The 144,179-nt window shown below is 43.2% G+C and overlaps 3 protein-coding genes, 1 non-coding gene and 1 pseudogene across 4 annotated transcripts; 2 read left to right on the top strand and 3 right to left on the bottom strand.

Annotated features, from left to right (window-relative positions):
- Positions 1 to 23,075: 23,075 nt before the first annotated feature.
- Positions 23,076 to 54,737, bottom strand: SMIM13 (small integral membrane protein 13). Its single transcript, XM_004619977.2, has 2 exons — positions 54,610 to 54,737; positions 23,076 to 26,640 (listed from the first exon to the last, which is right to left on the bottom strand). Exons 1-2 carry the CDS (start codon positions 54,683 to 54,685, stop codon positions 26,453 to 26,455), a joined length of 264 nt encoding a protein of 87 aa, XP_004620034.1. The 5' UTR covers positions 54,686 to 54,737; the 3' UTR covers positions 23,076 to 26,452.
- A 696-nt stretch (positions 54,738 to 55,433) lies between these two features.
- On the bottom strand, positions 55,434 to 80,378 carry LOC101541391 (uncharacterized; annotated as a pseudogene).
- LOC129403098 (small Cajal body-specific RNA 21) lies at positions 64,112 to 64,254 on the bottom strand. Its single transcript, XR_008629076.1, has one exon. It is a non-coding gene; the product is annotated as a small Cajal body-specific RNA 21 (non-coding RNA).
- A 3,047-nt stretch (positions 80,379 to 83,425) lies between the features above and the next one.
- Positions 83,426 to 94,706, top strand: PXT1 (peroxisomal testis enriched protein 1). Its single transcript, XM_055124324.1, is given in 4 exon segments — positions 83,426 to 83,592; positions 83,740 to 83,903; positions 92,150 to 92,280; positions 94,602 to 94,706. Coding segments are annotated over 4 exon segments (567 nt in total).
- A 5,163-nt stretch (positions 94,707 to 99,869) lies between these two features.
- LOC101538759 (ubiquitin carboxyl-terminal hydrolase 4-like) lies at positions 99,870 to 103,191 on the top strand. Its single transcript, XM_055126121.1, has one exon. It carries the CDS (start codon positions 99,901 to 99,903, stop codon positions 102,790 to 102,792), a length of 2,892 nt encoding a protein of 963 aa, XP_054982096.1. The 5' UTR covers positions 99,870 to 99,900; the 3' UTR covers positions 102,793 to 103,191.
- The last annotated feature ends 40,988 nt before the right edge of the window (positions 103,192 to 144,179 follow it).

Genomic DNA, 144,179 nt, shown 5'->3' on the forward strand with positions numbered 1-144,179 from the left:
TCAAATATGGTGTGGTAATTATGGAAAATAGGTAAGAAGTGTCTTATAATGTGGCAGGGTGTGGCTTATGGGTGTGATCCCTGGGTGACTGGAGATTGGGGGATAGTAGGCAGAGGATCTCTGCTTCTGGGTCCCGTTGAGTCCAGAGTTCAAGGTCACAAAGTTCCGCATTATCTGGGTTTCGTGGGACTTCATTTATGCATGAGGCTCGGCTGGAGCGTTCGTAAGGGGCCTGGAGCACAGCAGTGGTTGGGTAGTGGAGGTCGGCTGCCAGGGCTGAGTCCCTTGGAGTGGGGAGGGTTCTCACCTGACCCACTCTGGGGTGCCCTGAGTGAAAACAGCCTGGCTTGGAGTCCATACCTGCTTCAATCAGCTTAATCAGTGGCTGAATAAATCGCAGTACTCCTATATTTGAAAAAAATACATTAAAGATCTCAATATCATGCCTGAATCCATAGATTACAATTGAGGTAAACATAGAATCCTTCATGAAGTTGAATCTACAACACCTTCAAGGATTCAATGCCCTCTGCCAAGAAAATGGAAACAAAATAAATAAATGTTACTACATCAAATTAAGAAGCCTCTTTGCCACAAAATAAACGATGGCTAGGATAAAAAGACTTGCTCCCATGAAACTCATCTGACAAAGGATTAATATCTAAGATACATGATGCACTTGTAAAAATTAGCAATAAAAAAGTCAAATGACACTGTCAAAAAATGTGAAGATGTAGAGCTGGAGCAATAGCACAGCAGGTAGGGTGTTTTCCTTGCACACAGCCGAGCCAGGTTCAATTCCCAGCATCCCATATGGTCCCTTGAGCACTGCCAGGAGTAATTCCTGAGTGCAGGGCCAGGAGTAACCCCTGAGCATCGCTGGGTATGACCCAAAAAGAAAAAAAATGTGAAGAGGTAAACAGACACTTCCTTAAGACAAAATACAGATAGCTCACTTTTTTTTATTAGTTTATTTTTAATTAGAGAGTCATCGTGAGGGTACAATTACAGATCCATACATCTTTGTGCTCATGTTTCCCCCATACAAAGTTCGATAACCCATCCCTTCACCAGTGCCCATTCTCCACCACCAGTAAACCCAACATCCCTCCCCCCATCCCCAGTCCCGTCTCCCCCACCCCACCCTGCCACTATGGCAGGGAATTCCCTTTTGTTCTCTCTCTCTGATTAGGTGTTGTGGTTTGCAATAAAGGTGTTGAGTGGCCATTGTGTTCAGTCTCTAGTCTGTATTCGGCCCGCATCACCCTTCCCCCACATGACCTCCGACCACATTTTACTTGGTGGTCCCTTCCCTGAGTTACCCAGAATGAGAGACCAGCCTCCAAGCCATGGAGACAACCTCCTGGTACTTATTTCTACTATTCTTGGGCATTAGTCTTATAGTCTATTATTCTATATTCCAGAGATGAGTGCAATCTTTCTATGTCTGTCTCTCTCTTTCTGACTCATTTCACTTAGCATAATACTTTCCATGTTGATCCACTTATATGCAAATGTCATGACCTCATTTTTTCTAACAGCTGCATAGTATTCCATTGTATAGATGTACCAAAGTTTCTTCAACCAGTCATCTGTTCTAGGGCACTCGGGTTTTTTCCAGATTCTGGCTATTGTAAACAGTGCTGCGGTGAACATATAAGTGCATATGTCACTTCGACTATACTTTTTGGCTTTTCTGGGATATATTCCCAGCAGTGGTATTGCTGGGTCAAATGGGAGCTCAACCTCTAGTTTTTTGAGAATCGTCCATATTGTTTTCCAAAAGGGCTGAACTAGCCGGCATTCCCACCAGCAGTGTAGAAGGGTCCCTTTCTCCCCACATCCTCTCCAACAGCAGTTGCTTTTGTTTTTTTGGATGTGTGCTAGTCTCTGTGGTGTGAGGTGGTATCTCGTGGTTGTTTTGATCTGCATCTCTCTGACGATTAGTGATGTAGAGCACTTTTTCATGTGCCTTTTGGCCATTCGTATCTCTTCCTTGGTAAAGTTTCTGTTCATTTCTTCGCCCCATTTTTTGATGGGGTTGGATGTTTTCTTCTTGTAGAGTTCAACCAATGCTTTATATACCATTGATCAGATAGCTCACTTTTAATGGGCAATTTTTTAGCCAAAAAATTGCAAAAAGGACCTAAAATTGACATAAATAAGTGAAACATATTTACACCAAATATAATCATAAAAATAAAACAAACCATACTGTGATAACAAAAGGTAACAAATGGAGCTCTCATGCACCACTGCAAAATAGTACATAATTTGGAAAATACGTGGAAAGTTTCTTAAAGTATTAAATCTATGAACCAGAGAGATAGCTCCGTGGGTTGGGAGGCCCAGGTTTGATCCCTGAAACCACATGGTCCTCTAAGCACTGCTGGGAGTAATCCCTGAGAACAGAGCCTGAAGTACTATCCAAGCATCACCAAGTGTGACCCCAAATAATAATAATAATAACAATTATTATTATTATTAAAAATCTATGCCTATCATATTTCTTAGTAATTACTCTCCTAGGATATCTTATTTTAGCTGAAACAACAGTATACATCCATTCAAAGATTTGTATTTAAATGCTTTTAGCAGCTCTATTTGTAATAGCCAAGAGTTAGGCACAAATAAATCTCTATGTGAATAAATAAACTTATTGTATTATAGTGATTGCACAGCGGGTAGGGCATTTGCCTTGCACGAAGCCAACCCGGATTTGATTCCTCCATCCCTCTTGGAGAGTCGGGAAAGCTACCGAGAGTTTCCTGTATGCAAGGCAGAGTCTGGCAAGCTACCCATGGCGTATTCGATATGTCAAAAACAGTAACAAGTCTCACAAAGGAGACATTACTGGTGCCCGCTCGAGCAAATCAATGAACGACAGTGCTACAGTGCTACATTATATCCACATAGTGGGATATTACACAGAAAAGAAATCAAAACATTGAAAAGAAAAGTAATTTGAACAAATTTCAAAATCATCACAGTACATAAAAAAAGCCCCACACAAATAAGCACAAAGATATTTCTATTTATACAAAACTATACAAGTATGAACCAATCAATGGTGGCAGAAAACAGATAAAAGATCTCTTCTCTTTACCTGAGAAGAGGGTAGAAGAAATGGATCACAAAGGAACTCAGGGAAACTCTTGCAAGTGATTTGAAATGCTTATTTTTATTGATTGCAGTAATGGTCTCTCGGTGCATAAATGTCAAAGTTCATCAAATGGTGCACTAGAAATATATAACGTTTATTCATCAGTTATGATCTTTAAAGTTAGTCAACTAGCATTTTAAATGGTTGATCACTGAGATTTTTGAAAGTCAAGACTGAGGTACTTAAAAGACTTTCAACTGCTTAAAACTACTTAAAGACACTTTAGATAAAAAAAAATACACAAAAGTTCAAAGCAAAGGAATTGAAAAAATGTATGCCATGCACATTCTGATTTTTAAAAAGCTGGCACGGCTGTGTTATCAGACAAAATAGAATTCAGACAAATAGAATTCAGAATGGGGACAAAAGCCTATTTGATGAAAAGAGCAATATGAAAGCACTTACAAACAATATATAACATTCCTAAATGTGCACGCACCTAGCCACCAAATTTCCAAATATAGGAAGCAAGTGATGTAAGAGCTAAAATATCTCATGTATGAAATCCTACTAACAATAGTTTGTAAACTTCGGTGCCCTAAGTGCATGTGTGTGTGTGTTTGTGTGTGTGTAGTGTGTGTGTGTGTTAATTAAACGTAGGCCTACCTCCCACAGCCATATCCAAGTCAACACACCATGCTCTTCAAATTCACCACGTAAATCTCCAAGGAGATGCAAGCCAAGCATCAGAAATAGGCAGACACAGAGGTGGTCCCAGCTGAAATCTCCAGAGCACCCTGGGGAAAGGGGAGGGCGTGTCCGCATACTGCCCAAGCCCCCGCAGCAGCACCCACACCCCACTGCTGCCAACACACCAAAACGCGACAGTCTAGCCCCATGGCTTCGCTGGGAATCTCTGCAGATTCATCCCAGTTCTACAGATCCTGAAGTTTCTGGACTGTGCAGCCACGTGTCCAAATTCCACAGTACTGAAACTCCAACAGGAGCACACCAAATTGGATGAGAACATAGACGCCAACTAAACTCAACAAAGACACTAAAACAGAAGGCTTACTTAGCGACACACAGCTCAGACAAACTCGGCAGCCCTGGGGTGACATCGAACAATTTTCACAAATTTTATTTTACTGGAGTGTTTTTGATAATTCCTTCAGTTGTTCGGTTGTCGCAAATAAAATGAAACTAATTATTGTGTGCCTGCTATAAAGAAAGGCTTGGGGGTTGGTTGGGAAAATGGGAAGCAATGGTGACGAGAGGATCACTAGATGAGGGAGTATCAAAAGTCCATAACAACTGGGTTATGAACAACTTTGTAAACGATGGTGTTTAAATAAAGTAAAAGAAAAGAAAAAATAATGTGGGGCTGCAGCGATAGCACAGCGGGTAGGGCATTTGCCTTGCACACGGCCAACCTGGGTTCAAATCGCAGCATCCCATATGGTCCCCTGAGCACCACCAAGAGTAATTCCTGAGTGCAGAGCCAGGAGTAATCCCTGTGCATTGCCAGGTGTGACCCAAAAAGCCAAAAGTTATTTAAAAAATAAAATAATGTAACCAAAAGAGGAAAGGAAAAATCTGTTATTAGAGGTAGATATACCAAACTCATTGATTAGTAGAAAAAATACATTTTAAAAAAACAGAATTCTGTTCGAGACCCCAAGCAGCCGCACATGAACGGCTCCTCCGCTCCTAAAAGACCATGATCCCAGAGACCCACTAACTACTCTCAGCACCCGGCAGCTTCTTGCAGAAATGCCTCTAGACTGTGAACTAAACCACGGCCCCATGCCACCCCGGGAGGAGAAAGGTTTTTCTCTCTTAGCCTTTCCTTTCAGAAGCGGTGTGGTGACCGCCATCTTATAGAGCCTACTAACTGGAGGTACGAGCTTGCAATGATGCGACTTCTGGCAGAAATTTCTCTGGACTTAACTACTAAAACACCAGAAATCCAAAACTTGGTTGCGGCCAAAATGCTGTTGCACCCACGCAACCTCATATGCTCTTCCATTCCCAGCAATGGAAAACAAATTATCAAATGATGCCTTTTCAGCAGGTCTGATTGCTGGGGGAAAATTCCAAATAATAATAGTGGGTTTTCTGTTGAAATGTTGAATGTAATCAAAGTAAAGAGAGAGTAAAGTGAAAATCATTAGCCACACAGGCGGGGGTGGGTGGGGTGGGGAGTATTCTGGGTTTCTTGGTCGTGGAACATGTGCACTGGTGAAGGGATGGGTGTTTGATCATGGCATGACTGATACTTAAGCCTGAAAGCTTTGTAACTTTTCACATAGCTATTCAATTAAAAAAATAATAATAATTCTGGACTGGAGTGATAGTATATTGAGTAGGGCGTTTGCCTTGCACACAGCACATCCGGGTTCAAATCCCAGCATCACATATCATCCCCCAAGCACTGCCAAGAGTAATTCCTGAGTGCAAAGCCAGGAGTAACCCCTGTGCATCGCCGGGTGGGAGCAATTGGAACTTCCCTTCATTGCTGAGAAGAAATTTTTTTTCCAATGGTACAATTGTTTTGGAAAACAGTTTAAAATATCTTATAGTGTTAAACATATATTTCCCATGTAACCCAGCAATTGCAACCACAGGGATCTTCCCAAAAACTAACTGCTCTATTCATATAGTCCCAAACTGTAAACATGCCAACTAGCATCTGATAAATAAATTACCATTTACTTATGCAACAAAATACTATTCAGCAATAAAAAGAACTAAATTAATGTAAGAGCATAATTAGATCAACATTAGAAGCATTATTTAGAGGTTCCCAAACTTATTAGCCTATTTCCCCCTTTCCAAGGGAAAAAATTTACTCAGTTCATCCCAAGAACTCTATCTGTTTTAAGCAAACAGAAAGCAACACTTCCCTCCAAATTGCACCCATGACCTCTGGATCACACAAGCATTTGTTGGGGCAGGGCAGTAGTGCTCACTTTGGAAAAGACAAATTAAGTAGTAGCTATATATTCACTGCCACTGTCATCCCATCGTTCATAGATTGCTTGAGTGGGCACCAGTAACATCTCTATCGTGAGACTTGTTGTTACTGTTTTTGGCATATTGAATACACCATGGGTAGCTTGCCAGGCTCTCTAAGAGGGACAGAGGAATCAAACCGGGTCAGTTGTGTGCAAAGCAAACACCCTACCCGCTGTGCTATCACTATATGTAGTTTTATTATTATCACCACCTTTTAAGTAATAGTGCCCATATATTAAGTGCCTCTTCTTAGATTAAATCCCAAAATAGGCCTGATAACTTCTGACTTTATTTCTCTTCTCATATACGTGTATTTAACTTTCCCATCTGATAGTAACTTTATCTTAAAATTCTTTTTATAAGATTGTTCTTCCAGTCCAAAGGAGTTGATTCTTCAGGGGAAGTTAATCCCAATTAATCATTGTTTCTTTTGTTCATTTTTATTTAAAGAGATTCAAATGAAGAGAAATAACTTTAGGAAACAAGTATAAATCCAAATGCTAAAGGTCAAACAGGTGCTGCCTCTTAGCTGGATATAAAGAGCTATTTTGGAGGCAGGAGTCTTGGATAAATATTGGTGAGACCGATAATGATTTTATAAGATGAATCTTATTAGTAGGTCTCATTTCTTTGTGGAGGGAGGGGAAGGAAGTTCTGTTTTTTGTTTTTGGTTTTTGGGTCACACCCAGCGATGCTCAGGAATTACTCCTGGTGGTGCTTGGGGGACCACATGGGATGCTGGGAGTCGAACCCAGGTCCGCCACATGCAAGGCAAATGCCCTACCCGCTGTACTATCACTCTGGCCTGGGGAAACTTTCTTAAGATGCTGAATCAGGTTTTTATAAATACTAATATTGAAAATAGATGTTAGTTGGTGGAGAGAAATGTACACTGGTGAAGGGATGGGTGTTGGAACATTGTATGACCAAAACTCAATCATGAACAACTTTGTAACTGTATATCTCATGGTGATTCAATTAAAAAATAATTTTAAAAAAGAAAACAGATGTTAGGGCCAAAAGGCTTTGTAAAAAGATTTTGTGGTGTCTTTGTAAAAAGACACCACAAGTTTCTTTATTATAAAATTTAAAAGAGCCTTCACTACACATGTGATTATTGTGTCTCGCCATATACAGTGTAGTATTTTCCAAAAAAGACCAAAAAAACCCTTTCTCTATCAACAGTTTTTTTCTCAAAATATATCGAGAGCTAAGGATATCAAAGACCATAAAGCACCACTTCAGATTATCAATAGTTTGAAGTTATTTGTTACACTCTTTTCTCTTTTCTCTGTAGAGTCTTTTGTTTTTTTTGCCTCTTTCTTCCTGGACTCTACTCTCCACTCCTTCCTCTGTCTTCTTGTCCCTTTGCTCCCCTCCTCTGTCCAGTCCTTTCTTTCATCCTTTCATAATCTTCATTTTCTTTAGTATATCCTTGCCTTCATCTCCCCCTTCTCACCATCTTCATCATTTCTTTTGTTTGAGAGAATGGGAGAGCTGATCTTATTTCAGTTTTACCCAGCCATAAATACCTGGTATACTTTTGAAGTTAAATAATTCTCTTAAAGCACAAAACGCAAAGCCCCATTTACTGTGTGGTACAATTATAGCTCCTCGTCAGTCCCCGCCCACCTCTGGGGTGTGTTCCTTCCGGCTTCTCGTCCTTTGTCAGTCTTTTCTTTCTCCTCTGTCCATCCAGCCCTGCCTTTGTGAACAATTTCTTCAGCCTTGTGCTTTTCATGTTTCTAACCCCCCCAGATCACTTTGATTTTTTTTTTTCATTCTCTGTGTTCCTAAAGTCTTTGTAATCACCTGGAAATTTGTCTATAATCTGCCTTCAGTTGTTTAAAGGACATGTTTACCTTTGGCCTCAAAGAAAGGCAGACAGCAGTTCTTTCTTTACTGTCTCTTTATTACACAGCAATTTTTTAAACAAGCAGAGAAACTAATTGTGAAGTTGCAAAGCTTTTCAGGGGAAACAGCTGCTGCCGTTTTGATGGACGTACAAACATACCTGCTACGGCTGGCCAAGAAATGTTTGGTGGAAACGGAATCTCTATTTTTATGCTTCTTGATGAATGACATTTCTTTTGTGATAGTTCCTCTAAAAAATATTACAACGTAGATGCAGCTTATGGGAAAACATCTAAGTTCAGACATGCTTTTATTTGACTAGGGAAATTGAGAAAACCACTTTTATCTACCTGGTGGGTCATGGGCTTGCTTACAACTAACTCTTAAAGCATTAGCCTCACATAGCTTTAGACTTCTCTGTTTGAAAGTCTCTGCTTCTGTAAATTGGTTGATGACCGTAAATTTGGGAAGAAAAAAATGAAACATTGGTGTTGATTGGAAAATGCTTTACCTTTTTTTTGAAAGTCAATTTATGTGCAATAAAATGTACCATTTTAAGTGACATGATGTATTTTGGCAAATGTATCCATTTGTGTAACCCATATGAAATGCAGCTTTATGGGGACTGACACAATTAGCTACCAACAATGAATGAGGGCTGCTCCTTTTCCTCCACGCCCTCCCCAATACTCGTGTCTGGCCATCTTGCTATTGGCCATTCTTGCAGAAGGGAGGAGGTATCTCCTCATTGTTTGGGTTCTCATTTCCCTGAAAATAACTGAGTTTTATGTTTCTATTGATCACCTCTGTGTCTTTCTGAGGGAATTTTTTTCAGCAACTCTCCCCATTTTTTTCCCAAATTTAGACACTGTGATATACAGTAACAGAGTTTCAGTCATACGGTGTTTGAACTGAGTCCACTGCCAGAATCAATGTCCTCCCACCAATGTTCAACGTTTCCCTTCCACCCCCAAACTGCCTCATTGTCAAACTTGTTGTAAAAACTTAGTTATTATTCTTTGGGACACATGTTTAAAATAGTGTTGGTTTTGATGGTTTTGATGTATACAGTTATCTCACCTCTACACCACAAAGGTGTCCAAGACCCTGAGTCAATGATCCTATGTTACCACCAGTCTACTTCCTCTTTCTCCACGGTCCCCTACCCACCCACTTCTCCCTTTCCATGGCACTCTCCCTTCTAAGGTCCAGGGTTTGCCCATGTTTGATATCTTTCATTCTCGTCATGCTCCTCTATAATATCACAGGTAAGTGAAAGCATCCAGTGTTTGTCCTTATCTCCTTGACTTACTTAACATGACATCCTCCAGTTCCATCCAAGTTGCAGAGAACTGTAGTGACTTTATCTTTCTTCATGGATGCTTAGTGTTTCATCATTTTACATGCCACAACTTCTTTATCCACTCATTTTCTGTTGTCGTTTGGGTTGTCCCGTATCTTGGCTATTACGCAAAACAATGCAACGAACATAGGTATGTTCATTTTTCTTTTTGAAGTTTTTTGTGTCTTGGTGGTAAATATCAAGAAGTGGAATTTCTGGGATATAGGGGAGCTCTAGCCTTACTTTTTTGAGAATTCTCAATATTCTCTAAAACAGACAATGTTACACAGAAGTAAATAGCACTTCTTTTCTTACCACATTCCTGCCAACATTGGTTATTTCTAGTCTTTTTCACATAGACAATTCTCATTGGTGTGAGATAATAACTCATTGTCATTTCAATTTTAATTTCCCTGATAATAAGTAAAGAAGAAAACTTTTTAATATACTCATTGTCCATTCATGTGTCTGCTTTATGGAATTTTCTAGTTATTTTCTCTTTCAATTTTTTGATGGAATTATTGGATTTTTTTGTTGTGAAGCTTTGTGAGTTTTATATATCCTGGAGATTAGTATCTGACATAGTATGTGAATATATCTTTTCCTATTAAGTAGCTGTTTATTTTTTATTTTTATAAAGTTGTTCACAATACTTCATTACATTTAATATTTAAATACCAATCATGCCACCATTGCACCTTCCCGCCACTATATTTCAAATGTTTCCACCCCAAATCCCAAAACATGCCCCCAAACAGAACCAAAACCATTAATTTTCTATTGCTTTTATGAGTAACCCGCTAAAAATAGTCCAATGAAATTCCCTTAGAGGAAAGTGTGTGAAGATTGTTATATTTCATCCTTGGCACCATTAAGCCCTCATATTACTAACATGTTTGTTAAAGTCAATCAAATGTTGTATGCTACTCTTGGTGCAATAGTGGTGTAGAGTATGAGGGGTCCAGGAATTCTAAAATTTAGAATATGATTATAGAGCAGATTCACTCATGGATGAGGCCTATGTTGCTCTCTTCCAGTAGCTTTATTTCTGAATCTCTGGATCATGGCCATTGATGAGATTATATGGCACCAGGGGCAATTTGTGGGTGTGACTGCCAAACCACTGATAATCTTGGGATATGGAAGGAAGAGGCCCATTCCCGCTCCAAGAGAGCTTGGAGATTTCAGACACTGGGTCTCGCATACCTGGGTTTTTCTGCAGATTCACTCATGGGTGAGGCTTCTCTGAGCCTGTGGAAAGTGGCCATGAGCATGGCGGCGATTGGGTTCTGGAGGATTTTGGTTCCTGGGGCTGTGTTGGGGCGGGGAAGGAAACTCAACTCACCTGTTTTGAGTTGCCCAGGTGAAGACAGCCTGGGCAGGTTCAGGACGTAGGATGTATTTCAGTCTTAGCTCTAATTCCTTTTGCCGTGCAAAGACTTTTAATTTTGATGCAGTCCCATTTGTTCTTTCTTGTTTCTGTTATTGTTGATAATAAAATTAAATCATTCAAAATGCCTTTGCCAGTGAAATCAGATCCTGGAATATTCTGCCTATATTTTATTCAATGTATTTTATGGATTCTAGTCAGACATCATGTTTTTTCATCCACTTTGAATTGGCTTTTATGTAGGGTCTGAGATACGAAACTAGTTGTATTTTTTTTTTGCATGTGGTTATCTAGTTTTTCCAGTACCATTTGTTGAAAAGGTTCTCCTTGCTCCACCCCCCTATTAAAATTCATTAACTATCCTTATCTTCCTGTTTCAGGGCCTCTGTTTGACATTTGATAATCAAACAATAAGCTTATTATGGAGTCACACACCTTTTATCCCGTGAAAAGGTTTCTGTGTTATTTTTTCAGTGTATGCTAGACATTTGTATTTGAAAATTTTTGTAGTAATATCTGAGATCAAAGATGAGATACTTTTTCCAATACAGACTTTTCAACTTCTTATTAAGACCATAATTAAAGGGCACAACTAGAAATCCAGACTAATCCTATTCTACTTTTAGGGCTTAGATTTTTCTAAACCTTCCGAATAATTTTAAAAGAGATTGTAATCTATTTGAGGGCCCATTTAGTTCTAGTCCACCTTTATTTTCAGGAGACGGCTATTCAGCGTTCCAACACTAACGTATAGCATTGCCAGCGTTTCCAAACTTGGTACATTCTGAATAAAGTTTTTTGTTCTTATTCACAAAAAAAATTTAATGTTATGGTATTTTACTTTCACCATTAAAATCTTTCTTTAATCACCTTTTTGGTCTTGTTCTCATATTATTTTTTAAAAGAACACATTTGTTCAGTGTCAGGATCAGACCATCACACTTAGCAATCAATTTAAACATTGTTAAACCCTTTGTTGGAATGCTTTATACTTCCACAGAGTAGAAATTAAAACCTGTTACAGGTAGACTGGTCTGTGCTGAGAACCCTGGGGCCTTTTGGGGATGGGGAAGGCAGATTCACCTCTGCCGGAGGACCGGTAGCCCACACGCAAACCTGACTCCCTCAGGCATAGAACTAGCCCAGCTCCACAACTGAACCTCATCAAGTCACCAAGCCACCAAATGATTCCAGGTCCACAGTTCCTGGATTCATGGCTATATATGCAGCCACGTGACACCTCCAAATTTTAGACTACTGACAACCCAGTAGAAGCACAGCAAGTTTGGTGGGAAAGTTGCATAGAATCACCAACTCAGTGAGCAAAAACAATAACACAGAAGGCTCAATTAGCTCCAACTTGCTCAGTAAATCCTCAGACAACAACTTAATAACACCATTGTGAGATAAAACAATTATCACAAATTGATTTCTATTGATCTATATTTTAATAATTCCATTTGCTGGGGCTGGAGTGATAGCACAGCGGGTAGGGCGTTTGCCTTGCACACAGCCGACCCAGGTTCAATTCCCAGCATCCCATATGGTCCCCTGAGCACCGCCAGGGGTAATTCCTGAGTGCAGAGCCAGGAGTGACCCCTGTGCATCGCCAGATGTGACCCAAAAAGAAAAAAAAAATTCCATTTGCCTTTTTGTTGTAAAAAACAGTATTAAAATAGCAATTAGAAAATAAGAAAACATTGATCTCTACTCCAAAAATACTGTTACTCCAATTCTTATCAATTGACTCAGCAAATTTTTCAGGGAAATTACTTTCCTCACAAGCAAACTAAAAGAAACAATAATCAATTGTTTCTCCAATCAATCAAACAAACAAAAAAAACAATCATAGCTTTCTAAATTGCAGAAGAAAACACCTGGTGCTCTAATGTCATCCTAATAATATAATATTATATTATAGTATATTATCTCTTGGATGGACCATATAACTTCTGTGTGATTCTATTACTTCATTTTATTTACATACTTTAAGCTCACTCAAAATCAAATCTCATGTCTCATGTCTGACAAGAGTACTTTAGAATGTGAACCAACCACTCTTGAGAAATCAAGAGTTTAGAAATCAACTAACCAATGATTATGAATATCTTGGGCAAGCAGTTGAATATTTAGATGAAGATGTGACATTTAATGGTAATTGGCAGTACTAACACAGGACCTAACGGTGGCAACTGTAGTAAGCAGTTGAGGTGAGAGGGAGTTGGGGAAGACTCTTCATGCAGTGAGGGAGATTCCTGATGCAGTGAAGGCTCAGGGAGAGATGAGGAAGCTCCGTGCAGTGATGGGCAGTGCAGGAAACTATATAGAATCCAAAAGTGGAGTGTATCTTGACTTCCGTGTTCAAATATCACTGTATCACTGTATCACTGTCATCCATTGCTTATCGATTTGCTAGAGCAGGCATCAGTAATGTCTCCATTGTGAAACTTGTAGTTACTGTTTTTGGCATATCTAATATGCCACAGGTAGCTTGCCAGGCTCTGCCATGCAGGTGAGATACTCTTGGTAGCCTGCCGGGCTCTCCAAGAGAGGTGGAGGAATCAAACCCAGGTCGTCCACTTGCAAGACAAGTGCCATACCTGCTGTGCTCCAGCTCATGTTCAAATGTATATCCATTTTTAGTATATATATCAGTAGCCAACAAACTAAGTTGATGTATAGAGACCTTCATTTCTACTGCAAACACAGTTCAGAGATTAATGGAAGAGTGGTGTTTAAAATGTCAAAGGTTTATAATCTGGGTGAATAAGAAAGAAAGAATGTACAGGACCATGAGTTGGGAACAATGATAGAAATCAAAATTAGAGCAGCTACTTTGTGTGGTGACTCACAAAGTCCTAGGGTCTACAGCATGAAGGTCTCACATGGACAGGCAATATGACCTCCAAATATTCAGAGGGAAGATAAATTATACAAGACCCTGACATGGATCACTGATACTTGTTTGAGAAAGGCAGGGACAGAAATTTCTGAACACTGGTCTAGATAAGAATCAAGAAATTTGGTGACCAATATGTTTGAGTACAGGGGAAATTAACTAAGAAATAAAATCTCAGTGGTCAGTAAATAACTTAAAAAGTTTTTTGATGGGACATCACCACTGGGAGTGACTCCTAACAACCAAGTCAAGTTATCTCCAGGCCCCTGCCAGGTGTGGCACCAAGTTAAAGAGAGACAGAGACAGAAAAAAGAGAGAGAAGAGAAATCTTAGAATAATTTTCAGGACCAAAATCAGTGGTAGAATAGGAGTTTGCCAGCATTTTCTGCTTATCGAAGCAAAATCTATACCAAAATTAGAATTTAATGTAGAATCCAGACTTGAGTTGTAGCCAAAAAGTCACAAAATCTATGTACTCTTCCCCAGGATAGGAACTATGTTGTGAAATAAAAAGATGCAATGTCAGCGTAGAAACAGGACTGAGGAAGCTTAGATATATATTGCACAGTATAGATTTTTAAAAGCCAAGCAAGGACAAATTTTAATTTCAAGTTTCTAATGGAATTGTACTCACTACCAAGGTTCCTCAGATCATCAGTTTTACTTTCATATCCACTGAACTGGGAGGCACGTGACTCTATGTCTCTTATTCCAATACCATTTCTTCCCATTGGTCAGGGTGGCAGCAGAATGGAAGAAACCAAAATAATCAAATCAGTGACCGCACAGAAAAGGCCTATTAAACCCTCACTGAAAAAGAGGCAATAGAAAAGCAATTTTAAAAGAATGAAGAAAATTTTAAATAATATTAGAAAATAACAAGAGGAGCAATTATAAATGATTTGAATTCCACGAGGAGAGGGGGAAAAGCGGAGAAAAGGCTAGTGGGAGAGATAAGATCAGAGGACTTTCAGTCTGAGGATAAGACAGGTGCGTGAGGCCAAAAGACTACCAAAAAATTTAGCAAGAACAGATTAACACAAATGTAAAATGGCAAGAAAAACCAAAGTCCTCATAGAAAACTGGTAATAAATACATTACAAGGATACTTTCTCTAAATGATGATAAAAGGGCATAGAGTGACAGGATACATCATGAAACAGAAACCAACGTTCTGCTTAAAAGAAACACACTTGACTCTCAGAGAAGCTCTGGTGGAAACAATCATATGGGTCGGGAAGGATACAACCATATAGGTTAGTTATAGATTTTAAAAAGCAGGACAGCCATACTTTATCAGATCTTGTTATTTGGTCTAAAACTGAACTAAAGAAAGCAGTAAGACATAGGGACTAACAATACACCTGGTCAAGAGGAATTAACTATTATCATAATTAACATAATTATTATGTATATATACAATATATACAAATATATTGTATATATATAAATATATATAATTATATATATAATGAACAGGCAGTAAAGCTATAAAAGCAACTGTTACCACCAGTATCAACATGTCTTTTTTTTTTTTTAAAGAAATCTCTATACTATTTTCCACAGGGGCTGAACCAAAAATATTCCCACCAGTATTCCGTATTTCCACATTTTTATTCCATTTTTCCCACACTCTGACATTTTTACCTTAAGTGTTCCATTTATTCCACATTCCCAACAACACATATTTCTAGTCTTTTGGTACACACTTCTCACTGATGTGAGGTTATATTTTATTACTTTCTTGATAATAAGTGATGAATAATTTTCATAAGTCTACTGGTGGTCCATCTGTCTCCTTCAAAGAAGTGTTTTTTCCTCTCCCCATATTTTGTTAGGGTTTCTGGACTTACTGTTGTTGATCTTGTGAGTGCTTTATGTATCTTGGATATTGACCCTTTAACTGATATTTTATGTGCAAATATTTGGTAGATGTCTTTTAATTTTAGCCCACAATATTTTTTTATGGTGAACTTTTTGATTTGATATAATGTCACTTGTTATTTTTGTTCCTGTTGTCTTTGACAATGAAATAACATCATTGGAAAGATCTTTGAGACCCAAAACCTGGAGTGTTCTGCCTATATTTTCTTCAGTGTACCTTATGGATTCTGATCTAAACTCATGGACTTTGATCCACCTTGAAATTATTTTTGAGTAAGGTGTAAGATACAAACCCAGCTTTATTGTTTTGCATGTAGCTATTCAGTGATCCCCACACCATTTGTTCAAGAGACTGTCTTTACCCTACTTCATGTACCAAGATCCTTTGTTATAAGTTAACAAATATGAGGGTTTGTCTTTGGGTTCCCTATTGTAAGCATACAGGAATTATATTGAAAAAGGAAATTTCATACCACTTTCCCTGATAAATATCAATGCAACAAAATCTCTGTGAACTGAATCCAACAACATATTAAAAGTATTGTATACAATGATCAAGTGAGTTTCATCCCCCAGTTTCAAATATAGTTCAATATATGCAAATCAATGAATGTAATATACCATATCAATAATGGGAAAATAAGAAATCATATTATTATGTTAACCAATACAGAGAAAGCTTTTGATAATATCCAAAAGCCATTCGTGATAAAATACAACAAAACAGGATAGAAGAACCTTCCTCAAGAAACTAATGATCATCTACAACTAACCCAGAGCAGTATCATTCTCAATAGTGAAAAACTGAATGCATTCCCTCTGATATTGAGAATAAGTCAAGAATATCCACTGTCTCTATTTTTATACAATATAGTATTAAAAGTCCTAGCAATAGCAATTCATGATCACGATCACGAAATCCCGTTAATCGTCGATTTCTCGAGTGGGCTCAGTAACCTCTCAAATCGTCCTTTCCCTGAGATCTTAGAAGTCTCTCTCGACTCGGCCCTCCCAAGGATGTCGCACTGGAGGCTCTTTCAGGGTCAGGGGAATGAGATCCATCATTGTTACTATTTTTGGCATATCGAATACGCCATGGAGAGCCTGCCAGGCTCTGCCGTCTAATCCCATCAATGACCAAGATCCAGAGACTATAAAAACAACGCTCCTGGAAGAGAGTGATGCAGAGTCTCTTGCCCCCACAACTGGCTGTCTTCACCAGGGCCCCTTGAAGAGGGGAAGGTTGAGTTTCCCTCCCCGCCCCAAGCAGAGCCGGCAGCCAAAGACCTCCGGAACCCAGATACAGCCATGCTCAAGGCCTCTCTCCACATGTTCGGACAAGCCTCACGTATGAAGAAACTGGCAGAGGAACCTAGGTGTGCGGGACCCGGGGCTGAGATCCTCAAGCCTGCTCTTGGGGATCAGGATTGGGCCTCCTCCACCCAGAAACCCCATCTTCCAGTAGCTTGGCAGCCACATCCACAAAGTGCCCCTGGCGCTGTCTAATCCCATCAACAGCCAAGATCTAGAGACTATAAAACAAAGCTCTCAGAAGAGTAAGGCCTATGATCTCTTATAGTCTAGTTCTCTCTCTCTCTCAGAGAACCTGGCAAGGTACCAAGTTCATCCTGCCTACATAGCAGAGTCTGGCAAAGTTATAATAATAAAACATATCATGGTACTACAATCAGTATATACTCTATGACCAATGGGTTAGAACTGAGAAGTCAAAGATAAACTTTAATTCCTTTACCTTTTAAAGTATGGACAATATTTTCCATCCTTTCCTCTTACCCCACAAAATTATGGCATCAAGAGAGGCAATATGTGATGAAAAAGTCTGCAACTGAAGACACTACTTAACACAGTTCATTTTTATTTTCATGGCATTTCTCCAAAGGCAGGGGTTTCCTCACCCCACAAAGAGACATGAGTTTCTTTGGTTTTATTGAATGTATATGCACTTAGACATGAGTTGATTTGGATCAATAGACATTTCATTACTCATTTCTGAGTTATCTAAAGTCATGGGCATTTCCTAAAGTCAGGTGAGATTCAAATGTTACTTTCTTGCCTATTTTTTCTTGCCTCAACCCTTGCACAAGGATGGAGAGGAACCAGAAATGTTGGCAACTGGCTCGTCTCCACTTTAGATAGAGTGAAAAGAGCACTGTATGGCCATGAAAGTCTTGGTTTTTAAATCTATCATTCTGGCACAATGATAAATAATTGTCCCCTTCCCCCTTCGTAAAAGTGTTGTTTGGTCTAACATTTATGTGCCCAACCTACCTACGTTAGGGGGGAAAGAGGGTAGAATATCTGTGACGCAAAACCTAATTCCATGAAATTACCAAACCCCCAATAAACACCCTTGCAAAGAAAGCCAACTACCAGGAAAGAAGCTATATTCACCAACTAATTCTTGAATTTTGTTGCCATCTTGTGGTGAAAAGCTGCTAGTTCCTGAGAAATTTGTCGCCATCTTGTGGTCAAAAGAACTGAGTCTCTTAGAGGATCTTTGGACCTTTTCAGAAACAACAGAAGTTAACTCAATTAACAAGCATTTGCTAATTGAGTGTCTTTTTTTTTTTTTACTAGGGAAACTAACTTTCAAAAAGAAAAAAACTAAAAAAAAAAAAAGAAAAAAACTTTCAAAAAGAAAACATTGTTAAGGAAGGAATTAGACCTCTGATTTTAGACTCATATTTCAACAAAAGAAATTTATACAGAAGAAGGCTTGTGAGTTAGAATGTTATGTCATACAAATCTCCTGCCTTAAATATTGTTCTTGAAGGGGTAGCTTTCAATTCTTTTCTAAATTTTATTTTATATAAAATATTTTTATATAATTTTATATAAAATTATAACAGTAGATAAGTGAGGAGTAGGAAGGGTGCCACCTCCCTCCGTGCACCCGCATGGCAGAGCCTGACAAGCTACCCCTGGCGTATTCGATATGCCAAAAACAGTAACAAAAATGAGCCTCATTCCCCTAACCCTGGAAGAGCCCCCAATACGGCAGCATTGAGAAGGACGAGCAAGAAGAGGCTACTAAAATCTCGTGGCCGAACTAGGCTGCCAAAACGAAGAAAGACTAAAATGACTTCCCTTTTCACACACGTACACTGGCATCAGAAGCATCCATCAAGGGCCTGAAGGGGAGAGCACAGAAGATCAAGTGCGACGTCACTGGATTGACTGAGATGAGAAGGCATGGATCACATCACGCCTTTTTCAACACTGAAGAACTGTTCCTCGAAACATGCGACAGAAGAGGCATGTTTGGTGTCCTCATCAACGCAAACTTGGCCATGAGCATTGATTCGTTTGAATGCCTAACAACCTGAATCGGATGCTAACCTTTAATAGATGTGGCTCATTGCCTGCAGTTTTTATCTTCGTCATCTATGCACCAACATCCAACTATGACGAAGAAGAAATTGAGAAGTTCTACATGGAGCTGGAGAAGTTCTATAAAGAAGACCACACCTTCTACAAGGTCATTGTCAGTGATTTTAATGCCAAGATATGACCGAGACGGTCACCCAAAGAACTCCATATCAGGACCCACAGCCTAGAATGGAATGAACAGGGTGAGAGACCGTCTGAATTCATCATGTCAACCAAGACCATCCATGGTAACTCACAGTTCCTGAAGGCCGAATCTAAACTTGGACATGGGAGTCTCCTGGTGGACAGTTCCACAACTAAATTGACCACATCATATTCAATCAACGGTTTTGCCTGACCCATGTCGCTGTTGTCCCAAAATTCCAAACAGGATCAGACCACCGTCTCCTTCGTGCAAAATTCTACTTCACAGAGTGGGGAGAAAAGGCTGCAAAGTTTAAGAAGAGAACTCCCAGAACGACCACCAACTGGGAACTCTTTGGCACTATTACAGCAATATGGAAAGATGTCGTCGTTGACAACATCGACGAGGAATACGATCGACTGGTTCAGCACCTCCACGATTGTGCGACAAACACCGAGAGAAAGTCACAAAAAGACTCCCGTCTTTGGAAACTCTCGAGTTCATTCACCAACGTGATTTGGAGCAAGCCTCAGGCAATCACAAGCTAAAGTCCGAGCTCTCAAAGCTGTGCAGAGAAGCAATAAAGGAAGGCCCCAAAGAGAGAAGAGCAGCAGTGTTGGCCGGTGTGCGGCAGAAGCCGGGAAAAGTATTCACAACGCCCACCTGTCCTTCAAGAACTCTAAGACCAAGATGACTGCCCTCTGACAACCTGATGGATCTATCACATCTTCCAGAAGAGCAATGGAAAAGGTTATCCATGACTTCTACTCGGATCTCTTCAACAGCCATGTCCACCTGCCCAATACCAAATTCCACAGGATGTATATGTCGTTCCCAGCATTCTCCCTTCCAAAGTCCGACACGCCATTTCATCGGTAAAGATGCATACAGGACCCAGTCCAGACAAGGTCAGACCCGAACACCTGAAGAATCTGCCGCCAGTACTAGTCAATACACTGGCTCGGCTCTTCACATACTACCTGTCTGAATGCAAGCTTCTGTCCCAGTGGAAAACCAGCAGGACCGTCTTGTATAAGAAGGGAGACATCCACAACATTGGTATGACAGATGATACAAGTGATTTTATATTTATAAGGTTGTTAACAATTATTTGATTGTATTTAATATTCAAACACCACAAAGCCTTTGGAGCCGGAGCAGATTTTGTTATGCTGGGCGGGATGTTTTTGAGCCACACTGAATGTGCCGGTGAGGTGATCGAGAAGAATGGGCAGACGCTGAAGCTTTTCTACGGAATGAGCTCCGACACAGCCATGAAGAAGCACGCGGAAGGCATTGCCAAGTACAGGTGAGGCCAGCAGCAAAACTCTTTTTATTTGTTTGCCTGTTTGTTTGTTTTGCGGGGGAGCACACCCAGCAGTGCTCAGGGCTTACTTGCATTCTTGGTCGGGATCCGGGGACCATCTGTGGTGTCAGAGATTAAGCGTGGGGTGGCTGCATGCGAGGCAGGTACCCTGCTCACTGTTCTATTGCTCCGGCCCCTCCAAACCCTCCCCCCCCTTTTTTTTTTGCTTTTTGGGTCACACCCCGCAAGGCACAGGGGTTATTCCTGGCTCATGCACTCAGGTGAGCTGAGGGATAGCACAGTGGGTAGGGCGTTTGCCTTGCACGCAGCCGACCCAGGTTCGATTCCTCTGTCCCTCTCGGAGAGCCTGGCAAGCTACAGAGAGTATCCCACCCGCACGGCAGGGCCTGGCAAGCTACCCGTGGCATATTTGATATGCCAAAAACAGTAATAAGTCTCACCATGGAGATGTTATTGGTGCCTGCTGGAGCAAATCGATGAACAACTGTGCGACAGTGCTACAGTGCTACATTTTTTCCCCCTCAGCTGCATAGTATTTCATTGTGTAGATGTATCAGTTTCTTTATCCAGTCTCTTCTTGGAAGGCAGGTACTTTTAACATGTCATTCCATTCTCTTCTTGCTTGTATTGTTTGATATGAGAGATGTGAGGTGAATTTTGTGTTATATTTCTTTTATCGGAGGTTTTGTTTCTTGCTGCATTCAACTGCCTATTTGATTATATTTTATCTTAGTATTGCTCCATTTGAGTTTGCTTATTTTGTTTGGGACAGAGTCTACATACAGGTCTTCCTCTTCATGCTAGGGAAATTCACAGATACTTAATCTCCTCAACCAGTTTTCTCAGGGCTGGGATGCATGGAGACGTTACTGGTGCCTGCTTGAGAAATCGGTGAACAACAGGATGACAGTGATACAGTGATGGGGGAATGTTTGAGAAAATAGATTCAGCAATCATATGTGAAAGCAGACAAGGCTGTGGGCAAAAGAATCTTCCGGGGAAGAGACTAGAATTGAAAGCTAACAAACGGAATAATTTTTATTTTGGTTCTGCTTTGGGGGCAGGGTTCAGGTTCGGGATGGAAACATCCAAAATATGGTGGTGGAAAGGTGAAAAAAAAATAGAGAAGGCACTAGCATGATAATAGTTGGAAATGATCATTTTGGACAGAAAGTGTTGAAAGCAGATAAAAGGATATATCTGATAACCTTTCAGTCATCTGTAATTCTCTATTGCAAACTATAATGCCCAAAAGGAGAGAGGGGAGTACCTGCCATAGAGCCATAGAGGCAGGGGGAATGGGGCCAGCGGAAAATGGGGTCATTGGTGATGGGAAATGTATGATGGGTTTTGCAACGTTATATGACTGGAACCAAATCATCGATAACTTTGTGTATCTCACTGTGATTCAATCAAGAAAAAAAATTTAATAAAGTTTTAAAATAAAAAAAAAAGTACTTGCCTTGTACACTGCCAACCCTGAGCACAGCTGGGTAAGGACGAAAAACCACTCTTCCCCCCCCCCCCCGCAAAAAATAAAAAAGTACAGATTAACAAAGACTAATAAGACAGAAAATTTAAGAAAAAGGTCACTGTCACTGTCATCCCGTTGCTCATCGACTTGCTCGAGCAGGCACCAGTAACGTCTCTCATTGTGAGACTTATTGTTACTGTTTTTGGCATATCAATTACATCAAGGGTAACTTGCCAGGCTCTGCTGTGCGGGCGGGATACTCTTGGTAGCTTGCCGGACTCTCCGAGAGGGATGGAAGGATCGAACACGGGTTGGCCGAGTGCAAGGCAAATGCCCTACCGCTGTGCTATCGCTCCAGCCCAAGAAAAAGGTAACAACTTATGTTAATGGGGTATATCTTAATTCCTTAATTGTGTGTAACGTTTCCACGTGCGGTTGATCAGGGATAACTGAAATTGCAGAAAGCAACCCGCAGATAAGGGACACTACTGTACTGTTATCTTAATTCATACAGAATTTTAGATTTGAAAAAATAAGGTGAAAAGGCAAACCATTGGTAAAGTTAACTATTTTAATTTCAAGTCATGTGAAAAGTACCCTTCATACATCAAAACACAACTTTTTGGGGCTTGAGCGATAGCACACCGGGTTGGGCGTTTGCCTTGCATGGGTTCGATTCCCAGCATCCCATATGGTCCCCTGAGCACCACCAGGAGTAATTCCTGACTGCAGAGCCAGGTGTAAGCCCTGTGCATCGCTGGGTGGACCAAAAAAGCAAAAATAAAATAAAAGAGAAAAGAAAAAGAAAACACAACTTTTTCTTTCATTTTAATTTATTCTGTGCAGGTTAAAGTGGAAGTTAAAACATCAAACAAGTTTAAAAAACAGTGGGTGATTCTTTACATTCATCTCTTAATTTTACATCTCATTATACAAAGGTACTATTAATACAGTCTAATTTTTTATTACCCTATTTTTAAATCAGCAAGATGGCAATGCATCATAACACAATTGAATGTTTCTTTTAAGAAACCACAGCAGCAGTATTTGGTGAATATCAATGCACAGAACTGAGTCCAAGGGTACTGTCATATGTACATTAACAAATGTAAAATGTAACTTTTATTAGTATTAAATATTACTCTTTAAGTCAATACTATAGATTCCTAAAACTATAGGATACTTAAAAAGGAAACAGTACAAGGTGCTTTTAGACTCCATAACAAAATAGTGGTTCATTACTTTCTTGAGTCAATCTGTATCTTTGAGTAGAGCTCATTGACTTTTAAAGTCAACTTTACATATAAAAGCACTTGAAGTTTACCAGTCAGACTCTAAGGTAATACCAGTTACATGTTAACATTAAAACGTACTTTGAACTTTAAAAAGTACATTTATGACTTAAAATAATGTTTAAATCATCTTCAAAGTAAAAAATGTTTTTTACTTAAAAATATTTGAAACTCTTGCTTCAGATCTTACAACACATTTTGGTTTAAATGCCATATTTGTGAAGGACAATATTATGTATATACTCCCAACAATGCTTTGAAGTTTGAAGTTGCTGTAAATCTAGTATCTACTGAAGGATCAACACATCCATAAATTGGTTACCTATCACATAATAATGCATTTATGTATCCACCAAGAAAAGATTACTACAAAATCCACTGGATGAATTCTACTGTTAGTATGACTTTTTTTTTTCAAAAAAACATATTCAACAATGCTAATTATTAATTTTTTTGCATTTAAATCAGAACAATGCTGACAATACATTAATGTAGGGATTTCCCACAAAAGTTTCAAAGACAAAATAAAGATCTGAGAATGGATGGTTGGGAAATAAAACAATTTACCATAGTCTTCAATTTTAGATTCATCCTCAAAAGATGACACACTTGATTACCATCATTTGGGAGTATTCAATCTTAATACTTTTGTTTTTAATGCTCAGAACTTTATAAACCTTTAAAACAAAACAAAAACAAAGAGAACTTCATAAACTTTAAGATTAACCACAAGCTAGTTTCTCTAATGAGAAACGAAAATACACTTGTGAAGTTACAGTAAATTCAGCTTAAAAAGCACTGACACAGAAGAACAAAAAACACTGTATAGACTGTGTAAATAATTCCCTTGCCTTTGTTGCCACAGAAATTCTTACTATGGTATGCTGATAAAAGGAAGCACAAAACTAAAACATACGCATTATTCTGCAGAATTTTTACGTGGCATCAGTGATTTCCCTTTACTCTCCCTGAAATTAAAACATGGTTTGAGTTATCATTTGAGTACATTTCCTATAATCTAAGCAGAATATTTCTGAAAATTCTAACAGATGAATAGTCAAATATGGTATTTAGCTAGAATGAGGCATAAAGTCAATGCTTGACACCTATGTCACTGTTTAACCCTACACTCACATAATGTGTGTGATCAGACTGTGCCCTGCTCTCAGCTGAGAACCTCAAGCAAATGCTATTGATTCCCCTGTAGTATATCAAAGGGGCTACCAGGATAGCAGGGCTGTTCATCAGGAATATAACTTGGGGCAGAGTATAAGAACCATAAACAAAACTAACTATGAGGTCTCAAACATAATTACATAAATTGGAGGTAACACTGTGATAACTAGATCTTCAGAAAACAAAGGTTAAAAACATGAAAGAACTTTTATTAGAAAAAAGTTGGCTTTGCAATTCATAACTGCACAGATAAATAGGAAAATTATTTAATCCTTATCTCTTCTCCCCAGTAAATAGCCCAGAGGTCAGTTAAAATTAACATGGAAACCTGAAGTTGTTTTATAGTGAAGCAGATATTTTCATTCATTCTTTGTCTTCAATATACAGTACCTCTGAGGTTTTGTCACTGAATCGTTGCAAAGAAGCATCTTCTCCATTATACATTTCTGGAGCATTAAGTTCCTCCTGCTGAAAAGGAGTATTCTACTCTTCCTAAAGTAGAAGGTAGCTCTTAGATTTCTAAGTAACTGCTATAAAATCTCAAATGGGTCACCAAAACCATTCTCACAGAGGATAGAGAATTTTTAACATTATAAGAAAATTAAGTACTCTAATAAATAATTGCTATCCAGAAAGAAAAACTTATACAAACTGTTTTATTTTATACTTTTATTATATGTATATCACTAAGAAAAAAAAACAAGCTATCACACAATGCTTATCACATAAAATGTTTATTTTACATTTACTGAAACGGCACTTTAGACAAATTTTTATCACAATCTTGTGCATATATATAAAAACTGTATGAAATAAATTGGCCAAATTATAATTTTATAGTCTAAGTTCCACTCTTCCTAATCACTCTTCAATTCATAGTAGTTGGTGTCTGCATTTTTCCACACCAACAGGTCTCTTGGTTTCATCAAAAATACTGATGCAAGATTTCCTCGAAGAGCGCTCTACCAGTTCCTTATGTCTGATGTCAGCAGGAAGGATAAAGGATATATAAATACAAAGGATATTCTTTATCCAGCAAAAAAATAACTGGTACCTTATTGATAGTCCTGCTTCATACATGAATCAATCACACCTGCTTCTTGCTTTGGAATTTTGTTTCAGGAGGGTTTTGGCAATATCCACTGCCTTCAGTATCATCACTTTGCATGTAATAATACATCAGAACATTTCTAACTGACAAAATATAGTACAACTCGTCTATTCATATCTTCCTTGCTTAGGTCCTACAGTACATTTTACTTATAATATGAAGTTCAGTCATTCCTCCAGTAACAGATATTTGCTTCACTATTATCAAATATGTCCTGTTGCTCCATTTCCATACTTTTCTGCATCTGCAGTAACTATTCTTTTCAGTACTGAATCATAGTGTAATCTATATGAAGAAATTATGAGTTTCATCATTTTTTTTTTATATTTGGGGGGAGGGATGTGGGATCACACCCAGCAATTTCCAGGGCTTACTCTTGCTCTGTGCTCAGGAATCACTTCTGGTGGTGCATGGGGGACCATATGCAGTGACAGGCATCAAACTGGGGTCAGTGGCATATAAGGCAATTAATTGCCTTTACCTTGACACTATCTCTCTGGCCCTGAAGACATTTTAAAATCCCAATTAAACTAAACAGATATGTATATATATATATATATTTTTTTTTTTTGCCAACAATACAGTGATGGTATGGAAAGCTAGTTCACACGTGAACAGGTGAATATACACATCATAAGCAATGTCTAGTGGAGAGTGATCACAAAATGCAGCCCAATTTCAAACAAGGTTAAACGTGTGGGAAAGAAAACATACATTATAGACCTAATTTGTAAACTATGGATTTTCAAGCATGTAATAGTTACCAGATTTACCCTAGTGAAAGAAAATAAGCCCAAGACAAGGAATATACATATAAGTAGAAAGCTAGTGAGGCAAAAGATTTCTCTAAAATGACCATTTGCAATGGTCCAATTTGGTTTTAATTCCCTTTATTTTCATATGGCTTACATGTAAATCTTTTTTAATTGGAATTAAAATTCAAGTACAAATGCTCTTCAGTCTTTTAGCAAATTGCAAAGCCAAGTCATTAAAAACACAGGCTCTCAATTGTTTTTCATTCTTCACTAACACAGGATGAGGGCAGGGTCAGTGATCTTCATCAGCAGGTACCCTCCTTTGGCGAGCAGATCTCATCCTGTGTGGAGATGATAAAGCATCCTCTTCTGCTTCAGACCCTGAAGGCTCATGATCTCCTTCCTGGGATCCGGTGTCTCCCACAAGTTCCCGCAGAAACTTGAATTTTGATAAAAAAAGATGCCATACAAAATACCAACCTGCAGAGAGACAAAAACATGAAGAAAAATAATACACATGGTGTTAAGAACTGAAAATATTCCAGCTAGTTATGTACTACAAAACAATGTGTGTCATAAAAATACATGTAATTATAAACATGTATCTTTATGACAAACACTTATTAAGCATTTACTATGGACAAGAAGTAAGAACAAATTCTGGAACAAATATTTAGTGACAACAAAAAAGAGATCTCCCTTTACAGACAATTTTGTGGTTTAGAATCAAACTTAGTCCATCCATAATTTCATGTTTTTAATATTAAAATCAAAATTTTGAGAATATTTTATGTATATTACTTGAATATTCATGTTTTCATTTGCTTTAACTAGAGTGGGAAGGGTATTAAATGGCAAAAAAATTCAAATGAATTTCCTTGAAAATATCTTAGTCATGACATTTTCATAAGTCATGTGAAACTTCAACAAGAAATTGTTTCAGAAAATAATTTTATTTAATTTTATGATTAAAAAAAGTCTAACCACTAATATCCTAAATTCAAGACATAAAAAGTACAATACTTTCGTATCAAAAGTTTGCATGATTCCTTTAAAAATGACTAAGCAGCGGCCAGACTGATAGTACAGTAAGGTGTTTGCCTTGCATGTAGTTTCATCCTGGCATCCCATATGGTCCCTCAAACACTGAGCACTGCCAAGTGTGGCCCAAAAATAAAAATTAAAATTGAAATAAATAAAAATAAAAGTTACCAGGTTTTGTTTTCATAAAAATCTTTTAAATTTATAAGTTTTAAGTACTTCTATAAAGGTAAAAATACGTCAGTAAAGAAGCCCCACAGGATAAAACCTTTAAATCTATGACTGACAGTCTTAAAATGTTAAGGGCAAAATTCAACAATCTTATAACATTAAATATTTAAAACGTTAAAAACGTAATAATAATGGTGGTGGGAAGGTGCAACAGTGGTAGGACTAGTGTCATAATATTGAATGTGTGTAACTAAACTGGTGACTTTATTTTTTTTTTTTTTTTTTTTTTTTTTTTTTATTTATTTTTAATTAGAGAATCACCGTGAGGGTACAGTTACAGATTTATACACTTTTGTGCTTATACTTCCCTCATACAAAGTTTGGGAACCCCTCCCTTCACCTAAACTGGTGACTTTAAATAAAGTTATATCACTGTCACTGTCATCCCATTGCTCATCGATTTGTTCGAGCGGGCACCAGTAACGTCTCTCATTGTGAGACTCATTGTTACTGTTTTTGGCATATCCAATACACCACGGGTAGCTTGCCAGGCTCTGCCCTGTGGGCGAGATACTCTCGGTAGCTTGCCGGGCTCTCTGAGAGGGGCGGAGGAATCGACCACGGGTCGGCTGTGTGAAAGGTGAACACCCTACCACTGTGCTATCACTCCAGCCCAAATAAAGTTATAAAATTTTTTAAACAATAAAATTTAAAACATATTAAAACAAATTTTTCATGCTATTGCAGTGCTTTGTTTTTTTCTGATATCTTCTATTTTAAATTTTCTAGTTTCATAGAAAATCAAAAAACCACAGTACATATTGATGACCGGCATTTTATGAAAACAAAATATAATCCGCTTTTCTAATCAAGTATTATACCAGACTTTAAAGGGTGGCTGTTGTGTAAATTTCAAACTTTACTCATTTCTAATAAACTCTAAAGGGGAAAAAAAAAACAGGATATTTACATAAATTCTGTGATTACTAAAAACAATGAGACTCAACCCATCACTCAGTTTTAAGTCTAAGTCCTAAATGATTTATATCATAGATGTATTCAATTAATTGAATGTTTGAATAAAGCGTAGAAAAAAATTAATATAAATAGTATTTTAATGATATTCCACATTAAAATGCTACTCCTTCACTCAAAAATCTTTTTAAAATAGAAGGAACTCTCATCCACTGCTGATGGAAATGCTGTCTGGGACAGCCCTGTGGAAACAGTATGGAGATTTCTCAGTAAACTTAGAATTGAGCTGCCATATAACCCAATAATTCCACTTTTGGATATCTACCCCAAAGACATAAAAAACACTATTTCATGGTTCCTTTGTAATGGGTTGGACTTTGAGGGGACCATAATAGGGTTAAAGTTTGTAGCGACGTGTAATTTCTGGCTGTACTTTCCCTGGACTTTATACAGAAATTCAAAACCGCGAGGCCGCTGCCATGGCCGCGCAACCTATTGTCATTTAATCATCACCAATATGAAATGGTTCCTTTTTAACGGGTCCGACTTTGGTGGGAAATCCTAACAAGAATAGTAAATCTTGTGCTGAAATATTGAAGGCCACCAAAGTGGTAGCCATCTCTATAGACTGAACTAAGCCATATCCCCACGCCGGCTGAGAAGAAATATCCTTCTTTCTCGGGAAGAAACGCGGCGTGGCGTTAACCATAGTATGATGTCCATTAAGCTGACACGGACCTGGTGGCGTGGGAATGGGATACAAGGTAATAAATTATTATGTACTTGGAACAGCGGGACGCTGGTGGAATCTCGAGCCAGGGCTGATACCAGCGTATTACTTTTGGTTCCAGAAACTGCTTGCAAACATTCTACCAGACTATCAACTAAGCCAGAGCCCCATGCCGGCTGATGACGGGAAATAACCATCTTTTTTGGTTTGTTTTCCCTTTGTCAGGCAGCGTGGTGATTACTAAACAGGCGTGATCTCGGTGGAGTGGGACGAGGGGGTAAAAAAATAGAAAAGTTATGTAACAAACAGCGGGACTTAATATCTCTACATTCTCAGCAATGGAGAGCCATCAAATGCTTCCTTGACAGTGGGACTGTCTTCTCTTTTTTTGGGGGAAACCCTAGCAACAATAGTGAGTTATGTGTTGAAACACGGACTGTAACCAAGATAAAGCGTAAAAGTGAAACTTATCACTTACAAGGGCGGGGACTGGGGGGGCGGGAGGGGGCGGGAGGTATAATGGGGTGGTTGGTGATGGAATATGGGCACGGGTGAAGGGAAGGGTGTTTGAGTATTGTATAACTGACATAATCCTGAGAACTATGTAACCCTCCACATGGTGATTCAATAAAATTTAAATTAAAAAAAAAACACTATTTCAAAAAGAAATATTGCTACACTCAATACAATAGCTAAGATATGGAATTAACCTAAGTGTCCAACAGCACATGAGTGGGTTATAAAGCCGTTATAAGGAACAATGAGATCAATTCGCTGCAACATGGTTGAAAATGAAAGATATGGTGTTGAGTGAAGTAAGCCTGAAGAAGAAAGACAAACAAGGGATGATCTCACTTTTCTGTGGTACATAGAACACTGGATGACGAAATGTACTATAATAAAAGGGGGGTGCCTAGATCCCCCTGACGCCAGTGTTTAGAGAGGAGGGGGACAGAGAGGGAAAAGAAAATCAACGGTAGAAGAAGAAGAGAATGGGAAGCAATAGGTGAACAGCCATCAGGGTTTCAGTTATACCGGTGATACGGTAAGTGGTATAGCCACATGTCAAAAACACAGACTCAACAAAACTGAAAGCATGAGACCTAAACTGCAACCACCGAAACTTTGTAATGTGCCTGTCAACTTGGCAGGTGATGGGGTGAGGGCTAGGGTAGGGTGGGGAGGGAATGTGGGAGCACTGGTGGATGGAAGCTGAGGCTGGTGGTGGGATTGACGTTGAAATACTATCTGCCTAAAACTCAACTATCAATAACTGTAAATCACAGTTTTTTAAAGATTAAAAAATAGATACATTAAGTTAAAGGAAAGAATTGCTTTCCAGGGTAAATTCTGGAGTCAGGAATTTCAGTTCCAAGATTCACAGAGCTATGTGAGAAAAGAGAAGGTATCTTAGAAGCTTAGATGGCTGGCACCGAGTGAACATTCTGTAAGATGCTCAGGACACAGTTCATGAACTGTGGTTGCACTAAACAGTAGGATCTGAGCTATTTCATTTTTTTAATTGAAATTTAATTCATGTACCATAAAATTCATCCTTTTAAAGTATCTGATTCGGGCTGGAGTGATAGCACAGCGGGTAGGGCGTTTGCCTTGCATGCGGCCGACCCGGGTTCGATTCCCAGCATCCCATATGGTCCCCTGAGCACCGCCAGGGGTGATTCCTGAGTGCAGAGCCAGGAGTGACCCCTGTGCATCGCCAGGTGTTACCCAAAAAGCAAAAAAGATAAATAAATAAAGTATCTGATTCACAATTATCCAACCAACAGTTCTGTTGGAACTCCAGAAATTTTCAACCCCAAAAGAAAATTCATACCCCTTATCAGTTGCTTCCCATTTCCTCTTCCCTCCAGTCCCTGGCAACAACTAATCTACTTTTTTTCTCTGTCTCTCCAGATTTGTCTAGTCTGAGTACTTCATATAAATGGAATTACTATAAATAGTTTCTGTGTCTGGTTTCTTTCATTTAGCATTTATTTTGCAGGATTTGATATTCATGCTGTTGCATGTTATCACTTCATTCTTTTTATGTTGGCTAATATTCCTACACAAATACACCAATTTTGACCATTCACCAGTTCACATTTTTAACCATTCATCAGCTAACAGATATATGAATAGTTTCTACTTTTCTGATGTTATAATTTTTTTTTTGTACTGGAGCGAAAGCACAACGGGTAGGGCGTTTGCCTTGCACTCGTCTGACCCAGGTTCGATTCCTCCGTCCCTCTCAAAGAGCCCGGCAAGCTACCGAGTATCCCACCTGCAAGGCAGAGCCTGGCAAACTACCCGTGGGGTATTCGATCTGCCAAAACCAGTAACAACAAGTCTCACAATAGAGATGTTACTGGTACCAGCTCAAGCAAATCGATGAACAACAGGACAACAGTGCTACAGTGCTACAAAATTTTAAGTTTTCAGTTTGGGGCTGCAAAAACAACTTGTACAATTTTTTTCATAGACATGTTTTTATTTCTCTTGGGTAAATATCTAGTATTAGACTTTACACTTAGTGATTTGTGAAATTGCTTAACTGCTTTTCAAAATGTTTGTACCACTTTAACATTCCCACCAGCAGTATATAAGGTTCCAATGTCTCTATATCTTAAGGAAGACTTTATTGTCCATCATTTGAATTTTTTTTTTTGCATTTCTCAAATGTCTCGGCATCTGTCAAAAATCAAATGACCATAAGTTCTATTTCTAGACTCTTAATTCTATTACATGAATGATTTATTTACCCTTACACCAGTACTACATTATTTTGACTCTATAGTAGTTGTTTACTTTTAAATTTTCAAACTTTAAAAAATTTGCATTTAGATACCATCATTTACAAAGCTCCTTTGAAATTAAGAGTATAAACCCATAAGCTTCTATTTTCAACTTTATTTTGGCTGTTTCTGAAATCCTTGAATTTCCATGTGGGTTTCTGAATTGTTTTATCAATTTATGAAAAGTGGGTTGGGCAGCAAGAATTTTGACAAGGATTGTACTGGGTCTATATAGACCAACATGGAACTGTACTGAAAGAAAGAAAGAAAGAAAGAAAGAAAGAAAGAAAGAAAGAAAGAAAGAAAGAAAGAAAGAAAGAAAGAAAGAAAGAAAGAAAGAAAGAAAGAAAGAAAGAAAGAAAGAAAGAAAGAAAGAAAGAAAGAAAGAAAGAAAGAAAGAAAGAAAGAACTCACAAAACTTCTATGTACTTGCCATATTTTGAACAAACATGGTTTTGACAATCAGGAAAAATCAACAAAAAACAAAGTAAAAAAAAACTGGTAAATTGGCCTGATTCAATGGTTGATTTTAACAAACACTAAAAAAAACTCTTAATTCTTAGGTTAGTTTTAACCCAACCTAAGAGTTACAAGAACTCATCTGAGGGCTAGAGACGTGTGTTAGTGACAGAGCACAAGCTCTGCATGTGTGAGGTCCCTGGTTAAATCCGCAGGTCCTGATGCCAGGAGTGACCCTCAACACTGCAGATATGAGCCAAGGAACCTCAACAGGAAGAACCAAACTCATCAACCCAAGGACCCAAACTTAAAAGAAATTATGGAAAAAAGAAAACTTAAAACCAAACACAAAAGGAAATTGTGGAAGTAAATTTACCTTCAGGGAAATTGTAATCAGCTTCAAATATAATTGTCTTGATCTTATATAAATTCTAATAATGACACCAAGGTATAAAATGATCATAAAGAAAATTTTAAGAGGGGAGCAGCTGGAGAATAGTACATGGGTCAGGCCTTTCAAGCGGTTAACCGAGTCCAGCACTTCATATAGTCCCCCCTAAGGAGGATCCCTGAGACTAGCGCCGGGTGTGGCCTAACACTCCAACATCCTTTATCCCACCCCCACCCCCCAAAAAAAAGAAAAATGTCTAGAAATGTTTTGGCTGAAAGAGACTAGCAGGAAGGGCTGCCACAGCCGGAGTTTCCCATTATAAAACATTATAATGCTCTTAGGGTCTTTAAGAAAAAGCTAAGTCTTTCAGCACAGAAATCTGCTGTAAGAAACTAAAAATGCAAACACAATAAATAAATTAGGTTGTTTGTATGGGTGTGGGGGGAGGGAGGATTGTTCCCTGAAAGATAGTACAGGGGTAAGGCACTTGCTTGCTTGCATGCAGCTGACCTTTGATTTCCAGCACCACATATGATTCCCCCAACCACTGCCAGGAACAATCCCTGAGCACAGAATCAAGAGTAAGCTCTGAGCACTACTGGTGAGCTTTCCTCCCCCTCCCCGCCCACACAAAACAGAAACTGAAAATAGCTATAATAGTTCACCACTCCCCCTCTCCACTCATAGCGACTAAACAAGTAAATTCCTCACCTCTTCAACTTTTACCCGCAAATCCGTAAGTACACAAACTTATAAAAGTATGCTTACTTTTCCTTGTAAGTGTTCCAGGGATTGGAGGTAGGAGGAATGTGAGTAATGATAATGTAAATTTTGAAGTCATATAAAAACTCCATATAATACAGACATGGAGTTCATCTACTGGACAGCCACAAAAAAATGTAACTGATGTTTTATAAATGACTACTATAACCACGTGGTAGAAATTAAGAGATAAACCATACTATTAAGAATTGCAAAAGTATTCAATACATTAAATGAAGTACAATAAACTTATTTTACTCTGAATAAAATGACTATGTTCTTAGCATAGTACCTACGCATTAAGCATGAAGGACTGGTAAATATCTAATACTTCAACAACAGATTATTTATGAAAGAGCATTAATGAATGTTCTTTGAAGAAAGGGTCTGATAACATTTCAAGGGAGTATGAACAAAAAAACTTACAAAAATATTTGGGGAAAATAACAACTATTAATACTCAAACCACCAAGAAAAGCATGATTTTACAAAGAAATGGAGGTATCATAGTACCACATAAAACTGCTAATAAGATAGTCAACAGCTATGTAATTAGATATGGAAACAATTAACTAATATCAAATTATTGTTTAATTTAACTAAAACTTTCCTCCACATAGTTTTGATACATCACTCTGGCTAATTCAATGACTTTGTCACCTATAATATTTTACTTATACAAAACTTATAAATATAAAGTAGAAAGATATACTATATCTAACTATTTTAATAAAGCAGATTTTCGTTCCATTTTCAGAAACCCTGAGATTAGCTTATTTGGAGGCTTTGGTGGCGCGGGGACTCCCAGGCAATGCTTACGAGTCCTTGAAGGCCAGCAGGCCCGTATCTTCATGTGATGCCAATATCAAACTCAGGTCCAGGCACATGTTAACACCTGTTACTGATCCCTGAACTATCTTCCTGGCTCCCTAAGGCTTAGTATAATAAAAAAAAAAAAAAGGGGGGGGTATTTATTACTAGCTCACAGGAGTTGCAGAGTACATCAGATGCAAAGACCTTACTAAGTCCAGCACTGGAAGCCTTGTGTTCACAGAAACCATTCTCTCGGCCCACCTGCTTCCCTTCTTTTCCCCAGACTTTTCCTCTTGTATACAGCTGCTTCTTCCCAGCTTTCTGACTTCTTGGGACCACATCAGTCAAAAACAGGAGGGGTCCTGGCGAAGGCTTTTGGGGTGATCTAGGGAGGAGGGTCAATTTTCCACTCTCCCAGAACCCCAGCAGCTGCACACACACACACCCCCCAACCAATAGCTGCCGCCTTGCCTCCGGCCAGACTCTACCACCTCACGATTAAACTCCAAAAACATGCCAATGCTAACCTTCAAAAAATGCCAGATACATGAGCAGGTGGGGAGGGGGGGGGGTCTTGTCTCTGGGCCTTCTCAGAATCCCGATGGGTAACCATCCCCCACCCCCCAAGCAGCCATCCCACATCCCACCGCCACCCCCCCGGTAAGCTCACCTACTGGCCTTATTTTAGAGACTCACAAGTAAATCTTGAAAGAAATCAACTAGCCGCAAAAATTTTTCAGATGCCCAGTCCCAGCTGAGACTCAGGGACTGTCTCGGGAGCAGGACAGGTCAGTCCCCCCCCCCCTTCCCGATGCCCCAGCAGCTGCACTCCCAGCCCAAGAGCCACGCCACGCCTCCAGCCAGACCCCTCACCTCACGGCCGGGCTCCACAAAGATGCTAACTGCTGAAAATGTCAGAGACTCATAAATAAACCTCAAAAGAGATCAACTAGCTATAAAAATTTCTCAGATACCAGATCCTGGCCAAGATGTCCAGAGTGAGTACGGGAGGGGGGGACGGGCCAATTTCCTGCCCTACCAAAGCCCAGAAGCTGCGATCACACCCCAACGGCTGCCAACATGCCTCAGGCCGGGCTGCCCAGCTAAGTGTTCTGGATTTTCTAGAGTACTCGGGCCACATGTGTAGCTGCACAGCATCTCTAAACTCTGCAATACTAAGCAGGAGCACACGAGAGTAGATGGGAATGTAACACAGAAGCCAACTGAGCTCTACTGAAATATATGTTTGATCATTCCATTAGTCATTTAGAGGTTAACAAGCAATATCAAATAAATTATTGGGGCCTGCTATGGAATTTGACTTGAAGGACGGTTGGGAAAATGGAGACAATGGTGGAGGGAAGGTGACCGTGGTGGTGGGATTGGGGTTGGAATATTGAGCGCCTGTAACAAATCATCATCAAAGACTTTGTCAAGCACGGAGTTTAAATAGTGGGGGCCGGGGGGAATAAGTGTTTTTTTAAAAAAAGATTAAAATAAAGGCGGGGAGGACAGGGGAGAGGAAGGGAAGAAGGGAGTGAAAGACAGAGGGAGGGAGGAGGGAAGGATCAAGGGGAAAAAAATCTCAGTTCAAACTTGGGTCGGGTATCAGCCTCATGATCAGTCTACAGTATCTGAATGAGGTGATGTGAATATGGCTGTAGAAACTACCCATGCATTAGAGGATGATTTTAGCTATAGGAGGGGAATGCATAAGAGAGTCTAGGGAAAGATTTTCATGCCTCCTTTACTAAGCAACGGGCTTCTGAAGGATGGTCTCTACTAAAGCAATCACTGCAAAGAAATCATCCCTTAGGTAAAGAGGCAACTCTGATTGGATAAAATCTAACCCAAAACCCTGGTCTTCTTAGGATCTACCTCTCTATCCCTTTAAAAATAAACCATTATGTAATAAAACCACGCATAAATAACCACACCCAGAAATTCTCAGTCGCTTGTTCAGTGAAACTACTTGGGATGGGGTAGTAAATCAGATAAGACTGAGAGACACCTTTTAAGGTAATGAACACACATAATGCAAGGGCAAAAGAATTTATCCAACAGAATGACTAGTCAAAGGTAAATGATTACCATTTTATACTATGTTACAAGATGAATCACTCAAATAGGCTAAAGAGCTTTTAGCAGCAAAATATTCCCAAAGACTTATCCCAAATCAGTCTGCAGGGATTATGCAGACCCCCCAACTCCCAATTTATTTTTTAAGATCCCTAGATGATTCTGATGTGTATGTATATTAAGAAAACATATATATGAACAGGAAACATGAGTGTTAGTGTGAATAAATTAGAGTGTGCTTCTCTCTCCTGTCTCTCTTCTCTCCCCTCCCGCCCCACCTTCTCTCTCTCAGGAAACACCAGCCTTAAAGGAAGAAATGGCAGAGATGAAGGGCCTAACAGCCATATATACAGCCATCTATCCAAAAGAAAACTGAGTACACATTCTTCTCCAGTATACATGTGACACTCTCCAAGACAGATCACATGCTGGGTCACAAAACCTATCTTCCATGGAGAGAGAAAATCATTTCAATTATCCTTCAGAACATGATGCTTTGAAGATGAAAATTAGTCACAGATATGGGGCAAAATCTCAAATGCATGGAAATTAAAATAAAAGGGATTTTTTTTTCTTTTTGGGTCACACCCGGCGATGCCCAGGGGTTACTCCTGGCTCTGCACTTAGGAATTAACTCTAGCAGTGCTCAGGGGACTACATGGGATGCTGGGAATCGAACCTGAGTCAGCCGCGTGCAAGACAAACACCCTACCCGCTGTGCTATCGCTCCAGTCCCAAAAATAAAAGGGATTTTCTGGGTAAAAAATAAAATTATGGTTATATTCATAAAAAAAAAGGAAAGTAGTAAGGGAACAACAAATGGCCAAAGGTAACAGAACTGGACAACTGAGCTCTCCTGGGGGCAGTGGAAGAAGAGAGTAGTTGAGGGGCGGGGTCTTTGAGACACTGGTGGAAGGGAGCAGGAATTCTAGTGCTGGGTGGCCTGAGATAATGTACGTATGAAAGCATCATTACCCGTATTGTATATCATAGTACCTCAATAAAAATGGAAGAAAAAATAGTAATGGAAAAGAGATGATATTACAGTTCACCAGATAGTCTATCTGAGAAGATTCTGCTTGAGTAGACAACTAAAGCTGTATTTCTATATACTAACAGAACAGTTTTAATGAACACTATACAGTTCATTCTTTCATGCTGTAAATGTAAATGCAAATAAGTGAGAAGTTATATAAAACAAAATAAAGCATCACACTCTGTTTGTAAGATAGCACCAAAGGCCTCAGGGGATAGGACAGGGGTTAAGGGGCTTGCCTTGCATACAGCTGGCCCCAGTTTGATCTCCACCACCACCAATGTCCACCCCATCAAGAGTGACCCTTGAGCACAGAACCAAGAGAACCCAGAAATCTCCTCTCCAGCCCACCCACCTATAAAACATAGCAACAAACAGAAGGACATACATGTGGAAGTGTATATTAAGAGGTCTCTCCTCCAGAAACACAAAAGATAGGATCACCAGTTCAGATTTACAATTCTGATTATCACTGTCACTGTCATCCCGTTGCTCATCGATTGCTCAAGCAGACGCCAGTAACGTCTCCATTCGTCCCTGTTGCGTGCTAGTGTAGCCGAATGGCGTCTGCTTGCTCCAGGAACACGAAGAGCATGTTATTGTTACTGTTTTTGGCATACTGAATACGTCACAGGCTCTGCCATGTGAGCAGGATATCCTCGGTAACTTGCCAGGCTCTCCGAGATGTATGAAAAATGAGTAGGGAGTGTCTCACTCGGTCCAGGAATATGTTCACTCGTATGTGAGCTCAGCCCGAGCATGTGGGGAGCAGCCTGGAGCGTGGTGGCGGTTGGGTTCTGGAGGTCAGCTGCCAGGCCTGGGTTCCTTGGGGCGGGGAGGGCTCTCACCCGCCCTCACTCTCCAGATAATCACCTCATCAGCCAACATCCAGAACTCACGGCTGCCCAAGAGTCTGTGGATGCTCAGCTTCTGTGCATTCATGCAAAGACTCTTTCTCCATCTTCTCCCCAGTGTGTAGAGAATAAACCGGACTAACTGATGTCTTCCAGGTGTGTGCATTTTCTTTGAGGCCAGCAGGCTAGAACAATGAAAAAATCACCCAAACCCAGGCTAACTACAGGAGTACGTAAGAAATTTCCCTTACCCAAACCAGATATGCAATGCCAGAAACTCCTTACATTTATCTTATGGGGCATACGTTATACATTATAACTTATGTGTTATAGGTTGTTCAGGAATCTAGTTAAGAGAAATGGGAAGGAAGAAGAGAGAGAGGAAAGAAAGGACTATCCATAGTTATATGTGCTTATAATCAGAGTATCACAGTTTTTCAGTTTAAATCATTTGTGCCTTCCTCCAGTCTCACACTGGACAGTAATAAATGTCAAGAAAACTGACTGGCAACAGAGAGTATGTATTCTGGGATAAGTAAAGGGGCACTAACCTCTGTGTTAGTGACTAACAGTTAAAAAAATGGATTTCACAATAGCACACGTATGTTAGTCCTCTATGCAGCAGAAATGTGATGGCAGGTCAACTTGAGTAATAAATATAAAACCAGTGAATACTTATATTTATAGTTATCAGTTTACAAAGTGTTACTATATTCAGCACCAATAACTCTCTGATGAGAAAAGGAATCCTTATCCTTGTTTCGTAGACTACAAAATAAAGACTCAAAATGTTCTATAACTATAGAAGACAGCCATCGAGGCAAAACAAAACAATGAATTTAAGGTTTATATAATTTATTAGATTTTCTCAATATAAAAGTATGGCATAACAAACTAAAAGGTAATGGGAATCTGAGTTCACTATCCCAGATCTTTTTAATGTCAAAAGTTGCTGTGTGGGGCCAGAGCGATAGTACAGCGGGTAGGGCATTTGCCTTGCACGCGGCCGACCCGGGTTCGATCCCCGGCATCCCATATGGTCCCCCAAGCACTGCCAGGAGTAATTCCTGAGTGCAAAACCAGGAGTAAACCCTGAGCATTGCTGGGTGTGACCCAAAAAGCAAAAAAAAAAAAAAAAAAAAAAGTTGCTGTGTACCCAGAAATTCTTACCTTTATGGAATCATTCCAACAGAATTGTATTATCCTACCCATAATGATATAATTAAGTCCTTACCTAACTGAACAGCAATCTCAATTTGTATGCGTTTCTATTTTCAATACAATTGCTGTATTTTTATTCTGGAGACTGTAAGGTTCACTTCTAAGACAATACAGACAATATATCCTGGGGTCAGGAATGTGGCTCATTTCATATATGACACATAACTCTTAAGATACCCTAAGCCGCCCAGATATGATCCGGAGCTGCAGCACAAGAAACAGACCCTCCGCTCCTAAAGACTGTGATCCTGAGGTCTCCTAACCCATTTTGGCACCAGAGCGGCTTCTTGCAGCCATGCATTTTGACTGTGAACTGAGCTAAAATATTAGAAACCCAGAACCGCGTGGCCGCTATCACGGCCTCAGAGTCTCAGAGTCTTTACTCTCGGCAATGAAGAGAAATTATTAGATGATGCCTATTCAGCAGGCCTGATTGTTGGGGAAATTTTCCAAACAATAATAGTGAGTTCTGTATGGAAATATAGAATGTACTCAAAGTATATAGAGAATAAAGGGAATATCATTAGCTACTTAGGTGGGGGGTGGGGTGGGAGGGAGGTGTATTGGGGTTCTTGGTGGTGGAACATGTGCACTGGTGAAGGGATGGGGGTTTAATCAGTATATGACTGAGACTTAAACCTGAAAGCTTTGTAATTTTTTTTTTCACGGTGATTCAATAAAATATTTTTTATAAAAAAAAAAAAAGATACCCTAAGTTCACTCCCTCATGCCACCCATCAGTGGCTCCATAAGTGTCCCTGGCCTTTAAGCAAACCCCACCATCCATCGAAGAGTAGGTTACATAAAAAGAAGTTACCCTCTTCCAAATTTCACCACAGTGGCTCCAACTGCTGGCTTCTAAATTACATAAGAAGATAAGTCCCAACAGACAGCATCACTAACCAACTAAATCAACAAGTTTAAGACAGTTTTTATGCTATTCTCTTATTTTCAGCTGCAGTGACCCAAATGCTCTCATGGATTCAAATATTAGCTCTCTGACAGATGAAGATGAAATTTTTCATACATGCATTCTACTATTCTTGAACTACCAAAGTGAGACATCTGTATGCCATGTGCAACACTCAGCATGCACAGCAACTATGTGCAAAAGCACCACCACTGACAACACTGCAACAACCACAAAAGCAAACAAAATAAAGAAATGTCTAAAGCCAATAATCTAAGCTTTTATCATGAGGAACTAAAATATAAGTTCAAATCAAACTCAAAGTAAGTAGAAGAAAGTACAGACATAACATGGAAAAAAGTACAGACATAACGTAAATGGGCTTTATCTGAGGAATGTAGCATTACTTTAAAATTTGAAACTCGACCAATACAAGTCACCATATTAAACAGATTTTTTTAAACTGCATCTCAAACAAAAAAAGCCTCTGGAAAAATATAATATCCATTTCTAATTATTCACAAAGTGAAAACAGAGGGGAACATTTCTTCAAACCAATAAAGACTATCTACAGAACGCCTATAACTAACATTCTACTTAACAGTGAAAAACTAAATGTTTTTCTCTAAAGACCAGGGGCAAAGGTCTGCCCTTATCCCTTTCTTTCAACACTATAATGTAGGAACAATGTTTTACCCCCCAACACACACACACACACACACACACACATATATACGTGTATAGATATACATACACACATATACTAGTTGAAAATAATAGATAAATCAACCTATATGAACATTTAATATTGTCTAGGTTGATACCCTATGGAAATACTACGGAATTTACCCCAAAAAAGATATCTGACAAAAAATTTACCATTTTTTACAATTGCACCATTAAATTTAACAGAGCTCAGGAAATCTCACAATGGGGGAGGGCAGGACCAGCCCTGCTCCCCCCCCCCCAGATGAGACCCCGAGCGGCTGCCCGCAAACGGTTCCCCCACTCCTGAATGGCCATGATCCCAGAGGCACACAAACCAATCTCAGAACGCAGAGGCTGCTGGCAGAAATGCTCCTGAACTATGAACTTAAGCTACAGCCCCGTGCCGCCCCGGGAGGGGAAGGTTTTTTGTCCCTCCGCCTATTTCCCTTTGTGGCAGCATGCCAACCGCCACCTTTCAGAGCCAATTGGACAGAGAGGTAGGAGCTTGCAGCGATGGGGGTGGGAGGGGTTGCGGAACCAGTCCTGCTCCCCAACTAAACAAGACCTTAAGAGGCCACCCATGAATGGCTCCTCCGCTCCTGAACAGCCATGATCCCAGGGGCACACAAACCAATCTTGGAAAGCAGCAGCTGCTGGCAGAAATGCCTCTGGACTTAATTACTAAAATACCAGAATTCCAAAACCACGCAGCCATGCGACATCATATGCTCTTCATTATCAGCAATAGAAAACAAATTATCTAATGATGCCTTTTCAGTAGGTCTGATTGTTGGGGGAAAATTCCAAATAATAATAGTGGGTTTTCTGCCAAAAATTGAATGTAATCAAAGTAAAGAGAGAGTAAAGTGAAAATCATCTGCCACACAGGCAGGGTGAGAGGTGGGGGGGCGCACACTGGGGTTCTTGGTGGTGGAACATGTACACTGGTGAAGGGATGGGTGTTTGATCATTGTATGACTGAAACTTAAACCTGAAAGTTTTGTGTGTTTTTTGTTTGTTTGTTTTTTCGCTTTTTGGGTCACACCCGGCAATGCACAGGGGTTACTCCTGGCTCTGCACTCAGGAATTAACCCTGGCGGTGCTCAGGGGACCATATGGGATGCTGGGAATCGAACCCAGGTCGGTCACATTCAAGGCAAATGCCCTACCCGCTGTGCTATCACTCCAGCCCCATAAATTAAACTTTTTTTTTTTTTTTTGCTTTTTTGGGTCACACTCCTGGCTTTGCACTTAGGAATTACTCCTGGCGGTGCTCGGGGGACCATATAAGATAGCAGGGATCGAACCCGGGTCGGCCATGTGCAAGGCAAACTCCCTACCCGCTGAGCTATCGCTCCGGCCCCATTAAACCTGAAAGCTTTGTAACTGTTCTCACGGTGATTCAATTAAAAAAAAAAAAGGATAAAAAAAATGATAGACTTAACAGAGAACAGATCATTCATTAACTTATTCATTCATTAACACTTCATTAACATAAATAGGGGATTTTCCACAAACAACACTGTCAGATGGGGCTTTCCTCAAATAACAGAAACAGGAACAAAGACCAAACATTTTTCTATTAAATAATAGAGATGAATTCAGCACTTTTTCTTGAAAAGTCTTTGGTAAAGAAAAACCACTTGTGGGGGGCTGGAGCAATAGCACAGGGGTAGGGCGTTTGCCTTGCACGCGGCCGACCCGGGTTCGATTCCCAGCATCCCATATGGTCCCCTGAGCACCACCAGGGGTGATTCCTGAGTGCAGAGCCAGGAGTAACCCCTGTGCATTGCTGGGTGTGACCCAAAAAGAAAAAAAAAAAACACAACCACTTGTTTCTATCTGAAAGAAGAGCAATAACATGAATTAGTATAAAAGTCTAAACCAATTAACAGATGTACAGTAAATCGACACTGTACATCTTAGATGTTTGCTATTTTTTATATAAAGTAATGGGGGGTGAGGGAGGTAGAGAGACAGTACAGCACATAAGGTGCTTGCAGCAGCCGACCAGGGTTCAATCACCAGCACCCAATAAGGTCCTCCAAGTATCAAAAGGAGTGATCCCCTAATAGAATCAGGAGTGAGCCCTAAGCACTGCCAGGTATAGCCCAAAAACCAAAAATAAAAAAAAATTTAAAAATTAAGAATGCAATACTAAGGAGCATTCTCTTCCAGAACTTGTTGTTAAATGTCAGAACCAGGTTTTAGTTATCTCTGTATCTCAGAAACATACTTCCAGAAATGCTCAAATGTTTAGGGGATGTATGTGCATGTAATTTGATTAGTCCAAAATCAGAAACGATGAAGCAGGTAAAATATTGCCTGTGGCTTTGGGATAAAAATTGAAAAGCTTTTTTTTTTTCATTTTTAGTTTTATGAAAAAAGGAGGGAAAGTTGTATATTTGGATTTCTGAGAAATGCAAGTTTTTCAGAGCCTGAACATCTTCCCTAGTAACCAGTAAGGTCTTTAGGGCAGGCATTCTTTGTTACTTCTGGACTCCCAAGACCACAACCTAAACATAGAATTTACTAATTGTATTTTATCAATAAAAGGGCTATCCATCTTTAGGCACCCCTGGAACATAGCACAGTTATGAATTATTTTAATTTCTTGATGGTAGGTATGTTGCAACCCCCCACCAGAAACAATGAATACCCAAAGCACAAATATTAATGCTAATTATAAACTATTTTACCTCTATCAAAAATTAAAAGAATCCAAATAAAAATATACATAATTTGTTTTAAAATATATTTGGAACGAATTTAATTTCCAGTAGGAACCAAACAACTTATATTGATAAATCCTTCTTCGAATAAACAAGGGCCTACTACATAAAAGGTACATTCCAGTATATAGGGGTAGAGCAGCAAAAAAGGCTAAACTAGACCCCTACCTTTCTGGAACTTAACATTCCTCATTGAAGGAAACAGATAATTTCAGATTGTGCTAAGTGCTTTAAAACCTATGAGTATGGGGGCTGGAGCAATAGCACAGCGGGTAGGGCCTTTGCCTTGCACGCGGCCCACCCGGGTTCTAATCCCAGCATCCCATATGATCCCCTGAGTACCGCCAGGGGTAATTCCTGAGTGAAGAGCCAGGAGTAACCCCTGTGCATCGCCGGGTGTGACCCAAAAACCAAAAAAAAAAAAAAAAAAAAACCCTATGAGTAAATAGATAAGGAGTGGCCAGATGGCTACCCTAAGTGGTCAGGGCAGGTCTCCGGGAAGACAGCTAATTTAAAACCTGGATCATGTTCAGAGCAGTGGGGGGAACAGAAATGAGTGGGATAAGCAGGAGAGGACTACATCAGATTTTTATAGACCATAGTTAGAAAACTGGGCACTATTTCAAAAATTGGGCACTATTTCAAGGGGAAACAATTGGAAAATAGGTTTCTGGCTTTTGTAACTGATACATGATCTAGCAGGACAAAGGAAAAAATTAATTTTGACAGCAGAAGAGGGAACTACTGATAAGAATCAAATTTAACCAAGAGCCAGGGAAATGTTTGTTCTTCAGTACAGAAACTCCATTTGTTTATTTTTGCTTCTGTTTCCTTGGCCAAAAGCATTGAGTCACTGAAGATTCCTCTAAAGTTAATGTCATGAAGAGTTCTGCTATGTTTTCCTCAATTAACTTACGGATTCAGGCCTAGCATCAAGGTCTTGAATGCATTCTGAATTAACTTGTACACAATGTGAGGTAGGGGTCTGAGTTCATTTTTTATATGTAGCTGACCAGGTTTCCCAAAAACACTTGTTGAATAGTCTTTCCCTATTCCACTTCATACCACTCGACTAGGCTGGGGCAATAGTACAGCAGGTAGGGCATTTGCCTTTCACAAGGCCGATCCGGGTTCGATTTCTCTATCCCTCTTGGAGACCACGGCAAGCTACCAAGAGTATCCCGCCCGCAAGGCAGAGCCTGGCAAGCTACCCGTGGTGTTTTCAATATACCAAAAACAGTAACAAGTCTCACAATGGAGATGTTACTGGTGCCCGCTCGAGCAAACTGATCAACAATGGGACGACAGTGCTACAGTGCAGTGCTACCGCTGGATCCTTTGTCAAAGACAATTTAATCTAAGGAGCTGTCTCTGTACTCTCAATTCTATTCTACTGATCTGAGAGTCTATCTTTATTCAAGTATCACACAATCTTGACTATTATAGCTTATTAGTAAAGTTTTTAAAAGTTGGGGAAAGGAAAGTCTCCCATCTTTTTTCCAAAAATGGCCTTGGCTGAGGAGTTTTATTAGTCCATATAAAATTTAACACCATCTGGTCCATGTCCCTAAAAAAATTATGTGAGAATTTTTATGTGGACCACATTGAATCTGTACTTGGTAAGGTTGTCATTTTAACAATATTAATCCTTCCAATCCTTAATCAGGGATGTATCTGCATATATTTCCATTTCTTTGCATCTGCTTCTTTTTTTTTTTTTACTACTGATTTTATATTACTACTTCACCTCATTTGTTAATGTAATTCTCAAGTACTTCATTTTTGGGGCAAATTATGAATGAAAATTTTTTTTCCTCTTCATTCTACATTGCTGCTTGCATGGATTTCTGCATGCTGATTTTGCAGTCTGCCACTTTTCTGTTCAAGGTTATTGTTTCTAAAGAATCTTTTCTGTAGCTTTAGTAGGCTTTTCTAAGCATAATATGCAACCCACAAAGAGTAACAGTTTAACTTCTTTTCCAATCTGAATTCATTAATGCCCTTTGCTTGTCTAATTACTGTGGCAAAGATTTCAAATATTAGGCTGAATAGAGATGAATAGGCAACCTCACCTTGTGCTTTGTTTTAGAGGGAAGGCTTTTCATTTCTCACCATTGAGTATGTAAGCTGTGTATTTATAGTTATATGACTTCAATTATATAGAGGGAAGTTCCTTCTGTCCCCATTTTATTAAGAGTTTTTATCATGAATGGGTGTTGAATCTTGGTAAATGCATTCCTACGTCTACTGACATGATCATGTTGTTTTTACCTTTTATTTTACTGAAATGGCAGCATGTTGATTGCTTTATGTATATAAAACCATTCCTGCATAACTGAGATAAATCCGACTTGACCATATTATCTTTTAAGTATAATGCTGAAGAACTTTGCATCTATATTTATGAGGAATATTGGTCTATATATTTTTTTCATGATGTCTCTGACTGCTATTAATATCAGACTAAAGTTTGCCTAATAGGACTGTTTGAAAGTATTCCCATTTGTCTTTCTGAGAGAGCCTCAGAAGGACCGGGAGTTAGTCTGAAGAATGTGCAAGTAAACCCATCTGGACACAGGCTTTTGTTTCTGGGAAGACTTTTGATTACTGCTTCAATTTCCTTGCTAATAACAGGTGTGTTTATATTTTGTTTCCTTCTAATTTAGCCTTGGAAAGTTATAGGAATCCAAAAATTATCCATTTCTTCTAAGCCGAAAGTAATTTATGACCTTCTGAATTTCTGTGTATATTGTAACATCTCTCCTTTCTGATTCAGTTAGTCTTCTCTCTTTTCCTTATAAATATAGCTAGTGGTTTGGTGATCGTCTGGGGAAAAAAAAAATGGGGGGAAGGATGTTGTCTTATTCCACTGATATCCCCTCTAAGTTTTATTTTTTCCCTCCTTTTGCTTACTTTAGATTGCCATTGTTGGTCTTTTTATAGTACTAAAGTTATGCACCGTGTATTCAGGTCTTTTCTTGTTTCTCAATGAATGCTTGCATTGCTATGGCCTTCCCTCTTAGCACAACTTTTGCTGTGTCCTATACTGTTCTCTAACTTGTGTCTCCATTCTCTTTGTTTTTTTTTTACAGAAATCTCGTGATTTCCTCTGTGACCCACTGGTTCTTCAGTATTAAACTGTTTATATTCCAAGTGTCAGCTAGAACAGAAAGACAGACTGGGAGTAAATATTTGCTCACAAAGCATCAATCATCTGACAAAGAGTTATAAATCAAATATATAAAGTACTTGCAAAACTTAACAACAACAAAAAAAAAAACCATCAAAAATTGAGAAGACTGAACAGACACTTCCTCAAAGAAGACATACAGAGAGTCAGTGGGTATATGAGAAAGTGTGCTTCGTGTCTTATCAAGGATATGAAAGCAAAACAACAACGAAATTATCACCTCACACCAGTGAAACTGGCACACATTGAAAGAAAACAGACAGCCAGTGATAGTACAGATGTGTGAGAAGAGGAACCCACCGCCACTACTGGTGAGAATGGTAACTGGTTCAGCCCCCGTGGAAAACAGCACAGGCACTTCTCAAAATATTAAGAATTGGGTTTCCACATAATCCAATGATTCTACATCTTGATATCTATTTCAAGGGCCCAAAAGTACTATTTCAAAAAGATACTTGCACCCCCATGTTCAGTGCAGCACTATTCACAAGAGTCAAGATACGAAAATAACTAAAGTGCCCTCAAACAGATGAGGGGAACAAATAAACTGGTATATATTACACAAGGGAATACTACTCAGTTATTTTTTTAAGTTGAAATCATGTAGTTCTCTGCCACGTAGATAGAACTAGTAAATCATGTAATTCACTGCAAGTCATGTTAATCCACCGCCATGGAGATGAAACATAATAATGTTGAGTTAAACTAGTAAGGAGACAGACAAATACAGAATAAGTTTGCTCATACATAAGGATATATATAAACATAGTACCACTGTAACACTGTCTTCCCGTTGTTCATCAATTTGCTCGAGCAAGCACCAGTAACATCTCCATTGTGAGACTTGTTGCTACTGTTTTTGGCTTATTGAATACCCCACGGGTAGCTTGCCAGGCTCTGCCGTGCAGGTGGGATACTCTCTGTAGCTTGCCGGGCTCTCCGAGAGGGACAAAGAAATCGAACCCGGGACAGTCACATGCAAGCCAAACAACCTACCCGATGTGTGCTATCACTCCGCCCAAAAAAAAAAAAAAAAACAGTAAAGAAATAAAATTTGCAAATGGCAAGAAAACCTTTGATCTGACCCACAGAACTGAGCTTTCCAAAGGTGGAGTGAGATGGGGGGCAGTTTTGGGTTCTGGAAGATCTTGGGACTTAGGTGGAGGAACACTGACACTCTGGTGGTAGGTGTGATGCTGGGACATGAAGCTCTCATTCAGAGTACTGCAAATCACAGGCGCCTCAATAAAAGTGGCAGAGTGCAGGGAGGGGCCACAGAAAACATCAGAACTTTGGGTAGGTAGAGGGGAGGAAACAAAAAAGATCTGGTTCAGTCTTTCATAGACCTGCCATGCAAGCAGCAAGGATTACAAGAAGTGACCAGCAGAGACTTCATCTCTGCAGCAATTTGATACTAACAGGAAAAAACCTTTGCAGTGATTCCACGGTTGACAGAGAATTCATCACCATTTTTTCTATATCACCCTCTAATGTGAACAAAAAATAAACTAGTAAGTATTTGCAAAAAACCTTCACTTACCAAAAAATAGTATAGAGCAAAGACAAAGAAACTACATGGAAAACTAGAAATGATAAAGGGAGATGAAAACTACTTTATTAACAACAGAAAAATTGTAATATATATGTCATCTAATACACATAAATTATATTTAATAAAACTTATGGAGCTAATATATTATAAACATATATGTTTATTAACATATATGTTTATAATATATGTTTATAACATAAACATATATGAAGAATATGTTCTAGAAAAAAGTAATCAGAGAATAAAGTCTCTGAAATTTAAAACTTTAACTGAAATTAAGACATGAGACATATAAAATCTTGAAAATTTCCCAGAGAAAAGTGAAAAGACAGAATTTAGGAGATAAAAAAAAATAAACAATCTAAGAGGTTCAGGATCTAAAGAACTTTCAGAAAGAATAAAGAAAATGAAACAGAAAATGTTCAATGCTCTAATAGAAAAATTTCCCAGAAATGAAGAATGTACTGAATCAAATGGCCCTAAGAAAAACATGCCAATACTTCATGTTACAGAATACTAATGGTATCAAAAATTCATAAAACTATATAGAAACCATCTAGAAAGCCACATCAAGTCATTTATATGAATAAGGACACTTAAAGCATAGGATTTCCCTAACTCAGATCTAGAAGCAATAACAGGATAATAAAATTCAAATCCTGGATTGGAATTTATTAGCAACCTGAAGTCTATCCAAACTTTCAATTAAGTTTACGAGAGGTAATAAAGACATTTTCCAGCAGGTATTGGCTTTTAAAAACATGCATTTCCATGCATTCTTCCTTAGAAAATGTGTTCCAAAATGATCAACTGAAAAAGAATAATAACATGAGAACCACAAATCAGGATTTACAGCACAGAAAGTATTGATGGCATAAAGGGTTGACTGAGAATGGCAGCTACAAAGGAAAAAACAAAGGCCTCTGGGATTGAGTTCAGAAGGAAAAAAGTAATTCTTTTGAATACTGACAAATGTGTATTAGTTTACAGAAAAAATGGGGTGGGCTTAGGGTACAACATGGTGAACCATGTAAGAAAGAAAAGGTAATCACAACACACTATTTTACCAGAAGGGGCTGTTTAAAGAGCTAAAAAAAATTATAATCTTAACTCAGTGTCAGAGCAATAGCGCAGCAGGTAAGGTTCTTGCTTTTGCACGTGGCCAACCCAGATTCGGTACCTGATATCCCAAGTCCCCTGAGCACCACGAGAAGTGATTCCTGAGTGCAGAGTCAGGAGTAAACCCTAAGTATCACCAGGCATGGCCCAAAAATTAAAAAATGAGAAAAAAAATAATCTTAACTCTAAAATTGACAAAAGATTATCATTATTAGCGGCATGCAAAGAAAGAAATGGTGGCTCTGTCATTGGTTAATACATGTCTAAAATTGCAAAATCAAGAAATAGCTATAAATTATTTAGGAATGTGGAAATAAACAAACAGGAGAAAGAATGAACCTAAAGGCTGAAGGAAATGTTCTTAGTAAGAGTTTGACCTGTATGTGAAAGTGGATTATAAAGAAAAAAGAGGCACTGCCGAGTCAGACTCATGCTGAGAAGTGGCCCTAATTTTTTTTTTAAAGTAGGGAAGTTGAAAATCTTATAAAATAAGGCAGTAATGGAGATTAGGATATGTTCAAGATTTTAAAGGAAGTAAGAATGAAATGACTACTAAGGAGTTAATATTTTAAGGGGAGAGGAATGTGGAGTAAAGGTCAAAATGAAGGATGATACCCAAGTCCTCGTCTGCTGGCAACATCTGACATGGGACAGGCTAGGCTGAGGGGGAGAAAGGATGATTCAAATCAAGAGCTCTGTTTTAGATGTATTAAGTTTGATATGCCTATTGGATCTCCAGATGGGAATACCAAAGTGGGGAAAAGTCTGGTTCTACTGTGGCTCAAAGGCCAATCAACTGAGAGATATAGAGATGGTTCAAGAAAGAACAGTATTTGGCCACAAGCTGAGAGGTTGGAAGATGGTGAGCTTACATGCCTCCCAAAAACATGTTGGCTACAAAGTCACAAGAGGCCGTTTTTATAGGAGAAGAGAATAGAGAAGCACATCTTTAGTTATTGCAGAACACAAACTGGTAAGCATTAGAGTATTCAAGAAATTCCTTGGGCCAGCCAGAGGGATTGCCCCATAGCTGGAAGCAAGCTTCATGGGCGGAGGGGAGAAGGCAGATGGAATAGAGAAGAAAATGATGGCTGGAGGAACCAGTTGGGATGGGAAATGCATGCCGAAAGTAGATAATGGAACAAACATGATGACCTCTCAGTGTCTGTGTTGCAAGCCATAATGCCCAAAAGTAGAGAGAGAGTATGGGGAATATTGTCTGCCATAGAGAGAGGGGGAAGGTGGGAAGGGGGTATACCCGGGATATTGGTGGTGGGGAATGTGCACGGGTGGAGGGATGGGTGTTTGATCATTATGAGATTGTAACCCAAACATGAAAGCTTGTAACTATCTCACAGTGATTCAATAAAATTTAAAAAAAAAAAAAGAAAGAAAAAGAAATTCCTTGGACCAGAGATGATATGGAGGTTAACTACGGCACTTGACCCACATGCAGCTGGATCCCAGGCACACATATGGTCGGTCCCTCGAACACTACCAGGAGTGATCCCAGAGCACAGAGCCAGGAAGGAGTAAATCCAGAGTTGAGTTGAGTGTGGCCCAATAGCCACCCACCCAGCACACGAAACAAACAAAAAAAACCTTCCCTAAAGCTTACATCAATGTGTGCGCAGATAAAGATTTTCTGACTAAGGCTCTTATTATGTAGGACAAGAGATCCATTCTCAACTTTTTCTACCACTTCTTCCAAGTTGAGGACTTTTAATTTCTAATACTGAGTTATGGGGCCAGAGAAAGTATAGCTAGTAAGGTGCTTGTCTCACATCTCAAATTCCATCCCTAACACCACACCTGGTCCCCCGAGAACTGCTGGAATGCTCCCACAGCATAGAGCCAGGAAGAAGCTCGGAACTGATGCTAGGTAGAGCCCAAAACCCAAAAAGAACAAAACACACTAATTTAGATTTGTTTTTGTTTGAGGACCACACCTTGAGTGCTCAGGAATTGCTCCTGGCAGTGCCTGGGGGACCACATGTGGTGTGAGGATAGGATCAAACCAGGGCTGGGCATGTACAAGCAAGTGCCTTAACCCTGTACTTTTTTTCTCTGGCCCTGAATTCACATCTTAATCTCTTTGGGCCAGTTTAAATCCCTATTGTCAGCTCTTCCTTCCATTTCTATCAAGTTGGGCATCAAGTCAAATCTAAGTGCTCTTGTTCAACAAGGGAGAGGTGGCAATTTGGAAGAGACTGACGCCTGCAGGAGAAATAGCCCTATATCCCTGTTCCTAGGAATTCTAGCATAAGGGGAAGCAGTTTTCTATGAGACATTTCCCTTTTATGCTGTTTCTTTTATTTTAGAAAAGGAGTGCCAACTCAGATCCATTTCCTGCTAAATGGGACCTTCATGGGCAGAAGGGTGGAACAGAACAAACTGACCTGGGGGGAAAACATCCCTTCAAAAATAAACTACAGGGGTCGAAGGTGGGAGAGATAGTACAGTAGGTAACGTACTTAACTTGCACGTGGCCAACCTGGGTTTAATCCCAGCATTCCATATGGCCCCCAAAGCACCGCCAGGAATGGTTCCTTAGAGAACCAGGAGTAACTCCCAAGCCTCACCGAACAAACAAAACCAAAGATAATTCTACTTTAGTGTCTCTCCCATGAAACTAACCTTAACTCAAGACATAACTGGGGGTGCAGATTTTTGCAATTTCATAGTCCCGCCTTCGGGACTTCTTGAGACGTTCCACAACTCAGAAGCTTTTTGTCCAATTATTACAGAGAAACTGTCTGTCTTGAGGATAAATCAGTTCACTTAAGGAGTTGTGTCAAAATTAATGAAGTAAGAGAGACAAAAAGTTAAAAAGGAACTGAAAGTCCAATCAAGAGCTTCAAGAAGTGCCAGTTCTATCAAAGTATCTTAAGATGATAGGTATTCCTGGTTTGCAATATCTCTGATGTCCTCAAGCATTGTGGGAAATTCAGGAAAATTCATTCCACTGTATATAAAATAAGAAAAACTTTTAAAAATGATTAAGAAGAAGACAAACAACTGCAACTGATCTCCACAAAAAAACATGTTACTAAAACACATTTTTCCTTCCCCATTAATTCCTCGTCTACCCCTAATTACAGCAGCAGATCAAGTTTTCCTCTAATAATTTTGGAGTTATTTTGCATAAGCACAATAAGAACAGAGATCGCAAGCAAATTTTCTATTCTTTACACCCCATTTGCCCCCATTATTTTGCTGAAAGAAGTACTGGGCATTGGCCAAGAACAGAGTAGGTGGCTCCCATATCAATTAAGAAATTATTATTCCTATCTGCCATGTCAAAGATTACCCAAGGCTCTGCCCATGTGACAGACAATCAGTGAGCTGAGTTGGAGGTGGCCTCAGGCTTCTTTCATCTCCTTGACCTGACATCTCATCAGCCTCCAAGGGCCAGAAGCCTCTTTTCCATTCCAGTAAAAATAAGGTGTTCTTTACCATACCTGGCCTCTCATTTCATAGAGTTTTGTAAAATTAAAATCAAAAAAACTACTGGGAGCTTTGAACTAAGTACAATACAAAAGCCAAGTTTCTACTAAAGATGTTAAATGGCCTAGATCTCTATGAAGCTTGTACTTTTTCTCTTTTTTTTTTTTTTTTTTTTTTTTTTTTGTGGGGATGTGAAGGGATGGGATCCACACCCAGCAAAGCTCAGGGATTACTGCTGGCTCTGCACTCAGGAATTACTTGTGGCAGTGCTGGGCGGGGACCCGAAGGGACACCAGGCATCAAACCCAGGTTGGCCATGTGCAAGGCAAGAGCTATTATACCTGCTGTACGATTATCACTCAGGCCAAAGCTTCATTCTTTAAATTAGAAAACACGAGATTTCTTTTGCTCAATCAAATCACAAGAACCTGGCTTTCCTAACTTCAAGAATCGTAAGTAGCTACAATTCGTCCAAAACCCTGACATCACAAGCATGAAATTGAGTTTTTTTTCAACTTTCTCACCAGAAAAGTCTGTTAGAAATTTTAACTCCAATTCTCAATAAATCAAAATAAGAATAAATTTCAAATACATGTATAGCAAACATACATATTTACAGATATGCATATGTCCGAGTATGCAGTTCTTATTCTACCAAGCATTTAAAACCAAATCATGAAACACAAAAGCCCTCCAGCATTTCTTTTGAATTCTTAACCATCATTTCATCCACCAGAACTTACAGTTTAAAATAGTAATTACAAAAAAAGAAAAAAATTTACAAACACACTGACATTTTAAAGGCTTCCCCATCTTCACAAATGCCCGGCTCCTTTGCCAACAGACCTGTGGTCATCGGCTACGGCGTACGAAGACAATCAAAACATCTCTAAATCATACTAATGTCACCTTGCGAAGAAAAAGTTAAGGTCCTCTCCCCGTGCGTGGCCACAGACCCATACACATATGTGCACACAGCGTGGCGTGTCTCTACCTACTCGGCCCTGGAAGTTGAACAGCGCCCGTGTTTTTCGAAGTCCCGCCTGTCTCTCTAGGGTTGGGATTTAGTTTAAGCCAACACGAGCTTCACAGAACGGAACAGAACAGAACGGGGGGTTCAAATGAAGGAAGCCAACGGGGCCAAGGTGAAAAATCTGGGCAGGCGGTGGTAAGAAATGGCAAGCACAGCCCCTGCCCGTGGAGCACTATCTAGTTCGCCCGTGGTGGCGATGCCCGGACGGTCCTTTTCCTTCTCCGGGATGCCAGTGGGCCTCTGCGTGGAGAAGGGGGTGGAGAGGGGGGGGTCCAGCCCACGCGGGAGAGGTGCGTGGACTCCAAACCGACTTAACCAACCCTCGTCCCATCCATCCCGGACCCGGTTCTAGCGACCCAGCCCGAACCAGAAAGTCTGCAACGTGCAGTCCAGCCGGCTTGTGTAACTGCCCTCCAACGGATGCCCCCACTCACCGCACACCATCAGCAGCAGGACGATGAGCAGCGTGGCCACGAACACGAGCAGGGTCAGCCCCACGTTGTGCCACATTTTGGAGAGCGCGGGCGCGGGCGCGAGGGAGCCGGGCGCGGGGCGGCGGGGCGGCGGGGCTCCGGGCGGCGCGGGCAGGCGGGGCGGCGGGGCTCCGGGCGGCGCGGGCAGGCGGGATCCCGGCGGGGCGCGCTGCGGCTTCAGCGGCGGGCGCCGGGCACTGCCGGGCACCACTGGGCGCGGACGCCCCCTCGGCAGCGCCCCCCGGGGGCGGAGCGGCGCGGAGGCGGGCCCCCCCGGCCGCCCGGCGAGCGGGCGGGTCCTTGGCCCTCGGAGGAAGGAGCAGACGAATCAAGGTGGGCCGCGGGGCGTCCCTGCCCTCTCATCGCTCCCGGGCACCGGAGACGCGGCGCTGCGAGACGGAGACGGCGGCGGCGGCGGCGGCGGCGGCGGCCGCCGGATGCGCCACCATGGCGGACGCCGTACGCCCGGGTCTCAGCGGAGCGGGTGAGCGCGGAGACGCGCGGCCGCCGCACGGCCCGCGTCGCCGCCTACCTGAGACGCTCTCCCCCGCAGAGCCGGCATGAGCTACCGTCGCCCCGCGGCCGCCGCAGGTTCTCCGCCGAGCGCCTCCCCCCAGCGGCTGCTAGTCACCTAGCGCCCACACGGCTCGCCGCCGCCTCCTCGGCGCGGGGGCTGCCGGGAGTTGTAGTTCGGAGCGGGGCTCCCGCCCGGGGGTGCCGGCGCTGTCGGGACTACAACTCCCAGCATGCTTGTCGTCTCAGCCCGCTCGCCTTCTCCCTCCCTCTCAAGACCGCTCAGCCTGTGGTTCTTTCTCCAAGCCAGAACCTCTGCCCGCCGCGGCTGAATGTTCTCCCCCGAGTCGCCCGATTGGCTTCCGCTCCTGCGCTGTGCCAGAGGGCCGGAGTGATTTCAGCCACTGCCCCGCAGGCTGGTTCTGTTGAATGCGGTGATTGACAAAGCACGCCGAGGGACGCGAAAGGAGGCACCTGAAAAACTGGTTGCACCGACGAGTCCCGTGGCCGGGGCGGAGGGTTGGATTCACGGGACTGCTGAGGAAATCACAGAAACCTGCCAAACAAATCAAATGGGTCAAAGTTAAGGACCTCCTTTCCCCTGGGGATGGCTTTGTTTGCATGGGTAATGTACGACACTGCCCCTCTATCCGTGGAGTTGAAGTTTCAGGATTGCCCTCCTCCCCCCATATCTTATGGGACTGTATTCGATGGTTTCTCTTTTGCTTGTGCTCCCTGCTTTTGTGCTTGAAGATCAATAAGAAAAATAAGGGGAGGAGAGAGGCGGAGCGTGGGGACGGGCGTTTGCCTTGCACGCAGCCGACCTGGGTTCGACCCCCAGCATCCCATATGGTCCTCCAGCACCTCCAGGGGTAATTCCTGAGTGCAGAACCAGGAGTAACCCCAGAGCATCGCTGGGTGTGACCCCTCCCCCCACAAAAAAAAGATAGTACATGAACACAAGCACCGTGATGCTTCCACAGCCAATCTGTTTATGATTCGGGCAGTTCAGACGTTATTAGTGTGCTGGACAACAGGGTGATTCACATCCCGAGCAGCGTAGAAGAGCACCAGATTTTTTTTTAATTATTTTTATTTTTTATTGAATCACCATGTGGAAAGTTACAAAGCTTTCAGGCTTAAGTCTCAGTTACACAATGCTCAAACACCCATCCCTTCACCAGTGCACATATTCCACCACCATCTTGCCACTCAAAACTCGGTTTTTGGTTTTTTTTAATTATTTTATTGATTCACCATGTAAAACTCGGTTTTAAATGCTATTTGTTTCTGAATTTTCAACTGTGATTTTCAGACTATGGCTGAACACGAGTAACTGCAATCAAGCTAACCCAGAGCTTGAGCTATACAGTATTGGCTTTTTAAGACTAGCCTGAAGATGGGCGGAGTGATAGTACAGCCAGTAGGACATTTTCCTTGCACGTGGCCGACCAGGGTTCGATCTCCAGCGTCCCATATGGTCCCTGAGCTTGCCAGAAGTGATCCCTGTGCACAAAGCCAGGCGTAAACTCTGAGCACCACCAGATGTGGCCCAAAAACAGAAAGAAAAAGTGGGGGGCGGGGTGGGGGGAAGCCTGGGCAAGGGAGTGGTGCTGTGCGACCACTCTTAGAGCATGGCCTGAGGACCTAAAATCCGCTGGGGGTCCTGGTTGCTAGAGAAATCCAGGACCCTTTCAGGCATCAACTACAAATAGAGACTGAGTGTCACTGTTGAAGTTGCCTCTTATGCAGGAGGATCGGGGTAGAATTTCCTTTTTTCAGGGCCTCTCCCTCTACACTGGACCTACACAGGAGGCTTGGGCCTTTTTTTTTATTCTACAGGTATAAGGGGACCAGCTACCCAAAGACTGTAGAGTTGAACATTTACCAGCAATAAGATATTCTCATACAACAGCAAGGAGTCTCAGAATCCGTCTTGGTCTGACACTGTATACCCAGAAATAGTGTCTAATTCCACTAGTAAAGGGCTTAGCTCCCAGGATTTCCCTCTACCTCAGATTTCCAGGCCAGTATCTTTGCTTTTGACCAGTTGGCAGTATATAACTCATATAACCAATAGGTTCCCAGAATTCTTGGATTGGATTAATTCTCAAGTATGGCTCACAAAAAGTAAGAAATCCATTTATTCTCCAGATCACAAATTTATTTTTAAAAATAGTATTATACAAGATCTTGGTATAAAGGTATGGAGGGGCTTATGTACTCATATAAAATCCTTTCCTTTTTAATGAAAATTGTATGACATAGGATGATTGATCCAAACTCTAAGACTAGATGTTTCAACTCTGTAATCACATGCTTGATTAACCTTATGACTACCGTTCCTGTTTCCCGAGCCTTATCCTCACAGACATTAAAAAAATAAGAACACTTTAAGCACTCTTAATATGTAAGGGAGTTGGTGGGGCTGGACTGATAGCACAGCGGGTAGGGTGTTTGCCTTGCACGCGGCCGACCCGGGTTCGAATCCCAGCATCCATATGGTCCCCTGAGCACCGCCAGGAGTCATTCCTGAGTGCAGAGTCAGGAGTAACCCCTGTGCATCGCCGGGTGTGACCCAAAAAAAAAAAAAATATGTAAGGAAGTTGGGAATTGTAAGGTAGAAAATGTGATAAACCAAATATATTTTTTAAATGTTAGCCACCTTAATCAGACACACATACATACAAATTCTAATCACAATATCATTCCTGCTAATGGGATGGTACCGTTCATGCTTGTATTGCACCCTTCGGGGTGGACAGGAACACTGAATATGATAAAAACCAAATATTCAGACCTCCACAGCAGAATCCTAGGAGGAAAGTCCATATGTTTATTTCTAATATGTTACACAAATGAAAATATTCTGCTTGAAGGCAAGACTATAAGATGCCGAAGGGCAAGATCTTAAAAACAAGGACATCCTTTTAAAAAAATATCTGGGGCTGGAGCGATAGTACAGCGGGTAGGGTGTTTGTCTTGCATTTGGCCAACCCAGTTTCAATTCCCAGCATCCCGTATGGTCCCCTGAGCACCGCCAGGAGTAATTCCTGAGTGCAAAGCCAGGAGTAACCCCTGTGCATTGCCAGGTGTGGCCCAAAAAGTCAATAATAATAATAAAATAAAATAATTAAAAAATTAAAAAACAATATCTGGTTGCACTTGTTGCTGAAAAAGTCAGAGATCATCTCAGGTAATAAGTCCAAATGAGACTGAATGTCACCAGTTTGCAGCTGTTACATCAGAGCATGTGCGCAAGTGATTCTGCAATTGTTACAAGTGATTGGAGCCAAACCCTAGTCCCTTGAGTGTGAATTCCCAGGACCTGCTGACTAGTGGGATGTCTACAGTACACAAAAGTAAAGTATTTCAATGTATGGACCTAGGCATAGGTCAAGAGAGGACAGGATCAGAAGTGTGGGTTACTAAGGTAAACAAGCCACCACCTAAATACAACCCTATTCTACACAGCGATAATGTTATTACAGAGAGGTTTAAGATGCTAGACTACCTGACTAACAAGTGGATGGCTGAGTATCTTAAAATAAGTTTAGCATAAAATAAGTATCTTAAAATAAGTATCTTAAATACTGATAAAAATGTCAATGTTTGGGGACTGGAGTGATATCACAGTGGGCAGGGTGTTTGCCTTGCACGCGGCCAACCCTGATTCAATTCCCAGCATCCCATATGGTCCCCCGAGCACCACCAGGAGTAATTCCTGAGTGAATGAGCCAGTAGTAACCACTGTGCCTCACTGAGTGTGACCAAAAAGAAAATATATATATTTACATATATAACATATATATATATATATATATAATGCTTGGGAAGAAGAAATCTGTTCCGTAGGTATTACCAGCAAATTCCAAAAACCCCCATGTCAAAATCTTTGTATTTTCCAATGCCCTAAAGGAAGATGAAATCATCTACTGAAACCATTTCCTATTCCCCATAGGTTGGTCCCATAAGCTTGAAATAATCCTCTTTCTTTATCTTGCCTGTTTCTTTATCTTCCCTATAAAACCCTTTTATAGCTTTTCGGAGCTCTTTGAATATTATTGTTGATCTTAGGGCTTCAAGTTATTTGTCACGTTAGGGAGTGTCTGGATAGGACAGGCAGTGGACCATCCGCTAAGAGATGCCAAACACCATGGAGATCAGGGGTCTCCATTTGGCACCACATCCAAGTTAGTAAATCTGATTACAAGTTTGTAGATGTTGCCTCAAAATCGCTTTCAGATATTGGTTCATTCTGACATGGAGACTATGCATGTGGTTGACTTAGACCCCAGCTCCATATGTTGGAGAAGCCCCGGTTGCCCAAACCCTGCGTTTAGTTCTACTGTGTATATTTCCAGGGATGTATAACTGATTCCAGTGATCTTCGGCCACCGGGATCTCTGCTCGGGGTGGGGAGGGAAGCTGGAGCCCATCCCCTCCAAGGGGCCCCGGGGACGACAGCTAGGCATGCGGGCAAGAGACTCTCTGCATCACTCTCTTCTGAGAGCTTGCTTTTAAGTCTCTCTGGATGTTGGCCGTTGATGGGATTACACACACCTGGGTTCCTCTGCCGGTACCGTCATGCATGAGGCCTGTCCGAACATGTAGAGAGAGGTCTCCAGCATGGCTGTAGCTAGGTTCTGGTGGTCTTCGGACGCCGGGAGCTCTGCTCGGGGTGGGGAGGGAAGCTGGAGCCCATTCCCTCTGAGGGGCCCCGGGGAAGACAGCCAGGCATGCGGGCAAGAGACTCTCTAGCTACAGCCATGCTGGAGGCCCCTCTCTACACGTTCGTACAGGCCTCATGCATGAAGGTACCCGCAGAGGAACCCAGGTGTGTGTAATCCCATCAATGGCCAACATCCAGAGACTTAAAAGCAAGATCCCAGAAGCTCAATCTTGTAGCCTACTTCTCCCTCTAGGAGAAACTGGCAATCTTCTGAGAGTTTCCTGCCCACATGGGACAGCCTTGCAAGCTTCCCATGGTGTATTCATATGCAAATTCCAGTAACAAGCTGGATCTCATTCCCCTGACCCTGAAGAGCCCCCAGTGCAACATCCTTAGGAGGGCCGAGTCAAGATAGACTTCTAAGATCTCAGGGAAAGGACTAAATGAGATGTTACTGAGCCGGCCCGAGAAATCGGTGATTAACAGGATATTGTGATTGTGATTGTGTATAACTGATGTCCTTATCTGGCCAGGGACAACTAAGCGTCAACAAAGATTTTTCCAGGTTCAAATGACACTAAAAGAAGAGAAAAAATGATGTTTTCTGGTTATGGTTACCATAACCTGTTATTCGTCCATCATTCTAAGTCTACATTAATCACATCAACAAAGTTAAAGATTAGATTTATTACACCATCTAGATGTTCAGAGCAGATTTATTTCTTTTTGTTTGTTTTTGGGCCACACCCAGTGATGCTAGGATTTGCTACCTGGCTCTACTCCTGGCGGTGCTTGGAGAAACCATATGATGACCAAGTTGCTAAAAAATGGAAGGTTAATAACAGTAAGATACAAGTTGAAGAGGCCCAGACTGACAAAATGACAGAAAGCAAAATACACTGCTGTAAAGTCACTTCAAACTTCAGTAAAATAAAAAAAATGTTATGGGATTATTCAAACCAAAATTTTTTACCAATTGCTGTGAGATAAATATCAGAGTTTACTAACTTCCTCCCCAACTTTATACAGGTATACACAAGATTATATTATTATTATTATTGTTGTTGTTGTTATAAGGCATCTAGATAATTTTAACATTTTTAGTCAACTAAAAGCTACGTTTCTAAAAGAATTGATTAAGAAAAAGAAATATTATTAATTACCTCCAAAGCAATTCATTGATCTTACAGAGTTATACTAGAACTACAGTTTGGGAAGCTGTAAAGGGCAGAAGTATTTGAATCTCTAATCCTGGAAGTTTAATCCTATAACTCTAATCCTATAGAAGTCTTCAAAGTTACACTTCATTTGCAAAGATAAAACCAGAAATAAACAATGGGACTATATTAAACTAAAAAGCTTCTCATTGCAAAGAACTGTATCCTAAAACTAAGATACACCTCACTGATTTATGATAAAATATTACCATATATTTATCAAATATCTAAGATGAATAAATTCCTCTCAAAACTTAACAACTAAGAACTAAATTACACCATCAAAAATTGAGAGGGAAAAAATTGAGAGGGGGGGCTGGAGCGATAGCACAGTGGGTAGGGCATTTGCCTTGCAGGCGGCCGACCCGGTTCTAATCCCAGCATCCCATATGGTCCCCTGAGCACCGCCAGGGGTAATTCCTGAGTGAAGAGCCAGGAGTAACCCCTGTCATCACCAGGTGTGACCCAAAAATAAAAAAAAAAAAAATTGAAAGGGATGAAAATACATTCAATAAAAGAAGACAGACATAAAGATGACCAACAAGTCATCTAATATTACTAATATTACTCAGCAATGAGAAAAGCTGTTCTTTCAGTTTGCTGTAATTTGTATAGCATTGGAAAGGATTATGCTAAGCGAAATGGTCAGAAAGTGAAAGACAAATACCAGATGATCTTGCTCATGAAAGAAAAAAAGAAAGAAAGGAAAGGAAGGAAGGAAGGAGGAAGGAAGGAAGGAAGGAAGGAAGGAAGGAAGGAAGGAAGGAAGGAAGGAAGGAAGGAAGGAAGGAAGGAAGGAAGGAAGGAAGGGAGGGAGGGAGGGAGGGAGGGAGGGAGGGAGGGAGGAAGAGAGGGAGGGAGGGAGGCAGGAAGGAAGGTATTAGTCAATATCCAAAGGAAATATCCAAAGACATGATCAATATAACTAGAAACTGAAGAAAGTAAGGGGTCATTGACAGTATCTTGACATACAGATGGAGGACTGTGGCAGTAGCAAATATAAAATAATTATTTCAGTACTACTTTATAATACCTAAAAAGAAGTAAACAACATGACATTTGCTACCAAAAGAATGAGATGAACTATTGAATAAAATAAGAAATGAATGTTATACAGATATTCACAAATAACTAGAATGTGTTGATAAATTAATATTAAAGGAATATATTGATACATTAATATTAATGGGCTAATAATAAATTTTTGTACATAAATATTAATGGTTAGTAAGGAATGCATTATTATATTAATATTAATGGATTGATAAGACAAAAATCATGATTGCTTCATTAAAATCTAAGCATAATAAATTCATGAAATGACTAATTATATATTAATAATCCATGAAAGTTTATATAACCCATGGGTATGACTAAGAGAGGGTTCTCTGCTCTTGGTCTTATTCACACCAAATGAATTCAGGCAACTTAAATTTGAAAATAGGTGAAAGGTCATAGCAAGTAGAATTCGAATTGGAGGTCAAGTCCATTACTTCCACTTTAGTCATTGTCTCATCTATTCCTGTCTTCTTATGTCTTCGTAGTGACTTTTTAAATTGATGTAGTTCCATGTGCTTATGTTTAGTTTTGGTTCTTAGTCTAATGGAATAAAATAAAATCATCAGAAACATCTCACAAGTCTGGATGTTTAGTAGGCTGGTTTATTCTCAAAAAAAAAACAGCTCCTGGTTTCACTGACTCTTTGTACTGTTTACTTGATTTTTATATCATTTCTTTCTGCTGGTTTTTTTTCTAATTTGAGTTTTTTTTCTAGGCTTTAACCCTAACCTTACACCCTCCCTAACCTGAGCCTTACCCTATTCTTTATTTTACTCTAACCCTATAAGACAAACCCTAGAGGGGCTGGAGTGATAGCACAGCGGGTAGGGTGTTTGCCTTGCACGTGACTGACCCAGGTTCGAATCCCAGCATCCCATATGGTCCCCTGAGCACCGCCAGGAGTAATTCCTGAGTGTAGAACCAGGAGTGACCTCTGTGCATCGCTGGGTGTGACCCAAAAAGCAAAAAAAAAAAAAAACAAATCCTAGAACTTACTCTTCTACCCCCAAAGTCGGTCCTTAGTTCTTTCCACCCCGGAATACTTAATCTCACTTCCCATTTGAACTGGGTGGCACTTGTTTTTTCTGTTTTCGCTGGCTTTTGGCTTGGGAGCATAACAAGACCAGTTCTGGCAGGCCCTGTTGCCTTCACTGTGCATGCACATTGCAGAAAAATTGTCTTTTCTCTGATACATATGGGCAGGGGCGGGTTGTATCTCATTCTCCATCTGTTGCCTGTGTCAGCTGTCTGTGACGTTGCATTCCCTTCTTTCCTTACCTGTTTACTCTAGATTTATTCCTTCTCTGGACCCTGTCTCCTGGACAGAAAAATGTGCCTGGCTATTTTCGGAAACTGCTGTGTGTTTGTATGGGAGATAGGGAGAGAGAGAGTTGGAGGAAGAAGAGAGTCAGTGTGGGACTGTCATAGATGACAGAGATGTTCATAGAGCTGTAGTTAGAGAACAATGTAGGTAAACAGAGGGATAAATAGATTAAAAGCTTAGTCATTACCATGCCACAACAGAGAAGAGATCTATGAGAAAATGACTAATATCTAACACATGGGCAGACCTCAACTGTGTCCTAGAACCTTCCACCAATTTTCAAAATAAATTTGCATAATTTAGATGTAGTGGAAAAGTCTAAGGTGGAGGAGTTCCCCCATCTTTTATTAAATAATTTATGTTAAATTATGAATATTAATTATGCATTAAATATCATTTATTGTACTTTTATATCTAAGATAGTACAATTTTATTAACATGATCACATTGTCTTCTGGATGTTTATGCATGCTTATATAATAATATTCTACATTAATTATTTAACTCATTGATCTTGGTGATGTTTTTCATGATAATTATATTATTTACAGTGAATATAGAGTGATATTATTAAAGTTAATGTTCAATTTTAAATTAAATTTAAAAACTTGGTGACATTAAATTTTTATGAAATTTTACACTTTCTGAAATATTCATTTTTTTGTTATTATTATTTTTTAATGTGAGGCAAGGGCTGCCCTGGTGAGGCACCTTTCTTGAACCCCTCTCCAATGTGGGATGAAGCCCAGCCTCTCTGCTCTAGGTTCGTCTAAGGGGAGGTGCAGCAGGCTGAATCCACAACCCTCCAAGAAATAGAGCCACAATATTCATTATTTTGATAGCACAGCGGTTGGGCTTTCGCCTTTCACTCGGCTGACCCGTGTTCGATTCCTCCGCCCCTCTCGAAGAGCCCGGCAAGCTACTGAGAGTATCGAGCCCGAGAGGCAGAGCCTGGCAAGCTACCCGTGCATACTGGATATGCCAAAAACAGTAACAATAAGTCTCTCAATGAGAGACGTTACTGGTGCCCGCTCGAACAAATCGATGAGCAACAGGATGACAGTGACATTAATCACTATGAGAATTTTGCAAGGTAGGAGTAAAATGCTTAATAAAGAAATGGAAACAAAGTTATATCACGCTTGGGCTGGCTCACAAAGCAAGTAGAGATTTTAATTAGGACTCTTACTCTAAAAGCAAGATTTTTCCACTACCCAGGTTCTACATCTTCAAAATGCCCTATATATTATTAGGCATTTATCTTAATAGAGTCTTATATGCCCAAGATATTGGTCAGCGTGATAAAATGTAATATTTAAACAATCTAATTTTTAAATTTGGGCTGGAGCAATAGCACAGAGGTTGGGTGTTCGCCTTTCACGTGGCCAATCCGAGTTCGATTCCTCCTCCCCTCTGGGAGAGCCCGGCAAGCTACCGAGAGTATAGAGCCCGCGAAGCTACCCGTGCGTATTGGATATGCCAAAAATAGTAACAATAAGTCTCTCAATGAGAGACGTTACTGGTGCCCGCTCGAACAAATCAATGAGCAACAGGATGACAGTAATTTTTAAATTTAAATCAAATTTTTAAAAATATATTTGTTATTAAATAGTTTATTATTATTTATTATTATGGACTGAAGCGATAGCACAGCTGGTAGGGCGTTTGCCTTGCATGCGGCCGACCCGGGTTCTATTCCTCCGTCCCTCTCGGTAGCCCAGCAAGCTACTGAGAGTATCCTGTCCGCACGGCAGGGACTGGCAAGCTACCAGTGACGTTTTCGATATGCCAAAAACAGTAGCAACAAGTCTCACAAAGGAGACATTACTGGTACCCACTTGAGCAAATTGATGAACAACGGACGACAGTGCTACAAACAGTGCTATCATTAATGTATTCTAATTTGTCTAACTATGTTTGTCATAAGCATATATGTCAATGTATATGTGCAATGTAGTATAATATACATGGATGGAGTTATTGAAAGATAAGTATATTAATAAGTGCACACGTAAATAGATAATAAGAAAGAGAGTCAGAGAGACAAAGCCTAGTAACTACAATGCCACAATAGGTAAGGGATATCTGAGGCAATGACTACAATCAACTGAATGGTCTGAATTCCAGTGGAAGAACCTATATGCTGTGTATGACATTTTACCAGTTTCAAACAGAACTTATCTTGTTTGGAGTGAATGATCTAATGTGGGGGAATACCCCAATCTTACAACACGTGTTATAGGGCTCTGTCATGCACTCATAAGTGTTATCATATCCTATACACAATGAATTCTGAGTATTGTTTTTATTATCATTAAGCCTGGTAAGCTACCGAGAGTATCCCGCCCGCACGGCAGAGCCTGGCAAGCTACCCGTGGCATATTCGATATGCCAAAAACAGTAACAAGTCTCACAATGGAGACGTTACTGGTGCCTGCTTGAGCAAATTGATGAGCAACGGGATGACAGTGATACAGTGATACAGTGATGAATTATTATAGTCCAATATCTATGTAAATATAAATGTGTCAACATAATTACGTGTACTGGTTATTTCTGCATATTTATAATAATACATTTAAATTTATTAATTATTTAGCTCATCTTAACTATCCATTTAATGACAATTATATTTACAAAATTACTAAATGATTTGAATATTTTAATTATTACATGAAACTATGGATACATTATATATAAATAGCTAAAACTAGGGAGAGATTTAGGAGTTGGGGTTAAGGTTAGGAATTGGGGTAAGTTAGCTTTTATGTGTAGGGTTTGGTTTGGAGTTGGGGTTGAGGCTTGGGTAAACATTATGATTTTGATTTAGGATTTATGGAAGTTAGGACTAGGATTAGGTTTTTGATGGGTTAGGAATGAAGTAAAGACATAATTTAGGATTAATTTTCACGATAGTTTTATGCTGTGGTTAGTCTTACAGTTAGAGATAGGTATCAGGCTAGGGGTTGGGTTGGTTTAAATGTAAGGGTTAGGGCTAGATTTCACATCGTGTTAGTGTTAGGGTTGTGTTCAGGTTAGGGTTAGGTTTAGGGCTCTGGTTAAATTTAAAATCATATTCAAGGTTAGTGATAGGGTTATTTTGGGTTTAGCGGATATAATTGGGGTTAGATTTTGAGGTATGACTAAATTTTATGTTAGGTTTAGGTTGTTATAGATCAGATTTTAGGGATATGGATAGAGGTAGAGTTCTGTTTGGGTTAGGGTTATGGTCAGGTTTACTTCTAGGGGCTTAGAGCTTTGGTTTGGGCTTAGTGTCGGGTTAAGTTTATGATTATGGTTAAGATTTGGGTTAGGATTAGACTTAATTAGGCTTAGATTTAGTGTTTATGGTTAGGGTGAAATTTAGTGTTTATGGTTATATTTAGCTGTGTTGTTTGTGTTATAGTTAGAAGTAGGATTAGTATTTACAGTTAGGGATAGGGGTGTTTTAGAGTTAGAATTAGGGTTAGACTTACCATTAGGATTAAATTAGGGATTAAGGTTATGTTTAGTCTATGTTTGGTCTAGTCTAGACCATATGTTTATGGTCTATATTAAGTTTTATGTTATGTTTTATGGAATATCAGAATTAATGTATGACTAGGATTTAGTGTAAGAGTTGGGAAAGAATGAATGTTCAATTATGAATATTTAGGTAGGATTAGATTGGCCTCCTCAGAGGGGATGGGCTCCAGCTTCCCTCCCTGCCCCGAGCAGAGCTCCTAGCGCGGCCGAAGACCTCCGGAGCCTAGCCACAGCCATGCTCAAGGCCCCTCTCCACACATTCGGACAAGCCTCACGCATGAAGGAACCGGCAGAGGAACCCAGGTGTGTGGGACCCGGGACTGAGACCTCCAAGCCTGCTCAGATCGGGACTGAGACCTCCAAGCCTGCTCAGATCGGGACTAGGCCTCCTTAACCCAGATTTCCCAGTAGCTATGCAGTCACACCCAGGGACTGGCCCCAGCACCGTGTAATCCTGTCAACAGCCAGCATCCAGAGACTTAGAAGCAAGCTCCCTCTGGGAGAACCTGGCAAACTACTGGGAGTTTCCTGCCCACATGGGAGAGCCTCGCAAGGTCCCCATGGTGTATTAATATGCCAAAACCAGTAACAAGCTGGGTCTCATTCCCCTGACCCTGAAAGAGCCCCCGGTATGGCATCATTGGAAGGACAAGTAGAGAGAGGCTTCTAAAATCTCAGGGCTTGGACGAATGGAGACGTTACTGAGACCGCTCGAGAAATTCGATGATCAACGGGATGATGAGGAGGAGGAAGAGGTAGGAGTAGGGTTATTTGAGGGTTAGGCATGTTTTTTAGTTAGTTTGGAGTTAACATTAGGATTAAGGTTATGTTAGATTCAGGATTATGGTTAGGGCAAATGGTAAATGTTAAGGTCAGATTAGTTTGTGCCAGATAGAGTACCCATAGCATTCAGTGATTTCTCTATGATATCCTGCACTCTTTTTTTTTTGAAGATCAGCAAATTGGTTTTTGTTTTATTTGGGGGCCACACCCAATGATGCTCAGGGGTTATTTCTTTTGTTTGTTTGTTTGTTTGTTTGCTTTTTGGGTCACACCCAGCGATGCTCAGGGGTTACTCCTGGCTTTGCACTCAGGAATTACTCCTGGCAGTGCTTGGGGGACCATATGGGATGCCAGGGATCAACCCGGGTCGGCTGCGTGCAAGGCAAACGCCCTACGCGCTGTGCTATCGCTCCGGCCCCTCAGGGTTTATTTCTGACTCTGTACTTGGGAATTACTCATGGCGATTCTTGGGGTATCATATGGCATGCCGTGGATTGAACCCAGGTCAGCAAATGCCCTACCCACTGTACTATCGCTTTGGCCCTTTGTGAATTTTCATAGACTCTACTGTCAAGGGCAGATGCAGAGGTGAGTAAAAGTGTGGCCAGAAACCTTGCTAATGTAAATATCCATTTGTTTTTTCTTTCCCCTATCCTATCTCTCTGTCTCTCTGATGATGGTGTGTTCCAGTACCCAAGACATAGGGCTTGCACACAGCCTTGTGTGCAATATTGTGTTGCATGCCATTTGATAGGGTTGCTGGTCTTTTGGTTGCAGGACCCCTGGGAAGTCACATACTATGTTGTGATGCCAGCACACTCAGTCCTGGTGTTTCCCAGAGGTTACAATCCAGTTGTAGTGCTTGCCCATGTGTGTAACAAGGTCACACCCTTTAGTTTCAGTTCTCAAAAATGCTTGACTCTGGTGACCCACAATTCTACTGTGGCACAAGGTTTTTCAGACAACAGAGCTGCCTGAATCATCCTAGACACACAAGGATCAAGCTCCAGACCTCCACGTTTGCAAGACAAGTATTTTAGCCACCAAGGCCTCTTTCATCCCTGTGTCTAGATATATTTGCTGTGTCAAGAGATAATTGTCCAAGACAAGACCCTGAGCAGCCGCACACAAACAGCTCCTTCGCTCCTAAAAGACCATGACCCCGGAGGCCCACTAACTACTTTCGGCACCCAGTGGCTTCTTTCAGAAATGCCTCTAGACTGTGAACTGAGCTACGGCCCCATGCCACCCCGGGAGGGGAAAGGTTTTCCTCTCTTGGCCTTTCCTTTCGGCGGCAGCAGTGGCGTGGCGACCACCATCTTATAGAGCCCACTAATCAGAGGTACGAGCTTACAGTGACACAACTTTTTTTTTTTTTGCTTTTTGGGTCACACCTGGTTCTGCACAGGGGTTACTCCTGGATCTGCACTCAGGAATTATCCCTGGTGGTGCTCAGGGGACCATATGGGATGCTGGGAATCGAACCCGGGTCGGTCGCATGCAAGGCAAACGCCCTACCCTCTGTGCTATCGCTCCAGCCCCAAGTGACGCAACTTTTTGAAAAAATTTCTCTGAATTTAACCACTAAAATACCAGAAATCCAAATCCTCTGTCACTCCACGTGGCCTCATATACTCTTCATTCTCAGCAATGGAAAACAAATGATCAAATGCTGCTTTTTCGGCAGGTGTGATTGCTGGGGGGTAAATTCCATATAATACTAGTGATTTTTCTGTTGAAATATTGAATGTAATTAAAGTAAAGAGAGAGTAAAATGAAAATCATCCGCTACACAGGTGAGGAGTGGGTGGGATGGGAGGTATACAGGGGTTCTTGGTGGTGGAACATGTGCACTGGTGAAGGGATGGTGTTTGATCATTGTATGACTGAGACTTAACCCTGAAAGTTTTGTAACTTTTCACATGGCGATTCAATAAACAAAGAGAGAGATAGTTGTCCACATGAGTGGGTGCATTTGGCAAAAAAACTGGGACATATTTAATTACTCGGGGGGAAAATTAAACTTCTTAATTAATTAATCTTCTCTCTCTAAGCTAAAATAAATTGTGTCCATTTCAAAGATGTGAATGTTAATATAAAATACTAAAATGATCCAGAGACACACAAAAGAACCTCCAAACTGAGCAGCTCGCTGCAGAGAAGCCTCCGGACTTTAAGCCAGGCCAACTTCACTGGGGTGCCTCAGACAGGGGCAGGCGTCGTTCCTCCACCCGCCCCCTAAAAACTCCAGCGGCCGCCAACTTCCAGAACCCAATGAGAAATGCAGGTACATGGGTTCAGTGACGACAAACTCCAGGCCTCAATGAATAGGGGATGGGCCGGTTCCTCTCATCCCCCCATCCCCATGGGACCCTGGAGGTCACGGCCACAAACTGCCCCCAGCTGCTACTTAAGTTCCTAAAGGGCCATGATCCAGAGACACACAAAGCAATCACCAAGCTGAGTACCTCACTGCAAATTTCTCCAGGCCCTAATTATCTAAAAGTTTGGAATTCCAGGAGCACACAGCCGCTCTTGCAGCCCACATGATATCTTATGCTATTCATAACACGCAATATGAAAGAGAGTATGGGGGAGATTGCCTGCCATAGAGGCAGGGGGAGGGGCAAAATGGGGGGATATTGGGGACCTTGGTGGTGGAAGATGTGCACTGGTGGAGGGTTGGGTGATCGATCATTGTATGACTGAAACTCAAATAGGAAAGCTTTGTAATTATATCTCATGGTGATTAAAAATAATAATAAAAGAATATAATAAAATTAACACTCTGATTTTTTTTTAAAAAGTAATGTGGAGTTCATGCCCAATTCAATCATCTTAATCAATGGCTGAATAAATAAACTCCTACATTCATCATCATCATCATCATCATCATCATCATCATCATCCCATTGATTGTCGAATTTCTCGAGCAGTCTCAGTAACATCTCCATTCGTCCTAGCCCTGAAATTTCAAAGTCTCTCTTTACTCATCCTTCCCAATGATGCTGCATTGGAGGCTCTTTCAGAGTCAGGGGAATGAGACCCATCATTGTCACATCACTCCTACATTAAAAAATACAATAAAAATAAAAATGAAACCAAAGATATATATATGTATATATATATATATATATATATATATAACTTTTTGTTTGTTTTAGTTTTGGGTTATACTTGGTGGTACTCAGGATTTACTCCTGGCTCTGTTTAGGAATCATTCCTGGCAGGGCTGGGAGAACCCTATTTAGGACTGGGGATTGAACCCAAGTCTGCCACATGGAAGGCAAGCAGACTACTCTTCCTACTATCACTCTGGTCCCTAAAGTTTCTTTTCAATCTTTATGTTAAGAAATTAGAAGAACTTGATAATTCTTAGAATTTACCACAAATAAAAAGACGCATTCTTTTCTTTTTCTTTTGACAGAAGACTAATCTGTTTATTTGGAGCCTTGTATGAAGTTGAAGGTGAACTTTTTTTTTTTTTTTGACAAATTAATAAATAACCAGATGGAGACTTTTAGGGCAAAGGAATTCTGGAAGAGAAGTGGAAACTTTGTGTAGTTCCAAGTGAACAGAAGGTGGCAGCAGTGAGCAGTGCAGGTTGTTTGCAGAAATGCAGCACTTACAAAAACCAGGGAGAGGAGGCTTTGAGAAAGGTCAGAAGGTGACCACTTCTTTTTCATAGAGACTGTGATACAGAACATTCACCCTCTCTACTAGGAGAAGAGGGGGTGGAGGTGCAGGAGGCGGCATCTCACATGCCTGGGGCATCCCAAACCTGGTCATGCCTGCCTGGGAGACTCCCTTGCTGCTGCTCGTTTGCAGACCCGTGACATTCTGGCCCTAGCAAAGCTGCTCGTCTGAAAATCCCCTCCGATTCCACTGGGCTTTCCTGTGAAACTAGGACAGCTCTCCTCTGTCGCAGCCTAGCGCTGCCCCGCTATTGGCAGGGGTTTTTTTTGGTTTTTTGGTTGTTTTTTTGTTTTGTTTTCTTTTCTTTTTTTTTTTTTTTTTTGGCTTTTTGGGTCACACCTGGCGATGCTCAGGGGCTACTCCTGGTTCTGCACTCCGGAATCACTCCTGGCGGTTCTCAGGGGACCATATGGGATGCTGGGAACTGAACCCGGGTCAGCCGCGTGCAAGGCAAAGGCCCTACCTGCGGTGCTATCACTCCAGGCTTGGTATTGGCAGTTTTGAGGTGCAAACAAACTGCTGCTTAAAAGATGAGTGGAGGGCAAAGAGAAATTGAGGGAGAGACATGCATGTCATGTCTCTCCCTTCCTGCAGAGTCACCATCTGAGAAACGTCCGTGGTCCTGATGCCACAAAGCTCTGCAGTCTTCAGGAATTGGGAGATCTGCTCCATCTGCATAAAAGCCATCTTCGACTCTGAGAGCTTGGGAACGGGCTCTTGTCCTGGTGGATATAAGCTGTTTACTCGCCCACACAAGACCATCCCATCGATTACGCATTTCCGAAAATGACTCTTGCTGGGGTGGGTGGTGATCTCTGTCCTCAGAGCACTGCAGGATGATCCACCAGCTTGTCCTCCAGGTCCACGTCATCCTTACACTAGATCTTCTCTTGTGCCTCTCTCCTTTAAGCTGTGGCCCGGGCCCCTGTTAGCCGTCCCTGAGAAAGAAGAGAGGACATGGGCAGTATCTACACAATAGCTTCAGCAGCCCCGGGTGCCCCGCAAAAGCAGCTGGGAGCAGGCTGGGCGAGCCAGCCAGCAGCAGCCAAGAGACACTTTTTTTAAAAACTTTATTGATTCACCGTGAGATATAGTTATAAGCTTTCATGTCTGAGTTACAATCACACAATGATCAAACACCCATCCCTCCACCAGTGCACATTCCCCACCACCAATATTCCCAGTATACCCCACCTTTTCCACCCTCCCCCTGCCTCCATGGCTGACAATATTCCCCATACTCTCTCTCTACTTTTGGGCACTATGGTTTGCAATGCAGATACTGAGAGGTCATCATGTTTGGTCCATTATCTACTTTCAGGACACATCTCCCATCCCCACCGATCCCTCCAACCATCATTTTCTTAGTGATCCTGTCTCTATTCCAGCTGTCCTCTCCCTGCCCGCTCATGAGGCAGGCTTCCCACTATGGAGCAATATTCCCGACCCTTCTATCTGCTGTCCTTGGGAAGAGACACATTCTTAATAGAGAAATGCCTATGGGAGGTACAGAAGCTGAGCGATACTTGTGGACTTCTGTCTGGATCTATGAAGGATCCTGATGGATCCTTTTGTCTATGTGTAACCACTTCTATACCTGTCATTCCCTAAAAAAAAAAATACTAAGAAAGAGAAATTCTAATTTAGAAAATAGTTTACCACTTTGTGGGAACTTGGGAAGGCTGAAACTAGCTTAGAATCTAAGGTCAAGTGATCGTATTCAAATATGATTTAACTTGCAGGACAAGCTGAGTCATTGCTGAAGATCAGAGCAAAGCATAGACCAGCAATTTTCGAGCCCCACATGTTCCTTAGCTAGGAAAGTTTGAGTTCTTACCCGGTAAGGACACATCCCATACTCCCCATGCCTTTGGGAGAGGCCTGTCTAGTCTGTGATGTCTGTATTCTGTGCTATGATTTGGGATTTGGAGAGTTCTTTTCACGTTTCCACGTATGTCTGTTAGTTTATGTATGTGACAGCTAAGCTCTAACATTTCTGTTAATAAGAAGGAAAGTAAACAAAAAATATTGTACATTACATTTCTAGGCTAGGTATTCAGTTTTTTGTTTTGGGTGGGTTTTTGTTTGTTTGTTTTTGGTTGTTTTGGGGGGTTGGGATTACTCCTGTCAATGCTCAGGGGTTTCTCCTGGTTCTGCACTCAGGACCTACTCCTGGTTGTGTACCTTATGGTTCCTGATGGGGACCAAATGGGATGCCGGGTATCGAACCCATGTTGGTCCTCTGTGCAAGGCAAGCAGTTTACCTACTGTTCTATCACTCCAGCCCCGCTATTGGCAGGTTTTTTTTTGTTTTGGGTTTTTTTGTTTTGTTTTGTTTTGTTTTTACTCTTTGGGTCACACCCTGCGATGCTCAGGGGTTACTCCTGGCTCTGCACTCAGGAATCACTCCTGGTGGTGCTCAGGGGACCATATGGGATGCTGGGAATCAAACCCAAGTCGGTTGCATGCAAGGCAAACGCCCGCTCCAGCCCCACTATTGGCAGTTTTAAGGTGCAAACAAACTACTGCTTAAAATATAAGTGGAGGGCAAAGAGAATGAGGAAACTTTGACTCTGAGTTAATCATATTTGGCTGATATTATTGCTGATATTTTAATACTTCGTTTTGGGAACCACTAACAAACCACCTCCTCAGTATTTTAAATTTGTGAAATACTAAGATAGAAATAGATACAGCATGGTGATTATTTCACGAAGTATAGGAAGTACCCAATATGGGCAAAGACGCTTGGAAAAAACATTTTTATAAAGGGGAATTAAAAAGGAAGCAGTTCTTCAAATAACTATTATTTGAAAAAGGCATTGAAAAAAACTGCTATTTACAAATGTGAAGTTGTTGTACACCTGAAACTAACACTTTATTATCAATTATTTTTTTCAAAATACCCAAATTTCTCAGCGAACACTTGCATCTAGTCCTTAGCAATGAACAAGGGGACAGTGAAAAAGCCCGGGAAACATTCTCGGAATGCAAAACACCAGTTCCTCCACAGCCTTGTTCATTTGGTTTGTTCACACCTTTTTTTTTTCTTTTTGGGTCACACCGGTCTATGCTTACGAGTTATTCCTGGTTCTGCACTCAGGAATTACTCCTGGCTGTGCTCAGGGGACCATATGGGATGCTGGGAATCGAACCCCAGTCAGCGCCTGCAAGGCAAACGCCCTCCCCGCTGTGCTATCGCTCCAGCCCCAGTTTGTTCACATCTTGGTGAAAAACTAAATTGCTTAATTTGAGGGCAAGTGAGGAAGTAGGAGGGGTAAGATAATCTAGATGATTCTGAAAGAGGATTCCTCGATTTTCCCTTGGGTCAGGAGATACTTCATCTTAAGCTGCCTTACAAACTCCATCATTCTGCTACTTTAAAATCTAGTGCACTTTGCAAACAACTCCTCAGACAGACTCAGTGAGCTTGTTTACATTTCTTGGCAGATCAAGGTAAACAGTCTTCAGCCAAAAGGACAGTAAATAGTCCTTGTGGGCAAAGAAAATGTCAACAACCTCCAAGATCTCCGAGCCATTAATGGTGTCTCCAGCTTCCGAAGGGCTTAGCTACTGTGAAATATGCACAAAGTTGCATTACACACCACTGAGACATCAGACAGGCTTCTCAAAATCCTGGCTCAAAAAGTACTCACTCCATCTGGTACCTTAACTAAGAGAAAAACAAGCATCAGTGGTCATAAAGTAGTGGTCCAAGGTATCGCTATTCTGAAGAAAACCAATAAAATCTTTATATAACAATTGCTCTGTGGTGCTCTTTCTCTGATGCCTCTCCCATTTGGGACTTTCCTAACTTTACTCTCAATGAACTTTCACTTGCTTGAAATGTCAAATCTTACATTCAGTAGGCAATGTTAGGTGATGATACTAATCGGAACCACTTGACACAGCTCTCCCTGTAGAGATTTTTTTTATACCTGTACTTATCTGCAAGGGGCTGGAGCAATACCACAGCCAGTAGGGCGTTTGCCGTGTACGAGCCTGACCCAGGCTCGATTCCTCTGCCCCTCTCGGAGAGCCTGTCAAGCTACCCGTAGCGTATTTGATATGCCAAAAATAGTAACAAGTCTCAAAATGGAGGCAACTGGTGCCCGTTCGAGGAAATCGATGAATAATGGGACGACAGTGACAGTGACAGTTACTTATCTGCAAGAATCTAGTTGATCATTTTAAATTCCACTTAGAATGTAGCTGGTCTGATAGCAAAAACAGCTGAAGACCGGGAGAGAAGAGAGGTCTGATAAACGAGGGACAAGAGTTCCAGGGACTGAGAATGCACTACTGCTTAGTTCTCTGATGCTGCATTAAGTAATTTCTCTCAGAATCTAGTTCTTAATTTAATCTAATAAACACATACACACACACACTTAGGCTAGGTCTGGCAGGAATTACTAGAAATTTCAAACTCGGACCTTTCTTTCTTAGGCCCCTTAGATTTTGAATATTCACATGATAGCAGTGAATCATGTGAACAAAGTTGAAAATAAATTTCCAAAAGCACTTGTCTTGCTTTGAATCACTCTAGTACTTGACACAAGCATTTAGCTAGTAATTTTGGCTGCTCTCTCTTTTTTATGTATTTGAAATAGATCTAGGTCTCTGATGCTAAAAATTAATAGATATTCAATCTCGGGTGAAAACAATATTAAGTGGCTTTGAGAAGAAGTCGCGTGAGAAAATTGAACAGGGCCTGAGGAGACACGGCATCTGGTCCCAGCACAACAATCACTAAGTCAGTAATTGTTTTTACCTGAAAATGGGATGTTTGGGCTAGGGGTGGGGGAACACGTGACTCAGCATAGTGCCTGGCATGTGTGATCCTGGGTTCAATATCTTGTTCATGATATCACAAAAATCACTTGTATCACTTGTTTTCCCATTGATCTTCAATTTGCTTGTGCGGGCACCAGTAATGTCTCCATTTGTCCCTGTCACGTGCTAGTGTAGCCCAATGATATTTGCTCGCTCCAGAAACAGGAAGAGCCTCAAACCGTTCCTTCAGGGTTTTGACAAAGAAGTCTGACCATCTCATAGGTTGGCGACCACACGGTCTTTTGAGTCCTGTGAAATCCAGTCAGTAATAGCCCTAGTCCAGGGGTCATCTCTGAATCGCATTACATGTCCGGCCCATCTGATTTTTGATGTCTTGGCAAATGAGACAGCATCCCTGATTCTTGTCTGTCGATGAAGGTTGGAACTCCGGATTCCTTCTCTCACTTGAGTGAGATGTGATACTCCTAGCATAGCTCTTTCGATTCCTCTGTGGGATACAAGAATCATTCTCAATCAATCAAACATTCTCATCCTGTTTGCATAGGGCCTAGGTCTCTGAGGTGTACGTTAGTGCAGGAAGAACGGTGGAATCGAAAAGATGTGCCCGGAGTTAGAGGTCCTTCGTCCTCTTAACCACTTACCCTCTTAACCATTTCATTGAAAGTACCCCGCCCATATGGCAGAGCCTGCCAAACTACCCATGGCATATTCGATATGCCCAAAACAGTAACAACAACGGGCCTCATTCACCTGACACTGAGAGAGGCCCCAATACGGCAGCGTTAAGAAAGATGAGCAAATGAGGCTGGAGCAATAGTACAGCGAGCGGGTAGGGTGTTTGCCTTGCACGTGGTTGACCCGGGTTCGATTCCCAGCGTCCCATATGGTTCCCTGAGCACCGCCAGGAGTAACTCCTGAGTGCAGAGCCAGGAGTAACCTCTGATCATAGCCAGGTGTGACCCAAAACACCAAAAAAAAAAAAAAGAAGAATAAAGATGAGCAAGGAGAGGCTGAAAAAATCTCAGGGACGAACTAGACTGCCAAACAAAGAAAGACTAAAATGACTGTCTACTTTCAACGCACATACGCTGGCATCAAAAGCATCTATCGAGGACCTGATGGTGCAAGCGCAGAAGATCAAGGACGACGTCATTGGTCTGACTGAAATGAGAAGACATCAATCACATCACGCCATTTTCGACACTGGAGAAGAATTGTTCCTTGGAACATGTGACAGTAGAGGTGTTGGTGGCATTGGTGTCCTTGTCAACACAAACTTGGCCATGAGTATTGATTCATTTGAATGCCTAACAACCCAAATCAGATGATTACACTTGAATAGATGTGGCTCACTGCCGGCAGTTTCTATCTTGGTCGTCTACGTACCAACATCCAACTACGATGAAGAAGAAATGGAGAAGTTCTACATGGAACTGGAGAGGTTCTATAAAGACGACCACACCTTCTACAAGATCATTGTTGGTAATTTTAATGCCAAGATAGGACTGAGAAAGTCAACTGAAGAACTTCACATTGGGACCCATGGTCTAGAATGGAACGATCAGGGTGAGAGACTGTCTGAATTCATCATGTCGACCAAGACCACCCATGTTAACTCACAGTTCCAGAAGGCCGAATCTAAACGCTGGACATGGGTGTCTCCTGGTGGACAGTTCCACAATGAAATCACAACAATAAATGAAATAAAATAAAGTAAGTGAGAATGACATGCTGCATTGCTGCATGTTGCCACACCAGGCTGTCTTAAGCAGGGCAACTCAGAAAGGGGGTGGGTGAATTCTCCACCCGATCCCAACAGAGCCCCGGCAGTCAAAACCCTCCAGAACTCAATCACCGTCATGCTCATGGCCACTCTCCACAGGTTTTGATGAGCTTCACCCATGAGTGAATCTGCTATATAATTGTATTCTCAATTTTAAAGTTCCTGGAGCGTGTGACCGCATTCATGGCCACGCAATCTCTCATACTCTACACCATTGATGTACCAAGAGTAGCACACAATATTTGATGGGTTTAAAGTGGAAGGCAACCAATCTCATGGGGGGAAAATAATACATATATATGTCATATATATGTGTATATATATATATATATATATTCGCACACAAGGCTTAACGTTTAGCAAACATGTTAGTAATCTCTTATACAAGGGCTTAATGACTCCAAGATGAAATACAACAACCTTCACACACTTTCCTCTAAGCAAATTTATTGGACTATTTTTAGAGGATTATTCATAACAAGCAATACAAAATTAAATGTTTTGGTTCTGCTTTAGGGGGCACAGTTTGGGATTTGGGGTGGAATGACTCAAAATATGGTGGTGGGAAGGTGCAATGGTGGTGGGATTGGTGTTTGAATATTAAATGTAATGAATTATTGTGAACAATTTCATAAAAATTGAATTCAATTTTAAAATAAAACAAAGTAAAAAATATAAAATTTAATTTAATTTTAAAAGGAAGGGCCAGGGAGATAATTCAAGTCATACAGCATATCTCTTCTATGTATCAGGCCCTGAATTCAAACCCAGTCCCCCAAGCAGTCACAGGTAAAATCTGGTGGCCCCTCTATAACAAAAAGAGTAAAAATTTGAGTGAAAGAAGAGCATCTTTAAAATAATGTAAATAGGGGCTAGAGCTGTGGGTAGTGTGCTTGCCTTGCATGCCGCCAACCCAGTTTCAATCCTTAGCACTTCATATGGTCCATACGGTCCTCCAAGCATGGCAAGGAGTGGCCCCCGAGCAAAGAGCCAGAAGTAAACCCTAAGAAAAGCCAGCGTGGCCCCAAAAGCAAAAGAATTACTACTAAATAAAGATAAAACTATGTAAACACTAAAACAGGATAAATTTTTGTAAATAATACTTATAGTACGAATATGCTAATAACCTAGATGCAATAATAAACTACATTTTAACATAACTGCTTTATTTTTATAGTTACGTATCATAAACAATTCCAACATAAAGAGAAGTCAAGAGAATAGTATGTTGCACATCTGGATACCCATTATTTATGTTAAACAATTGTCTTTACTTCCCTATGTTTGCTCTAACTACTTATCTACCTATCTTACAAAATTATTTGAATGTAAATAATAAACAACATGACATTTCACCCTGAAGTGCTTCAACATGCAGCTCCTAAAAAGAAAATCATTACTAACTACATTTAGGAGCCGGAGGAGTCATTCATGGGTGGCAACTTGGGGCCTTGTTGGGGCGGGGAGAAGGCCACTTGTTTTTTAAGAGTGACTTGGAGACTCTGAGTGCAAATCTGAGTCTTGATGGTTTTCCCTAGAGGAAGCCCCAAACACTATTTTCTGTCTCTTTTTATTCCTAGCATGGTTCAGGTTTTTATTTTTTTATTATTATTATTTTTAAATTGAATCACCATGTGAAGTTACAAAGCTTTCAGGCTTAAGTCTCAGTCATACAGTGATCGAACACCCATCCCTTTCACCAGTGCACATGTTCCACCACCAAGAATTCCAGTATATCTCCCATTCCACTGCCATCCCCCCCCCACCCCTGCTTGTGTGGCTGATGGCTTTCGCTTTACTTTCTCTTTACTTTGATTACATTCAATATTTCAACAGGAAACTCACTATTATTTGGAATTTTCCCCCAACAATCAGACCTGTCGAAAAGGCAGCATTTGATAATTAGTTTTCCATTGCTGAGAATGGAGAGCACACAAGGTCACACAGCTGCAACAGAGGTCGTGTGGCTGCAACAGCGGCTGCGTGGTTTTGGATTTCTGGTATTTTAGTAACTAAGTCCAAAGAAATTTCTACCAGAAACTGCATCATTGCAATCTCATACCATTGTTTAGTGGGCCTTATAAGCTGGCAGTCACCATGCTGCCACCGGGAAAAGAAAAAGCCGAGAGAGGAAAACCTTTCCCCACCCGTGGCGGCATGGTGCTATAGCTTAGTTCACAGTCTAGAGGCATTTCTGCAAGAAGCAGCTGGTGCCAAAAGTAGTGGGCCTCCGGGATCGTGGACATTCAGCAACAGAGGGGATGTACGTGTGCGGCTGCTTGGGTCAAATCTGGGTGGAGCTGGTTCAGTTTTTCCATAGTGGAGACCCTTATTTTCTGCAAGAGGGTAGCACTTGGTTGCCATGTTCTGTATGTGAACAGAAGAGGCCTGAATGTCTCATTTTCCAGTTTAGATTTCATTCCTCTTCTCCTTAACTATCTCTCTTACCTCAGGAGCTAACCACTTTTTAAACAGGTTTTCAAACCAATGTTACCTTTCAGTAGTGCCCTTGTGCCCTCTCCGCTCCTCCCACCACCCTTGGCACCTGCATTCAGGTGTCTCTCCTTTCACTTCCCCGGATTGCTGTCCTTCCCCACCTCCCTTGTTTTTCTGTTCTCTTATATTGTGGCTTAATGTGACTCTTAAGAAATAAAAGAAGAGGGGGCTGGAGTGATAGCATAGCAGGTAGGGCACTTGCCTTGCACACTGCTGATCCGGGTTCAATTCCCAACATCCCAGATGGTCCCCTGAGCACCACCAGGAATGAATGATTCCTGAGTGCAGAGCCAGGAGTAACCTGTGAGCATTGCGAGTGTGACGCAAAAAGAAAGAAAGAAAGAAAGAAAGAAAGAAAGAAAGAAAGAAAGAAAGAAAGGAAGGAAGGAAGGAAGGAAGGAAGGAAGGAAGGAAGGAAGGAAGGAAGGAAGGAAGGAAGGAAGGAAGGAAGGAAGGAAGGAAGGAAGGAAGGAAGGAAGGAAGGAAGGAAGGAAAAGAAAAAAAGAGAAATCAAGGTGAAATTTCTCTTACTGGTTTTTCTTTTCTTCCTTGTTAGTTTTGAGAGAAATGGTGAAAGGGAAATCAAGTACAACATCTCTGACCATTTATTAAAAAAGACAACAAGTGAGTAGTTTATTCCCAACTATCTGGCAATGCCATGTCAATGGTACAAAGTGAGCGTTTCACAACGGGCTGATGGGCAAGGCTGGCATTATTCCTTTCACATAAAGACTTTTTGTGCATAATGATGGCAACTGAATCTTGATTCTCAACTTGTTGATTTAATCATTTAGTAATCTTATCCAGCATTGATCTGGCTCTGATGTTTTATTTGGAGAGCATGTCTTTTTCCCAGTGGAAATTTATTGAAAAAGTCAAATAAAAGCAGGTAGTTGCCAGTTAAATGTAGTTAAAATGCCAGGCTGCCCAGAGCACCAAAAATGCCAAGAGTTCACAATGCTTTATCCCTAAGCCCCTGCTACCCAAATCTAGCCCAAAGACAATAATCAAAACAGTGAGGTAGCATTCAACACTGGAAAAATGTGGGATGTCTGAATTCAATTCAGGAATTTCCTCCCATTGATTTGTATAGCTGCTATTGTCTTTCAGTCATTCCTCTTAGAGTCTTTCTTCTTCCTCTAAAGCTGCAATACAAATTCACTGCATCTCATGTGCAAAGTAGTCACACGTAGTGACAGGACTCGAAATGTGGCTAGTCCAAACTGAGATAAGTAAAAAAAGCATCCCAGATTTTGAAGACATGTGTTAAAGTTTCAGTTATAAATTTTATATTGCTTACATATTGAAATGATGACATTCTAATATGGATATATTGTGTTAATTAATATGTATCATTAAAATAATTTTACCAATCAGTTTTTGCTATTTGAGTGTAGTTACTATAAATAATACAAATAATTTTGTGTGTATTATTATACGCACAAAATTATTTGTGTGGGGCCGGAGCGAAAGCACAGCGGGTAGGGCGTTTGCCTTGCACGCGGCCGACCTGGGTTCAATCCCCGGCATCCCATATGGTCCCCCAAGCACTGCCAGGAGTAATTCCTGAGTGCAAAGCCAGGAGTAACCCCTGAGCATCGCTGGGTGTGACCCTAAAAGCAAAAAAAAAAAAATTTGTGTGTAGAGTGGCACTTTTAAAAGTCATCCCTCTTACCTTCTTCCTTTGTTATTTCAAAGAAAGAAATATTCTGAACTCTCTTATCCAGTTTTCCCCCTTCTAGTCACTGCTAAAATTTAAAAGGTAATATAGAAAGTCAAATTTTGTGGCCAATTATTTATAATTTTCATAAATTTATTCACAATAATTCATTACATTCAATATTCCAACACCAATCCCATCACAATTATACCTTCCCCACCACCATTATTTTGGATTTTCCCAATCACCACCCAAGCCTGTCCTCAATAGTAGACCCTAAATAATTTATTTTGTATTGCTTGTTATGAATAATCCACTAAAAATGATCAAAACATTTTCCTTAGAAGAAAGTGAAAATTGTTGTATCCCATCCTGGAGCAATTGAGTTCTTGTATAAGAGATTACTAACATGCTGTTATAGGTTGAACCTTGTGTTCTAATATTATTTTTTATTGAGATCAGTTGTCTTCTACTTTACACCCCATCCGATGTGGTGTGATACTTCTGGTACATCAATAGTACAGAGTATGAAATGTCGTGTGGCCACAAATGCAGCCTCACACTCTAGGAATTCTAAAATTCTGAATGGGTGATACAGCTGGAGTTAAATTTTTAACTGGATGGTGACTTCAGGGTCTGGAGGCATCTCTGCAGCTTAGTGATCTCTTCTGCCATTTATTTGCGAATCTCTAGTTCATGGTGTGGCCAATATTTTCTAAGAGAATTAAGTACACAGGTAGAAGATGAAAGTCTTTGTTCAAATTTTCTACTTATTGGATTATTGCAATAATATTTTTAAAGGAATGGATGAAGAATAGTCATTATTGGTGTGAACCTATAGAGGGGACTATGTGTACATGGAAGATTAAAGACAGAAACAAGAATTATTCTGGGCTGGAGTGATAGTACAGTGGGGAGGGTACTTGCTTTGCTTATGCCTGGTCAACCTGGGTTTGGTACCACATACGGTTTACTGAGGCCCTGCCAGCAGTGATTCCTGAGTGGAGAACCAGGAGTAAACCCTAAAAGTGACAGACAGAAGTGCCCCGCCTAAAAAAAAAATAATAACAATTATTTCTGGGAAGGGCACACACACACACACACACACACACACACACACACACACACACACTGAAAATAGGACAAAGAAGGAATTGCATCTCCAATCTTTCTCTAGGTTTTCAACCTACTTTTCTTTTGGCTACTCTATCTCTTTTTCATAAGGACCAATCTAGATCATTCCCTTGATGTAATAATGGCTACTGAGAAGATGAAGAACAAACTGCTGGAAGATGAGGAGGGTGACATGGATGCAGCCGATATAGGAAAAATAAGCTACATGGAAAGATGTTTATCTACGTTGAAAGAGGCCTTAGTGCTTAGACATTTTTTAATCTTCTACTCAAATCCACTACCTTTTGTGTACGGAATAAAACTAATGGACTGAATTATGGAAGAAATAATGGAATAAAAACTGCTGCTTATGGTAGAATATCAATACTCATACCATTAATATTTATAGAAAAATGGGAGTTTCTCTGAAAAATATATTTTTCAACAGGGATAAAGAAGAAAAAAACATGAGGTCATTGTTTATCAACCTAAAGAAGTTCTGAATCCCTCTTCCAAAGTAACGAATTGTTGCAAACCGCTGTGGTGAAAGAGCTTTCAGAAAGCATGCATGACCAGACTTGTCAGCAACCAGTCACTCTCGGCTATGGCAAGAAAACCAGGTAAGAAATTCTTCATATTAACACCAAGATAAATATTCCAGTTACTATTATTTTTCTTGTTGTTGGGAACATAAAACTGGGCATGAAATGAAATACTTAAATATTAACTATAAGGAGGTACCGGCAATGTTCACCAACAGAGTTTTGTTTATGGGCCACACCCTGCGGTGCTCAGGACTTACTCCTGGCTCTGTGATCAGGGAACACTCCTGGTGGGGCTCTGGGACCAAACTGGGTGCTGGGGATGAAAGGTAGGTCGCCCGAGTTTCACCACCGTATTCCTCTGTACTATCTCTGCAGTTCCAGTTCCAATAAAGTTTACAGGTGATAAACTGATTTTGCCTCATGATATTAAATTTTACTTCTCATTAGTCCTTAGGCACTGATTTGACAAAGAATTAGATGGTTCGACTAAAAGTCGATCCATTTTTTATTTTAATAAGGCTTTTTCTTTAGGCATAATCTGACATTGTATTTGTGAAGGTAGATAAAATTGTTTCATTTAAAAAAGAAAAAAAGCGTGATTCTTAAATATCCCTGATTGTTGGGGACAAGACCTATGATTTAAAGAGCATTAATGAAAAGCTTTTGAGGTGCTAGAGAAATGCCTTGCAAGGACAAGTCCTTTGATGGACAAGCTCCATCCTGAGAATCTCTGATCCTGTGAGAACCTTGGGCTGGTGGCGGCCCTGGTGACCCCCAGCATCCACTGGACAGAGCAACACTACAGCCTGGCCCCTAGCTTTGAACTTGTGTTTACAGTTCATTGCAAAGTGGTCCCCAGACTCCCTGTGCATGTATTGGGAACCCCCCATCCCTTCCAAAAAAAGAGGTGCTGGGATGAAATGGATGGGATATTAGGCTTTTATATGGCAAATATGGTAAGCACCTGAATTATTAAAACAAATTATCTTAAATCTTAGAATTTCATGCCCCTGCGAAGGTGTAAATTTCAACACCTGATTCGTGCCAAGTGAAGGCATTTTCTAGAACAAGCTCAACTGGCTGAAGTATTGCATTTTCACCAGGGCGGATTCTGTCGACTACAAAAACTTTCTAGAGGGGCTGGAGCGATAGCACAGCGGGTAGGGTGTTTGCCTTGCACGTGGCCGACCCGGGTTCGATTCCCAGCATCCCATATGGTCCCCTGTGCACCGCCAGGAGTAATTCCTGAGTGCAGATCCAGGAGTAACCCCTGTGCATCGCCAGGTGTGATCCAAAAAGCAAAAAAAAAAAAAAAAAAAAAAAAACTTTCTAGAACGTGTTTTTTTTTTCTTACTTGCAATGTAATTTCCACACTGTAACGCCCACCCGTGTGGTTCCACTCTGTCTATCACGGAGGCAAAGACTTTCCATCTAGGGGTTCCCGGAGTTCCAATTGGTTCACCGAGGGCCCAACCAATAGAAATGGGGGGAGCCCACATCAGCCTCTCGTTTCTTTCCCTCACTTCTCGGGGCGCTTCTCCCCATACACCTGGCGACACTGAGAGGCGCGCAGGGCGAGGGACGCGGGAGAAGCTCGGGGGAGAATGCGCTCGCGGCTGCCTGCCGGGAGCCTGCTCTGCGCCTGCGCGGTGCGCACGCGCGCCTCATTGGCCCCCGCCGGCCCACGTGACAGCCACGCCCAAACGGCCGCGGCTCGACGCGGTCCCCGCGGTCCCCGCGCTGCCGTCCCCGCAGGTGCCGCGCAGGTGCCGCACAAGCTCCGGAGGCCTGGGGGGAAAAAAATGAAAATTAAAAGGCCTCGAGTCCCGAGGAAAACTCTTACGGAGGAAGCCGAGCATCTCTGCGAGGATCCCTTCTCCCCCAGCGACGTTTGTCCCGGGCCGCAGCGCCGGGACACTGGCAGTCCCAGGCCGTTAGTGGCCTGAAGGTGACTGGCTGAACCCCAAAGCCGCTGTGGCTCAGGGGGAAGCTACACACAGAAGCTTAATTGGGGGGGGGGGAGCGAAAAGGAAACTCCCCCTAACTCTGGTGTGAGAAACGGTCACGCCATGGGCTTTTTGTTGGTTTTATAGTTTTCCTTAGGAAAGTTGAGGGGGTGGGTGTCCCTGTGGTGTGAGGGGGATGAGAACCTCGGGGAAACGGGACCGGAAAACCAGATGGGCCGAGTGAAACCCCCCCACCCCGCAGCGCTCCTCTCGTTTGAACCCGCCCTAAATTACCGACGGGAGAGGCCATGGGAAATAAAGCCCCTCCCCCGAGCACTGTGGGTGGGAGCAGCAGGTACAGGAAGTGACGGACCGGGCCTGAGGCATCCTGGCATCCTCTGTCCCTCCGAACAGTGCTCGTTTTCGGTTTCTGTCATGTTCAGGTTCTAAGACTCAACCCCAAGACCCTGGATGTGCTGGGGGCGGGGGGTGTGTTGCACGCAGCCTCGAAAGCCCCAGGCTGTGGCTACACCCCAGAAACTCTCCTCCACTCCTCTACTTACCTCTTTAAAAAATTTTCCATACAACCCCCCCACCCCACCCCAAAATTTACGATCTGCTATATTCCAGTCACTGCTGGGTTCTTAAGGTGACAATGGTGTTTAAAAATAATAACAGCCTCTTTCCTCCTGGAGGGTTGGATGGGCTGCAGGAGGCAGGTACTGGTCAATCACACACACACACACACACACACACACACACGCACACAGGAGGCAGGTGCTGGTCAATCACATACACACAGGAGGCAGGTACTGGTCAATCACTCACACACACACACACACGCACACACACAGGAGGTAGGTGCTGGCCAGTCACACACACAGAGGAGGCAGGTACTGGTCAATCTCTCTCTCTCTCTCTCTCTCTCTCTCTCTCTCTCTCTCTCTCTCTCTCACACACACACACACACACACACACACACACACACACACACACACACACACACAGAGTGTCAGGTATAACGTGGTAAGTGGTAAAAGAGGCCCAAAGGTTATCCTGGGGTTTTGATGTAGCAGAGAGGCTTCCTTCCATTGAGATGAAATCCTGGACGGAGACCTGAAGAGGCTAAGGGAGGTGGGAGCTGCAGACAAAGAGAGCAGCCTGCGTAAGGGAGAGCAAGTCACTTCTTCCCTTTCAGTAACTGCAAACCCACCCATTTCAAATCACTGTACCTGTGTTCATCTTGCCTCTGAGTGGAAGACACTCAGTGGAAGATACTTCTTTTTTTCAGTCAGTTTCAAGTTCTCAGGGAGTACTTCACTGAACCTAAAATAATTATTATAGACATTATGTATCCCAAAAGTAATTATGTTAATATATGCCTTTAATGTGTATTATTACCTTTTTTACAAATAGGCAATAATTAGAACAAAATGTAGAATATGTGTAGTCATAGAGCTAATAGTGCTATGTAGATATATATATATATATATATATATATATATATATTCCAAATGGTGAGAGATCATAATGTCTTGGAAGATTTGTATAAGGTTTCTTTGAGACTGTAACATTTGAGATATGCTTCTAAGGTAAGATTTGGTCATAGGGAGAATATAGTTCAGTTACAGTAGGTGGTTCAAGAAGAGTCAGGAGATGGTGCAGATAACATTCTAAGGACCTTGGAAATCAATCCAGTGAGTTTGTAGGAAAAAAATTGAGAAAAATATTTTATTTAAGATTTAAGACTTTTTAAAGATATTTTAAAGTTTAAAGTAGTTTAGTTGGCCTCTGGGATCATGCTCGTGCAGCAGCAGAAAGGCCACACATGTGTGGCCGCTGCGCTTAAATCTCGGCGGAGGGCGGGGCCGGTAGCCCCCACCCCTGGGTTCTCCCCCGTCCTGCAGCAGCCGGCTGATACCTCCATTTTGTACTCAAAAAGCGGTGATCACCATGCTGTGCCCGGAAAGGAAAGGTTGAGAGAAAGAAACCCTTCCCCCCTGGCACCGCATGGGGCAGTGGCTCAGTTCACAGTCTAGAGGCATTTCTGCCTGCATAGCCCCACGCCAGCCGAGGAGAGGAAATATCCTTCTTTCTCAGTTTTTTTTCCCTTTTCGGGGAGAAGCGGCGTGGCATCCGCCATATTATGAGGTCTATTAAGCAGGTACGAACTTGGTGGCACTGGAAGGAGAAAAAAAGAAAAAAAAATTATGTACTTCGAATAGCAGGAGTTCATATCTCTTCACTCTCAGCAGTGGAAAACTAATTATCAAATGCAACTAATTATCAAATGCTTCCTTAGCAGTAGGGCTGTCTTTTTTGGGGGGAAACTCCAACAACAATAGTGAGTTTTGTGTTGAAATATGGAATGTAATCAAGGTAAAGAGAAAATGAAGTGAAATTTATCAGTTACACAGGCGGGGGTAGGGGCGCGGGGGGTGGGAGGTATACTGGGGATTTTGGTGGTGGAATATGGGCAATGGTGAAGGGATGGGTGTTTCAGTATTGTACAACTGAGACATAAGCCTGAGAACTCTAACTTTCCACATGGTGATTCAATAAAACAAATAACTTTTTGTTAAAAAAAGATATTTTTAAGTTTACCTTGGAAAATTTACATTATACCCAAAGGTTGCAATAATGAGACTATGGCTACTCATATACCCTTCACATGACTTTACCTTGTGTGTGCACACGCATACACATGCACATATGCTGCCAGGGATCAAATCCAGTGGCCAGAACCTTATACATGCAAAGCATCTGCTCTACCACTGAGTCACATCTTTTTGCTTGTGTGCATGTGTGGTCGCATTTGCTTTCTCTTTCTCTGCAACTCCCCCTTGCCACACTGATATACAAGCATGTTTTTCCTCTTCCTCCTCCATCCCCTGTCACTTTATTTAAACCTGTGGTTTACAAAGTCGTTCATGATGATTTGTTACAGGCCTTCAATATTCCAACTCCAGTCCTACCACCATTATCACCTTGTCTCTACCATTGTCTCCATTTTCCAATCACCCCTCAAGCCTGCCCTTATAGCAAGCCAATAGTAATTTATTTTACATATAGCAAATGATCAAAAAATTATTTCTGCAGAAAAAAATTTGCAAAAGTTGCTTTATCTCACTATGAGGGCGTTAAGTCCTCGCCTAAGAGTTTTTCTAAGCTGTTGTTCCAAGTGAAGCCTTCTGTGTTAATGTTTTTGTGAGTTGACATTTGGTTGGCTTCTGCGTCACATCCCATCCAACCTGGTGCACTACTACTGGGATGTCTGTGTTGTAGAGTTTGGACATATTGCACGGCTGAAAATACCACTGCGCGGTCTAGAAAACACAGTATGTTTTACTCTGAGATAAAATTGAAGACATACTAGCTTCATCTCTAAATAATTTACCATTTTGCCTCCCAAGAACAAAGGTTTTTTTTCTACATAACCACAATACAATTGTAATATTACTGTGATAGTTTTAAATTTTAATTGTAAATAATTTATTCAATGATTGTTAACAGATGCTGTGAGTTTTAAGTAGCTTGACCCTTAAAATGTAACTGACATATTGAAAGTGTTGAGTAAGTTTTAAACATGTTTTAAATTTTATTGTTAAAAATTACAGGATATGCGAAGGTATATTGTGAAAATCTTTCCTGTATTTTCTTATTGAATTTGCTCAGTTTCTACTCTTGTCACTTAAAATCATAGGTTACCATAGTATTTAGATTATTAGATTATTTATTAATTTTATTTATGCAAATGCAACTAATTGTAAACATATTTTTTATTCCCTTTATTCTTATTTCAAGGGGATTATTAAGTACTGATCTTGTTGTCTCACTTAACTATATGATCAGGATATCATTTTGCATTAATACATGGAAAGCCTCCGCATTCCTTTTTATAGGGTCGTTATATTTCATTTTGTGGGTAAATTCTAACTGATTTAAGTTTGGGTTTTTCCCATGACTAAACACTGAAATCAATGCTACAACAAATTTGCTACAGCAATTGTGAGAGTATCTCTAGTCTTAAAAGTGTAAATGTGTGATTGTGTATTATTGTTGTTTCATAATTTTAAATGAAAATTATCTTCAAGATAAACTTAAAAGATTTGGCTGTTTTATTTATTTTTTTGTTTTAATAACTTATAAGAGAAGAGAGCATTTTTACCCAAATTATAATATACTTTTATAGCCCATTGTCTTCCTACTGTATATTTATCATTATAGTGAACAATATCTGTTGAACACCATTTATTTATAATGTACTCAGCTAGGTCTCAGATTTCTGGAATTGATACATGTCCAGAGGGTTCACTATCTGATTGGTCAGACATGCACAAAATATTAAATTAGATTTCATAATGCAAAACATACCTCTCAGTTCTTTCTTGCGCCTATCTCCAAGTCTGTCTTTCTCTGCCCCTTTCCCTAACTAGCCCCAAGGCTTGATGGCTTTCTTCCTTTATTCCAAGATCTATTACTAGAGGATAGACTCAAGGAGGCTACAAATATAAGGAAGGACTTGGGTGAGTTTCTGCTAATTCTTGTACCTTAAGGAAAATAAGGGTGAACTCGGTCGAGTTCCTACGCTGCACAAGCAACTACCCTGTCAGAACCACGTGGTAAATGCCGGGCCATATCTGTGTCTATTTGATGTGCTCAGCCTAGGAATTAACCACTGCCACCATGTTCTCAGGGGAATTATGGAATTTAGACAGGGATGATATTTAGCTCTTTAAGGTCAAGAAAAATATATGGAAGTGGCCTCAAGCTAGGGAGGTGGTTCTTTGTCTTTAGGAGGAACGAATATATGCAGAACTTCAGTAACCGCTGTTTCTCTCCAATTCCAGTTCCATCAGGAGAGTAATGAAAGTAGATAACAGCAGAGATATTTGTTAAGATATGTGGGCATGAGAACACTCAAGGGAGAGTTTGGGGTGAGGGTTTTTAAGGAGTTTTAAGGGTCTTTAAGGGCTTTTAAGGAGGGTTGTTGAGATACCCAGACAGCGGAGTATGCATTAGGGTTTGGCATGAGTCATACAATTGGAATGGTGCAGAAATTGGACGTTTTTTATAAGGACTGCATGGTTGCTCATACATTTTATGTATAATTAGCATCATATTCAACTATGGGATGTATAACTTAATATGTATTTTGGTTTACTGAGGAGGAAAGTGAAATAGGGTTATGGTTCAATCCATCGACTATGCCCCGGATCTGACAGGAAGTTTCTAAGGCTGCCTTGGGTATGTCTCAAGGTCCCTTTATTTTTCTTTAGACCCAGAGCTAGTCCACTTTGTTTCTTATTTTTCACACTGCTACTCCTTAACACATTCATTACTAGTATGTATTTAATTTGTATTCTCTCTCCCTAATGCAGATGGTATATTTGTATTTCCTATCTGACAGTTAGACAATTAAACTCATGGTGTAAATCATTATGCTTTTGATAGCACAGCAGGGCTGGCCCTAAAACATATTTTGAAAGTTGATATTTAGAGGACATCTCCACTTGGTTACTCTTATGTCTCCCAAGTCAGAAAATTTTCCCTATCCATATAATCTGTTACCAAGCTCAATTCAGATATTATCTTCTTTGGTACATATTCCCTGATTCTCTAATGCAGACCTTGATTTTACTTGGACATGTTGGATTGAGCCTTATGTCTCTCTCCCGCTAGAATCTTTGAGGAAAAAGGTATAGGGAATCTTGTTCAAGGACTATGGACAAAAACACTAAATAAAAAAATCTGTTCTAAAAGTCACTACTAACTACATATAGGTTATTGAGCACTTAAATATGGCAAGAGCAGTTAATAAAAGGAATTTTTAATTTATTTGATTTTAAGTTTAAAAATTGATCCTTTGATTTTTGGGGGGAAATTAAGTATGCTTTTAATAATTTGGATATATGAATATACGTTTTAAACTATAAACTTTATGAAATCTAACTACAGATCAAGGTTTTCCAGTGAAAAGTTAGCACCTGAATTGAGATATTCTGTAAGTATAAAATAAACACTGGACTCAAAGACTTGAGTATAATAAAAATATTGTAAAGCATATCATTATTTTATATTAATTATATTTATATTTATATAATTTTAATATGTAAATATGTTAATTGAAAATATATATATATTACCCATATTAGATTTACCTAATTTCACCACTGAAAAAATTTAAATGAGTAATTAAAATTATATTTCCATCATACATAGTTAATACATTTCACTAAAAGGCTTTGCTTTTTTATAGTCTTTATGATGATGCAATTTCAGCCTCTTACTGATTAAGACAGTTTTTGATGACTAGTGAGCAATTTACAGTAGTTAATGAGATTATCTCTTTTAAATTGTTTCCATTAAAATCAGATCACAATCTACCTTCTCAGTCCAAGGATAATAGCATTGGCCAGAACCATAACCAGGAAGAAATAATCCCCAAGTTGGCCATGCAGCTAAGAAACATTGGGGACACCATCAATCGTAGGATGGTTCATGAGGTGAGTGACTCTTCATTTTCCCTGGAAAGGGCCTATTAGGTAGGAGAAACCAGAGAGAACAGTGACTGGGAACTAGAAGAATACATGGATTAGTAAGATACCAGCCCACCAAACATTAGATTTTAAAATAATGGAGCTGGTAATGTAGCTCAGTGCTAGAGCATGAACCTTTCATGCATGAAGCCCTCAGTTCTACCCCTGGCACTACAAAAAAATAATAAATTGCAAAGAAACAAACACTGTGTTAACCCACTAATCTTCCCGCCCTCCTCCCCCGGATAAACAAAAATAAAAAATAAATTAAAAATGTGAACTTAAATCAGAGCCAGTATTTGGTTTCATATTTGCTATTCAAACTAGGGTCAATAGAGTAACGGCTTCAATATCACTTGGCAGCAAATCAAATATATGAAATTTTAGTTCCCATTCCACAACAGTGGAATCAGAGCCTACTTTTTTACACACACCCCAGGGAATTTGTGTGCATATTGAAATATGAAAAACTTTGCTCCACTCCCCTCAAATAAAGGTGTACTGGAGCTACAGACACACCAGGAGAGATTCTGATTTATAGGAATGAGGTGTGATCTGATCAGGCATTTGAAAATATTGCCTTGTTCAGAGAAACTCTGCCTGAGATTGCTTTCTCCTTGAACCACTTCAAAGATTATGACCTAAGCCAGGATTTCTTATACATGTTTTCTCTTCATGACCCCTTTTCACATAAGAAATGCAATTTGTGCATCACTACCAGAAATGCCTGATTCATTACACAGTTTATTCAGAATTTAGTTTTAATTATTGTGTCTTCAGAAACCTTTTACTGCTGCCAAAGTTTTTACCACACCCTAAGTTTAGTTTTGTGACCCCATGTGGGATCTTGAACCCACAATTTTAGAGTATCTAAGTCATATTCACACCAATTTTTCTTACTTTCTTCTGATCATTATAAGAGATAATGAGGTAAAACAAATTAATGTTTGTAAAATTATAGGTAATAAAACTACAGTGAACTTAATTTTCTTCCAGAACTACCTGTAGTTACCAGAAGAGAGACTAGTCACCTGGGGCTATTCCCTGACAGGACAGGGGTCTGTTCCTCAGAGTCCAACTTCTTGTCTTTAGTTACATGCACCTTTCCTGTGATGATCTGTTTTAATTGTTGCTGCTACCATCATGATGGTTTCAGGGAATCCCATGTTCTCTGCGGTGTTCTGATCCAAATGTTACAATAAACAGCCTTTCCCAAAGACAAAATGTGTATGCAAGATCCCATTAACAACACAACTAAAATGAAAAAGAAATAGAGAGGTAATAAACACAAAGTATTTGATAGACTAATTTGTTTGAATGAGATTCAAACAAATATTCATTTAGTGCCTAGTATATGCCAAACTCATTTCGAGGCACAGGTGGTTAAAGAAGAAAGCAGGATAGAAAATGGGTCTGCTCTAACAACTCTTCATGTAAGGGGGGACAGACAGACAATAAAGCAGAGGAGTCTATAAATACTCTAGTCCAGAGATTTCCAGACTCTCCCTTTGGCCTACTGTTCCATTTCAAATAAAAAATATGCTCAGTGCTCTCCTGGAAATCTTTTTCCAGTCAACAGAGAGTGTCCCTAAGTGTATACAAGGGGCTACTGTAGCCCCCAGTAGATGTCAAGGACTGAGGCTGGAGCACGTGTGGTATGCTTATAAAGAATAGGTAAGAAGTCAGTTTTGCAGAACCTGAGTGAGGGAGAGAATAGTCAAAGACTTGATCAAAGTACTGGGTAGGGGGCATCAGATCACTTCTTCCTTCAATGAGCCACTGAAGGGCCACTGAGGAAAAGAGCTACGTTTCAACTGTCCCGGAGGCTGCTGCATTGAGAATAACCAAGAGGAGGAACGAGGATGATGCATCTCCCTTCTTTCTTCTCCTGATGGTTCCATGTAACTGTGGTGTTCACTTACTACTCTGCTGACCTGCTGGGTTCTCGGTCATCTCCAGGTTTACTCAGATTCACTCTCCTTTTCACTCGGCTCTTCCTGTGTGTTCTTTCAACACCAAAGTCAGTTTCCTTGCAGTGGGAAGTGATATGTGAAACCAGAGGAAGAGGCGACAGCCCTTAAAAAGAGCCTCCATTTGCTGATGGTGTAGAGGGGGAGCCACTGGGTGGGGAGCTTCCCAAGGGAGTGTGAAAGGGTACGGTCATTACAGGATGGGACAAAATACTCGCCTTCCATTTGTAGAACTCATACCAAAAGTAACCCAAAAGCTGGTTTGTGGCACTGACTGAATTAATATTGTTTTCCTTGTATTATTTTCACTTCTCACAGGATCTTCAACAAGAAGGCAGAGATGCATTGGCTCGTTTTGTCATATTTTTCTTTGGAGGAGTTGATAGGTTCCTGCACTTCCTCTGGAATAACCATTTGATGTAAAGAAAATGCAGACATCCAGTTCTGTTTCTCTCCGCCCTCTGAGAAGAAACCTGAATCCCCAGAATGGATGGGAAGAAGATCCTCTCTGTATCTGTCTTTTTACCCATCAGTGTTGGTTTATGCCTGGAGTTTTGGAAAGCTGTCAACTCACTGATCATTGTCTGCTCCAAGCCACTAGCTCTGAGATGTCTAGAACCACAAGCTATGAGATATCTAGAACCATGAGCTGTGAGAGATCTAGAAGCACAAGCTGTGAGAGATCTAGAACCACGAGCAGTGAGAGATCTAGAACCACGAGCAGTGAGAGATCTAGAACCACAAGCAGTGAGATGTCCAGAGCCACCAGTGTCATGGTAGAGCTCAAGGAATACGGAGAAAACGCCAGAGAATGCCAGTGCTCCTCATAAAGAACCCTCCATCATCCCCTGCCGTGAATGAAGCTGAACCTCATCCTCAAAACAGAGGACACCAAATAGATGCTTCCTTGGGCTTCTCTCTGGGTTCCATGCCCTCCAGCCATTTGTTGCCTGAGGCCAGATTGCAGGGCACTGTCTTCTCCCTTTACCTTGTCTACCTCACAGATACTCTCTCCCCCAATTCAGAAGTATTACAAGTACTGAAGTTTGTTGTTATAAATAAGCTCTATGTATGCATTTTGCATGTTTGTAGGAAAATCTTATTCAAAATTATTTTTAAATGAAATAAATACTTCTTTTTTACTGACATGAAACATCAGTGTATATTTCTTTCCTTCTTTGTTGGTGTTTTGGCCGTTCCTGGAATCAGTGGACCCTGAGGATCCAGGGATCGAACCGAGACCTCTTCCATTCAAGGGTCCTTCTTCATGCTTTTGGGCTGTTATTTTTTTGTGAAGGATGGAGTCTGTTTGTTTGTAATTTGTAGGGGTGTTGCCAGGGATTGAACCCACAGCCTCAGGCCTGCAAGGCAAGTGCTGTAATCCTGAGTCACATCTTCAAGCTCTGGTCTGTAATCTGTAGGCACATATCAACATTGCCTTTGTCTTTCCTAAGGGAAATGTTCCCAACTCCTAAGTCCATCTCAGGTAATACCTATTTCTTTGCATCACCACCTAGGTTTTGACTTGCTGGCATGGAACAGATTATAAAACTTACTTTTTAAAAAGCTTTTCATTCATATGAGTCAACTGTCCCTTGTCACTGTCATCCCATTGCTCATCGATTTGCTCGAGCGGGCACCAGTAACGTCTCCATTGTGAGACTCGTTGTTACTGTTTTTGGAATATCAAATACACCATCTGGAGCAGGCTTTGCCGTGTGGGCGAGATACTCTCAGTAGCTTGCCAGGCTCTCCAAGAGGAGCGGAGGAATCAAACCCGGATTGGCCGCGTGCAAGGCGAATGCCCTACCCACTGTGCTATCGCTCCAGCACTTAAATCCATATGATTCAAGATTAAAACAATATTGAAAAGTTTACATATAAAACCTTTGCTATTTCTATTCTGAATCCTAATTATGTTTATTCATTTTACATATCCTTCTGGAATTTGGGGGTACTAATAGCAATATACACATGCATCACTTTCTACATATTCTTAACAACAACTAGCTTATAATCCATGCTGCTGTGTGCTTGGATTTCTTTCTTCTTGCTTACCATTGTTTTCAGACACTTTTGTAGTAGTATCTTGCAAACGTTAACTCATTTACTCTTCAGAATCTGATGAGACAGGTATTATTATCACTGTGTCTTACCGTTAAAGACACTGAAATGGTAGTGGAGAGTGGCAGTAGGAAGATTGACCAAAGGAAACATATGTGGGCTTGCAAGCTGACCGGCCCAGGGGTTGGAGTGATAGCACAGTGGATAGGGCGTTTGCCTTGCACACAGCCAATCTGGGTTCGAATCCCAGCATCCCATATGGTCTCCTGAGCACCGCCAGGAGTCATTCCTGAGTGCAGAACCAGGAGTAACTCCTGTGCATCACAGAGTGTGACCCAAAAAGAAAAAAAAAAAAAAGCTGACCCGCCCAATTCTGCAGAGAGCATCCCTCCTCCTTCAGTGTCTCTCCCCATTGGCTCTGTTTCCTAAGGAGCCACGAAACCACTCCAGGACTGCCCCCCTTCCCACCCCCAAAACCCTCCCCCACCCCCACTCTCCAAGCTCCCTATCCATATTCTCCAGGTCCCTCTGAGACCCCAGCCCTCGGATTCACAGCTGCCAATTCCCCATCCTCATGCCTGAAATGGGCAGAGGCAGCCACAGGGAACATTCTAGAAGTCCTAAGCCTGACACTCCTCCAGCATGGCAAACCACCATTGCCAGCTGGCACCTTGCGATACCAGGTTATCTGGGAAGCTGCACCCACTAGGGGAGATAGGTGGATGGAGACTGGGCCAAAATGAAGTGGGAATTGCCCCCACCCCACGCCCCCCACCACCACCCAAGACAAAACTAAACAAAACATGCTGTTGCCTCCTTCCGCCAGCATCCAAGGCTCTGCTGGATCCAGATGGCTACAGTCTCTCACTGCACACCGCCCGCCCTGAACCCCAGAAGTGAACGTGGATGCGCTGAAGGCCCTCGCACAGGACCGACTCCTGCCTGGACAGCTCTCCTGTTGACTTCCCTTCACGGGGCAGCCTGTGCTGGCACAGGCCCCCAGGAGCCCCGAGTGCCTACAAAACAGGACCTTGGCATCTAGTCATCTTTCTCCTGACAGAGGACCCGGATCCCTTGGGCGTCAGGCAGATAGAAAACTACGAAGAGAGCACTTGTCTGCTTGAGACCACGGCCTTGCTCCTTGTTGCCTTTTGCTTTATTTATTTCAGCATTCATTTGCTTTATTTCTGCCTAAAACTCTCTTTTATTTTCTTACTTTTTTTTTTTTGGTTCTGGGGACTCACACAGCAGTGCTTAGGGCTCGTCCCTGGTTCTCTACTCAGGGATCACTCCTGGCAGTGCTCATATGTGCTAATAGGTGGTTCCAGGGATCAAACCCAGGCTGACTGCATGCAAAGTGTCTGCCATATGAGCACAATGACCTTTGAAAGGTCTTTCTAACCTGTCCCCACGGTCTCCTGGGTCTCTTTCCGGGGATTCTGGTAAGTACTACTAGCTACTTACAGATAGAAACTTGGCAGGGGCTATTCCTGGCTCTGCACTCCTGGTGCTGCTCAGGAGACCACATGGGATGCCAGGGATCAAACCCGGGTCAGCCGCGTGCAAGGCAAACACCCTACCTGCTGTACTATCACTCCGGCCCTATAATTTTTACTATTAGAAAGGTGTCAAACATTAACAAATGACAGTGACATGCAAAACTACATAGAATAATCAAATCCACCAAAAAATAACCAAGGGAAATAAATTAGCGAGACCCTTTCTTTTCAGGCACTGAAGTTATTCTCCTGTTATAACCATGAGTAGGCAATGGCGTATTTATATGTTTCAAGTGGCAAAGCTGACGGGTAAAAAAGCTAAGTGATGGGCTCAAAGTCACACCAGGTGTGCAAGGCCTCACCTTAGTCCCGCTGATAATCTACTAGATTGTGTGTGTGTGGTCCACACGGATGTGTGGTCCCAGGGATCCAACCCAGAGCATCACACAGGTAAGGCATGTGCTCTGCCACTAATAGATTTTTTTTTTTTAATTTTGAGTCACACCCGGTAGTGTTTGGGGAATTATTCCCTGTGCAGTGCTTGTGGTGGCTCCTGGAGGTGCTCGGAGACTATCTGGGGCCGGAGGTAGGAGGTAGGGCTCCTGCATGCAAAGCCTGAGCCGCAGACCTTGGAGTCACCTCCCCAACCCAACCACGCACAGTTAAACACACTTGCTGGCCGTGGGAATTGTAGGGTAGCTGGCTGGCCCCTACAGGAATTTTCATTCTAGGTAGGACATTGGGGTGTCCACTGGGGGGCAGTGATGATCTGAACTGGGCCGTGGGCAGGCCACTTCCTGCTTGGCTGCTCCAGGGCTGGAATCAATACACTCCACTCATCTCCTGTGCCTCTGATTGCTGAGTCACAACGTGCTTCCTGAGCCAGCACGGGCAGGGCTGAGCAGAAAGTGGGGTGTGACTTCACCGGCCTTGGAAAGACCCTGCTCTCCCCAGATGCCTCTCTCTTCCACTGCCTGGAATTCTTTTTTGTTTTCTTTATCTAAACATCCGGATTTTGGACTCTCCTTCACTGCTGGTGGGAATGCTGACTGGTTGAGCCCTTTTGGAAAACAATATGGACATTTCTCAAAAAAATTAGAAACTGAGCTCCCATGAGACCCAGCAATACCACTTCTGGGAACATATCCCGGAGATGCAAAAAACTATAGTAGAAATAACTGCACTTGTATATTCATTGCAGCACTGTTTACTATGGCCAGAATCTGGAAAATACCCAAGTACCTGAGGACAGATGACTGGTTTTGTTTTTTTTTTTTTTACAGTTACAGATTTATACACTTTTGTGCTTATACTTCCCTCATACAAAGTTTGGGAACCCATCCCTTCACCAGTGCCCATTCTCCACCACCCGTAAACCCAGTGTCCCTCCCACCCTCCCCAATCCCATCTCCCCCCCACCCCACCCTGCCACTGTGGCAAGGCATTCCCTTCTGTTTTCTCTCTCTAATTAGCTGTTGTGGTTTGCAATAAAGGTGTTGAGTGGCCGCTGTGCTCAGTCTCTAGCCCTCATTCAGCCCGCAACTCCCTTCCCCCACATGGCCTTCGACTACAATGTAGTTGGTGATCGCTTCTCTGAGTTGACCTTTCCCCGGAACGTGAGGCCAGCCTCGAAGCCATGGAGTCAACCTCCTGGTACTTATTTCTACAGTTCTTGGATGTTAGTCTCCCACTCGAGAACAGATGACTGGTTAAAGAAACTTTGGTACAGGGGCTGGAGCGATAGCACAGTGGGTAAGACGGTTGCCTTGCACGTGGCCGGCCCGGCTTCGATTCCCAGCATCCCATATGATCCCCCGAGCACCACCAGACCAGGAGTAATTCCTGAGTGCAGAGCCAGGAGTCAGCCCTGTATATCGCCGGGTGTGACCCAAAAACCAAAAAAAAAAAAAAAAAAAAACTTTGATATATCAACACAATGGAATACTACACAGTTGTTAGAAAAGATGAGGTCATGAAATTTGCTTATAGGTGGATCAACATGAAAAGTATTATGTTGGGATGTCCGGGCCGGCTGGGCCGGGGCCGCGGACGAGATGGCGGAAGGCGGAGGCTGCCGTGAGCGACCGGATGCGGAGACCCAGAAAACCGAGCTGGGGGCCCTGATGAGGACCACGCTCCAGCGAGGGGCGCAGTGGTATCTTATTGACAGTCGGTGGTTTAAGCAGTGGAAGAAATATGTGGGCTTCGACAGCTGGGATATGTACAATGTGGGTGAACACAACCTGTTTCCTGGCCCAATAGATAACTCTGGACTCTTTTCAGATCCAGAGAGTCAGACCCTGAAAGAACATTTAATTGATGAATTGGATTATGTATTGGTTCCAACTGAGGCCTGGAACAAGTTGTTAAACTGGTATGGTTGTGTTGAAGGGCAACAGCCCATTGTGAGAAAGGTTGTGGAGCATGGCCTGTTTGTCAAACACTGCAAAGTGGAAGTGTACTTGCTGGAACTGAAGCTCTGTGAGAATAGTGACCCCACCAATGTTCTGAGTTGCCATTTCAGCAAGGCAGATACCATTGCAACCATTGAGAAGGAGATGCGGAAACTGTTCAACATTCCTGCAGAACGTGAAACAAGACTGTGGAACAAATACATGAGCGATACCTATGAGCAGTTGAGCAAGTGCGATAACACTGTTCAGGATGCGGGGCTTTACCAGGGCCAGGTGCTAGTAATTGAGCCTCAGAATGAAGATGGTACATGGCCGAGGCAGACCCTTCAGACAAAATCAAGCACTGCGCCTAGCAGAAATTTCACTACCTCTCCCAAATCGTCAGCGAGCCCCTACACCTCAGCGGCTGCCTCTCCCGTTGCAAATGGTGATAGCACTAACACTTCTGGGGTGCACAGTTCCAGTGTCAGCCGGGGTGGCTCTGGCTTCTCTGCTTCGTATAATTGTCAGGAAGACTCGTCATCTCAAGTACAACCTGGGATCTGTGGACTCAGAAACCTGGGGAACACCTGCTTCATGAACTCGGCTTTGCAGTGCTTGAGCAACACCGCGCCACTGACGGACTACTTCCTTGACGATGAATATGAAGCGGAGATCAACAGAGACAACCCGCTGGGGATGAAAGGGGAAATCACAGAGGCCTATGCAGAGCTCATTAAGCAGATGTGGTCTGGCAGGGATGCCCATGTGGCACCACGTATGTTCAAAACACAAGTGGGACGTTTTGCCCCCCAGTTTTCTGGCTACCAGCAGCAAGACTCTCAGGAGCTGTTAGCCTTTCTTCTGGATGGATTGCATGAAGATCTGAACCGAGTGAAGAAGAAGCCCTACCTGGAGCCGAAGGACGCCAATGGGCGGCCAGATGCGGTGGTAGCAAAGGAAGCCTGGGAGAACCACAGGTTAAGGAATGATTCTGTGATTGTGGATACATTCCATGGCCTCTTCAAGTCTACTTTGGTTTGCCCTGAGTGTGCAAAGGTTTCAGTGACCTTTGACCCATTTTGCTATCTCACTCTCCCACTGCCCTTGAAGAAAGATCGAGTTATGGAGGTCTTCCTGGTTCCTGCTGACCCTCGCTGCAGACCTACTCAGTACCGAGTGATTGTGCCACTGATGGGGGCCGTGTCTGATCTCTGCGAGGCGCTCTCCAGGCTGTCTGGCATTGCTGCAGAAAATATGGTGGTCACTGATGTATATAACCATCGATTCCACAAAATTTTCCAAATGGATGAAGGTTTGAACCACATCATGCCTCGGGATGACATCTTTGTGTATGAAGTCTGCAGCACCTCCACTGATGGTACAGAGTACATCACACTTCCAATCTACTTCAGGGAGAGGAAGTCCAGGCCTCCGAGTACATCCTCGGTAGCAGTGCTTTATGGACAGCCACTGCTGGTTTCCGTCCCCAAGCACAAACTAACCGTCGATTCTTTGTACCAGGCTGTCTGTGAGCGTATCAGCCGCTATATAAAACAGCCTTTGCCTGATGAGTCTGGCAGCTCGCCCTTGGAGCCCGGGTCCTGCAATGGCTCCAGGGGCAGCTGTGAAGGAGAAGATGAAGAAGAAATGGAGCATCAGGAAGAAGGTAAAGAGCAGCTGTCTGAGACGGAAGGCAGTGGTGAGGAGGAGCTGGGAAATGACCAGGGTGAGACTACCCAGAAGGTCCGAGACCAGCGCTGTCCCAGGAGGCTTTTTACCTTCAGCCTTGTGAACTCCTACGGAACAGCTGACATCAATTCACTGGCAACAGATGGAAAACTACTTAAACTCAACTCTCGATCCACACTGGCCATTGATTGGGACAGTGAGACCCGAAGCATTTACTATGATGAGCAAGAGTCCGAGGCCTATGAGAAGCATGTGAGCATGTTGCAGCCGCAGAAGAAGAAGAAGATGGCCGTGGCGCTCAGAGATTGCATCGAGCTCTTGACCACAATGGAGACCCTTGGAGAACATGACCCCTGGTACTGTCCCAACTGTAAGAAGCATCAGCAGGCCACAAAGAAGTTTGATCTGTGGTCCTTGCCCAAGATACTGGTGGTCCACCTCAAACGTTTCTCCTACAACAGATACTGGAGAGATAAACTTGACACTGTTGTGGAGTTCCCAGTCAGAGGTCTGAACATGTCCGAGTTTATCTGTGACCGATCAGCAAGACCGTATGTGTATGACCTCATCGCCGTGTCCAATCATTATGGAGCCATGGGGGTTGGCCACTACACTGCTTATGCGAAGAACAAACTGAATGGGAAATGGTATTATTTTGATGATAGCAACGTGTCCTTGGCCTCTGAGGATCAGATAGTGACAAAAGCTGCTTATGTGCTGTTTTACCAGCGTCAAGATGATGAATTTTATAAGACTCCTTCACATACAAGTTTTCCTGGACCTTCTGACGGAGGGATGAGGCCCAGCGGCTCGCAGCAGGGCATGGGGGATGACGAGGCATGCAGCATGGACACCAACTGATATGGCCTCCGTTGCCCACGCACCAGGGGCGTCCCCAGGAGAACATCTTTGACACTGGAGACTGTAGTGCTCAGTCTAAAAACCAGATGAGAAAATTCCCTTTTACGAGTGGAAGAAAAAAATATCCTGTTTGCTCAGAAGGGTTAATTATTTTTCTTTTAAAATAGGTGGTGAAAAAGTTCTGTAAAACCTATGGAGCTGTGGAAGGGGGTTGGGAGTGGGGGGCATTGATATAGTATGTCTGATGGATTCCAAAGAACAGAGAAACACACTGTAATCAAGAATGGGACGGCAAGGAGACCCAGCTCTCTGCTGCTGCCTGCCTGGATTTCTCATTCTGGTACTGGCTGCTGGACACCCCAGTAGTCTGCCAGCATAAACCAAGCCTCGAGTAAACTATATGTTGTCCCCCTTAAAAAAAAAAAAAAGTATTATGTTAAGTGAAATGAGTCAGAAAGAGAGGGACAGACATAGGAAGACTGCACTCATTTGTGGAATATAAAGTAACAGAATGGGAGACTAACACCCAAGGATAGTAGAGATAAGGACCAGGAATATTGCTCCACGGCTTGGAAGCCAGCCTCATATGCTGGGGGAAAAGGCAGCTCAGATAGAGAAGAGATCATCAAGTAAAGGGTGCTAGGAGGGCCTGCTCGGGATGGGAATGTGTGCTGAAAGTAGACTATAGACCAAACCTGATGGCCACTTTTTTTTTTTTTTTTTTTTTTTTTTTGCTTTTTGGGTCACACCTGGCGATGCACAGGGGTTACTCCTGGCTCTGCACTCAGGAATTACCTGTGGCTATATGGGATGCTGGGATTTGAACCCGGGTCGACCGGAGTGCAGAGCCAGGAGTCAGCTCTGCAAGGCAAACGCCCTACCTGCTGTGCTATCTCTCCAGCCCCTGATGGCCACTTATTACCTGTATTGCAAACCACAACACCCAAAAGGAGAGAGAGAACAAAAGGGAATGTGCCTGCCAGAGAGGTGGAGTGGGGGGAAATGGGGAGTATGGTGGGAGGGATACTGGGATCACTGGTGGTCCAGAGCACTGGTGGAGGGATGGGTACTTGATCATTGTATGACTGAAACGTAAGCACGAAAGTTTGTAAGTCTGTAACTGTACCTCATGGTGATACATTAAAAAATAATAATTTTAAAAATAACATAAAAAATATAAATAAACATCCACATCTCCAAAGTTGTTCATGCTACAGCTATTTCAGGCATTCTATGTTCCAACACCCATCCCACCATCAGTGTGAACTTCCCTCCACCCCTGTCCCCAGTTTCCCGCCTGTCCCCAAGCCTGCCCCCAAGGCAGGCACCAGATTGTTTAGTTTTAATTGCTTGTTACAACACGAACTAAAAAATGACTCTTATATTAATAATTCCCTTTGTCATGGGGGTTGTTGCTTAGATGTATGGGATGGCACACGCTTGTTGGCTCTCTGAGGTGTCTGAGGTGACACAGGTGCTGGCTCTCTGAGGTGACACAGGTGCTGGCTCTCTGAGGTGACACAGATGCTGGCTCTCTGAGGTGACACAGGTGCTGGCTCTCTGAGGTGACACAGGTGCTGGCTCTCTGAGGTTACCACAGAGCTGCTGGCTCTCTGAGGTTGCACGGGCATGCTGACTATTACGTCAGTTTGCCTTAAAATTTGGATTCCATCCCTGCTCTGAAGAGGAGCTGGTAGCACTTGAAATTTCTTTTTTTTTAATTTTTTAAAATTTTTCATAAAGTCGTTCATAATTGTTTACATTCAATATTTCAACACCAATCCCACCACCATTGCACCTTCCCACCACCCTTACTTTGAATCTTCCCACCACCACCCCATCCTGCCCCTTAGGCAGATGCTAAATAGTTTATGGAGCTTGTGTAGCTGAGTTGGAGGTGGTTTGTGGGTGTGTCTCCCACATACCTAACTTTTGGCCATTTCATTTCTCAGGAAACTTGGTCCCAAGTTGTTGGGGTCTGGTCAGAGGCACAGCAGCAATTTTGGGGTATCAGAAAGCCTGATGTCACCATTAGGCTGCTGATGCACTCGCCCCACAGGTACAGGCTGACCTGCTGGGCGGCACCGTAACCCCCCTGCCCAGCATTCTTAAGTGGGGAACAGTCTGTCTTTCCATAACGAACAACAATGGAACTAGCTGCGCTTCTCAGATTTGCACAGCGCTTCATCTCCTGGGAGCCTGGATGGAAATGCAGAGTCTGGTTCACCAGCCCAGAGGAGGGCCCGAGATTCTGCCTACTAGATCCCCCGGGGAGCTATTGCCCTCCCCGCCCCCCCCTCCCCCCGTCACCAGAAGTGCTTTGGAAGGACTGGTTTTATGCAGCTATGTCCTAAGTGTGTGAGGGCAAAACTGATGCCATGACAAGCTGTAGCTAACATTATGTCTCAACTGGGCCTCAGTTTCTGTTTCCCCAAAGTAGAACTTGCAGGTTGGTTTTTTTTTCTTTTTGGGTCACACCTGGCAATGCACAGGGGTTACTCCTGGCTCTGCACTCAGGAATTACTCCTGGAGGTGCTCAGGACCATATGGGATGCTGGGAATCGAACCCGGGTCGGGCAAACGCCCTACCCTCTGTGCTATTGCTCCAGCCCTTAGAACTTGCAGTTTCTGGTAAACTCCCAGCAGAGTAATTTGCTGAGATAAGAAATTGGGCAGTCGGGTCTGGCCGGTCATGAGGGTTCACTGTAACCTCCTTAGAAACTGTCACTAACCATTGTCTAATTGCTGACCACTGTTGTAAGAGGGTGGATGCTAAAAATAACCCAGTATATAGACTTCTCTTAACTTGAACCCTATAGATTTGGAGCTGGGGTCCTTGTCAAGACTCCGCTGTGTTGGATGAGACTTGGACCCTAGCTCGGGCTAGCGCTGGCTTGGGCTTGTAATAAAGTTGTTTTTGCATTATCGTGTGTGGACTTGGACTCTCCGAAACTGGGGATCTGAAACTCGGGCACAACAAGTGCTTTTCGAAGCATTGCTCATGCTTCACTGAAGGGGTGAAATCAGCTTCGTGGGTCGAGAAGTACTTTTAAAAATATAAACTTTTAAAAATATAAAATATAAACATAATGGAGGACATCATACATAGTAAAGGCAGCTGGGATTTCGTGCCAGTTCTGCATGCTATTTTGATATGCATGCACGAAGGTTATGTTTGTTTCCTCTGCTCAGCAAAATGCTGCGGTAGAACTGGAGACATTAGCAGCAGCAAATTCTATACATGCAGGTATAAATCACAGGGCTGGAGAAGACGGAGATTCAAAGTGAACGTTCTGGAAAGTCTGAATACTGACAGTGATGTCATTTCTTGATAATAGAAGAAAACATGGTAAGCCATAAACAAGTGGGAGCGTCCACACCCTAACAATAACTCTGGGCCTGATCATGGCGTGCGTGTTAGATGCGAGGTGCGTGGGAAAACACCTTTGAGAAAAAAAAAAAAAAAAAAGGCTCTAGCTGGCGTTCACCTCCACTTCCCCGTCTGGCCGCTAGATGGCGCTTCTGTGCGGGAGGCACCACAGCTGCCCGCAAGGCCTCCCCCACCTTCTGCTGCTGCTGACGCAAGCCTTGAGTGCGTTTATCTGGGAAGCAATAACGGCCCAACAGCTGGGGCGAGCAATGTGGGGGTGGATGGGTAGGGACGCTGGCCAGGCTGTGACACAACATAGGCGAGGGACAAAGGCGAGTGCTAGGTCATCAGGCCGGGGAAGGCAGCTCGCCTCCTCTTCCAGACTGGCTCGGAGGGTCAGGATGCTGGTGCTCACCACGAAGGGCATGGGCTGGCTCTCCCGTTGGACAAGAGTAACCCATGCCCAGGCGCTGCGCTGTGCACGTTGCGTGCACTGTCTGCGTACAGACATCGGGGGCCTGGAAGTGGGTTGTTTCTCCACCCCTGCCCTGTGTAGATGTGAAAACTGGCCAGCACCAGGTGAATTCTTTCCTTCACCCTCTCCTGCCAGGAAGTTGGCGGAGCTGAGATTTGCCCTCCACGCACACACCCCTCCCAGCCCTCAGCTCCTCTCCCTCTGAGCTACAGCCCGCAAGACCAGAGGACAGCGACTCCCCCTTTCAGGGGACTGGCCAAGCCCCTCATCTGTCTTCTGCTTTCCTCTCGGGACCCCGCCAGGTAGGTGGAAGGCAACTGCGGGTTCTGACTTGGTGACTAAAGGCTGGACCGGCTCAGACCCTCCTGGAGGTCACGTACCCTGGTGAAGGGCCGAGAGTAGTGACGTGTACCCAGGAATCGCCTTGTTCAGTGGGGAGGGTGGCTCAAGGGGGGGTGGGTCTTGAAACCAGGATGTGAATTGGGGGTCTTGAAGGGGCTGATAATTGGGGGCAGCAGTCATTTAGAAACCACATTAGTTCCTTTTGTATTTTAATGTATCTGATGGCAGACAATGGTTTACTACTTTGTATTTGTTTCAGGGGTTTGACTTCACACCTCTGCATCTGCACTAAGTACCCCAGAGGACTGGCTTCCATCCCACCACCCCCTGGAGCCCCTCTACTCACCCCACCATCCTCCTTCCCTTCCAATAACCATCATTTTTTGTGGGCAGAATCTAGGCGGGTGTTTTCGTTTTGTTTGGTTCCTTTGTTTTCTTAGGTTTATTTGCTTTATTTTGTCTGGGAACCAAACCCCGGGGAAGATTAGGGTTTACTCCTTGTTCTGTGCTCAGGTATCGCTTCTGGTGGGGCTCAGGGGATCATACGGGGTGCCGGGGATCAAACCTGGCCCTGTGCCCTATCCACTGGGCTATAAATCTACGTGTAAACTTATGCAAATCATTTCTACATGTGAGTAAAATCTTTCCCCAGCAGACTTCATGTTACTTAGCATAATACCCACCATGACCATTCTTCTTGTTGCAAATCTTTTTCGTTTTTCTTTCCACAGCTGAATGGTATTTCAGTATATGTATGTGTGTGTGTGTGTGTGTGTGTGTGTGAGACTGTGGCTATGTTAGTGTCCTGGCCATTGTGATTGATGCCACCACTTGGAGCAGTATCTTTTCAAATTAGTTCCTCTAGCAGTCTTCAGGCGCATAACTGGATCTTACCGTAGTTCTGTTTCCAGTTTCACACTATGCTTCCTGTGAAGAATGAAGGGTTTGCCCCGGGGAGTCAGTGAGCTTCTCTGGGTTACTCAGGGAGGCGGTCAGAGTGCCCGAGCCCTTTCCCACTCCACAATGATCACTCAGGTCACTCAGGTGGACGTGTTTTGGTTTGCTTGTTTATATGTTTGGGCCACACCCGACTGTGTCCTGGCTCTGTGGCCAGAGATCACACCTGCACGTGCTTGGAGAACCATCTCTGGTGCTGGGGGGGGTCGAACCCCAGTCGACTGCATGCAAGGCAAGCGCCCTTCCTGCTCTCCTGTCTCTTCAACCCTGAAAGCACGATTTTCATTGCCGAAGCCACCAGCATGCGAAGTTCCTTGCCCTCAGTGCCACAGAGACAACCAAGATTGACACTAGTGAAGTCTGATCCTCAGGGAAGACAGAAAAGCTGCAAGCCCCGTGAGAAGGGCAGTGGAAACCATCCGTACCGCTGAGAAGGGGCAAGGGACGCCCCCTCCCGGCCAGCCTTGCTCTGGGAGTGACCTGGCATGCCTCTGTGGGCGGGACAGGCCGCTCCCCCGGCCACCTCAGCTGGGACTCTTTCCAGATCTGTCCTCTCCCTGGGAGCTGGCCAAGCGCGACCTGCCCGTGGGACAGGGAGAGCGAGGCAATAAAGGACGGGAGTCTCCTGAAATCAGGGTGGCTCGCTGCCAAGGAGCAGGGCCAGGCGGGCAGGGGAAGCCCCAGCGGGAGAGTCAGCTTGGCGCCAGCCTCAGCGGGTGCTCGATGGGGGCGGGCGTGGACACGGTGGGTCAGTACCACACCGAGACACCGAGCCACCGGGCCACACTGAGGTGTGCTGGCCCTCAGCGTGTTTCTTCATGCCGTGTCCCAGGAAGCACACGCCTCCGTCCACACTCCACCTCTGCGTTGATTGGCTCTGACAGTTGACCTCCATGCATAAGTTCCCTGACGACGTGACAACGTCCTCGTCTCTGCCCCGGGTGGCTGGTTCTGCTCCTCTCATCGTCCTGGTTTTACGGATGAGAGAATGAGGCCCGGTCCCGTCAGCCCGATACTGTTGCGGGAACTTTTGGTGATCGTCTGTTTTTATTAGTTTTACTTTGTGTAAGGTTTCATTTACCTGCAGGTGATATGCAGATCATCAATGTTCATCTTTCTGGCGGGAGTGGGGGTGGGAAGGACGGTTTGTGTCCCGTCGGTGTTCAGGGGCTCCTCCTAGCTCAAGGGCTGCTCCATCGAGACTGGGGGACCATGTGGCACTGGGGAATCCAACCCAGGCTTCCTGCAAAGCCTGACTCAGTCCTTCGATCCATCTACCTGCGCCTGAGCTGAATCATGCAGATATACCCGCACCCACGGCAGCCGTCTCGAGCCAGACCATTTCCAGCGCTTCCAGGAAACTCCCTGAGCCTCTTTCCCGGCAGTTCCCCTCTTGGTTGTGGTTTCTCTCTCCTTCCGCTGCCCTGTCTGTTCTTTGTGGTCATGGTTGGTTTTGTTTGGGGGCCTCAAGGATTACTCCTAGGTCTGCACTCAGGGAATCACTCCTGGTGGGCGTGGGGGACCATACGGGGTGCCAGGGATCGAACCCAGGTAACCGTGTCTGTTCTTACTAACGCTTTAGGCCTCGCCTCTTTCCTCCAGGGTAATACCGGAGATGCCTGTCCGTGCGTGGCGGGTAGCAGTCTCCTGTACGTCATCCCTACGTCATTCCATTGCCCGGAAGCATCGCCTCAGCCTATGAAATGATCTCAGCTGGGCTGCCCAGAACGGGCAGATGGATGTTTGAATGTTTCCGGTTCTTTGCTGTTGTGGACGCCCCGGTGGGCATCCACATACCTGTCTTTCGGGGCTCACATTCCCCGTGTCTCTTCGTTCTTCGTGTAGGAGTATGGAATGTTGGGTTGTAGGTATGCAGTTATGGTGCCGCCTTCTGCACCACCCACCCCTCCAACTGCCCAGCTGCCCAATGGCATAATTTGCCCATTCCATGTTTGAGTTTTCTTTTGGTGTTGACCTATTTTTTTTTTTGATGGGGTGGAGATGGCGGGGGGGGGGCATACCAGTTTGTGCTCAAGCCTTACTCCTAATTCTGTGCTCAGGACCACTGATGTCTTGGAGATCATATGGGATGACAGGAATCAAGCAACCCTGAGATGTGGCTTCTGCTGACCCTGTGCCACCCAGCTTTCCCTACAGAACCACCCCACTGCACTGGCAGGAACCCCGGGAAGTCACCTGTCCCGCCCTCTCTTTTATTAGACCGAGCACCAGAGAGGGGATGTGATTTGCCCAAGGTCACACAGCACAGCCCGCCTCCCCCACTCACTCTGCTGCACCATTTCTCCTGGTCTTATACTCAGGGCTTGAAGACTCGGCTTTGAACAGGACATTGGGGCTGGAGAGACGAGTCAGTGGTCCGGAGCACATGCTCGGTCTTCGGGAAGCTCGAGGGTTCCAGCCCCTCCGCTGCCACTCACACACCCAGCAGGTTCTCCACCCAGCACCTGGAGACGCCCCCTCCCCCCTGTCCACCCCCACTCTGTTGAGATGCCACTGACACCTAACCTGGGGAAGGTCCTCATCATCTAGAACTTTCTGGAATTCTAGAGCCGGGCCATATTGTGGGCTCTTCCTGCAAGACCCTGAGTGGACACAGGTGACCCACCCTCCAAGGGTCTGAGGTTACAGCTGTTCTTTGGTTCTTCCTCTCCCTCCCCCCACCCCACCCTCCACCCCTTCCCCTTCCCCTTCCCCCCCCCCCCGTCATCAACTCACATTTCCCGCTCAAGTGTTCTCATGCAGCCTTATAGAGACACAGAGAGACTCACTGGCACCCAGCCTCTACCCCCAATACTGCAAGGTCCATTGGGCTCCTCTGTACACTGCTGAATGTGGCTCCCCCTGTATACACAGAGAGAGAGAGAGAGAGAGAGAGAGAGTGGGTCTCAGTACCCCCCAAATCCTCCAGGATCTGGACACACGGGACGGCTGCCCTAAGTCAGAAGAACCTTCGCAATGCTGGGAAGCACTCAGAAGAGCCTCTCGCCACCCGGGATCTGGGGCGCTCCTAACTGATGCATTCTCTTCCCGGGAAGCTGCCATGTAAGGCCACATCCACGAGGTGGCGCCAAAACCTGTTTGAACCCGCGTTGGGGCCGGTGGCCTGTCGCCCCTGTTCCCCACTGCCACCTGGACTAAACTCTCCCACTCAGGCTTGCTCCTGAGAGATGTCCCAACCCCACTCCCTGCTCAAGCACCGTGAGTGGCAAGGAGCCAACTCCTTCTGGGGAAAGATTAACAGGATTGTAAAATAATCCAGAGAGATAAATGGACCGTATATTATGCAATACTGTAACATGCACTGTAGCACTGTCCTCCCTTTGTCCATCGATTTGTTCGAGCAGGCACCAGTAACGTCTCCATTGTGAGACTTGCTGTTACTGTTTTTGGCATATCCAATATGCCATGGGGAGCTTGCCAGGCTCTGCCGTGCGAGCGGGATACTATCAGTAGCTTGCCGGGCTCTCCGAGAGGGATGGAGGAATCGAACCCCGGTCGGCCATGTGAAAGGCAAACACCCTACCCGCTGTGCTATCGCTCTAGTCCAATACTGTAACATACAATGATAATATGTTTATACATGGAAAACACAATAAAAAAATATGCACCTTGATACACAAAATGTTTCAGATTAGGATATGCCCTTGGGAGAAACACTTGGGGGGAAGTTGGTTGAGGTCATCCCCAAATCATCCTTTTTTTTTTCTCCCAACCCATAGACCACTTAGCATGAATTTTCCATCTTCTCTTGCCTTGCACACACCTAACCTGGGTTTGATCCCCGACACCCCATATGGTCCCCTGAGCCCCAGCAGGAACAAGCCCTGAGCGCAGAGGCAAGGAGTCTGCCCTGAGCATGGCCAGGTGTGGCCCCAAATCCACACGCCCACCTTGAGGCGTGGTCTAAAGGGGCAGGTTAAAGGGAAAATAAATGACTTGTTTGCCCGAAGTCTCCGCAACCGGCTAAGGAGCAGGCTTTCTGGGGGTGATGATCCCGTAGAATTCTCAAGACCTGGTTGTTGCCTCACGCGTATCTGTTGTAGAAGAGCTCCAAGCCAAGCACAGAGCCAGGGTTGGGTGCTGGAGAGAGAGAGCTTAGTAGCTTAGTGGGCTCACACTTGCCCAGTTGGATCTGCAGCACCACAAGGTCCCCAGCACCTCCAGGGACAACCCCTGAGCCAGGTGTGTATGCCCTGGACACCACTATGTGTGGCTAGAAAAAAAAAACTGAACCAACAAATTAAAGCACCATACCAGGAACTCAATCTTGGATACAATTTGGATCCCGGACGTGAATCCAGTTTGAATCTTTAATATAAATTCATTTTGAAAACCTCTATTGGTTTTCTGTTCATGTAGGGGAGATGCTGTGACCAGTTTTTTTCTTTTTTATTTATTCATTTATTTATTTACTTATTTTATTGAATCACCATGTGGAAAGTCACAAAGGTTTCAGGTTTAAGTCTCAGTTATACAATGCTCTAACACCCATCCCTTCACCAGTGCACATATTCCACCACCAAGAATCACAGTATAGTTCCACCCCCCCCACGTTCCCAGCCCCCCACCCCGCCTATGTAACTGATAAATTTCACTTTACTTTCACTTTACTTAGATTACATTCAATATTTCAACACAAAACTCACTATTATTGTTTGGAGTTTCTCCCCCCTAAAGTCGGACTTGTTGAAAAGGAAGCATTTGATAATTTGTTTTCCATTGCTGAGAATGAAGAGATATGAAGTGACCAGTTTTTTATTGTTTTGTTTGGACGGTATTCGGAGCTTACTCCTGGCTCTGTGTCCAGGGGTCACTCCTAGTGGTGCTCAGGGGACCATATGAGGTACCAGGGATGGACCACGTGTCTCCCAGGTGCCTTAACCCCTGTACTATTTCTCTGACCCATTACCAGTTTCTGTTCAGGCCCATCACATGCATGGGTGGGACCGAGGGCTCCAGGAAAGCAACGGAAACCTGCTTACTCCAGGCTCCTCTGCCCTCTGCCTATGGAGAGCCACCCACCCCCTGAGCCAACCTCCACCCTCAGCTCTGCTCCCCCGGAAACTTCCGCTCCAGGAAGTGCTGTGTTCTGCAGAAAGCACTCTGGCTGGAAAGCCCCAGTGTTCCAGATACAACTCTTGAAATCCCAGCAATCATCAACAGGAAGGGTTGTTTTTTTTTTTTTTCTGCCAGGTCATGGGATTGCTTGTCCCAACTGGTGACATGGGATTGCTTGTCCCAACTGGATGAGGGCACAGGGTACAGTCTCCAAGGGGGATTCCCCAGAGCTCTGCTGAAGTCCCCAACGCAAGGCAAGGTCCTCCCCCACCCTCCGGAGCGTCCTGGTCTGGGTGGGTTCTGAGGGTGGAGAAGTAAGATCAGAGGTGTCCCGGGGACCCCAAAGGGCCTCCATCCAGGGTCTTTCCAAGGTTTGGAAGAGAAAATGCCAATGGTTGGGGCTGGAGTGATAGCACAACGGATAGGGTGTTTGCCTTGCACTCGGCCAACCCGGGTTCGATTCCCAGCATCCCATATGGACTCCTGAGCACCGCCAGTGGTAATTCCTGAGTGCATGAGCCAGGAGTAACCCCTTGTGCATCTCTGGGTGTGACCCAAAAAGAAAAAAAAAAGAAAATGTCAATGGTGGCCCTCAGCACACTTTTTTTTTAATTGAATCATCGTGAGATACAGTTACAAAGCGTCAAAGCGTTCATGTTTGAGCTTCAGTCATACAATGATCAAACACTCATCCCTCCACCAGTGCACATTTTCCACCACCAGTGTCCCCAGTATCCCCCCACCCACACCCATCCCAGTCCTCACCCTGCCTCTATGGCAGACAATTCCCCCATATTCTCTCTCTACTTTGGGGCATTAGAGTTGGCTCGAATTTTCCCACTGCCATTCAAGCCTGCCTGTCAGGGGCAGACACTAGATAATTTATTTTCTATTGCTCACTTTGAATATCATGAGAGGTTGGCCGAGCGATTCTTGGAATCCTAAAATTGTAAATGGTTGGTTGGGGTCTGGAGACATCTCTGTAGGGCGCTAATCCATTTTGGGATTCAACTGGGAGACTCTGGACTAGGTCTGTTGTTGGTGCGCTGAGATGGGCCCCGGAGGTAGACTGTGGGCGTGACTGCCAGGATCCCAAGCAGGCGGGGAGTTGGGTCGGGGTGGCCCAACTCCTCTGCTGCCTGGAGTCTTACTCCTGGGACCCACACACCCGGGCCTTGATTCTGCAAGCTCATGGTCGCCGGGGTTTCACCTGGGAGCAGGCAGGGAGAGCAATCCTGCTCCATCCCTCAGCACACATTTAAAGCGGTTGAAGGTAAAGGACATTAAGTTTCCCCGGGTGACCTGTGGGTCCCTCGGCAGCTGGAATCTTGATTGGCAGCAACAAGATTAAAGGGTTTTTGATGGAGCAGGAGGCTTGTGCCCTGGATGACTGAGATGATGAACTGAGACGCAGTGCCTTTCTGAAAATAAATTCACACACACCCATATCAAAGTCCAGCGCCTAATCACAGAAGCCAGTCCTGATTCATCCGCTCCCATTGTCTTGGTTAGGTACCGCAGCTGCACAGAGAAGCTAAAAATAAACAAATTTTTGAAATATTTTAAAACATGAAATGTAAAAATAAAATATTCTGTTAGGGCTGAAGAGCTCATGCATGCAAGAGGGGAGGCACTTGCCTTGCACGCAGTGTGTATCGGCTGTAATTCTGGTTCTAATCCCCGGTTCCACATTGTCGTCATCTGAGCACTGTGGGGTGCGACCACAACCTCCTTCCCTACACCCCACCCCAGCACCCATTGAATAACTTAATTTCTAAAGTAGTTTTTGTTTGTTTGAGGGCCACACCTGGCAGTGCACAGGGCTTACTCCTGGCTCTGCGTTCACGGGTCATTCCTGGAGAGCTTGGGGGACCATATGGGATCAAACCCAGGTTGGCCACACGGAAGGCATGTGCCCTACCCTCTGTACTATCACTCTGGCCCTGAAAAATTAATTAAATTTCAAAAATTACTTTCCACCTCTGGGGCTGGAGCGATAGTACAGCGGGTAGGGTGTTTGCCTTGCATGCGGCCAACCCAGGTTCGATTCCCAGCATCCCATATGGTCCCCCGAGCACCGCCAGGAGTAATTCCTGAGTGCAGAGCCATGAGTCAGCCCTGTGCATCACCGGGTGTGACCCAAAAGCCAAAAAAAAAAAATTACTTTCCATCTCTTCCGCACAGCAGAGCCCGGCAAGCTCCCCTTGGTGTATTCAATATGCCAAAAACAGTAACAATAAGTCTCACAATGGAGACGTTAGTGGTGCCCACTTTAGCAAATCGATGGACAACGGACAACAGTGCTACAGTGCTGCTTTCCATCTCTATGGCTGTGGCAGAGAAACTGAAGTGTTGGGTGACTTAACGTGCTTGCTATTTGTTTTTTATCAAAGCAGGAGGGGATCCCCATCATAGAGACCCTCAGGGACCCAGGCTGATGGGCCTGCACTGTCCACGGCTGGGGGGGGGGGGCAGGGCGCTGATCATCGGCCAGTGTAGGGGGGGTTTTCGTGGGCTGCCATGTCCGTGTCCGCCCTCCTGCTTTGGAACACCGGCCCCCTTTTCCACCCTGCGCGCTGGCAGGACATGGCGCGGGGGTGTCACCCGCAGGGGCAACGTTGTCCCTGCGTTGGGTTGGTCAAGGAGCGCCCCGGGAGGAGGCCGGAGAAGAGTGTGGCCGAGGTCTGGCCACTGTCGAAGTCGTCTGCGCTTTCTGCCTCCGTCCTGGCCCGAGTCACCCCCTTCCGATGGGGGTCACTGCTCCCCCCATCCACCCCTCCAGACTCAGGGGTGGGAAGGGCTTCGCACTCTTGCAGCCGAGAGCAGCAGCATGATGCCCACACCAGGGTCAAGGGCCTCAGTGTGAAGCCCCCGACGGTGGCCGACATGGAGCGAGTGTCCTCGGGCTTCCCGGCCACGCACAGAGGCAGAGATCTCTGGGCAGGGGTCACTGGAAAGGCAGCTTGGCGGTCACTCCCCGAGCTGGGGAAGACTCACCGGTGCACCCCAGCTCCCCGCCCCCACCAATCCCACACGTATTTCCACATTTAGCTGCAGATCCAAGGAAGCCCCGAGCCCCAGCCCTCCCCCCACCTGCCCCCCCCCCACTTTCTCTGACCAAGCATTCCCTGGACTCTTTTGTCTCTTCCCAGACCTCCACATCCGGTAGGGCAGCGCTAGCCTGGACAGGGCCTGGTACAGGTGGGCAGCTCAGGGCCAGGAGAGACCCTCGGGGACCCAGGCTGATGCAGTCCTATAAGTAAAGGCATTAAAAAGCTTAGGGAAGGACACAGGGGAAGGACACAGACAGGATTCAGATGCCCAGGAAGAGGGACGGTGCTGAGCACAGGACACTCCCCCATGGGCAGCTGTTCACGGCCGGAGAGTAGGAAAGCTGCGACAGGGTGACAGGAATGGCTGGGGGACAGCTGGGAGCCCCAGCCCTTGTTCAGAGCACAGGGATCTTGACCACATGCAGGTGGCCGTGTCCAGAGACAGAGGAAAGCGTCCGGGGGAGAGAGAGCAACGCAGGACCCAGGCTTGGCTCACGGGAGGGGAGTAGGTTGTGTGGGACGTCAGGAAGGTCATGCCTGGCACCAGGTCATCGTTCACACGGAAGAGAGAGGCCTGGACTTCTGGGGAGGGACCCAGACCCATATCTACCTTTATCTACATAATAAACTAGTGTTTCATCTACCAAGTTCTGTATGCAAATCTTTTGTACAATTCTCAAGAACCCACCAGCACAGGAAACATCGACTTTTGTGCTAAGACTTTTGTGCTAAGAAGAGTCCCACCCCCCTTTAGGAAGTAGACACACAGATTTAGGTCTTAGCTTGAGCTAGAGGTTACAGTCCCCTCGGCAGACACACGAACAATGAGGGTCTAAAGTGATGAGAGGGGACAGAACCCTCCCCTACCCGTGCTCTCGTTCAAGTCTCCAGGCCTGTGAGAGGGAACCAGGAGACAAATCAGGTGTTCTTTTCTGATCACATTCTTTTGCCACAGAATGTGGCCCTTTCTCTCCCATTAGATGTTAAGGGTGAGCCTGAGCAGGACACTGGTCAACCCGAGTGCCCTGTGGCTGAGATCTTAACTGCATTCAAATGAAGGACAGTTGCTGGCTGCCGGTGATGACCAACATCTCCATGGGGTTTCATCTCATCAGCATTTCGTTCTTGTACTTGGTGGGGAGAGTGTCACACCAAGTAGTGCTTAGGGATCATTCAGGGGACTGGGATGAACCCCAGTCGGCTGCCTGCAAGGGATGAACCTTCTCTGTGTTCTCTCTCCTGGCCCTCGTCAGCATTTCATTCTCTTGAAATAACAGGGGTTTTTCTGTTTGTTTTTTTTCTTTTTTGGGTCACACCCAGCGATGCTCAGGGGTCACTCCTGGCTCTGCACTCAGGAATTACCTCTGGCCGTGCTCAGGAGACCATATGGGATGCTGGGAATCGAACCCGGGTCGGCTGCATGCAAGGTAAATGCTCTACCCGCTGTGCTATCACTCCAGCCCCAATAACAGGTGTTTTTCATTTCATTCTTTGTGAGAAAATTCTTCTGGGTGCCAGGGATCGAAGCCGAGACCCTTCCACGCCAGCCTGTGTTTTCCCACTGACCTATGGCCCCAGACTGCCTCTTGAGTGCTTTGCACATGTTCTAGAAAGATGAAGTGTCCAGCTACAGAGGAAAACATCATAAATATGATTAATGACCTTGTGGCCTGTTCTGCTATTTGTTTTAGCTCATATCTCTCATGGTCATAGCAAGATAAGTGCCATGAGTTGTATTAGTCAGGAGGAAGCAGAAAGCATGCCAGTCCCTCTTAGCAGAGAAGGAATTAAGTTTACAAAGTCACTGGGAGCATTGAAGGAGCAGGTTCTAGAAGGGGCCTGCAGGAATCTCCTGGAGCACCACCCCCTTAGCTATGATCCCACAGGCGACCCCCTGTACCATGAAGAGATGTCCCCACCAGGCCTGGTTTGCTCCAGATACCAGAGGGGGTGGAGGTAGGCGAGGAGGGAGGGTAATAAAGAGTGACCCCATCTCACTGGCTCTTGCCAGATCCTGGTTCCAGAGCATCTTCTTGTCATATCCTCATCCACCACGGAAATGCTCCTAAGGGAGTCTGGGAAGTGTGTCCAGAAGGGAAAGGGAGGACGAATACGGCCACTCCATGAGCACCATCAGCATAGGAATATTTGATACCACTTACAAGCATTTAACATTTAACACATGTATGTTTCTCCTGACTCTGTTTACTTGATCCAAGAAATTGTTGACCCTTTCTTTTTTTGTTGTTTGTTTGACCTTTTTTTTTTTTTTTTTGGCATTTTGGGCCGTACCATCAATGCTCAGGGGTTACTCCTGGTTCTGCACTCAGGAATCATCCTGGCAGTGCTCGGGGTGCCAGGGATAGAACCCGGATCGGCAGCATGCAAGGCAAACGCCCTTCCCTCTGTGCTGTCACTCCACCGCTCCCCCCTCCCACTGGCTTTCTTTTTCTCTTTTTCTGACTCGAATAAGATTTCTGTTTGCTGGAAAAGCACTCTTGCCCTCATCTGTAGATAAAAGTCTGTCCATTTAGTTCAGCAGCCCAGTGCACTGGCCGGAGACCTGAGAGACCGTTTCCTTAGAGAGAGCTGCCTTGGGTGCAAGGGTCCACGGTGGCAGGTGCTCAGGGAATAACCTCCTTCCCTGCAGGAAGAGAGACCCTCTTTATGCCTTATAGGAAGTAAGAACTTCCACACATTCTTTTAAACATAATAAACACTTCCTGGAGGAAACAATATAGCTTGATAAATTCAATGTTTTCTTCAATAAAGAGCCAGCTGCCCCAGAACACACTCAGAGATCAGCGAGAGTTGGAGGAGCTGCACAGAGGTTGTGAATTGAGCTGGACAATGTCCACATGGGTGTCCACACACCACAGAGGCAGGGGAAAGAGGCTCTGGCGGAGAATTCAGCCAGGCCCATGGCCAGTTTTTTAGATTATTTATTGGTTTGAGTGTCCTCATCCAGCAGTAATTAGAGCTCAACTCTTGGCTGTAAGATCAGGAATCGCTCCAGGAAGGCCTCAGGGAACCCTCCACAGAACTAGGGATCAAACCCCAGTGGTCACATTCAAGGGAGGTGCCTTACCCACTATACTACCTCTCTGATTCATCCCACCCTAAATTTAAATGTGTCTCCCTCGTAGCCCAGCCATTCTATTCCTGAGAATGCACCTTACAAAAATGAGCTCCTCTCAAATTTTTCGGACATCCATTCTCAGCTGAGGCCTCTGGGATGCTCTCTGGAGGGGAGAGGCCTGGCCTCCCAATAGCTCCTATACCCCAAAGCCGCTGCCAGGCCTCTGACTGGACTCTGCCACCTCAGGACTGGGCCTCACAGACTGCCCAGTGAAATGTCCTGGATTTTCTGGCGCATGGCCACATTTACAGCCACAATATCTCCAAACTATGACACTGACACAGCAGCCGGAGGGCACCAGATTGGATGGGATGTAACGTAGAGGCCAAACAATCCAGCCTAATGAAACGTCAACACAGAAGGCTTCATTTGCAACAACAGCTTTGAACCCCTCAGACAAGGACTTACTGTCCCCATGGCGAAGCACAACAACCTTCACAAATTTTCTTCTACGGAAATATTTTTCAATCATTCCATTAACCTGTTTGTCAGTAGTAACAAGCTACATCACTGTCACTGTCATCCCGTTGCTCATCAATTTGCTCGGGCAGGCACTAGTAACGTCTCCATTGTGAGACTTGTTATTACTGTTTTTGGCATATCGAATACACCACAGGTAGCTTGCCAGGCTCTGCCATGCGAGTGAGATACTCTCAGTAGCTTGCCAGGCTCATCCGAGAGGGACGGAGGAATCGAACCCGGGTCAGCCAAATGCAAAGCAAACGCCCTACCCACTGTGCTATCACTCCAGCCCCCATAGTTTTTCTGATACACGGTTTATCAATTGATCTAGTCAAATCTCTCATTCTTAGGGGAAAGATTCATTTCATTATTGTTTTTACTCTTATAATATTCTCTACCAAATTTAATGATGCATGAATTTTTTTCCAAGACATGCTCGTTTTACAGGGAATGTTTTAATCCACGTGGGAAGAAGCTGGGGGACACAGTGTGACGTGTGCATCTGAACTGGTCCCCCCCACAACTCTTGATCGATTATACCTGTACCCATCGCTGCATTAACCCACCTCTTCTTGTTGATTTGTAAGCTTTATTTTTCATTTGTGAAAATCATATGTTATTTGAAATAGTTCCAGGCTTACCTATTGGTGGAGGGGTTTGGGTTTTCCAGTCATATCCGGCAGTGCTCAAGGCTCTATACTCAGGAGTCACTCCGAGTGGTGTATGTCAAACTCCTTAGACCTGTACTATCTCTCTAGCTCAGACCTATCTTTTTTTCCATTGATTTTTTTTGTTATAATAGTTCCCATTTTACTTGTTTTGCTTTATAATAGATTTAACATCCAGAAGAGAACATTTTCCTTCCTCATCCAAATTATCCCCTTTCACCCCAACCTCCTGCCAAATTTTCTAGAAGCCTTACCTGTTCATTTGGCAGGTAAAACATAGACAACGGTATTTTGAGCATTCTAAAATTTTAATTGTGTTTAATTCTTCACAAACTGACTTGGAGGTGTAGGGAGCTATGAATTAACCAGCAGAGCACTAAGATTTTTTTTCTTACCTTTCCCATTCAAGAGTATGGATGTTTTATTCAGGAATAAGCTCCATAGCAGAGCACTTTCCCTGTATATGTAGTGTTCAATCTCTGGCATGACAAAAGAAACGTATATGAATGTTTCTAGAGCCAAGAAGATAGTTCAATGGGTAGAGAGATTTGCGTGAGGGAGGACCAGTTTCAATCCCAGGCTCAGAATAATACTTGAGCACTTCCCAGAGTGAGCCCTGAGGGGCTGGAGCCATAGCACAGCGGGTAGGGCCTTTGCCTTGCACGCAGCCAACCCAAGTTTGATTCCCAGCATCCCATATGGTCCCCCGAGCACCGCCAGGAGTAATTCCTGAGTGCAGAGCCGGAAGTAGCTTCTGAGTACTTCTGGGTGTGGTCCCAAACATAGAATAATAATGTGGATGTTTTTATATTTACTCCTATCCTTTATTGTCTCTCATAGGTCTCATATGTTTGCTCTGTAGGTAAATTTTCAGTGGATCCCAGTTTTCTGGCTGTGTTTTTCAAGGTGATAATTTTTTTAAATTTATTTTTATTAAAAAACACCACGATTTACAAAGTTGTTCATTTAGTGATCCAACACCATCCAAGTGTGACCCTCACTCCATCAACATCCCCATTTTCCCTCCTGTCCCCAACCTGCCCCCTTAGGCACATAATAAAATTTACTTTATATGACTTGTTCCAACAAAACTTTAAGAATTTGCAAATAGAATGATCAGAAAACAAATCAGTAAGAGCCAATTTGTGATTGCTGTATGATTTTCACCTATGTAAACATGAAAAATCAAATCCAGTAATACAATATAATAAAATTCTTCTTATTATTTACATAGTAAGTTTTCAACTTTGGAATCCAAGATATATTGTATTAAATTTTATTTTATATTTGGATCTTATTATGGTAATAATCATTCTTTAATAAAAGATTTTTAAATAAAAGATTTTTATTAATTCTGTCACTGTCATCCCGTTGCTCATCGAATTGCTCGAGCAGGCACCAGTAACGTCTCCATTGTGAGACCTGTTGGCACAGTGGGTAAGGCTTTTGCCTTGCAAGCGGCTGACCCGGGTTCGATTTCTCCGTCCGTCTTGAAGAGCCCGGCAAGCTACCGAGAATATCTTGACCACATGGTAGAGCCTGGCAAGCTACCCAGGGCATATTCGATATGCCAAAAACAGTAAGAACAAGTTTTATTAATTACCTGTCATTGATAAAACTTTTAAAGAAATTCTGTGCTAATATACTTTGGAATTCATATGAAGTAGGTAACTTAAATATATGTTTTTCCCCGTACATTTTATATAAACACTGCTGTTTGCACGCTTGTTCATGATGATTTGTTACAGGCATTCAATATTCCAACACCAATCCCACCACCATTGTCACCTTCCCTCCACCATTACTAGGTGATAATAATATTGCCTTCCAGTACTGTGTTTGTATCTCTGTCATCTCTTCATCTACCTGCCTCCGGGTCTTTTATTTATACCTTTTGTTTCTATCTCATGTTTAGTACATTGGTAGTTGGTCGGAAATTCTGAGCACGATGGTAACTAACTGTGAGGTTGCTGATCTTTATCTTGACTCCCATTTTAACAAGAATATCTCTGGTATGGGCTGGGGTGATAGTACAGCGGGTAGGGTGTTTGCCTTGTACATGGCCGACCGGGTTCGATTCCTCCTGACCCCCCCCCCACCACCAGAGAGCCCAGCAAGCTACCCAGAGTATCTCCCCTGCACAGCAGAACCTGGCAAGCTACCCGTGTTGTATTTGATATGCCAAAAACAGTAACAACAAGTCTCACAATGGAGACAGAACTGGTAACCACTCGAGCAAATCAATGAGTAATGAGGAGACGGTGCTACAGTGATGTCTGGTATTTCACTTGTATGTATGATGTTTGATATTTCAAGGATTTTTTTTATCTCATCTTGTTTGCTTTTGTTTTGATTATTTATGAGGGGTTGGGGATGGACAGTGGTTCTGGACACTGCTGACCTGTCCAAGGCTCCCTCTCCTCCATTCTGTGTTTGTCCCGTCTACTGTCTTTTTTTCTCCCAAGGAAACTCTGTGTGCTGACCGTGTGTGTTTAGTATACATGCTTACAGCCCAGATGAATGCTTTGAATATCTGAGGACCTAATTTGCCTAATAGTAGCGGGCACAGCTTGTCCTGTTTCTTTTTCACTGCATATTACATTTTTAGGCTTCTTCCACATTGTTATGCAGTAACCTAATTAGATCGTTGTTATGTGGTAACCTTGGTTACCACTCTTTAGGCTGTGCAGCTATTGCCTTTGACCTGTCCTTCTCCCTCCCTGGTCTTTCCACTCCAGGCTATAAAAAAAATGCAATGCTGTGAACACCAGTGAGTGCGATGTGTCACACTTTCTAGGACTGGAATGACTGAGAATCTAGTTTTAACTAATACTGATGAATGATTGTTCTCATTCACCTGTCTCACCCTCCAACAAAGCACAGAAGCCTCCTCTCTCCCCACGCACTGCCTTATACTCAACAGAACATAGCCATATGTGAAGCCCAGTTAAAAGTATCCTAGCCAGGATAGGAGGAATAGTACAGGAATTAAGACATTTGCCTTGCATGCAGTCAACCCAAGTCCAATTCCTGGCATCAAGTGTAGTCCTTGAGCACCAACAAGGGTGATTCCTGAGCATGGGAAGAAGAAGGAGGAGGAAAAGGAGGAGGAGGTGATGAAGGAGGAGGAGGTAACATTGTAGAAAATCTTCCTTCCCTTCTAATCCCTGGAGGCGATTGTCTCTATTAACTTCTGTCTCCAAGTTCTCTGGCAATTACTTTCATTGATCTAAATGATATTTTGAAAACTATGATGTTTGTTATGTTCTTGAAAAACAAATTTACTCCTATGCCCCTAATTTGTAAAATTTTAATCAATAAAGATTGAATAACTTACATACAAAGGGAGGTCCATAAAAATCACAGAGTATCTATCCAATGGGACTCTGTGAACCAAAAGAAAATAGAGGGACATAGTACAAAACTTAGTGACATGAACAGGTCACCAAGAAGATTGTCCAACTGGATTATTAAGATTTGAAAGAACTATACAGAGCATCGGGGATAGGCAACAGGTTAGCGAAAGCATAGCCTTGAAGCAAGTTTTGCAAGAAGCATAAAAGAAGTTTCACTAAAAGATAGGACAAACTTCCCAGCACTTGGCATTGAGTATGACACCTACTCATGGTGCTTACGATTGCCCTCTACTAGGTTAAGAAAAGTATATTTCCTCCGAACTCGCTAAAGGGTTTTGCACATTTTCAATAATAGATGAACATTTCATTTACATTGATCTGAATGTATATAGGTATCACTACCTTCATAATTATGAGAGAGAGAGAGAGAGAGAGACAGGGGCTGGAGTGATAGCACAGCGGGTAGGGCATTTGCCTTGCACGCGGCCAACCTGGGTTCAAATCCTAGCATCCCATATGGTCCCCTGGGCACCACCAGGAGTAATTCCTGAGTGCAAAGCCAGGAGTAACCCCTGTGCATCGCCAGGTGTGACCCAAAAACCAAAAAAAAAAAAAAAGAGAGAGAGAGAGAGAGACAGAGAAAGAGGGAGGAAAAAGGAAGAGAGAGGATTACAAAGACAGAGAAAAAGAGATCTCCCAAATTTGGGATAAAAAGGAAACATAATAAAGGAACAACAAATGTAGTCATTGGAACTAAAGATTTTGTCTATAGAATTAAACTTACATGAGGCGGAGTGGGGGGGGGGACATTGGGAGGGGTCCTTCGGAGGGAAGGGAGGGAAGTAGGCTCTTTAATAATAGGTGTGGTGTTGGAATGACATATGTGTGAAAAGTATGATTCACGTGATTGAGAATTCTAGAGCTTCAACAAAAATGATTTTTAAAAATTACAATCCGGATTGCACCAGAGAAGTTGTCAGTTGAAAGAGACAGTTTTGGCTCTCTCTAGGTAGTAAAGCTCCCTCACTCTAAATCAGCTCTGATTGAAAACATTGGATGTGATGGATGGTTAAATCATTTAGTGTACTTTTAAGTTGAATTTACCTGGCTACAATCCTCTGAGTGATACTGCTGTGAGCCCAAGCTCACCCAGGAATGCCAAGGCAGAGCACTCTCATATGAGTTAGGGTGAGTGAATTTGACTTCTTCCCTGCCTTTGTATGTCCACAGAGTCTTTGAGAATGATTATTAAGTTTTTAGGTGGCTGCTAATTTTGCTTTTTTTTTCTTTTTGGGTCACACCTGGCGATGCACAGGGGTTACTCCTGGCTTTGCACTCAGGAATTACTCCTGGCGGTGCTCAGGGGACCATATGGGATGCTGGGAATCGAACTCGGGTCAGCTGCGTGCAAGGCAAACGCCCTACCCACTGTGCTATCGCTCCAGCCCCTAATTTTGCTTTTTAAAGGAATAACGTTTATCTATATGTGAAGGAATGTGAAATGGAGTCAAAATTCAAATTTCAGCACCCATTTGTAAAATTTTATTGGAGAACATTCATTTGTTTATGAATTTTCTGTGGCTGATTTCTCTCTCCAACCACAAAGTTGGGCCACCATCATATGACCCACCCAGATAAGAATATTTACTCCCAGCCTCTTTACATACAAGCCTTGATGCAAAACGTAGGTTCAATGGACACTTAGGTAATAAGCTGATAATGAAGGATGTATGTTCTGTTCTGTTCTGTGGACATTTACTGACCTTCAGAGAGACTCACTCACAGGTTAATGACAAGGGCAGCTTGAGGTGGGACAGCATCGAGGGGTCAGGAGGAATCTAGTAGAGACCTCAGAGCCACACTGGTGACACCAGGGAAGACTTCCTGGATGTGGTGAGGCCTAAGCTGAGTCCTAGAGAGTAAGAAGGAAATGTCCACATAAAAGTGGGCACCGGGCCATAACAGTAGCACGGCAGGTAGGGCATTTGCCTTGCATGCAGCTGACCTAGGTTTGATATCTGGCATCCCATATAGTCCCTGAGCACCACCAGTAGTAATTTCTGAGTGCGGAGCCAGGAGTAAGCCCTGAGCATTGCCAGATGTGACCCCAAAAGCAAAGCAAAACAAATGGGGGTACCTTGGGAGATAATAATGGGGATAAGGTGCTTGCCTTGCTTGTCCTGGTTTAATCCCTGGTGCCACATGTGCATTCCTGGTATGACCCACCACCTCCCCACCTCAAAAAAAGAAAAAAAGTTGGGCAGGCTGGAAGTGGGAAAATTTGCAAGTGGTCGAAAGAATGTTCTAGGCAAAGAATGTTCTGTCTGGTGGCCAGACGGAACATGGCTTATTGCGGGAACTAGGAGATATTTATACTGTCGTTTGCATTGTGGGCTTCTTTGTAAACCAAGTTTAGTGTGCTCCAGAATAAATAATTGTCTCTAGCGGGTTCTTAGTGTAATAAGCGAGGAGGGGAGAAGGTCAGATCATTGGCTAAGTGGTTCATTCATTCACTCACTCATTTATTTGGCGAATGTGGATTTGGCCCTATCTCAGTGCTGAACACTGGACCAAGTTTTGTAGCTAGAGAAAAATATGAGAAGGTCCCTGTTCTCAAGGAGCCCATGTTGAATGAAGGAAAGCCAGAAAAATGATAGATTCAGGTCAGAGGAGTGTTTTCCCTTGGGCCTCTAGGGACTCCAGGGCCTCCACTTCATTTCCAGCTGCTCTATTGCTTCTTCATCATATTCCCAGCTTCCTTTGTAGCTGTGCATGAATATATCACCACAAGGCTGCTGAAAAATCTCTGGGGAAACTTCTAGATGAAAGCTGAAGTTGGGGCTGGAGCGATAGTAGAGCGGGTAGAGCGTTTGCCTTGCACGCGGACCCAGGTTCGATTCCCAGCATCCCATATGGTCCCCTGAGCACCGCCAGGAGTAATTCCTGAGTACAGAGCCAGGAGTAACCCCTGTGCATCGCCAGGTGTGACACAAAAGGAAAAACAAAATCTGAAGTCATAAACATCACAGGTTTGTGAAAATAAACTGTCACATCAAATGAAGACACTTTATCCTTCTTGGCTCCCTTCAAATGGGATTATGGGGGTGGCACTATGGGTCATCAACAGCCTTTCGTGTGATCATGAGATGATAAGTATCAGGACAAAACTGGTTTGCTGGCATGCTGTACCAAAATGGGAACTCCCTCCTCCAGGGCCTCCTAGGGAACAGTTTTATGTCCTTTTCATAAAAGTTCATGACTCTCAGTGGGGCTGGGGTGTCTGGGAAGGGAGCCTACTATTGGCACTCAGTGCTTAGAGGCCAGGATACTGGTAAAAACCCTGCCAATACTACCCAGAACAATCCACACAACAAATATCTGGCCCAAAGTGTCCACTAGAGTGAAGTTGGGATACTTTGGTGTAAGCCATTGTCAGTCAAATGAATTTCTGAAAGATACAGAGAATGTGAGTCTGACCAGAGAACCAGGAGTGAGAGAACCAGTCCAGCCAGCACAGCACAGAGGTTCAGAGACCTGCTGGTTTCACTCATGCGACACTGTTAGGCTCTGCATTACTTCTGTTGGAAAGTGGCCTCAGTCCATCAGAGAAGGTGCCTTGGCCGGGGCGGGGTCGGGGGGAGGGGTGCCTATAAATCTAGCATTGTTACCGCCCAAGTACCTAGCCTGTGCTGAATACTCAGGGGGATTACTCCCTGGACATTTCCCAACAGTCCCACAAAGGTGCTCCTGTTAGTTCCACGGTTTCACAGTTTCACAGTTGTGAAAACTGAGGTCAGGAAGAGGAGCAGCATGCCGTTGTGAAAGAGTTACTGCGGAGGCTAACGGTCTTCATCTGCCATTCACGATGTGGCCCTAGTGTGTTTCATCTTTTTGGTGCTTGTAGGATAACATGGGGTTTGTCCTTTCAGCCTTGCCGCAGGGAACTTAGTTTACCTTAAAGCAATGTCCTTTCTATATGGACACAGGAAGACAGTTCATATTATGCTTTGCATGCTGGGATCTGATTGATTCCAATAATATTTACTCCCGGGCATCTGCTTTCTCAACTCAGTTGCCCTTAGTTCCTAGCACCCCAAAAGCAGGGTCCTGACGAGGGATGGAATGGACCCAGGGCCAACCTGTGAGCTACCCTGGCATCAAAATGGGCCAGGGCAAAGCGCCGCAATACTTAACTCTAAGTGGAGAGCATGGTCATAGACAAATGCTGTCATGATCCAAAAGTAATGACGAGACTAGGACCCTGCTGGAGTTAGGAAGACTAACCTGGTCTGATGACTGTGGTCTGGAATATATAGTGAATGTCCTCAGGAAGAACCAAACTTTAAGTCTACTATATCTCTTACTGTGCTCATACAGAATGACATTGCTAGAAATATTAGAAGTAAATTTACTATAACTATTTAAGTGGATTACTAGCTGAGGAAGGAAGAAAGCGACACACCCTTGTTTGGACCCCACCCTTGAGCGGATCTCCTAGTAATCTGGAGTAATCTCCTTAGATGAGATTTTGTTAATCTCCTGCAGAAATGGTCTGACCCCTCTTTGTTGATTTGTTAATGTTCAACCCACATTTGTGTTACTGCCCTATGTGATTGCTATATAAACTAAGACTGTAACCGAAAAGAGGAGAGAAGACACAGAAGGGCAGAGGCAAGACAGAAGGGGGCAGAGGCAAGACAGAAGCGGCAGAGGTAAGACAGAAGCAAGGAGAAGAGACAGAAGCAGAGAGAGAAGATACAGAAGCAAGAGAGAAGACACAGAAGCAGAGACAGAGAGGTTGGAAGAGACCAGAGGAGAGACTACAGAGACAGAGAGACAGACAGAAGAGAGCACAGCGGCACACACAGAAGCAGAGCACAAGGAGGAGCCGTCCCGATCCGGTCCATACACAGCAGCTCGAGAGCACCGAACGCGAGTGGCGTGAGCGAGAGAGCTGCACCAAAAGCCCGTGAACAACACAACACATCATCACACATCACCCCCCTTCCGCACGCACGTCTTTGTAATTTTTTACAGGTGCTCTCATTCCCAAGTTGTAAAAAAATAGCTACTTTAGTTCACTCCCACAGACCAGGTAAGAGGGAACACAAGCCATCATCAGTCTGTTAGTGGCATCTTCATGCTACAGCCCAATTAAGAGCAGTGTGTATCCTGGTGGGAAAAAACATAGACATGGCCCTTCTATCACTCTGACTATGATAAGGAAGAATGACATGCTGCAGTATTTAAATGGATGTCTAGATTTGTTTTGCTTTGTTTTGTTTTAATTTTTTAATTTTTTAGTTTTTTTTGGGTCTCACCCAGCAATGCACAGGGGTTACTCCCGGCTCTGCACTCAGGAATTACTTCTGGCAGTGCTCAGGGGACCATGTGGGATGCTGGGAATCGAACCCAGATCATCCACATGCAAGGCAAACGCCCTACCTGCTGTGCTATTGCTCCAGCCCCTAGATTTGTTTGTTTTGATGGTTACTCCGGACTTGGTGTTGGGGGACTATGCTCAAGATTGAATCTTGTGTGCCGAGTATGTGCTGGTCCTCATTTGTGGAATATAAAATCACATAATACGAGACTGACACCCAAGGACAGTAGAGACAAGGGCCAGGAATATTGCCCCATAGTTTGAAGCCTATCTCATGAGCTGGGGGAGAAGGCAAATGGAATAGAGAAGGGGTCACTAAGTCAATGATGGTTGGAGGTATCATTGGGGAAGGGAAATGCTGAAGTAGATAAAGGACCAAATGAGATAATCTCTCAGTATTTATCTTATAAATCATAATGTCCAAAAGTAGAGAGAAAGGGCTGGAGCGATAGCACAGCGGATAGGGCATTTGCCTTGCAAGTGGCCGACGCCGACCCAGGTTCGACTCCCAGCATCCCATATGGTCCCCTGAGCACCATCAGTAGTAATTCGTGAGTGCATGAGCCAGGAGTAACCCCTGTGCATTGCCGGGTGTGACCCAAAAACAAACAAACAAACAAACAACAAAAGTAGAGAGAGAGTATGGGGGAAATTATCTGCCATAGAGACAGGGGGAAGACTGAAAGGGAGGGGAATACTGGGGATATTAGTGGTGGAGAATGTGCACTGGTGGAGGGATGGGTGTTTGATCATTGTATGACTGAAACTGAAACATGAAAGTTTTATAACTGTATCTCACAGTGATTCAATCATCATCATGATCATCATGATCATCGAATTTCTCGAGTGGTCTCAGTAATGTCTCCGTTCATCCTAGCCCTGAGATTTTAGAAGCCTCTCTTTACTCACCCTTTCCAATGGTGCCGCACTGGAGGCTCTTTCAGGGTCAGGGGAATGAGACCCATCATTGTTACTGGTTTTGGCATATGAATACACCATGGGGAGTTTGTGAGGCTCTCCCATGTGGGCAAGAAACTCTTGGTAGCTTGTCAGGTTCTCCCAGAGGGAGAACTAAGCTATAAGATGTCGCTTCCAGGAGCTTGGTTTTATAGGCTCTGGATGTTGGCCATTGGTGGGATTACACAGTGCCAGGGCAGTCCCTGGGTGTGACTGCCTAGCTACTGGAAAATGGTGAATCTGGGTGGAAGAGGCCCAGTCTGATCCTAGCAGGCTTGGAGGTCTCAGGCCCAGGTCCCACACACTTGGGTTCTTCTGCCGGTACCTTCATGCGTGAAGTTCATCCGAACGTGTGCAAAGGGGCCTTGAGAGATTCAATAATTAAAAAAAAAAAACTAAAAATAAAATAAAATACCATTAAAAAAATAAAAAGGCTTTCTCGTCAAACCACACTGCAAATTAAAAAGAAAAAAAGTATGTGCTGCTCTTGCCCTTTGATCCATATCTGGCTCCAAGAGGAAAACAGAGGAGGAACTGGGTATGTGGCTCAGCAGTAGAGTTTATGCCTCATAGTTATGTCACACCTTGGGTTGTGATTCCTGTTACAAGAAAAATAAAGGGGGGGTGGGGGAGAGAGGGATATGGGGAGGAAGAGTGGGAGAGAGGGAGAGGTAACAGAAACTACACAATCAGAATTAGAGGTGTATTATTATTTCCATTAGTCTGGGGAAAGATTTTTAAGTAAGTCTTATCTGAATTCAAAGAAGGGACAGGAATAAACTAGAACATTGAGACTCAGGAAGATTAGTAATTTGCCAAAGGAAACTGAGCTAATCATTTTAGGAACAAACATTTAAATCAGGGGAGTCTGATTTCTAAATTATAGTAATTTTTTAACAATTCAACATATTTCCAGAAGATCAACTTTTCAAAGGAAGAATCACCCTAACACATAGTGGGCACTTGATATTATCATTGAGTAAACAAATTTGAAATTTTTTTTAGGTGAACGGAGTAAATTATTAAAGGAACCATGCCATCATGTTTCACAAGGAGGAAAATTCTTGGTTCCAAACCTTGGAGAAAGATAACTATTGCATTTTGATGAGAAAGAAAATAAATGAATGACGGTATTGGTGAAAGAGGGATAAATAACAAAAAATCTACTTTATAGACATTATAGAGGGAGCAAGCAACAAGAATACATGTAATAAATAATAATCTCTTCATTCAGGCACCGACATGGTAAACACCTGTAGTTATGTCCAGTGTCAGAGCCACGTGGTCACAACGGCCTCTAGAGTGACCGACTTAGAGTGATGACCCAGGAATAATCCAGGCAGGAGGGACTGGGAGTGGCCACTGGAGGGACAGGAAAATCTGAAGCAAGGGACCGAGTACTGAGACTCACCAAGCACTTTCAGCACAAGAGCAAAGCAAAAAGACCTGGGAGATGGTGCCGAGGTGCTTGCCTTGTGGGGACAGAGATGGGGAGTCACGGACACTTGAGTGACGGTGCTGTGTGTAGACTGTGTACCTCCATACCCTAAACTGAAACTCTCTGGAAACCCTATTGCCTAAACTCTTAAAGGGATCAGTAACAATAACAATGATCTGAGAGTGACTGCCTTGTGAGGACTTTGGACCTCAGTGCAGAGGCTGCCGGGAAAGGGCGAGAGCCCTTGCAGGCGCCTCTGAGTGAGCTCACCAGACATGGGGCTGATTCGTGGGCCCAGCCACACGCAGGGGGGTGGCGGGACATGACCAGGGTTGGTGGATTCCAGGCGGAGGGCTGGCGGGAACTGCCTTGCTCTCTGCTCCAGGGCGGCTCCCACGGCACTTCCTCCCTCCTTTGCATCATGCAAATACCCCGCTGGACGCAGTTTTCTGAGCTAGAGGGCTCCTAAGGCAGACAGCATCCCATGTTCCTTGTGCAAATCATTCTTCTCTTACCTAGTCTCCCTGTCCCCTCACCAAAACACTGCCTGCCCCCATTCACTGGAGCGATAGCACAGCGGTTGGGCGTTGGCCTTTCACGAAGTCGACCCGAGTTCAATTCCTCCGCCCCTCTCGGAGAGCCCGGCAAGCTACCGAGAGTATCGAGCCCGCGCGGCAGAGCCTGGCAAGCTACCCGTGCATATTGGATATGCCAAAAACAGTAACAATAAGTCTCTGGTCTATACCTGCTGGTTTACACCCGTCCGTCTACACTCGCGCCAGTTTATCTTCTGTGTCTCAGGGAAACACACCCAGGCCACACACGAGAGTAAACAGGTTTTCTTCCTGAACAAACAGATACACCCAGTGCTGAGCGTGGGGCTGCAGCCTCTCTCCCGACACGTGCGAGGCGCGGGCTCGAAAATAACTAAAGCTCCATGCAGTGATTCTACCAAGGCTGATTTATTCATCTTTCTGTGACTGGGCATTAAATTTGTTTTCAGGTTTTTGAATTTGGGGATATTGCAAATAGCACTGGGCTGGAGCGATAGCACAGCGGTTGGGCGTTCGCCTTTCACGAGGCCGACCCGTGTTCGATTCCTCTGCCCCTCTTGGAGAGCCCGGCAAGCTACCGAGAGTATCCCCCCCACACGGCACAGCCTGGCAAGCTACCCGTGCGTATTGGATATGCCAAAAACAGTAATAATAAGTTTCTCAATGAGAGACGTTACTGGTGCCCACTTGAACAAATCGATGAGCAACGGGATGACAGTGACAGTGAATATTTTCAGGCCAGGGATTGAGCTCAGAGATAGAGCCTCTGCTTCGCATGTAAGAGACCCTTCGCTTGGTCTCCAGAACCACAGAAACAAACCAACCCCCCAAATCCAGAAAAGAGTCTTCCTTTCCGAATGTCCCTCGCTCCCTTGCCAACATCTCTCCTCCTCCCAGCACTGGAGTGGGAACTATCCCATCAGAGTCCCCTGCGTGGCCAGGTGCTTATTCCCCTCCCTAGTGCCCAAGCTGGGCTTCATTCTCTCTTGTCTCTAATACTTTTGCCCAAGGGCTACTGCTTCCTTATCCTTCGTGTCTGGGTCTCACATAGCCAGTGGCCCTGGTGGGGCAGTTCCTGGCCACAGATCCCTCCTCCATCCCCTCCACACCACACACACACACACACACACACACACACACACACAAGGATCCTGCTGGAAGAGGAAGTTGCCTCATCAGTTCCGGAGAAGAGACAATTAGAGAAGTTTGATCAGAGGAATCAAAGGCCTCCCAAGGTGCAAGGATAGTTCTGTGACAACCTGGGACAGTAGGTGCCCTGGTGGAATGACTCGGTGTAGGGTAGGTTGATGCCCAATGCCTACACAACTCTCTGCTCATGCTCTGTGTGTGTGTGTGTGTGTGTGTGTGTGTGTGTGTGTGGTAAAATACACAAACATAAAACAACCTTTTGTTTATGTTTGGGGGCCACATCTGGTGGTACTCAGGGTTTACTCCTGACTGCACTCAGAAATTACTCCAGACAGGTTCAATGAACCCCATGGGGTTCCAGGGATTGAACTGGGGTCAGCTCCATACAAGGCAAGTGCCCTACCCAGTGTACGATAGCTCCAGCCCCTAAAAACTTACCCTTTGAACCACTTCAAAGCCTGCAGACCATTGACTTTCGGGGTAACTGCACTGAGTATGACCATCTCCACACTCGTCTCTAGAAAGTTTTCCTCTTCCCCCAACTGAGACAGTGACTCCCCATTCCCTTTCACCTGCGTTTATGCTTCTTTTTCTCTGTGTGTGTCTCTTCCCAAGTCTGAGGTGAGGGTCAGGTCATGTGCATGAAGGACATCCACAGGACTAGGAGGAGAGGGTCTCAGGAAAGACATTTCACTCAATAACAAACAAATCAGGACTGCGATCAGACATTCATCGGTAGCCTGGGTCGGCCCTTGGGTTAACAAAGTGTGCGCATCGGTGCTGACACCACCCAGCTCACAGCTGGATCCCAAGCCTGTTTGTCGAACAAATCAATGAAGCATCTTGTTTGGAATCCTGGCCCTTTTCCTAGCCCTTCCTAGGTAGCCAACACCCCATGCCCAGGGAGCTCAAACATTGGAGCCAGCACTCCGCTGTCCATTTTCTTCTTTCCTTTCTGATCATCTCCCCTGTGGCCCTCCAGCCACTCTCTGGGTGATCAGCCCCTTTCTTAGCGGGTAACAAGTCTCCTACCAAAGATCACACCGTGGGCAAAGGGGTCCAAGTCTGGGTGACTCCCAAATGCAGCACTTTTTCACTTTTTAAAACAATGTTAATTTTATTTTTTAACTGATTGAGAGTCTGTGATTTCTTACACTATTAATATTGATTTCTCACGCATATAATTCCAACACCACACCTATTCACCAGTGTGCTCACCAGATCATTCCATATCTATTCCTATCCTTCTGAATGACTTCACTCAGCACAATCTGCTCTAATCCCCCATGTTCCTGCAAATTGCTTGATTTTATTCTTTCTTTAGAGCTGCATAGTTTTCCGTTGTGTCTGTATATCATAAGTTCTTGATCCATTCATCCACAGTTGGGTATTTGGGTTGTTTCCATGTCTTGGCTATTGTACTAAATGCTCTGATATTTTGTGTTTTGGGAGTAGATGCCCAGAAGTGGTATCACTGGGTTTTATGGTAGTTTTATTCCTATTTTTGGAATAGATCTCCATATTGCTTTCCTTAGAGACTGACCCAAGTAGCACTCCTTCCAACAGTACATGAGGGTTCCTTTTTCACCACAACCCCACCAACATTGGCTCTTTCCAGACTTTTAAATATGTGCGCTGTCACAGTGCACTTTTCTTTTTAACTTTTTTATTGACTCACTGTGAGATAGACCCTTGCAGAGCTGTCCATGATTGGATTTCAGTCATACGGTATTCCAACACCCATCCCTCCGCCAGTGTCTCCAGGTTCTTTCCCATCACCCCCACCCCCACCCCCACCCCTATCCTCTCTCTCTCTCTCTCTCTCTCTCTTCCTCCTTCCCTCCCTCCCTTCCTCTCTCTCTCTATCCCTCCCTCCCTCCCTCCCTCCTTCCTTCCCCCCCTCTCCTTTTGGGCATTGTGGTTTGCAATATTTATACTGAAAGGTTATCAAAACAATCCCTTACCTACTTTTAACCGTCAGATCTTGTCCAGTGTAATCATTCCCGGCTATTATTGGTCTCTTCTCTTACTTACTCTCAGTCTCACACACAATTGTGGTTAGTTCCAACATTAACCAGTCCTCCTAACCCCTCTTTTTCCTAGTCATGGATCCATGGATACTAGTCTTCTAATACATATAAATATACATATATATACATATATACCCCACAAATGAATGCAGTCATTCTATATCTGTCCCTCTCCTTCTGACTCATTTCACTAAGCATGATACTCTCCATGTTCATCCATTTATAGCAAATTTTATGACTTCATTTTTCCTAACAGCTGCGTAGTATTCCATCGGTGTAGATGTGCCATAGTTTCTTTATCCATTGTCTGTTCTTGGGCACTCAGGTTGTTTCCAGATTCTGGTATCACACTCAGGTTGATACCAGTGAATAGTACTGCAATGAACATAGGAGTGCAGATGGTGTTTCTGCTGTGTTTTTGGGCCCTCAGGGTATATTCCCAGAAGTGGTATCACTGTATCACTGTCATCACTGTTATCCCCTTGCTCACTGAATTGCTTGAGTGGGCACCAGTAACATCTCCATGTGAGACTTGTTGTTACTATTTTTGGCATATCGAATATGCCACGGGTAGCTTGCCAGGCTCTGCTGTGCTGGGAAATACTCTCGGTAGCTTGTCGGGCTCTCCGAGAGGGGCGGAGGAGTTGAACCCGGGTCAGCCACGTGCAAGGCAAACCCCCTACATGCTGTGCTGTATTGCGGGTCAAATGGGAGCTCCATTTCTGGTTTTTTCAGAGACATCCATATTGTTTTCCAAAAAGGCTGGACCAGTCAGCATTCCCACCAACAATCAAGGAGAATCCCTTTCTCCCCACAATATGCCAACACTGGTTGCTTTTATTCTTTTGGATATGTGCCAGTCTCTGTGGGGTGAGATAGTTTCTCATTGTCATTTTGATCTGCATCTCCCTGATGATTAGTGATTAAGAGCATTTTTTTTCATGAGCCTTTTGCATTTGAACTTCTTCTTTGAGAAAGTTTGAGTTCATTTCATCGCCCCATTTTCTTATGGGATTGGATTTTTTTTCTTGTAGAGTTTAACCAGTGCCTTCTATATCCTTGATATTAACCCCTTATCAGAAGAGTTTTGGGTGAATAACCTTTTCCATTCTGTAGACTGTCTCTGTATACTGGTCACTGTTTCTTTTGAGGTACAGAAGCTTCTTAGTTTAAGATAGTTCCTTTTGTTTATCTTTGTATCCACTTGCTTGGTCACTGGCATTTCATCTTTGAAGATACCTTTAGCTTCAATGTCGTGGAGGATTTTGCCAAACTTTTCTTCAGTGTACCTTATGGATTCTGATCTGATGTTGAGGTCTTTAATCCATTTTGATCTGACTTTTGTGCATGGTGCTAAGTAGACTTCTGAGTTGTTTTTTTGTTTGTTTGTTTTTTGTTTTTTTGTATGTTTCTATTCAGTTTTGCCAGCACCACTAGTTAAAGAGACTTTCTTTGCTCCACTTTATGTTTCTTGCTCCTTTGTCAAAGATTAAGTAATATATATTTGAGGGTGTGTGTACGGATATACAACCCTACTCCATTGTTCTGCAGATCCATCTTTATCTTAATACCATGTTAACTATTACAGCTTTGTAGTACACTTTGCAGTTGGGGAAGGTGATGCCTTCCATCTTTTTCCCCCCAAGAATTGCTTTAGTTATTCATGGGGGCTTGTTGTTCCATATGAATTTCAGGAGTGTTTAATCAATCTCTTTGAAAAATATCATGGGTATCCTTACAGGAATCACACTAGATCTGTATAATGCTTTGGGGAGTATTGCCATTTTGACTATGTTAATTCTCCCAATTCATGACCAGGGGATGTGTTTCCTTTTCCTTGTGTCCTCTTTTATTCCTTGAAGTAGTGTTTTGTATTTTTCTTTGTACAGGTCCTTTACCTCCTTAGTTAAGCTGATTCTGAGGTATTTGATTTTCTGAGGCATGATTGTGAACAGGATTATTATTTTTATATCTCTTTCTTCTCTCTCATTATTTGCATGTAGAAAAGTCATGGACTTTTGGGTATTCATTTTATAGCCTGCAACTTTACTATACAAGTTTATTGTTTCTAGGAGCTTCTTGGTAGAGGCTTTAGGGTTCTCTAAGTATAGTATCATGTCATCTGCAGCTTGATTTCTTCCTTTCCAACCGGGATGCCTTTAATATCTTTTTCTTTCTTAATTGCTATGGCAAGTACTTCCAGTACTATATTGAATAGAAATGGTGAGAGTGGGCATTCTTGTTTTGTCCCTGATCTTAAAGGGAAGACTTTAAGTTTTTCTCCATTGAGACTAATACTTGTCATGGGCTTGTGGTAGATGGCTTTAACTATAATGAGGAAAGTTCCTTCAATTCCCATTTTGCTGAGAGTTTTCATCATAAACGGATGCTAGATCTTGTCAAATGCATTTCCTGCATCTGTTGATAATATAATATGGTTTTTATCTTTTCTTTTATTGATGTGATAGATTATGTTAATTGACTTGTGAATGTTAAACCATGTTGCATTCCCAGAATTGTGTAAACACAAAAAAGATCCTTGGGGTGGCTACAGCTGCTGCTGGACAAGTGTGTCTGTTTGGTGGCCCCATGCTAGCAAGGGTATGTTAAATTTCTCTAGGAGGAACAAAGGGGACAATTCACTGATAAAGCCTAAGGCATTTAGGGTTAATATCCAACACAAAGGGACGGTTGAAGATAGACTATGATTAAATTAAGGACGTTAGCAAGGGCGTGGTAAGCTTCCCTGGGAGGAGGAAAGGGCCAATTCACTGATAAAGCCTAAAGCACTTTGGGTTGATGTCCAACATCTCCCCTTTTCTGTTTATAAAACGCAAAAAAAATGGAAAGAATGAGGAACAATTCCATAACAAAAGTCTCATTTTTGTTCTAAAACTTCAATCCACCCCTGGACCCAGAGCAGTGCTTGTTGTAAACTACCCAATAGTCCTGCACTGTCCAGAGGTGGTAAGAGTCATTTAGTCACATTTTGATGAAATCATGAGTCTGGATAGAGGTTTGAAGAGTTGTTCCTTCAAGAACAGCAGTTGTGGTCACAGAAAGAGTCCCAGGAAAGCAACAATCAGGAGTTAGATGAATTGCAGGTAGTACTGGGGCAGGCAGGGAGCACTGGAGCGGGTGCATCACAACTTCTGTCAAGAATCCTTCAGCAGGGGAACGCTGCATTCTCTGGTCAGATTCGCTGGCAGTTATAAATGTAACCTAGCTTATATATGAGAGAAAAACAGGTCTTTTAAGTTATCAGAGGCTTTGAGCATCAAGTGTGAACCCATGCATGGGGTGGAGAGAGAGACAAGAAGAAACTCCAGTACAAACAGGTATCCTAGAGACAGATTAGAAGGTGTTCCTATTAAAAGTCATTCTTTCCTTCTTCGGGAACTGAGGCACCTATGAATTCCAAGGAAAGGGTAAAAGGAAGAAATTGTTAGTCCAAAATACAGGGTCCTGGCATCAATCAATCCACATCCTGTAAAAGAAGGGTATAAGGAATGCTCTTAATGTGACCTCATGATGTGTTGAAGTGTGCTAGAGGCTTCTATCTGCGGTCCTGTGTCGCTGACTTTTTTTTTTTTATTTTATTGAATCATCATGTGGAAAATTACAATGCTTTCAGGCTTAAGTCTCAGTTATAGAATGCTGAAGCAACGATCCCTTCACCAGTACCCATATTCCACCACCAAAAAAAACAAAACAAAAAACAAACCAGTATACCTCCCATCCCGCGCCCCCCCCCCCGCCCCCATAATTGATAAATTTCACTTTACTTTCTCTTTACTTTGGTTACATTCAATATTTTAACAAAAGCCTCGCTATTATTGTTAGGAGTTCCCCACCTAGAGTCAGACCTGTTGTGAAGAGATTTGAGGTCCCGTGCGGTTTTGGATTTCTGTATTTTAGCAACTAAGTCCAGGGACATCGCAAGGACAAGGGGAGAGAGAGAGAGAGAAAGAGAGAGAGAGAGAGAGAGAGAGAGAGAGAGAGAGAGAGAGAGAGAGAGAGAGAGAGAGAGAGAGAGAGAGAGAGAGAGAGAAATACCTTTTCCCTCCTGGGCAGGCATGCGGCCCCGGCTTAGTTCTCAGTCTGGAGACATTCTGCAAGGAGCTGCCGGTACCAAAAGTAGTTTAGCTGGCCTCTGGAGTCATGCTCGTGCAGCTGCGGAGAGGCCGTGACATCTGGTTGGGGCTGAAGTTTGGAGGGTTGTGGAGTCTCAGGCAGTCTGGGGATTGAACCAGGAGGATGAGGCTGTAGCAGGACCTGGAGTTTGTTAGTAGGTCTGTCATCTGTTAAAATATAAGCATAGATTGGAGGCTGGTCTCTCATTCTGGGTAACTCAGGGAAGGGACCACCAAGTAAAATGTGGTTGGAGGTCATGTGGGGGAAGGGTGATGTGGGCCGAATACAGACTAGAGACTGAACACAATGGCCACTCAACACCTTTATTGCAATCCACAACACCTAATCAGAGAGAGAGAACAAAAGGGAATTCCCTGCCATAGTGGCAGGGTGGGGTGGGGGGACACGGGACTGGGGAGGGGGGGAGGGATGTTGGGTTTACTGGTGGTGGAGAATGGGCACTGGTGAAGGGATGGGTTATCGAACTTTGTATGGGGGAAACATGAGCACAGAGATGTATGGATCTGTAACTGTACCCTCACGATGACTCTCTAATTAAAAATAAACTAATAAAAAAATAATAAGAAAATGAAGGTGGACAGGAAAAAATATATATATATAAGCATAGACTTTTCCACCTACAAGGAGATTTCCTACTATTTTTGGGGGGGGGGGTCAATTTTAATGTAAATATAAGAATCAATTGTTTCCCAAGCCCTTTCTCATTTACAAAGTTGCAAGTAAGAGACAAAGATCCCAACACTTATTTCCCTGGGCTGAGAGCAAGCAAGGCTTTTAACGCTTGGTTGTCTGGGCTCTGAGGGCAAGCAAGGCTTTTACCGTAAATCCCAGACTAAGTCCTCAGGCCAGTTCAGCTAGTCCTTCCCCAGGGGGGTCCTGTCTCTTAAATTGTAACAGTTTGCATCAAAACCATGCATTTATGCTTTCTAGAATGTCCCATTTCGCTGCCGGGTAGTTTTACCACTCACACCAGGTCCATTCCAGTCCCATGGCGGGACCTCCTCCCCTTTGGGGTGTTAGGAACTACAGAAACTGAAGCCTGAGTCAAGTAGTTATGATCAAGTAATTATACCCAGGAGCAGATATATTTCAGAGTCAATCAACTCCCAAATATTAGGAGCATAGCATTAATGATCTTTCTGTGTTTAACCAAAGAACATTGCTCTATGGTAACGTATAAAAAGGCTATAGGGAAAACAGAAAAGCAAGTACAAATATACAACACTTCAAATACAAAGCAGTATCAATACAAGTTCAGAATTACCAGAAAGTTTTGTTTCACAAGCAATCGATATTGACATAACTGTGACAATGAGAGGTAAAATACAAGGGAAACATTACAGATAAACTTTAACCAAGCCAGGGATGCTAGCAAGGGTATGTTAAATTTCTCTAGGAGGAAGAAAGGGGACAATTCACTGATAAAGCCTAAAGCACTTAGGGTTAATATCCAACACAAAGGGAAGGTTGAAGATAGATTTAGACTAAATTAAGGATGTTAGCAAGGGCGTGGTAAGCTTCTCAGGGAGGAGGAAAGGGGCAATTCACTGATAAAGCCTAAAGCACTTAGGGTTAATATCCAACGCAAGATGAATCCCCAGTTGGTAACTGTATGATCTTTTTGATGAGTTCTTTTGAATTTTTTTTTATCTGTCTTACAATTAAGTGAATGAACAAAATCATTACACTTTGGGTATTATCATTTGCAATGTCTCTCATGTCAAGGAGCCAGAAAAGGATTTCTGGCATTTTTGTAAATTAAAAACTCAGTATTTGTTACATAAACCCCATTTTTTTTCTAATTACACAGATGCATATACTATGTCTAAAACAAAACAGGGTTCAGGGAGATAGTCCAGGGGTTCAGACCCTTGCCTTGAAAGTTTGACCTCCAGCACCACATCTGGTCCCCTGAATCCCGCTGAGGGTGACTCTTGAGCACCACTGGCTGTGCCTCCCAAACCAAAAAACTCAAAAATCTATATAAAAAAAAAAAGCGGAACAACAGCAATAACAACAACAACTAAAAGCCCCAAACACTTGGGGAAATGGAAGTGTGAATTTTAAAGACTTCTTCAAGTGCCCTATCAAGATCCCCGGTGACCAGCCTTCGGAAAACACCCTCCGCCAGCCTCCCAGTGTTATTTCCAGCTCCGGGAATCTGTGATGCCTTTACAGGCTGTTCTGGAAACTTCCCTCTGCAAGTTCTTCAGAGAGCACCGAGCCAAGGTGCAGTGGGGATCAACCCCATCTCCTCCCCCACCTGTTTCCCTGAAGGGCTTGTTTTCTGTCCCAGCCTGGCCTCCGTCCAGCTGGGTGGTTTCTTGTTTGGGTGCAATAAGGAAGTTGTTGAGTGAAACTGTTTGTGGCTGAGCTCAGCCTGGGAAGGGCCTCTGGGCCGGGGACTGGATTGGCTGCGGGTGAGCTCAGCTCCTGGGAGATAGTTATATATGTCCCCGATGAGACACTCTAAGAACTGACAGCATAGCAGAGCCGCTCCCGCCGAGGAGAGCTGACCTGTCCCTTCTGATCACACACACCTTCCACCGCCAGCCAGCGGTACCCACAGGCCACAGGAGCACCCGACAGGGAGCATCCCGACACAACCCCGCCGATGCCGATGGTGTCACGGGACCCGGGTGCCTCGCACCGTCAGAGGTGAGCTGGGTGATGTTCTCTCCACAGGGGACTGGAGGTCTCGGGCATGAGTGTGACCCGGACATCAGGGCTCGGACCCAGTCCCAGTGCTGTGTCTTGCTTGCTCCCTGGGCTTCAGCCTCTCTCTGGAGTTGGGCTCAGTGACGCAGCCACAAGCAGGAGTCATGCTAAGAGCGTGGGGCTGACTGGGCCTCTCTGAAGCCAAGTCTCAGCCCGGCACCCCTGAGCTAGGAACTCAGTCTTCTCATCTGCAGGATGGAGTTAGCGCGACTCTCTCCGGTTCATTCCCTCTAGGATGTTGCAGATAGAAATAGATTAGAATAGAATAATATATTTCTTCTATTATGTAAATATAATAGATCGAATATTTCGAATAGATTGAATAGATTTCAATAAGATCAAATAGATTTCGAATAGATCGAATATTTCAAATAGATCGAATCCACAATCCCATCACCTGTCAACAATGATACCGCGTCTAACTCTAGTATGAAGTTAATATAATACATGGAAGATGGATTCAGCCGCTCCTCGACCTATAGGACTGCAGTTACTATGGCCCCTTCCTCCCACCTCATCCCAGGTTCCATCGAGGTCTGCTGTTCTCCTTACCCAGGGCGGGTCAGGTCTGAAAACATCCTGGACAATACGGTTTTCTGAGACCATGTTGACATCATTTTTTCAGCATGTGGTTATAATTGCTCTATTTGATTATTAATCAGTGTTGTAGACTCCTGGCTGTGACCAAAGTAGAAAATCAGCTTTTTGTATCCATATATGGTGGGGGTGAGTGGGGTGTGATGTGCCTGGTGCTTTTGTGGCTTCAGGAGCCCATGGGAATTGAGGAATGTGCCCTGAGGGGAATTCCACCCTCAGGAGGTGACAGAGGATTAAGGGTCCGTGACTTGGAGGTTCTTGGAAGTTAGTGCAGGATATAGACGGCTTATGGACAGCTTGTGAGTGTAATTTCGGTGGCATGTTGCTCTGACAGGCATTTGGGGGGCGCATTCTAATGTCACCTTGTCTGTGGTTTGGAATAAAGGACAAGTGGAGTGGGGATGGGGTGCTCTGGGGGTACATTCGGAGCACAGACTAAAGGGATGGAGGGAGGACGGTGGCCATCGATCTTGGCCTTCTCCAGCTTTCTGGACGACCTGCCCACGTGTTCCCCATTCTATCATCATGTGCTCCACTCTACATCACAGAGCCTCCTCTCTGGGATAGAGCTTCCTCTATGATAGAGCCCCTCTCTGAGATAGAGCCCCTCTCTGTGATAGAGCCCCTCTCTGTGATAGAGCCCCTCTCTGAGATAGAGCCCCTCTCTGTGATAGAGCCCCTCTCTGTGATAGAGCCCCTCTCTGAGATAGAGCCCCTCTCTGAGATAGAGCCCCTCTCTGAGATAGAGCCCCTCTCTGTGATAGAGCCCCTCTCTGAGATAGAGCCCCTCTCTGGGATAGAGCCCCTCTCTGAGATAGAGCCCCTCTCTGAGATAGAGCCCCTCTCTGAGATAGAGCCCCTCTCTGAGATAGAGCCCCTCTCTGGGATAGAGCCCCTCTCTCAGATAGAGCCCCTCTCTGTGATAGAGCCCCCCTCTCTGAGATAGAGCCCCTCTCTGTGATAGAGCCCCTCTCTCAGATAGAGCCCCTCTCTGAGATAGAGCCCCCCTCTATGATAGAGCCCCCTCTCATAATGCACCCCACTCTATCAGAGTACCCCTTTATCAGAGAGCCCCCAGCTATATCAGAGAGGCCCCTTCTCTACCATAGTGCCCCCCTATCACAGCAGCCCTCCTCTCTATCACAGAGCTTCCTCTCTATCACAGAGCCCCCTCCTCTCTATCACAATGCCCCCACCCTCTCTCATGGTGGCCCCCACCCTTTCTCATGGTGCCCCCCCACTCTGACATAGTGCACAACTTCCTTCTATGGGGAATATATTCTTTGGGGTTTAAAAGATCCTCACAAGATGAAAACCCCTCAGCCTTGCAACACCACAAGGCATTTGGTGGTGACAGTAAGGATCAGGAAGAGCTGTCCTGGGAGGGGCCCCTGGACCAAGGCTGTCCCAGTCCCTGGGGCATGGTGGACTGCCCACTGTCCCCCTGACCTTTTCCAGCTCCTAAGCAGTAGTCAGGAAACATCAGGAAGGGGGGCCAGGTAGGG

This window comes from Sorex araneus, chromosome 2 (genome assembly GCF_027595985.1).
Source record: "Sorex araneus isolate mSorAra2 chromosome 2, mSorAra2.pri, whole genome shotgun sequence".
Lineage (NCBI taxonomy): Eukaryota > Metazoa > Chordata > Mammalia > Eulipotyphla > Soricidae > Sorex > Sorex araneus.

Bases quoted from the DNA above. Each gene is read 5' to 3' on its own strand.
- LOC101538759 (XM_055126121.1), top strand. From the start codon at position 99,901: ATGGCGGAAGGCGGAGGCTGCCGTGAGCGACCGGATGCGGAGACCCAG.
- SMIM13 (XM_004619977.2), bottom strand. From the start codon at position 54,685: ATGTGGCACAACGTGGGGCTGACCCTGCTCGTGTTCGTGGCCACGCTG. The intron at 26,641-54,609 runs GTGAGTGGGGGC...GTCTCTCTGCAG, and splicing joins CCTGCTGCTGATGGTGTGCG to GTTGGTATTTTGTATGGCAT.